The sequence below is a fragment of the Aphelocoma coerulescens genome, chromosome 10, assembly GCF_041296385.1.
Source record: "Aphelocoma coerulescens isolate FSJ_1873_10779 chromosome 10, UR_Acoe_1.0, whole genome shotgun sequence".
In the NCBI taxonomy this organism is placed as follows: domain Eukaryota; kingdom Metazoa; phylum Chordata; class Aves; order Passeriformes; family Corvidae; genus Aphelocoma; species Aphelocoma coerulescens.
The window spans coordinates 9,580,589-9,682,397 of NC_091024.1; the positions used below are offsets into that span (position 1 = coordinate 9,580,589).

The 101,809-nt window shown below is 39.7% G+C and overlaps 2 protein-coding genes and 1 long non-coding RNA gene across 16 annotated transcripts; 2 read left to right on the top strand and 1 right to left on the bottom strand.

The window, feature by feature from the left end:
- Window positions 1–5,736: 5,736 nt before the first annotated feature.
- SYNM (synemin) lies at window positions 5,737–26,654 on the top strand. 4 transcript variants are annotated; one of them, XM_069025391.1, is made up of 4 exons: window positions 5,737–6,590; window positions 11,924–12,048; window positions 17,764–17,834; window positions 19,366–26,654. In XM_069025391.1, exons 1-4 carry the CDS (start codon window positions 5,805–5,807, stop codon window positions 23,013–23,015), a joined length of 4,632 nt encoding a protein of 1,543 aa, XP_068881492.1. In that variant the 5' UTR covers window positions 5,737–5,804; the 3' UTR covers window positions 23,016–26,654. The 4 variants fall into 4 exon arrangements, with proteins under 4 accessions (XP_068881492.1, XP_068881494.1, XP_068881493.1 ...); XM_069025393.1 differs by lacking the exon at window positions 5,737–6,590 and adding an exon at window positions 18,275–18,309 and having other exon boundaries at window positions 11,962–12,048; window positions 19,364–26,654; XM_069025394.1 differs by lacking the exons at window positions 5,737–6,590; window positions 11,924–12,048 and adding exons at window positions 17,160–17,257; window positions 18,275–18,309 and having other exon boundaries at window positions 19,364–26,654.
- LOC138116284 (uncharacterized) lies at window positions 9,014–46,581 on the bottom strand. Its single transcript, XR_011154090.1, has 3 exons — window positions 45,840–46,581; window positions 13,465–13,579; window positions 9,014–10,595 (listed from the first exon to the last, which is right to left on the bottom strand). It is a non-coding gene; the product is annotated as an uncharacterized lncRNA (long non-coding RNA).
- LRRC28 (leucine rich repeat containing 28) lies at window positions 45,337–100,543 on the top strand. Of its 11 annotated transcripts, XR_011154089.1 has the most exons (11): window positions 45,337–45,429; window positions 47,691–47,908; window positions 51,687–51,727; window positions 54,301–54,338; window positions 55,104–55,241; window positions 77,084–77,290; window positions 83,526–83,628; window positions 87,041–87,216; window positions 89,423–89,582; window positions 92,460–92,644; window positions 93,486–100,543. XR_011154089.1 is itself a non-coding variant. In XM_069025395.1 (10 exons), exons 2-10 carry the CDS (start codon window positions 47,726–47,728, stop codon window positions 92,530–92,532), a joined length of 1,119 nt encoding a protein of 372 aa, XP_068881496.1. In that variant the 5' UTR covers window positions 45,337–45,429; window positions 47,691–47,725; the 3' UTR covers window positions 92,533–100,543. The 11 variants fall into 11 exon arrangements, 10 of the variants coding, with proteins under 10 accessions (XP_068881496.1, XP_068881499.1, XP_068881498.1 ...); XM_069025395.1 differs by having other exon boundaries at window positions 92,460–100,543; XM_069025397.1 differs by lacking the exon at window positions 45,337–45,429 and adding an exon at window positions 45,505–45,876 and having other exon boundaries at window positions 92,460–100,543.
- Window positions 100,544–101,809: the final 1,266 nt, after the last annotated feature.

Sequence of the window (101,809 nt, forward strand, 5' to 3'; positions counted from 1 at the left end):
GGCTAAAAACATGGTTGCAGGCAGAAAAAAAAAAGACAGCAAAAGGAAAAGGAAAACAGGACTGCAGTCCCAGAAGGGGAGGGAGGTTAAAAAATGATGGCAGATTCAAAAAGGGGTGTAAGAGGAGTGTCCAGCTGTAAAAGGGGGTGTCAGACCAAAAACGAGAGTGTCAGGCCAAAAAGAGAAGTGGGAGTTTAGGAAGGGTTGTGATGCAGAAAAGGAGTTGGAAGCTGGTGGTGGGTGGGAGGCTGAATAGTGGGGTGGGAGGCCAGAACGGGAGGGTGGGACACCAGGGGACCAAAGATGGGTGGGAGGCCAAAAAATAGCGGGAGGCCTGGAGGCAGCGGGAGTTTGCAAAACAATTGGAGACCAGGAGGGGTTGGGGTTCCAAGGAGAGTGAATGGGAGACCCAAAAGTAGTGGGAGGTTGGGAGGAGTGAGAACGGTGGCAGAGGGTGGGAGGTTGAAGAAGACCAGGAGACCAAGAAGAAGTGGGAGGGGGACAGAGGTGTCCTCCAAGAAGGCTGCAAGTGCCATATTTTCCCAATGGCTCCTGTGTTGCAGCAAGGAATATCCGTCATCCACACTAACATTGGGGGATATAAATCAGAAAAAAAAAATAAAAAAAGAAAAAACTCAAATGATGTAAGAATGAATCTCAACTTCCACCTCCAGCATCCAAAACCAGTGAAGGAGAGCATCACATTAGATCAGGACCCAGCAACAGCCACGATGCTGCTCAGCCCCAGTGACATCAAACAAAACTGGAGAGGGGCTGGCGGGAGAGGTGCTTCTGATGGCATTTATGGGCCTCTCGGCTATCGGGAGAAACAATCTCCTCGTAAAAGCCCAGTGAAACCCTGTAGCAACACCCTGCGATAACCACATGAAAGCCCGGGTCCTGCCCGGTGGCCTTTTGTCGGGGAGCTGCCGGGGCAGCGTGGAATGTCGCACGCAGCAGCCAAGCAGCCCAGGTTGCGTCCTCGCTCCTCCCCGGGCTGCTCCTGGAGAAAACAGGGTATTTAAGCAGGCAGAACAAAGCTATTTATATCCTAAAGTGTTCTTTTACGCTTGGGATCTGAGACTGTAGCCTCGGCATCAAAGATAATTTCATAATAGCCTTTTAGTGGAAATAACCCTTATTTACAAGAAAGTTCTGTCGCTAGGCTGAGATATAAAACAGGAGCAGTAGATATTACTCATAATGCACTGGAAGAGTTTATTCCATACATGGCCTTTTCATAAGCTTCTAAAGCAGCAATTTCAGGTTAGAAATCATGGAGAAAACCTGCGACCCATTGAATTTGGCACAACCAATTTCCTTACCTGTGTTATGAAGAACATCTTAGCTTATGAAAGCCCAGCAGATTTTTTGATCTAATTTGTTTTTTATCATTTATTCCATTTTGCTTACTTTCTGTAGATTTGGACAGTGCAAGCAGGTTGGTGTCTTTTCTGCTCCTGGACAATTTAATTGTACCATTCCTATGCCTAAGAACACTGAAGACAACTACATGCTCTTTCAATTTCTTAAAAGTAAAATAAAATAAATTAAATAAAAATAAAATAAAGTAAAATAAAATAAAATACCCACAACAAAAAGCAGCAAAACCAAATGGCCTTTATCCTCAGCCCCGAACTAGTTACATTAATTCTCTATGTCTTCCTCATGACTTTTCTAAAGTGACCAAAACTGGGGCAGTTAAATTATCTTGTGTTGCTCCTTCAAGCAGGGAAATGCTGTCCAGAGAAAAGAAGCATAAATACCATAGATGGAGTAAGTTATTGCAACATCACCATCATTTTATCTCTGTGGTATTTACCCATCTTTGTTCCTTCCCTCTTTCTTTGCATTCAAGTACAAGAGCAGAGTTTTGTATTAAAAAAAAAAAAAAATTAGATTCTGTTTTAATTTAATTAGCACAGGAATGAACCCAGAACACCATGCCAACAGTTATGTAGCAGATATGCCACATAGTAGATACCTCACAGGTCCAACCGAATGTGCCACATAATACCCCTTTTTTTAAGTAGCTAAGGCATATGTTTTTATTATTTTTGCACTACTGCAGCCAGGTTCTCAAGTTAAGAAAACAAGGAAATACTAAAATCTGTGTGGTTTGGTTGGAGAGTACTTGCAACCCCAGACAAGGAGCAAAAGTTATGTAAAGGGCCGGGCACAAAGTTCTTCTGAGTAAAATGCACCATCTAGAGGTGGCCACCGCTTCTGCAGGTGCTCCTTAATAAAATGCAGGCAGAAGTGACTAAACCGCTCACCGAGAAGGAAAATCACCTTGACAGAACCAACAAAGTGCCTTAATCAGAATCTCTGCACTCTTTGAAATGAATATTTCCGATGGAATTTCTAAAAAAAGGCCCTTCTGCACCAAGTCAAATAAGGTTCCTATTTTCAAAGGCCTTTCAGAAAGAAAACCAGGTCACTGCTCGTGCCTCCAACATCTGAAGGTCACAGGAGGACACGCTTTGCTCTGAGGGCTGTGGCAGGTAGGGATGCACAGATGCCTCTGGCGACACGCTCTTGCTTTCAGGTTATAGCTCTGCAAAGATTTATCCAAAGGGGTGCAAATATGATAGGATGGTGTATAGGGGACCGATCTTCCTGAAAGAATAAATCCATGAACTGCAAAACTCCCAGTGAAGTCAGAAAGGATGGTGTAGGTGCTGCAGGGATTGTGGGAGTGGCAAGGCATTCCCCTGGTCTGGAAGCAGATAGGAGCCTCAGTTCCAGCCCATGGAGAATCATTCCCTGCCCTGGTGACATTTCAGCCAGTTTTTGAGAGTCTCCAGGCTTTGCAGAGCCCCAGAAAGAGGATGCAGAGACCTGAAGTCCAGCTTTTCCTGGTATTGGGGATGTAGCTGGTATTCACTAAATAAGGAATCACTGGTGTTTGCTTTATTTTCTCTGTTATAAAGCAGGGTGGCCATGAAAGCCAGAAGGTGAGGATGGGAAATACTGCGCTTCACACTCCCTCCCACCCACCACAGCAGAATATTCCTCCACTGATCTAATTGCAGGAACTATCTGTAAACAAAAACCTGTTTTGAAACTCCCATATAAATAGCAATCACAACATCTCGCACCATTTTAATGAACCCTGTTTTCTTCGCGTCAATCCATCTCAGGAATGTCGGAATCAGAGCATTTCCCCAGTGACAGCTTCATCCTTTAAACTCTACAGATGAGAGAGCACGCAGAACAAGCTGTGCTGAGGCAGGATTAAGAGTTACCAGGGTGACACTTCATAGTTTGGAGGATGCTGACAAGGAGACTCACAAAGGCACAAGACCTTCACTGGAGCTGAAGCGACACAGAGACCCAATTTGCCTCAGCTGTCACTGAAGTGACAAAGAAAATTGTAAATTCCTGCTCCCCAGGTCTTTGATAATATTACCTGTGCATTACAGGTGAATTCCTAGGGGCAGGATGTGGCCCCTTGCACCAGGGACTTACCTTGAGAAGAGGGATGCTCCATGCCTCCACCTTGGAAGTGCTGAAGGTCTTCACTTTCCCTTCTATCAAGGTCTCCAACATGTTTCTTCCCACAGAGAAGGAGAAATAACTGTGGAAGAAAAAGCCTTTAGCAGTTTTTAATTTGCCCACCACTGGTTGATTAGGTCAAGTTTCTTTCCCTTTTGCTGCAGGTGCAAATGAATTCATTAAAATTTTCAGGGAGAAGGACTGCAGTGATTCACTGGGCATTTCAGGTGTTCACATATTTGCACCAATCAGGTGATTCTCGATGGTCCACTGAATGCTGGAACCCAGTAACAAAACTTCAAGATCTGTCTCAGAAATTACTTGCCTAAACTTTGCCCCTTTACACATTCCCTGCCCTAGTCCACAAATTCCTTGCTCAATTGCAGATCCAGGCCCAGGATTAGCAGACACCATACACAGTCGATGGACCAGTAGATCCCCCAGCCTGGAAAGCTGTCCCACATCTAGAGAGATTTATTTATGGTGTTTTTTCAAGAAAGCTAAAAGCAGAGATTCAGCATCTACTGTTCTCAATGATGAAATAATAAACATTTATGAATGCAGTTGCAGCAAGAAAGCATTCAAATTATCAGTAAGAGATGACAAGGCACTGAGAGCTGGACATTTGGCTGGGCACCCACAGTGGACCCCTGGGAGCTTGTTTAGTCCGGCCGCCTGGCTCCAGCCAGTGCAGCAGTGCTGCTCTGTGTGGACATCAGTGTCACTCAGGGTTTTTAGGACAACAGTGACATCAGAAGGAAAAAAAGCCTCATAAACCACAGGAAGGTACCTCTTCCCAGAAGCATAGTGGTTTCCCTCATAAAAGAACAGCAGGTGTTAGAGTGTCACCAAGGGACTTGACTTTGACCACAAAGCCAAGAAAACTTAAGTGCCTTTAGTAAATCTCAGCTTCTCAGTGACCTCTGACGAAGCAAATCTGCCAAGGCTAAACTGGCTGACTTTTAGGCCAAAGCTAATGATTTATCTGTGTTCGTTAGGCTCAAGTCCTGGAGGCTTTATTGAGATTAGAAGAAAACTTACTCAGCAGAGAGCAAAGTAGCAGCCAAAATTTGGCCTTTCTGAGGGCAGGGAGGTGTGGTGCTGTGGGAAGGCTTTGGGAAGGGTGAGACAGAGCAGCGAAGGGATTGCAGTGCCCAGAGCAGGTCAGTGTAGTGCATCTGTGCCCTGATCCCAGCTTTGTGGGGCTTGTGCCAAATTCCAGTCCTTCTCATGCAAGATCTTTGGCTGGGAGTAGTCCTGAGGGGCAAACACAGAGGTGGGAGCTGTGCTGCCTTATGTGAAGCAGCAAATCTCTGCAAAACTCCCAGTGCTGCAGCACTGGGTGAAATATAAATGTGTGTGTCAGGGAGGGAGAGGGAGAGAAGAATGCCTGGGGAGATGAGAAAGGCTGAAATGAGTCACTCCTCGTCTTTTTTGTCTAATTTGGTAGATAATACAGGGTGTGATGCTTCACTGCCTCCTCGCTGAGTTCCAGGCAGTCAATGAAAGGATCCAGCTGGATCCAGCCCTTATATGGTGCAAAATGAGGCCGGGAGAAGCAGGCACAGGGACATGCAGGCTGTGGGCGCCTCAGCCCTGAGGTGAGATGTTCTTCTGCTGGGCAAAGGTTTATGAGTTGTGACACGAGGTCAAAATTGGAGGTGTTCCACTCAAAAGTAGTGTTATGAAGCGGCATTCGACACTTTCTATAAACACAAGGCCAGCCGTGGTGCGGTAGCAGCAGCAGGTGATGGCAGACACGGTAAATCCAGAAATGCCTTGTGGGGAGCAAAGTGCCCGGGGCTGTGCTGGGAGCGCGGGATGAGCCCCAACATCGCAGTCCCAGCTGGGAGTAGGACGAGGATGCCAAGGAAGGGGGATCAGGAGAGTAATGCTGGCAGCTCCCTAAGCGGGGCTTGACTCCCCACTAAACGGAGCTTTGTTCTCCGAGCAGGATTTGGCTCCCTGAGCTTGACTTCACTTCCCAAGCCTGGCTTTGCTCCCTGAGCGAGACTCAGCTCCCCGAGCTTGGCTTCGTTCCCTGATCCCGGCTTTGCTCCCCGAGCCCGGCTTTGTTCCCTGAGTAGGGCTCAGATTCCCGCGCAGGAATTTGGCGGGAGCCGCCAGGAGCCCAGCAGGGGGCGCCGCAGCGCACCGGCGCGAGGCGCTGGGGGCGGGGCCGTGTGCCCGGGGCCGGGCCGGGGCTGAGGGGCGGGGCCCGTCCCGGTGCCGCGCACACCCCGCAGCACCCGCGCAGCGCCCGCAGCTCCGGGGCTACTGTGCCCCGACCCCGCGGTCCTGGCAAGATGTGGCGGCGCTGGGAACCGGGATGGGACGAGAAGAGGGAGCTGCAGGAGCTCAACTCCCGCCTGCGGGTCTTCGTGACCCGCGTGCGGGAGCTGGAGGAGGAGAACCGCTTTCTGGCGCGGGAACTGGCGGAGCTGCGGGAGCAGGAGTTGATCGGGCTCCGGGTGCCGGAGCAGGAGCTGGCCTGGCTGCGGATGCAGCTGGAGGAGCTGAGCCGGGCGAAGCTGGAAGCGGAGCTGGAGCGGGACGGGCTGCGGCGGGAGCTGGAGGAGCTGCGGGCGCTGGGCGCGGAGGTGCTGGGGATGAGGCGGCGCCTGGAGCCCGAGCTGGCCGGGCAGCAGGCGCTGCTGGAGCGGCTGCGGGGCGAGTGCGTGGCCCTGGAGGAGCTGCTGCTGGAGCTGCAGGCCGAGCACGGGCATATGGCGGAGCGGCAGCGGCGGGAGGCGGTGGAGATGCGGGAGCTGCGGCTGAACTTGGCAGCCTTGCCGCCCCCCTTGGCCGGGCTGAGCCTGGAGGAGCTGGAGGAGACCTACGAGATGCTGCTCAGTCAGAGCTGCCGGGAGACCCTGCTGCGCTACCAGGAGCAGATCCAGGTGCTGCAGGAGCAGGAGGCGCAGCGCAACCGGGAGAACGTGGAGCTGCTGCGGGAGGAGAGCCGGCAGTGCCGGCAGCACCTGGAGGATCTCCATCGCCAAGGCCAGGAGCTGTGCGCGCTGCGGGAGCGGCTGGAGCAGGAGCTGCTGGCCCTGCAGGACCGCCACGGCGCCGAGCTGGAGGAGTACCAGGTGGGTGGGACATGTCCCCCGGTCCCGGGATTCTCCCGCTGCTTTCCTGCCCCGCGGTGCCTGTACTGGGGCTCCCGATACTCCTGCCACTCGCGTTTTCCCTTCACTTGTGGTCCATCGCGCGATGTGAGCCCAGTTTCCCCATCCCTCCTCCTCCCTCTGCTCCGAGCGGTGCTAAAGCCTCTCTGACTCGTGGTCCAGGGCTTGCCCACCCTACTTTGCCTCCTGGCTGTGGGTTTTCCCCAGGCTGGAAGAGGAGGTGGCCCAGCAGGAGCCTTTTGCTGCCGAGCCCTTCTCTGTGTGGGGCGGGGAGTCCCTTGGAGCCCCCCGGGGAGTCTGGGGAGAGGTGGGTGCGAATGGTGGGAATCAGAAGGGAGACACTGACCCTGAGGACATCATCCCGGTGACAGGTGCTCCCTTCCCAACCTGCTCCTGCCCTTGGGCAAGTGCCCAAGAGCATGGAGCTGGCACACGGGCTTGCCAGGGCTCCTGGCAGGGTTGACAGGAGCGCTTGGGACACGGAGCAGTCCCTGAGAGCAAATGAACCGAGTCTCGAGGCCATGGGACGCAGCTCATCCCGTCCAGCCAGAGGCTTTGAGAGTGACCTCTCCCAATCAGAGAACTAATCTGAAATTTCTTCTTGTTTTACACACATTCCTTGAGCCTTGGGAAGAGCTTGTGGTTCCCGGCGTAGTTAAGAAAACTTTGAGTGGCTTTAATGGCAAGAAGGTGTTGGAGGTGGATGTTGGTGTTGTCAAACAGAGGGTTACAGCATCTGCAGCTGAGGATTTGTTTGCTGTCAGGATGATGTTTGGTGTAATGTGCAATCCCCCTGTCCGTGGGAAGGGATCACCTCCTGCCGGAACAGCAGAGTATCCGCTCATCCAGCTCGGAGTGGAGAGCGCATATTAGATCATGCAGCCCATCGATCCATTTCCTGAGGGCAACATTTCTTTTGTTCATTATTAGACCCTTTATTAACACCCTGCTGGAGCTCGGTGTGTGCCTGAACTCTGTGTGCTTTGTCCAGCTTTGTGTTCCACAGCCCCGGTAGATTATGGAGATGTTGGCAACTGTAAGGGACTGGGACCTGTTGCTGTGTGTGTGTCTGGTTTTTGTACTCTGCTAGATTGTTTGGAAGTTGCATAGTTTGCAGATGCTGTGAACTGAGACAGATTAGGTATGTAAGAAGGAATCAGAAAGGCTCTTAACTTTTAAATATTTTTTTTTCCATTTTTGACAGGACAATTCATTGTTCCAATCACATATGTAAACATTTCCAAAGCTTTAGAAGATGTCATATGTAAATCTCTCATTAATCTATCCAACAGTCAAAACCAGGTGAAAATGTAAAGAAGAAAGAAACCTCTTCATTTTTTCCATTTTATATTTAAAGTTTTCTTTGGTTTCCAAAATACGGTGTCCTTGCTGTCTATATTTTTACTAAGGATTTATAATGAAAGTCATCATTGCTCAAACTGAAAACATCTAAATATGGAGTAAAGAGAGCATTTTGTATATCTCGCTATCCATGCCCAAGTTTTTCTTCTAAAACCAGTTAAAATGGCTTTAATTTAACTTTTTCAGCTCAGCAAGGTGTCTTTAAACCAGCTATCTCTGTATCTGGTTGTATTTTTAAACAACTTTATTTAGAAGAGCAATTGGAGCAACCCATTGTAGATGACAGTAATCTGTTGCTGAAGTCAGATAATCAAAATCAATGGATGCCCTTGAATTGTCCTGATGCAATGCTCCAGAATGGATTATTTTGATACCAACATCACAGACTTCTCTATTACTCTCATGAACATTTGGCATTTTTACAGGAAAAGTAGTTTCAAATCTTAGTAATACAAGAAGAAGAAAAAAGTTTTGAAAATGTCTGACCATTATCACCAGAGATTAAATATTACTAGATATATATTCCAAAATAGCATAAGGTTTATTAATTCTGAATGGTCTTATGTTTGGGTTTGAGAAAGGCCTTTTTGCAGTTGCCAGTCTCCTGTATGTAAGAAATAAAATATTTTGCTTATATCCAGGAAGAAAAATTTTAGAATATGTAGGAGCAGCTGTTTCAGGTTTTGTTCTTGTGATCAAAGCTTTTTTTTTCTCACTCATTTCTTTTACTGGTTAAAGTATGTGGGTTTTAAACTACTCTTTAAAGAGCATCAATTCCATCCTTATTTATTGTAGTGTCATGTAGAAATGATATGTATGTACAGATTAAAGTCAAGTTATTATTGTTCATTGCAGCTGCAATGGCAATTAGATTTATTCACATTTTCCATATATCATCCAGTTGCCTTATATGTTCATCTTTGCCTCCTGAACTGCCCTTATCCTCAGTGAAGCTTTCAGCAATGTTAAATAGAAATAAGTATTTGGAATTATAATGTAGCTGACCCAGGCAAGCAGTAAATCATACACTGGAAAATTTTCACTGGTCCTGAGTGCTAAAGGGATTAACTCAGTAGGTCTCTTACTTCCATAATTTTAGCTGTGTGCTATGAGAATACTGATGCAAAAACTGCTGGTGATTTGAAAAACCTGTATTATTTGGATGTGAAACCATCCATGGCCCATCCTGCTGCTCTGAAACAAGGCAGATATTTTTCACTGATAAGAGTGGGTTTAAGATCAGTTCCTGTGTCAGTGCTGGGAGCTCCAGAGAAGGAGAAAACATCTTGTCAAATGAACATTTAATGTCGACATGTCATGTGCCTTTTTCTGTATACCAGTTTTGAGCCAGCCAAGTTCAGTGTGTGTTCCTCTCCTGCTGAGCCACTGAATGAGCTGTGGGATCAGTAAATAGTACCAGATGGAAAGGGCTGGGGCCTGGAATCCTCTCTTTATTCCCTCAGTAGGTACAGCTTGGACAACCCAAGTAAATTCTTTCCCCTCTACTGTCCTTCTAAAATTTCCCAGTGCTGCCTGGAAAGGAACATATGAAGGGTGAGAAAACAGTTTCAGTTCTGTTACTTAGTCCTAGTAGGACATTACTGGGATTTGGGGGCATGTGGTTGATGTGTCTGGGAAACAGATCTTTCCAAAAGAGTCCTGTGTGAAGAAAACACAAGATTTGCCAAGTACAAGTTACCTTTTGCAAAATGGGTTTGTTGGCTTTTAATCTCCTGAACTTTGATGGATTGGTTTATGTGCTTTTTGGCATGCTTGGAGACAGGACTTGAGGCCAGTTGCCCTCTTCTTTGTGTTTGAGCATCAGTGATGGAGGGCTGGATGACTGGCTGTCTGCCTTCCAGTCTATAGAGTGTCTGCTCCCGCTGGAATGAAGTCCTTTGGAATTACTGCACAGCTTGCTGAGTTATGTGGCCCCTTATGGTAATCATTAACTCAAACTCTTGGATTCCCAGTGCTCTCCAAACCCAGTGGGTAGAATCTAGGTGGCTTTTCAAACCCAGACTAGAGAACTTGGGCGTGAGGGACTGAAGCTCCTGTGTTTTTAGATAGGTCTGAACAGCCCCAGTCTTTCAGATCTCCCCACACTCTGTACGGATTTTTCTGGGACTGCAGCATTACAAAGCTCTTTTTAAGAAATGCATGCACATGTATAGGTTATTCTGTATTTAATTGGGGAGGCAAGAAACATCTGAATAATTTAATTTTTGTATCAGAGCTCTTAGGGATTGGTTTTCTTCTGGATCTTTTGTTGACTCCTGGTTCTGTTGCACCCCAGCCATTCTTTCTGGATAGACTTTTCCTTTTAAAAGCAAGTCCTTGTACTTTTCTTCCCTTCTCACCTTGGGATTTTCCTTTGTGTCTGTGCTGTTCTTGAACAGGATTGTTACCTCAGAGCTGCTAAAGGTCTGCATGGCCATAGGATGATACCTCCACTGGGGTCTGCAGGAGGCTGTTGGGTGGTTTGTGGTGCTGTTTCAGATGTGATTTGTCTTCTGCCATAAAAAGGCAATCTGAAGTACACTGAAGGCTGTAGGCAAGGATAGTCATGTCAAGGAAAACATCAGTGTAATAATTTAACAAGAGCTGCAAAGGCAAATGAAGAAAGATTAATGTGTTATATAGAGAACTGTACCCACATGTATAGGCAAATATAAGCAGCTTCCTTCCAAGAGCTTTCTTTTTAGTTTTACTTAAAAAAACCCAAAACTATTAATGTTTGACATACCAGCACTTTATATTCTTAGTTCTTACTTCTGCCTAGCACATCATGCTGGCATTAACAGCAGAGTCCCCCGCTGTATCTTCATTTTTATGCAGTTGCTCATACTGTAATACTGGAGCACTTGCTGCATGTAAGTGATATAGTTTGAATTATTTAAAATTAGACTACCAGTGCCTTGATTTTCCAGTTTGATTGCAAAGCAGTTGTTAGGAGGCAATCAAAAATACACTGTTGTGAATTCCTGTTCAGTGTTGTACATGTGTATGAGGTTTTGCTTTGTAAATGACGTTTCAGAGTCCCTGCATAGTGCAGGGTGATGTGAACAAATTAGAATTGAGCCTTTGTTAATACTTAATTTCTGTCTTCCCATCCCCCAGAACAAAGTGCAATCTATAGCATTTTAGTTAGCAAGGTTAGATTTAGTACAAATATACATACAAATGACAATTTACCCTTCATATGAGAAGTAACACCAGTGATTAAAGCACTTTTTACTCTGTTCTTTTCTTCCTTATACCATTTAGTGTAAATATATACAACCTTATATATTTAGTTGTATTGTATAAGGTCATATTTAGTTATTGAGATGAAAATGAGCAATCTCTTATCAACCTTCTGAGCAGCAATTAGGACAGAGCTGGGTGGACCTTAAAGCAGGTATCCAAATACTGTAGAAAGTTAAGGAAGCACTGGAGGTTCATCCTTCATCTTGTGGGCACTGTGAATATCTTCAGATGCTCCAATTCCAAAACTGGTTTGGACCCACCCCTCAGTGGAACTGGGAATACTGAAAAGCTTCTCAAGGCAAAGCAGTTGCTGAAATTTCTGATTTCAAGTGTGATTTAAGCTTGCCTTAAAATGACCAAATGAGTGACATTCAAGCTGCATTTATAAAGAAGTGTATTTTCCTTGCTATGTGTGCTTAGTAATTTTGTACAGGGCCTCTGAATAGGTTTTCTGAAATATTTAACCAGCTTAGTAAGGCATAAAATGAACTTTTCATAAAACTTGCTTCAGGAACAATGTATTTTATATGGGGGGGTCGTAGAGCTGATTTCTTCTGAAGTGATAGAACATTGATGTATTTTTGTATCAGATTTTTTTTAATTACAAATTTTATGTTTCAAGGAATTCAGGTGTACAGATTTTTATGTTCTTTCAAAACTAAAAATAATTTGTTTCTTTTCAGAGAATAATTGATGCCCTGGAAGAAGAAAAGCAGTTCCTGACCATGTCAATCACAGATTACCTGAGGGACTACCAAGAACTCCTGCAGGTGAAAGCAGGCCTCATCCTTGAAATTGAAACCTACAGGTAAGATTTGTGGTCACACTCTATTGTCTAGACAGAGGATAATTTAAATCCCTTTTTATAGATACGGGATCCCCATTCATCCTCTTTCCAGCATTTAAAATACAGGCAGCGACTTTGGGAGTCTCAAGGCTCTAAAGCCAGTATAATCCATAGGAATCCTATTAACTTGTTACAAATATAGTGGTATGTAAGAAACCTTATTAGTCCTGGTCAACTGGATATCAGATTGATGGGAATTTTTGGGGCAATATCTGGTTACAAGCTGAGGAGACAATATCCCTAAATTGCAATCAATAAAACTTGAGGTTGTGTAGTTGCCATCAACTTACATGGCACATTTCATTGTTTAAATATGTTCATTAGTGACCACCTGCAGCATTGATGTAGGCAGTGAATTCCCTATCCTTGTTTCAGTTGTAGGATAGTGGGAACAAAGCAGAAAAGTCTGTTTGATTAAAGTCCTGGCTTTTTCCGTCCTTGATTTGTTATAAAAACATGTTTAGATCAAGTGGGAGATAACAGCAAACAACTTCTCTGCTTATGAATCTTCAGGACTGTACATCTCTCTAGCCACTAAGTAGTTGTGGGGTTAAAAAGCCAGAGTAATTCTCCTGTCTGGAGAATCATGGTGTACATGGCATAAAACTGATTTGGAACAAAAAAATCCTAAACAACCTGAAACTGATGAACTGAAGGAAGATCCTTCTGTATTGTAAAGATCATGTGTTTTTTTCTACAAATAGCACAATATTTTCAACAAATTCCATTGAGATATTGATCTTCAAATACAGACATGTGCAATTCTTATTGAGCAAAGGGATAATTTGCAAAAATGTAATGTCGGGCTACCTCTGTATTTTTTTGAGGAGGCTGCCTCTGTCATTACCTTGTCTGCATTGGGTGCATTATTCATATCCAACCTGTGTAAATAGACAGGGGTATTTCCAGTTGAATATGATATATGCTTGTGTCCTAAAGCATTAATGCTGTGTCCTGAGTGTGAACCAGTAAGTCCGGATAAAGATAGCACCAGCTGAATTATGGGTGAGGTGTGTAGACTTAAGTGTGTAGACTGTCAATCCACTGATACATATGAAATTTAATTTTAGTTGCATAATTGAAAATATGAGAAATTTGAAAGAGTAACTTCTGAGTAGCTTGATAAAGAGTAGTGAGCAGAGGATGTCTGTCTTCATGAAAGAGCAGAAACAGTCTCTTCAAGATGCCTTGAGAATGTCTGCAAGGAGGCACAGACCAAGGCTGGTTTCTGGATCAGATGAAATCACAAACAGTGTGGGACAAGTGTGAGTGACAGTACCCTGATGTTTGTTGGTGGAGTGGGATCCCTGTGATCTTTGGAAAGCCAGTAGTGTCTGGAGCATTCCTGTGGAAGTGGTAGCCAGTTGTGATCCTTACCTGTGTGTGTTAATTCTGTTAACTTTGCTAAAAAACATGATTCTTCTGAATTTAATCCCAGCTCTGTTGTTGACTTTGACTGTTGTCATTAAACTTTCTCCCTTGGTTTATTCATCTGCAAAACAGGATTAGCACTGTCACAACAGAATTATCAGAGTTGTTTTGATGATTAGTATTCATCCAGAACTAGGAATGATAATGCCCAGATATTCAGTTGCTCAAAAACCTTGTAAACCCATGAAATTCTGGAATTTCTCCTGAGTTTTATCACTGATTATCTGAGCATTATTGGTTTGTCTAAGGATTTGCTGCCCTGGTTACTGAGAAGAGAACAATTCAGCATCACCTGGCACTGTGTTTGTCTTCCAGTTAAGAAGCTCTTTAATCTGTAGGGTTTCTTCATCTGATGGTAGTGAGTACAACTTGTATCACTGATGGCCTTGGCAAGGCAGATGTCAGTGAAAAAATGATCACCTGCCCACTGAACATGATGTATAGATGAAAACAGGGAATGGGCTTTGCTACAGATCAAAAAATATGCTAATGCCAGCAAACAAAATTCTTTTAAAATATCAGAAGCTGAAACGTGATTGTTCTGTGTTTTTACATCTATGCAGTTTTACCTATTCTCATTTCTCTTATTCTCCCTTTATTCAGGAAAATAGTTCCTTCTTTCTGTTGTCTCTTATCAGCCCTGCTGTGGGAGGGGACCCAGGCAGTAAGGTTAAGTAGGAGAATTCTGGACAGCTCATTCATGTACTTTTTCAAATCCTGTTCCTCTCCCAGGTCTTTTTACCTGTGAAAAACAGGGCATGGGAACCCAGCTTCAGGCTGGTTTTCACAGAGGGTACTGGCATATGCCCTCGCTTATGCATACTGGAAACAAAAGGCACCTATTCACACTCAGTCCAACATCCTGAACTTTCCATGGAGAGGTTCCCACAAAGGCCCTGGCATTTCCTCTCCTCCTGGCCTTATAAGTTAAGGGTGTGGTAGCTGGTCTTAGAGCCTTCTTTGTACCTCCCACTCTGTGTTTTCTCTTTGTTTTACAACTCCTATGGTTCTGTTATAAGGTCAGTTCTTTCCATTAGTCATCATTGCTCCTGGAGTGGGAAGAAGGGTCATTGTTGCAAGGAACACCCTTCCTTAAGATCCAAGTGTATTTCCTCTTTGACTCTTCTCACCCTTCCTGCTCTGGGAGCTGAGATTCACTCAGAAACTGAAATATGTGTCTTATGTGGCTTTGTGAAGTTACACCTCCTGGGAATCTTCATTTCTAAACCCTTTTCTCACTGTTGGAAGTAAATATTTATCAAGCGTCTTACAGTTTTGTCCTTGGAACCTTGCAAAACTGGAGCCACTTAGACTATGCTTAAGTTTTATTTCCAGAAAGAAGTGGTGAATTAGTCACTCTGTAAAACTCTTGATTCTAGAAGGAGTTAGAAAACCTGTCTAGGATCAGAATTCCTCTCTATAGCTAGCAGAAACTTCTCTTCACATAGCAGACTGCCCAGAGCCTGTTCCAATAGGTTCAGGAGGTTTTCTGTCCTCTCTAAAATATGTTGTTGTTGTAGGGTGGAATATTTCACTTCAAAATTTCAGTGTCATGCAAATGTCCTGTTCAGGTTACCACCCTGCATTCTGAAGTGCTGAAGGCTACACAATTTTCTTCTTTTTTATTTCTGTGGTCATTGTTAGGATCTCTGAACACACTCGCCAGGTGGACTTTCCAGTTGTGTTCTTCCATCAGCACTTCTGACCCTTTCTGTGCCTTCCTCTCACAGAATCATCACCAACATTAAGGTCCTCTGAGCTACTCACCACAGCTTTTTCAGTCAGTCTCATTATTTCCCCTTCATAACTTGTACCATCCAATAGGTCCTAGTCTTGTACTGGTTTTATTTTGAGAACCCACTGAGTTTTCAACACCCAGGGAATTTAACATGCTGTTACCTGCTGTTCCACACTCCTTGTTCTCTCATCATGCGATGGAAAAAGGATGTGGAATGGCCTTGACCACCCTTCCTGGAGAGGTGGGGTTTTTTTGTAACTCCTTAGCAAATACCCAGGATAGAGAGGATGAATTTTTATGGCCTGCTGGCCAACTGCCCCATCTGAGATTTTGGGTTTCTATAACTGAAAGCAAAGTCATTGCTGTCCTGAATGACCATAATAACCATTTGCACTTCATCCTTTTGTTCTCTCTCCCCACCCCAAACACTTTATCTCCTCCTTCTGCTTTCATGGACTGGTTATTTCTGTTGTCATCCAGCACAGGCTGACGAGCACGTCCCTGCTACTGTTAGATACATGACATTAATAATGAGATGAGCTAACGGTGCAGTTGGATTTTTTTTCTGGTAACACTTAAATTAAGTGTTAACAAAATGGGAGTATATGTTGTTTGGGACCTGACTTCCAGGAAGTAGCTGACATGGTTATTTTTTAGAAGAGTGCTGCTTGGAGGAATGTTTTTTTTTTTAATTATTACTGTGACTGCTTAAAAGTTCATACAGTTGAAATTAATTCTGCAGGCAGTTTAAGTTTAAAAGCAGACCTCACCACCAAGAGGTTATTATTAGGAAAGGATGCAGAGCAATAGAGAAGCAAAATAACTTGCATAAACTCAAGCTATGGTCAAGCTGAGAAACACAACCTGAGTTTGCTGGCACAGTACATTATGCTGCACTTCCTTGTGCCAGTTTATTAAGCCAAGCTCAGTTTAACATTTTATTGGTTTTCTGATAATCTTGAGGACACACCTATTATGAAGTGTGTCCAGTAAAACACTGATTCACTGTCCAGTTTTACAGAGGTTTCAGGAAGCTTTGCCTTTCACTTTCAGTAGTAATATTTCAGGTCCAACTTTTCTGTGGGCTGCTGCCATTTGCCATATACAGTTACCTCCTGGAACTTATTTTTAGTGACCTCATACGTTGCTGCAGCAACTGAACAACTGTTGTTTTAACAGCAGCCAGAAATCCTTAGTCAAACTCCCCACATTCCTGCTTTCCTTCATCATGGTTAACACTTTCACTGCCAGCTCCTGGATGTGTTTCTGCAGTGTCACCACCAGCTTCTCTGCCATGTCTGTCGGAGCAATTTGTTTGCTACTCACTGGCTTCATCAGATCAGATGTTTGGTCTTGGGAACATCATATGTGTTGAAGGAATCTAATTCCTATAAAGCTTCTCTTAACAGGGGGAAAGACAAATTGCTTTTACTGTGGTTTTTTTTGACTCACAAAAGAGAAGGAAAGATGCCCATCTGAGCCTGTTTTACTTAGTTGTCAGCTGGCTTTTCTTCTAGATCTAGAAAAATCCATGATGGCAAAGGAAACCTTGCTAATGCCAAAGTGATCAGTCCTGGGAAGTGTGAAATGTACAGGTGATGCTTAAAACATCTGCTTTGTTAATTTTGGCATAAAAGTCCAGCAGAAGTGTTTATACCCCAATCATAAATGGCTTTCATCTCCTGCCCCAGGGAGTCAGAAGCCTTGGCTATCACAGTCCTCCAGCCTTACTCTTGACAGCTTTGATGTTGCAGCTGTGTCTTATCAGTGCAAAACATCTGGCATTCCCAAACCCAGAAATGTTGAGATGGGTAACAGGCTGGTAGAAGTGAACATAAACCCACCCAAGTTGCTGTGCTGACTGTAACATTCCCTTGCACGGGGAAAGAACCTGACATAGCATTTCCAGGCTGCTGGAATAGCACTTCCTGGAAGTTTGGGAGCTATTGGAATGTCACTGCCAAAAAGAAGGAGGGTTGAGGAGCAGGGACAGGCAGAGATGTCAGTAAAAGAAACCCAGCAGTTTCTGTCGCAGAGAATTTTCCTAGTCCTTTTTTATGAAATGTGTTGTGCTGATTTCCAATGGAATAGGAACTAAGAACAGTTAATTTAACACTGTAAAGTTTCCTCCCAGCACTGTATTTGACAGTAGAAGTCATACTTTCCTTCCTTTTTAATTTGAAAAGGATAGAACTTGCAAATCCTGCTGTAACAGTTCCCTCATATCACACTGCAGCACCACCTTTACTACTCTGTTAGAAACAGAAAGGGCTGGAAATTTTTTTTTTCATTTTTGCCTTTTCTTTATAAAACATCTTGCCCAGAGAAGCTGTGGCTGCCCCATCCCTGGAAGTGTTCCAGGCCAGATTGGATGGGGCTTGAAGCAATCTGGTCTAGTGGAATGTGTTTACTGCAGGATCATTGTTTCAATTTCTAAGACTTATAAATGTAAAATATTATGCTTATCCTTCCCAGTAGTTTAATGAAATGTCCTTTGTGTTTTGCAGAGCTTTGTTAGAAGGGGAGAGCAAGCCGTGGATTATATGGAGAGAAGAGTATGCAGGAAAATTGCCTCAAGGTAAAATACAAATATTAAAAAAAAAATTTGAATTAAATTAAATAGAACTGGAAATTATTATTATGTTATAGTGTTCCTGAAGTATGTTTTTATGGGTGTATTGCAAAGTGAATATTGAATCAGTTTTGAGTGTTAATATTTTAAATCAACATATTGCTCTTCTGTATGAGACACCTTATAAAATCATGCCTTGAGTGGAGAACATAGGGAGTGATGTTCCATAGCTCCAAAGAACTTTTGTATGCCCGTAGGTCTTAAGAGAGTTTTGAAGTATAAAGCAAGAAGTGTTTTACAGAACATGTAGTTAAAACCATGGAGTTCATCATCCTGAGGCATTGTGAGTGTTAAAAAGTTCATGTGGGTTTAAAGAGATATTTTAGCAGAGTAATGAAAGACAAATCAAAGACTTACTAAACATAAAGATACCATTTCTATCTTAGGAGCTGCAAATCTCTGGAGGCTGTGAGAGTATACGAGGGAAGTATCACTATTTACTTTCCCTGTTCTAATACTCTTCCCTGTGTATCTACTCTTGGTCCCTGCAAACAGGATTTTAGATAGGATGGACCTTCACTGTGACTGCTGTGGCCATTGTTATTAGTAACAGAATTAATCTGGATAGTACTCATGAGTTTAACAATGTGGGGTCTTTACTGTAGTCCCAAAAGACATTGGAGGGCTGTGTCTGTAGCAGGAAATTCAACAGGCTCAGGCCTAGGTTGAAATGTACACACAGATCTGCCTATGCTCTTAAATTGCGAGCACTGTGCCTGGGTCTGGACAGCACAGTTTGGATCTGGACTAGCCAGTACTTCTGCAGACCATGCTCAGGTGTATTCACAGAATAGGGAAGGAATTACAGGAGTAATTACAGAAATAATACAGGAAACACTACCAAAAGTCAGGGGAGATGTGGTAGCTTTTCAGGAGCGGGAGATGTGAGTGGTCCAGTACTGGCTGGTCTTCCTGTCAGACATTCCTGGTACATTGTATTAATTTCTATAAGTAGAGCCTAAGAGGTTCTTTATTTCTGTTCCTTGTTGTGCTTTGTTGTGTGGCTGTTAAGGGTTGTATTTGTGTTTGCAGTTTCTAGTATGTGGTGGCAGGTGTGCCATTAAATGTCAATAGGAACTGAGAAACTTCAGGCCACTTAGGCTAATAAAGCAAAAAACCCAGCCTACAATATTAGCATGCATTATTTAATAAGAAGTTGTAAATGAACGTCAGTATAAATATGAGAAGTGTAATTCCTAAATAAATGCCACAATACCCAGTAGTGCACAACAGGTAAAATTAGCAAGATATTGCAACTTAGCAAAAAGCTTTGCTTTCAGTTTTAATCTAATTTATGCATAGGCTTAATTAACAGGCAAAACCTACAGGAATGCCTTTACAATGCTCCACTGAAAATGAAGACATTATTTCTTTCAGAAAACATAGTACAAATTTTCTTAGTTCATGCTCTCTATTTGATACTATTTTAGATACAAACCATTATTTTAATGCTTGGTCTTCTGTGTTCTTTTTGCAGATATTATAAACACTTCCTATAACTACACTGATATTTACTCTACTTATCAAGAAAGAAATAGAAATAAAGCTTCACCAGCTGCCAGGATCACTGATACGAGGCACAGAATGCCAGTGACAAATATGAGCAGTTCTGCACATTACTCAGCTCACTCCACACAGGCTGGATCACACACAACAACGGGTGGAAGAACTTTTGGAAGGGATCTCCTTGGTTCAACATATCGCCCTTCAACAACTGTCACAAAGGATGAAAGAATTGTAACAGACCACAAAGAACTAAGAACATTTACTCCAGACTACAGTAGCTGGAGAAGCACTGAAATGCAGCAAAAGAAGATTCCGGAAGGAAAGAAAACAGAAATTACAACTTCATCCACAGTATCTTTTTCAAAAGAATCAGCACATGCTGAAAGATCAGACAAGGACCACAAGCCAGATGCTGAAAATACAAGAATGAAACCAGGCTTCACTAGATTTCCAGTTTATGAGCTAATTACCAATGCAAAACCATCTAAATATGAAGAAACTATAATTGAAACTCGGACCACACTAAAAGACAAAAGAGGAGGCAGCAAACCAACTGAAGAGAAGACATCTCTGCTGAATGAAAAAGATAAGCTGGAGAAACAAACAAAGGATGAGAAAAAGAAAACAGAGGAGAAATCTCTTGTAGAAGAAAGTGTCGATTTTGGGAGGAAGACTGAGCAGAAAAAATACATCCGTGAGGGAGCTAGCCAGAAGATAACAGCAAGTGATATTTCTACTGCAAGAACTTTGAAAAGGGAATCAACCAAAAAAGATGCAACTGTGACCTCAGAATCAAGAAGCCAAGAAGTCATTGAGGTACCAATCAGTATTGAAAGGCCTGCTCCTGACAAAGGATCCCAGAGAAATAAAGAAATACGAGTACAAGGAGTTAAAACTTCCATAGGAAGAGAAACAGATGACCATGTAATTCAGTCTGCTGAAACTCGCCAATTGAGGATTTCAGAAGCAGAGTCCGGTCTGGAGGGTGAAGAGAAAATTAGGGATGGAAGCCATAAAATGGGAACTCTGCCAACTGAAAGCATAGCAGAGAATATTGTTACTGACATTCTTAAAACTTTCACGCAGTCTTCTAGTTCACAGATGTCAACAGACACCAAAGTGACCTATTTTAATAAGAAAGAACAAGAAGACGAAGGGAGAATAAAGACTGAGTTCACAGTGCAGTCCCAAGTTCAAGAAGACATAGATATTTCTGATAAAGGTGACTTAGGACATCTATCAAACCAGGATGTTAGAAAAGTGATTCGAGAGGGCGTGGAGGGAACTCCTTCCAAAGAGGAGATAGAGGATATTGTACATCATGGCCTGAAAGGAAGCGAGAGCAGAAAGAATGTGTCTGTGAATGTGGAGATTGTAGAGGAGCCACTGGATTACACCACTGATGAAAGGACTGATTTTTCAACACCTTTTCAAGTAGAAGAAGTGGAGGATTCATTCCCTGAGAGAGAGAGGCGTTACGGTGAAGAGGAACAAAACATCACCTTCACGTATGAAGATGTCAAAAAGAAGAAACCACGCCATGAGAGCTTCACTCGTGTGGAAGAAGTAACCGAGGAAGATGACTCACCTATTGAACAGAAATATTTTGTATCTGTTCCCGATGATCATCCTATTATTAATAAAAAAGATGATGACTCAGTATATGGGCAAATTCATATTGAAGAAGAATCAACTATTAAGTATTCTTGGCAAGATGAATTTTTACAAGGCACACAAAGTAAGAGAGAGGAAGGTGTGAGCTCTCCAGAAGAAACCTATAAAGTGGTAGGGGAGGAAGCAAGTGCCCATATTTTAAAAGAGCATCCTGAAGGTGAACGATCCCATGTTGAATCCATTATTATTGAAAAAGAAATTAAAATTCCCCATGAATTTCAGGCTTCAATAAAAGGGCTTTTATCCAAGGAAACGAAGGACCCTAAACATCAATTGAAGGAAGCTTTGGAGCAGTTGGAGGGCAGTCTCCCAGAAAGTGTGAAAGAGGAGCTCTCTGCATTAACAAAAGACAACAAAGTTGACGCTAGTAACTTGGCATTTGATATCAAAAAAGTTGATCAGAAGGAGGAGGGGGGCTCGGTGACAATAGTTGCTGAAGTCAATCTGTCCCAGACCCTTAATGCTGATGAACTTGATGTAGATCAGCTTGGTGAAGTAATCACAAGCGAGAAAGAGAAGGCAACAATACAGTCCCTGAAGAAAGAGACCTTGGATAGGAGCAATATAGAAGTAGATGTTTCTTCCCACAGTGATAAATACACTCCTTTGGCTGACCAAGAGATCTACAGCTCATCCACGATGAGGCGGAGTGGTGGCACTGGCTATCACACCACTGAAAGAGTTGTTTATGACAGTTCGGTTTCAGAAACTGCAGATTATGGAGAAGCCTCTTACTCATCACAATCTGCTGATGAGACCAAGTCCCAGAGGCGTGTCAGGGTTGGCCCAGTAGGAGTCCAGAGATTTGAGCAGGTCCTGTATGAAGGGCCTGGTTCTGAAGCGCTGGAGCTCAGTGCTACAGAAGATCTTGTTCAGAAAGAGGGACTGTCAGAATTCAGCCAATCTGTGAAGCATTTTAAACTGGGCCCCAAGGAAATCCAAACCACAGAACAAGTCATTTATACAGGCCCCATTACTACAGTTGTAGAAGAGATTGATTCTGGAAATATTTCTCAGGTTTCAACAGACTTCAGCAGGGCCACAAGACGTGTCACAGTAGGATCAAGGCAAGTGACCGAAGAAGTCTCTTTTGAGGGGTCAGGTTTGGACTCTCTGGCACTCAATAGCTCAGATGGCCTTTCCCAGGCTGAAGGGGCTGTGGATGTCAGCAGATCAATGAGGCACTTCAGGCTGGGCCCAAAGGAGGTTCATACTGAGCACGTTATCTTTGAAGGACCCATCTCTGGTAAAGTGGAGGTCAGCAGCACGAGAGACGTCTCACAGACAGAAAGTTCAGTCAGACAAATCCAGCTGGGTCCCCAGGGCTTTATGACAGCTGAAGAGATCATCTACCAGGGGCCTGTCTCTGAGCACACAGAAATCACTGAACTGGAAGACCAGACACTTTCAGGAGGCTCGAGAGCTTTCAGGCACGTTAAAATAAGTCCTGCAGGAACTCAAGCTGAGGAAATAATCTTCACAGGACCCATTGCTGGAGTGGTGGAAGATCTTTCACAAACAGCAGAGTCATCTGAGAGCAGCAGGTCTGTGAAGCATATTAAAGTAGGCTCCAGGGAAACAGCTTACACTTTTCAAATGGATGTTTCCAATCTGGGTGGAATATCTGCAGTGAAGAGTGGAGAAGAGCAAGTGGCAATGATGGTGTCCAACAAGCAAGACTCTTCCACTGGTCAGCCACAGGTCACTGTTGAAAGCGACCAGCTTGCAGAAAATGAAAATACAAGAAGTGGCTATGTTCTCTCCAGTTTTTCCCAAGATCAGGGCGAAAAAGTGGTGGAACAGTCATTTTTTGATAAAACTGTGCAGTTGCAAAGAACGGTCAACCAAAGTTCAGATACTTCTGAAGGGAAGAAAGTCGCTTTTGTCTACCTGGACCATGAGGAGGAAGATGATGAGGATAATGATAATGATGGGCAGTGGTTCTGAAAGGACTGTGTGATGAAGCCTACGTAGCAATTTGTTTATACGTATTTTTTATTATCCTTTTTTTTAAAGAGAAAAAAAGGGATGGGGAAATACTCAAACTTATTTAGATTATTAATGGTGGACTGAGAAGTATTGAATTTAAGCCTCTATTCAGCACATTTTATTTTATTGGAAATTTTATTTTTGGGAGAGATCGTGCTATTAATATTTTTTCCTCAGAGTTCTGTGTCTCATATTTTCAGATTTTTCCACCCATAGAAGCAGGTATTTGCTACTGGGGAATTAAAAGGATTCTATTTTTTTTTGTTTGTTTTATAGCACATCAACTATTAAATGTGTGCTTGAATAGGACTTTTCAAACTATTTTTTTTCTTAATACTGTATTGTACTTGGTTACTACAATATTACTATGCAATTCTATTTAAATCTCAAGCTACTAACCACAAATTTGACAGAATATGAGAATAATGAGTGGTAGTAGCTGATTTTCAGTTCCATTTCTGTGTACTCATATGCAATACCTAATGAATACTTTATGAGACAGTTATTAAAGCTATAAAATTAATTATGATCCTGTAGGATCAAAGTAAGCATAGCAAGAATTGACAAAAGTGATATTATTTGTATAGCTTGAATGCAGTGCAAAAAAGAAAGAGGTAATACTGAGGGAGGAATTTCTCACAGTATTCCAGGTGAGAAATAGTGAATTTTATGGTTAGACAGTAGTATATTTAATATCTCTAAAAAGAAAACAAATTTGAAAAGTAGACTGGATAGTGTTCCCACTGAGGTAAGGAGAACTCCATACAGATTCAGTGGCTGTGCACATTAGTAACCTTAACTTATTTTGCAGTTTATGGGTTACCTGATACTAGGTATTGCTAAAGGTAAGTGTGAAGTGTCAAACATGATTACATAGTGCCTAATTTCCTAACATAGTGAAATTAGCTGATATGTGTCCTGTTAGAAGGAAACTTTTACAAATGACATTAATGACACTTAATGATCACTGTGTGTCAGCTCATTCCCAGATAATCCTTTGTTTACAAACAAGATGTCCTTTTCAGTCACTCCCCCTGCAAACCCAACCTGAGATTTGAATTTTTTTTTTTCTTCGTTTTCCTCTGAATGTAACACATGCCTCAGGCAAAAGTTGCCTTCTACTTAAATTGTTTGCAAATAAGCTAATTTCAATTGGATTGCACACTGGTTGAATGAAGGACATCATTTCACTTTATAATTCAGTGACTTTGTAAGTTCAGCTTGGAAGCCAGCACAGCACCACTGGCTGGACTGACCCAGGCAGTGCTGGCAGGAGCAAAAATAGCAGCCAAAATATTGTCACTGGGGTAAGAAATACCATACTGGACACGTATGGAAGTAACAAACAGAGGTGAGAAGCTGCTATTTCTGCACACACACACACGCAAACACACACACACTCACTTGCTCACTGTGTCCCACCTCTGCAGAGCAGGCACACACCTGGCTCCAGGTGGCTGAGCAGCACCAGCCCGGCAGGTGCTGACTCCCAGATTTTCTCCTGTGGTTATGTAAGCCTAGTTTTGTGTGTGCTGATCCATATTAGAATCCAGTTAGACTATCTTAGTCTGGCATGACTAGTCACTTTTCAGATTCCTTACTATTAACAGAAGTAGATTTCTCAAAGCTGACTGCTGCTTTATACTATGAATGTAAATGCAAAGCTGAGGAGAAGCTCCATGCTGACTGACATATCCTGCTCTTTCAGATATGGGACAGTTTAATCCTTGTGTGCCTTAGTTACTAAGTTTGAAATTGTACAAAGCTATTAATGTTCCAGAGATTAACTCATGAGGTTTGTCTGCACTGCAGCATTTTCTGAATGTTTTCCTCATTTTGTCTGGAATCCTTTGTTGAAATTGGAAGTTCTGCCAACAGCTGGAAAATGAATAGGAAACTGAGTTGTGTAGAAGCACTAAAGGCATGTAATCTATTTATACTGTTCACTGTGTAATAGATAACATTTTTTTCAAAATTATTCCTATATGCTCAAAAAAGATCTTGAGCTTCCATTTATAAATAGGATGTTAATTGTTGTAATACTTCTTATCCTATACTTTTGTTGCCTTAGTTGACTGTATGATTTTAAGGTGGCAACATCTCTGTGTTTAATAATCATGTATAAGCCAGAATTTTCCAACTAGATGCCTTACTGTCAGTAATCACATTCTGTACTTCAAGTATCAAATAACTGCATGAAGGAAGAAGTCAGGTCTGTAGTAAGCAACAGAGGCAAAAAATAATGAGTGTAAGTTTTCTTGAAATTTTATTCAAGACTTACCATTCTCTGTAAAACAGATACAAGAACATCTACAGAAAATGTATTTAACAACCAACAAAAAGCTACTTATAATGTCAAGCCCGTTTATTGATACCTTGTGGAATCTTTGACAGAGGTGCTCCTTAGGAACAGTGATGCCAAAACTGTTCCGTTTATCCTCACCAACTCAGCTGATTATAATGTTAGATGAGGGAATAAACCAGTGAGGAGCAAATGATTCATAAAATGCAGGTGCCCTTAGTGCCAAAGGATTAAAAAAAAAATTGAAAATCAGTATTGTTTCTACTGAGGCAACAGCAGCTCTTTAGAAATTCCTTTGCCCATCATTGTCAGATGCAGTAGGCTATGCCCAGATACATTTCTGTTTTGATTGTCTGGAGGAAAAATTTGTTCAGTGTACTCTATTTCTATTTAAGAGCAGGATTTTAATCAATTATTTGGAAGCTGGGTTATTGTAGAGAACTGGAAATGTGCATTAGCATGACGTTAAAAAGATTTTAACATTTTAGGCACAGTTCCTTTGCATGAAGAAAGGCTGCGAAAACAGTTGCCTGACATATACAGGTTTAAGTTTTAAAAAGGTTTTAATATAAGCAGCCCATTTTCCACTTAGTTCTCACTAACCTGAGACATTTAGACATAATGATAACTTTTGGATAATTCTACCTTCAGACAACAAAGTGTATTTAGGTGGACAGTCACATCCTGCAGGCCCTGTGGCTGCATGTGCAGAATTGAGGCTGTAGGTACATGAATTACTAATGAGAGCAAACATAACCTGCTCCCTGGTATACTAACTCACCCTAGGTGATCACTTTCTGCATAAGAATTAAATCCTGTGGCTGAGCAGATTGGTGACACACCCTCAGTCAGCATGCACTTCGGAAGCTTACTCGTATTACGCTTTTCATTAAATAGAAATAAAAACTTTATTGCTGAGTTTGGATTAAACAAAATGCTTTTCAAATATAATTAGTATTTTGAGGGGTAAAAACTATGCATTTCTATGCTGATATAGATCAGAAGTGGGGCACTGTTTTTCAAATGTGTAAACCACTGGTCTAGGAAGCAAATAGAGCATAGAACATAAAGAAAGATGTGTGAGATAGCGAGAGCTCTGTGCTGGCTCATGTTTGTGAACAGCAGGTGTTTCAAAAGACGGTAAGAATGTTGAACCTGGATTTGTTGATGTCAGCTGTGTGAAACTTCAGGCAGCTTGTGTTCTGGTCATTTGCAATGAAACCGTGTTTTTGTGGTGGTCTAAGCTTTGTGATTTTACACTTTTTCACTCTTGAGTATTAAACAATGAAAATCAACACAGATGTTTCTCTTTCTTCCTGTCTGGTGATTTTAAGGCTGCATTGTCTAAGAGAAAGGACTTAAAGTCTGTAAATACCTTGCTCTCAGGCTGAGTTAATTTTGGTTCAGAGAATGAACCTAATTTTTCTTCCAGCAAAGATTCACCTCTTTCAGGTTGATAATAGAAATGATGACAGAACATGGCATATTCCTTATTGCAACTGCACCCAGCAGTGGTTCAGGAGCACCACAAGTAGTAGGAGAGGCAGAGTATAAAGCAACACAGAAGGTGGAATTCCCTGAGTTGTCAGCATCATAGTTGTCCTTGGATCCTGGCAGTTGACCCAGGTAAGTCTCAACTTTCACCCTTTTCTAGCAAAGAAAACTATTTTGCACACATTTAAGCCTTTAATGGAAAAGAATGTTGTGTATATATATATATACACATATATATATTTAAATGGTACCTCTCAATGTACTGTAAATTTCATTTTTCTCTTTAACCACACCCTTGATTTGTAATGAAAATATCATACCTTTAACGCAGTTTTCTCTTAATTAAAGAAATGGGCCAGAATGAGTTTTTTATGTGAAAGAGTGAGACTTCCTGAAGAGATCCTCTGTTTTTATTACACTGAGAAAAATGCACATAGTTCTCCATACCTTGCAAAATAGGGAAGAAAGTATCTGAAACTGCTGTCTAAATCACAGCATAATCTGAAGATGGTTAAGTGATCAGCAAAATAGTTTCCACTGAAAATGGCCTTGGTCAGAAAAAATATGTTTTCAGGCTCTATTAAGTGAAGCAGTATTGTTAAAACTCTCAGTGGTGAAGATCTGATTTCTCTGAAAATTGAAGCATTTCTCTGAGCAGTAAGGAATGGGACTCACAGTGGGTTGGTTTCAGTACATCAAGATTGCAGTTTCCTGGTTTTGACACACTTGTCAGTTGTGATAACTTTTTAAAGATGCACTTGAAAATACGGGGATGTGTCAAGATTAAATTTTAGAAAGGAGAGTTTAAAATTAAATGGAAATAAAAGGTGTTTGTTAGTACTCCACATAGAAATATTTTCAAAGGTAAAACTTTTTCCTGCTGTATCTCTGCAACCAACAAAACAACAAGCAACCTGCCTAATGAACAAAGAAAAGTTTTTCTTCAGCTAGGAGAAACTCTGGTTTTTGAAAGATGTTATCTCCAGCTATTGGTACACAAACCACAAACCACTGGTACTGGTTTTGATTTCCATTTCCAAATTACAATGTGAAGTTGGTGTGGCAGGAATTTACTGCTGGAATCAAACCTGCTGGTTAAACTACAGATTGTTTTTCCAGGTGAGAAAGTTAAGAGATGCTGAACCCTAATACTAGGTAGAATTTGCTTCATGTTTTATAAACCTGATAGGAAAAGCAATACGCTGTAACCAAAATGCTTCTGACATGCTGAAATGTCTATTTTCCTTCTATTTGTCATGATGTGATTTGGGTCAATAGAAGGAGACTCATGGTGGGTTGATGTTTCAGTGTATTGGTCTGTCTTATTTGACTTTTGCTTTGTCAGCCTTTTTGTGGCACTGCAAAACAGGCAGGGAGGTACAGGCTGTTGATTATTACCAGCTCAAGGTTGTTTGCCACTTTAGTTTTGCAGAGTGTGCCTGTAACAGACCCAGCTATTTAATACAACTTTTTAAAAAGACAACTTCTCTTCATAATTGGAAACTGTTGCTTTAGATTTGTTGAATTTTCTCTTAATTTTGGCTTTACTTTGACTTAGTGCCATTGCTTCACCCTGTGAAAACACGGAGATGCTCTATGATCACCTCTGCCACTATTTGCTGTAATTAACCAAGAAAATCAGTGATGGCAATGGTGGCACATAACCAAATCTCTTCAGGCAGTGGCTGCTAAATCGGTGACACATCTGACATTTAGTGGAGGAAAAAGCCTGAGGAGAGAGTGAGCAATCTGAGCTGCTGCCCGGGGAACTTTCCAACGGTTTGACTCATCTGTCTTTTCTGTCAGGCATTTGTGTGACTCCTGTGCCTAAATATCTCAGAGAAGTGCAAAGGAATAGAGATTCTAACAGGATGCAAGAAGATGCTCAGCCAAGAAGGGATCTAATTAAAACCTCGCTCTGAATATGTCAGTGGTTTCTTGAGTTGCTGTCAGTCCTTTTTTTTTTTGTTGTGGGTGCCAAATGAGATTTGGCAGTGAAGGTAATACAATGTACAATCTTTGATACAGATTTCTTAGACTCTCACTGGAGTAAACTGATGGAGAAAATTCAAATACATCTATTTTCCACTGGTATATACATATGAAAAATAGTGTTACCCTGAGTAATAGTTATCCCTGTAATTGTAAAGTCATGCCTTGACATCAGTCTTTGCTAAACATCTGTATCTTTGAAGAGGGGAAGGGTTAAAGTTTGGAATTCCTATAACCTAAGAACTGCCAACATTATAAAGATGCTTTAATGCTAGGTAAGCTGCACCTTTGCAGAATTTATTTATTCCATAAGCTCCCATCTCATTGCATGGTAAATAATTTGGTAGACTGGATAGCTGGCAATCTATTCTGTCCTTGTGTGAGAGAATAATTACATATAATGTACAGAATTAGCAGTATTTTTTCTGTATTATGGGTATTAAGTCATTTTTCTGAAGCCTTAATAGAAATAATTCTAACTTTATACAGATTATTAGAAAATTTGTATACCAGGAGGGGGAAAAATAAAAACTTGAGAGGGGTAGGAAGACTTTGCCACATTTTTGTGCCACTCTCCAGACTGAGCCCTGGGGACCCATGGCAGTATTTCAGAGCAGGTTCTTTGAGCTGGGCACTGACTGAAGCTGCTCTCTGCTAAAGCCCCAGGATGAGCTTCTGGTTTGCTTTTTACACTGAAGAGCTAGAGTGTTTGGTGTGCTCACACCTACGTCTGGAAAAACTTCCATTGAAATGGTTTCCAAAGAGCTCTGCTGGAAACTACCCCAGCAGCTGCTGATACAAAGCAGAATGGGCTGTTACAGCAGCCACAAAAGCAGCCCATGCTGGGAGACCAACCTCGCTTTTTTTGAGTCCTGGATTGGGCAACTTTTGGGGCATGGACTCGGCTCTGCAAGTTCTGTCTCTCTGTTAGATGTTGCTTCTCAGCATCAGATGAGTTATTGCACAATTCTCATTGAAAAATCTTTCTCTAAAAGTTGGTCAGTTTAATAAATCTTTTCCAGTTAGACCAGTAACAGCACATTACTGTGTAGAATAGTAGAATGTTCCTGCAGAAGGAAAAGATCAGCTGCTGAGCGATGTAAAGGGGGAAAAAATCAAATTATTACAATGTTCTGTATTCTTTTAAAAAATGAAGTGAGCCATAACACCTTAGACTGCTGTAGATGCTTCTGTTTTGAAGATGAAGACTGTGCTTCCTTAAAATGCATCAACTACTTCAGTATTTGTAACAAGTGATTGCTACTTTGCATACTGAATTTACCAAAGAGGGAAGGACTAGCAGGATAATTGCTTTGTTTTAAAGAAAGAAAATAACCAAAATATAAAACATTATGTTAATTCCTTAAAACAATGTAACACCACCCAGGTTTTCTGTAATAACTAACTAACTGTCTTGCACTGTGGTTCAACTAAGATGAAATAGCTTGGCAATAAGTTAAACTTGTGTTATAAAATCTGTATTGGAGATCTGCTGTTTATATTTTGTGACCGCAAATATGGCTTTGCTTACTTGTAGCTGAAAATAGATTCACCTCATCTGAGGCACGGGAATTCACTTTAAGTGTACATTAATGCTAGAGGGGAAAAAAAGGCAGTAAAACTGTGCTAGCATTCCTGGGTGGATCTAGTTCCCTGTCAGAACAAAGCCATAAGGTTTTGTGATAAATGTATTAGTTTTCTCTTTTCTGGAAATTTAGAAAGGACATGCTTGTTATTACAATCAATCCACTGAGTTGCTAAATTTAAGTACAATGTTACATGTAAAGCAGTTGCTGCCATCCAGTCAATATATTGATGACTTACTGATCCCTCCTATCCTGACACAAATAGCTTTCTGCTTGGGGAAAAAGGCAAAGCATGTTTTTGAGCAATTGTTTTAATAGGGTGTGACTAGTAAAGAATGGCTCATACTTGAGCCCTGGTCTCACGCCATTAAAATAAATAAGCGTGACATTAACTTTTTTCAGGAGATGATCAAATACATCATCACAGAACCCAGCAACTCCCTTTTAGGACTTGAAAAAGATTGCAGAGATTATTTTCGGAAGGCAAGCAGAGGCATCTCCTTTTGTCTCGAAACAGAGCAAATATTTTGTGATATCACAAATAAAACGCTGCTGGCAAGATGGCAGGGGAGGAACCTCCCATTATCAGTGCTGTAAGCCACCAGCCAAATTCACAAAATCATGCTGAGTTGGAAGGGAAATTCCCAGGAGCGCAGGAGACTCTGGCAGATGGGCCCTGTCAGCTAAGGAGATTGCCCTCAGTGATCTGCCAACAGCTCTCCTGCAGCAAGGACACCAGAAGGGGACAAACACAGCTCCTTGAGCTTCTGCAGGTCAGTCACGAGGTCAGTATGAGCGCAGAGTGACACAGGGAATGGTTAAATTTCTGTTCAAGCCAGAGAGCTGGCTGGGAGTTCTGCATCCCAGTGGATGGACACCTTCCCTGCTGCCTTGGCAGGAATCTGCTGGCCCAGTCCTGTGCACCGATGTTCTGACTGGTGCCTTCTGGTGACTACCATGCCATGAGTCACGGCAGTGTCCCTCTGGAAGAGGAGCAGCTGCCTCTCACCATGGCAGAGCCTTCCCAAGTGGTGATGGAATAGGAAATAAGTTACACACAGGTTAATATCAGATGGCAGAGCTGAAAAGCATAACTTTTCCAAGAGTTACGGCCTGCAGATGCCAGCATTGGATCCTTCAGCAGAGTCAGCAGCAGCTACAAATATGGGATTTATCTTCACCGCCTGCTTTTGCACTTCCCTGGTTCTGTGGATGACTCGGATGAGCCAAGTTCCTGTTACTGAGATGAAGGACCTGGCTCATTACAGAGGCAGCCAGAGTAAGATGTGCCAGGGTATAAAATGCCTATCTGAAAAGCATCTTTATAGCACTGCCAGCTCTCCAGCTAATGGTTGTACCTGCTTGGGTTTCATGTGTACTCTATTTGTGTGCCCTTCCAGCCACTCCCTCGCTCCCCAGCGTCCCTCTGTCTTGGGTGCTTCTGGGCTGAGATCCCTGGATGGAGCCAGGCTAATTCCCTTCTTTCAGCAGGACTGAGAGAAACAGTGACTGAAACACTTCACTGGTGGTCAGAGAAGAGAGGAAAGAATGCCAACTCCTACTTGAGCTATTTAGCTTCAATTTTTGTTACGAAAGAAACTGAAAATAAATCTTACTCATTATAAAGTCTAAATCATCCCTGCATGTGACCTAATCCTAAATGATCTAAGTTAAGGCAGGACATGGGTACCTAAACCAGATGTGCAGGACAACAGCAGGTGTTGTCATCTCAATTTCTTCATTTTAGCACAGAGTAGCCATTAAAAAACCCCAAACAATCAAAACAAAACCAAACAAAAAACCCACAAAACCCCCCTAAAAGTTTGCTTTCTGGGATTTAACTTGGGTAGGTAATAGTTTCCTGTGTTTCTGCCAACTTGCTTTTGAAAACTGCCTCATCCAAAGCTGGTTGAATAGAGTGAAGAGTTTGCCATTGTCTTCTGAATTCCAGTTTGGGCCTGTCATTACTATCCTTAAATGTAATCCAAATGTATTCGCCAGAGTTTTTGTCTTTAAATTTTCTGTGCTAATATTTGCAAAATACAGAATGTGGAAAAATGCAGCTAAAGTCTCTGTTAGGAACAAGAGAAGCAAACTGGGGCTGACAAAGCAAATGTCTAATTTTGAAACTTTCTGCTGTGGAAGGGCTCTCTAATTCAGTGTGAGGAAAAAACAAATTATTGCCAACGTTTCTCCTTTTCTTTGTATTTTTTTTCTTGCTGTTCATGGTAAGCTGAGTAGAAACATAGTGCATATGGAAAAACTATGGCAAAAAAAGAGTACATAGATAGTTCAATTCTTGATTTATATGGAAAAGCATCCTTTAGGAATTAACTAAATATCAGGTAGTAATCTTTAATGCTAAAAGATGCTGTTTTCTTAAATGCATTTTTTTAGCAAACCTATAGTAAAAAAAAATCTAATTCCAATAATCCATTTCCTAACTTTACTTTGAATTGTTTGAATTTTATATGAATTTATTTGAATTGTAAATTTATATCTGAGTTGTTAATTCAAATGTTGTTTACAAGCAGCTCTGCCAGGAATCTGAGTGAAACACAGTGTAGCTCTTCGTAACAGTGAAAAATAAAGCAATTTGCTGTTCTTCTGTATAAATAGTATAAACTACCTCTTGCAAAGGAAAAAAAAAAGCAAGTCCAGAGGTTTAGCTTTTAATAATAAATCTATAAATAAACAGGATGAGCAAGTTAAAAAATATTTATTTAAGAACTTCAGAATATTTAATGATTTCATTAGATCAAGGTGATAATCCTGAATTCTTTATTTCTACTAGAATGTTTTTGTCATGCTGCTTTAAAATGACCTCAGGATGAAAAAACACAGCGTAACTGATTTCCCTCTGTTAAGTGAGAGAATCAAAGAAATTTCTCATATAAATTCATTGGAGTTTTGCTCAGTAATTGCCCATGAAAGAACAGGTTTCAGGATTTTTCCTTTCTGCTCTATGCTGTCCCTGTGCCCTCAAAATTGTAGATATTTTATGTTTTCTCTGGAATGTCAAATGCTTTATTTATCTTTCAGCACCTTTCAGATCATCTTTTCCCTTCCTTCCAGGAGAGTTTAAGGGCAGCAGGTAGTTAACAGCTGCTCTTTGAAAAAGGTGTTTGTAAATTCTGTGCTTCGTTTTCTGAAACACAGCTTACTTGTCCATCTACCTCTGATACCCTATTTTTCTAACTGAAAATGAAGGTGAGAAATATTTAACTTTTGTCCTGTTCAAAAGCAAGTAATGGAATGGTTACTGCCTTCTGTGTTCATGTTACTGAGGAGCATTAAATTCTGTTCTTGACTCATAAGTCACCCAAGATCCAGAGTCTTGTTTAGAGCATTAGCTCACCTTGAAAAGCCTTGGCATTTGGGCCAGCCTGTAACTGGTACCTCAGGGGGAGCTATTTTAACCTTTCTTATAATCACTGCTCACTACCTGGTGAAGTCCAGGAGCTCTTTCTCTCATTTTAGGGAGGTGCTGTGCAAGTGGAAGGAACTCGGCAGCTCCTGAGAGCTCTCTTAGTGCTGTGCATGGCAGTTCAGCTCCGTAGGAAGGGGTCAGTCACTATTCCAGCACTCTGTGACATTTGGACATATAAATACATACATCAGAAGTGCCTTTCTCGTTTGTTCTACTCAGGCACAAGCTATTTTAGGCTGACATTTTCCAACCAGGCCTGAGGGAGTTAGATGTCTGAATTAAATCCAGTTTGACTGATTTGGACATTGAACATTACTGAACTGAAATCCTGCTGATAGGCAATGGGACTGTGCTAAAACAACATTATTATCTCTTCAGTAATATAAAAATGTACATCTTGATCTCATTTTTTTCAACAAAATGGCCAAATAATTGAATTATGAGTGCAAATACAAGAATTGAACCTTGGGATAATATTTTTCTAAGTAAACATGCAAGATGTACATGCACTGAAAGTGAAGCTGCCATAGAGTTAAAACCACTCAGCTGTTTTAATTTGGAGATGATATAAGCACTTCCTGTGAAAACACTATATTCTTTTTGACTTAAATATGTGTATTTTATTGAGTGACAAGTAATTCATTGCAGCTGTTTCTCTCATGAAAAAGAATCTTTTTAGATCATCATCTCAAAAACTGTAATACCCTAATTAATATAATAGTTTTTAAGGAAAGTACTAATGTGTTTAGCATAGCATAAGAGATGATATAAATTGGGAAAGTTTGCAGTAAATAGAACTGAATCCAAAATGACTATGCCCGTGGGCCAAATCTGCTGTGGAAATTCAGCCTTGTACTGACCTGGGACAATGGCAACCTGGGGAAGAACAGTGGAGTCTAAAGAACTCTCCCTGCCTTGTGCAGACTCTGTGCAAATGCTCTTTAAAGAACACAGTCTGGAAGAGGCTCAAGCACTGAAAAGCAAAGAGGGAAACAATTCCTAACAAGGCTGCCTGTGTGCAGCTCTGCTGCTGGTATCACCCTTGGAAGGTTTACACTGAAGTGCTCTTTGCCTCACAAGCTACTTCAGATTAATATCATTTATGAGAAGAGCTGTAAACAAAAGGAAAATGTCTTGAATGCTTTTCAGTGCTGGGGAGAAATGTTATTATAAAACTCTGACACCAGCTGCCACCCTGGTAAGGCTAGTCTGCCTCAGGTTATCATTTTGTCACCCAACACAGTAGAAAATAATGAGACTGTAATCCTTAGATTTCCCCTCTCCAAACTGATTGTGCAGAGCTGAAATGAAAAAAAAAAAAAACAAAACAGAATTTGTCTGATATAGCTGTTTCTGCAGCTATACCAGCTATCTAAACCGGTACAAGCAGTTACCCAGTACAGCCTGTAAAATTTGGAACTGGGAGAAAATGTCCTTATTCTAAAGACTTTGGGGAAATGATTGTTTGTGGTCTGGGTGGTTTTGGAGTGTTAGAAAGTCTAATAGAAATAATCATAAAATGAGAACCTTGATCAGTGACCTTGATCAATGGACATCTGTGCCCTTCTTTAAATGAACTGAAATTGAGGATTGGTTAAGTTGCCAACATCTTCTACCTTAATGTGCTGTATCAATTTGTCTTCAGGGCAATTCAATTTCAATTTCTAAAGCCCTGAATGGTCTGAGAGCTGGTTTACCTGTGTGATCCCCTCTCATCAGCAATGTTACAAAAATCAGGACATTTCTTTAATGTCATCTACAACTGACTGTCTTTTGGAAGTGATGATAAAAATCTTTGCAAAAGTTCTCACCTCTGGGAATGATATTCCAAAATATTCTTAATTTTTTCATGCTCTTTCTTCAGTCAGCCCAAGAACAGAAGGATGATCGGTTTGTAAGGACTGTTCTGGCTGCAGAAGAGCAGTGGCTTTTCTTACCCTTTTAAGGAAGTTCTCCCTGTGGTCTCCAAGATGTGTAAATAGCTCCAGGAAATTAAAGCACTTGAGATTTTTAAGTGGACAATTTACATGTACAGTTGCAGTTTGCTGGGAAAAGAGCTGCCTAGTAATTTGTAGCTGGAATTTATATGGTATCGCAGTCATCAACTGTTCTTCACCTAATCAGCTGCACTGGTGAGTTTGGCTTTGGATTGTTTGTCATTGTCCAGTGTTCATCAGTGTCATCCCACTGGAGATTCAGTGCAGCTGTATAGACCCAGCAGTGATCCAGTTTGAATCCAGAGCTGCAAACTTGCTGGAATGCAACAGAAGTTGAAGGATTATGGTGCTACCTGATAAAGGGACAGCCACAATTAAAAAAAAAGCCTTGCAGGAAAGCTCTAGTTTGTGATGGAAGATTAGGTGTGAGAAAAGAGGACAAAGATGTTTAATTCACCATGAACTTGGGGCTGAATGAAGCCTGTAGTATCCTGACAAAATCAAAGCTTTTTCCCTGCCACAGTGCTCAGCAAAAACTGAGAATTTTTTTGTTTGGAAATTGTTCCTGTGTTTTTTCTGAATTTTGGGAATCAAGAGAGCAAAGCTAATAATCTAACTGCTAAGTCAAAATAAGGAGGCAAATACAGAGAAGCACAAGGGAAATTAAATGGTTTATTGGCTTAAATACTGATAGTATTTGTGTAAACTTAGATATGCGAGTAGGTTTGCTTTTCTATTTCTATTTCTGTAATTTCACTAGACTTTAAGCCTTTTGAAGATAACTTATCTCTTCACTGAGTGATGGGAAAGAAGAAAAGTCCAGGGGATCTGAAAACAGTGAGGAACATTGCTAAGTGTCAGGAACGAAGTGAGAAGTTTCCTTATGTCTATCACATGCATTGGGAAAGTACAGTACTGCTGGAAAGGGATTTTATTTCCCTTCCATTTGTTTTCCTCTTACAAACTTGCTATCCACAAGTCTTTCATGGCCTTCCTGTCTCTGGTCACTTGAAATAGCTTTTTAAAATATGCATGAAACTACTTTGCTAGCAGTGTTTTTATAGACCAATGAAATACCGAGCATAAATCATTGAGTGGAAATGTTATTTCTCCACACACATTGCATTTAACTGATCTGCTTGCCCTGGCTACCTGGTGCAGGTAGGGAGGTTAAAGAATATGGGCCTACCTTCATCTTTGCGTGACCCTCTGTCTGCAGCAAATATATTAGAAATATTTTTAAATCGTTTACTTAGTTCTGCAAGATCCCTGTTCTACCTTGGTTCTTCCTTTATAACAATTCCTAAAAACAAGCTTAGTTTCTTCCTTGCTCTAACATTCACTGGGGTTTGCTCTCATTGAGCTTCCTGAGATGAGAGTCTGTACGACCCCGTGGACATTTCATATTATTGCACTTAAAACTATAATGTGGAATCCAATATTAGGAACAAACTGCAGAGTTCATATTGAGCTGAATTTCGGCTTTACTAAGTAGTATCTGATTTTGCAAAAAAGATCCTCCCCTATTCTAGCTTTATATAAATAAAAGCACAGAGAAATACCGTGAGCTTTTCAGATGTGTTGCAATGTTTTTGCAATATTTGCATATTGCTGAGTTCTGTGCCACAGGTAGAATTTGAGGAGGAAAGATAAAACTGGAAAATCTGAGTAAATCATACAGGACAACATGCTTTAGCTAAATTAACAGAGCACCCTACAACAAATACTCACTGTGTCTGAATATCATGGCGTAACTTCTGTCCCTACTGAACAAGGAAAATCCCCTTTGCATGGTTCATCTTCTGTGGGTTTTGGACTCTTTTCCTATCAGGTATTGAACAAACTCAGACTTTATGACAGCAGAGGTCAGAACACTGGGAGTCTTCTAAGCCCTTATGTTGTGGTGCTTTTATCTACTTAACTTTGCTGTTATTCCATGCTGTTGTTGTGCATTCATCCTTGGCTTTGTCTTTCAGCCAGGAACAGTATCTTTAGTAGTTGTTTCATGTGGTTTCAGTACAGTCCTTCCCCTAAGGAACTGAAGGAAAAGGACAGTTTTTCAAACACAAAGGATTTGCCATTGACCCGGAATGGCTTTGGAAGTCATGTATGTGTGGTAAAGAGTTGAGGGAGGAAACACCTGCAAATGGAAGTAAGAAAAATTTATTTGCTTCACTGCCATGGTTTTCTCTGTATCAGAGATGGCCAAAGTCACAGAGAGCTGAGCCCTCTCATCAGCAGAATAGAACATACCCTGTCATCAACCTCTGCAAACTTGACACATGCTGTTAAAGGCTGGCATACTGTACCACATAAATCTTCCAGGGAAGTGGGCTTCTCCATTTCCTAATATCAGTTTCCTCTCTTTCTCCACTTATTTAAGGGTATATTAAGACTATTTAGATGGATTTTTTTAAAACATAAAGGCCAAAGCATGGTGCATTTATCTACGTGATTTTCCAAATCCAGAGTGATCCGTTTGTCAGGAGTGACATTACATATTAGCCACCCCTATGGACAGGATATACACAGAGAATGCCCATTTTTCAAAAATATAAACCACACGAAAGAGCTCTGGTATAAATGTCTCCTTTGGTTTTAGATGTTTTTCAAACATCTAATAAAATTAAACAATTTCCTGATAGCAGTGTGCTAAGGATGTCTATCCATAGTCCTACCCAACATGGGACCAGAGTGCAGCACTGGCATGCTGACAGGGATGTATTCTGCAGCAGGGAAATTTTGTGTTTTGTATGTGGTTGGTTGGCTGGCTTCTATTTTATGAAAGAAACACACATTAATTTAAGGATCGTAATGAAGTTATAGTAGTATGGGTGAGGCTATCTCTAATTTGTAGCAATGCGTATCTCTGGGTTCCTGCTATGAAGGTGTCATCACTCATAGAGGAGAGCTGTTCTAAGTATATAATGTGTATTTAAGAAGCTTGAACTCATTGACCACGACTTCAGTGCTAAAAGCATTAAAAGGGTTTAACAGACCTAATTATTTCACTGGCCCAGAATTATGGGGTATTAATCTCTAGAAGAGTCTACAAGGCACATGGCTTTTTCCTATGCCTTTGGTGAAAAATGAAAAATAGTTTCAATGAAATAGTTTCAGTAGATATGACTCTGAGTCTCCATTTTTGCTTCTGAAGGAAGGCTAAATAATCTCCTTTTGTCAGACAAAGATGTTACCCTACTACAGACATGGCCTGGAACAGCTCCCTCGGAGCAGAGCTGCTGCCAGACACAAAGGCATTTTGTCCAAAACACTCCTTACACCGAGGAAAGGGGGAGCTGGTAACAAATATTGTGCCATGACTCTGTAAAGTGGAAAGATCTTTATCAGTGTTGTGGTGCAAATGTGACAAAGGCAGGAAGGAGGCGTGGACTCTGAATAAAGTACCCACACTCAGCAGTCACTGCTGCAAGACCTTGACAACTACCTAAGGGCTCCCCAGCCAAGTGTATCTTTGGTTACCTGACTTAAACCTCTCAGTACAAAGAGCTCAAGAATTCCCATGAAAGATTTCTGAGAGGAAACACAGGGCGTTAACAAGAAAAGAAAGATCTTTGGCTTTTCTGGTTTGCTCTTGAAAACTAAAAATTCGGCGTTTGAGAGGAAGCAGCCTATTGAGTGTCTCCCCAGCACGTGGAACATCCTGGGATATATTTAAGCTATTCCTACAGTGTTCAATAAAAGGAAAGGCCAGATCCCAGCTGTAACCAGATGGATGGTTGACATGAAAAGGAGAAACCCTGCAAGCTTTCTAAAAGCAAATCTCCCACTGGTCTCAGGAACAGAAGATTTCTATATCTGACTTCCCTCAAACAGGTTCCACAATATGCTTGCATAAATCAAAGAGCTGTGTATACACCATCCTGCCCCCCTTCACTATTTATATTCCCTTGGAATGAAAAATAGCTCACCACCTGCCTCATTTCTATCATAATGTAACAGGTCACAGAGTTAACACCCTTCTGAAATGAATGGTGGAATAAAATTACAAAACCGGACACCTTACACAACCAAGACATTTGGCACCTCACTTGAAACTTTTCCATGAGAAATACAAACATCTCATAAATATATAAAAATGTTATTCCAACTGTGTGTATTGTCACTAAAATACTTTCATTTCAAGCCTATATGTGCTAAAATTATGAAACTGTGTGGGTGAGAGTATAGGGATTTAATATTTTATTGAAGTTGTAAAGTAAATTTATGGGAACAGTGGAGCTTTGCTGATGCTATGGAGTCTTTCTACAAGATGTGACTTTGTTTCAACACTAGATCATGGGACTTCTCAGAAAAATAAATGGCTTAAGAGGAGAAAGAAAATGACATTAGGCAGCAATAAACATAGATGAAAGAATTGGAGTAGGTTTGGTATCTGGAAGTAGGAACTTCAGAATAATTAATGATTAATGTTAAAACTACTGATTTCAGTTAAATTAATAACAACTTTTGGTCAAATTAGATCCAACGAATCAGTAGAAATACTCAGGAATCTTTTGACAACTATTGTGAACACAGCAGGTCTGTCAATTGGACTGAAGGGCAATGCAGTGAAGATGAAAAGAAAGCAAACTCTGGGGCAGGCAGAAGGATGGAGAAATAACCACCACAGAGTTTCAGTGGCAACCGAGGGCGGTAGTAAAAAATAATATTATTGAGGACACGTAAAAATAGACCAAAGAGCATTTCATGCTATTTGCTGCCTGAAATTAATGTGTCCATGTGCTGTCTAAATCTCCTATTTAAGTTTTACTACCTTACTGGTTTGAACGAAGCAAAACTGGAGATAATATTTTCAGGGACTTTAACCAAATCAGTCAGTTTAAAGAGTTTCATAAAGTGAATTCCAAACAACAAAAAAAATTTATTTGTTAATGCATTTGTGACATACAGCAATGTTGGCAAGTTGGAAAATAATATTTGGTAATTGAAATTAATTTGAAAGCCGGGATTATCTTGTCAACAAGAGGTAATACAAAATACCTCCCCATGCTACATGCCCCTTTCAGTCTTTAAAGGACTAACAACTGAAAAGCCATGGAGAGCTGGCTGGTTTGTTTACCTTTGAAGTGATCCCATATTGAGATTTCCTGATGGAGCAGAGGCAGAAATGTTGGTTCTGCCTATTGTTATATTTGCTTAACACATTAACAGAGGAATTTGGTTTCTGGGGCAGTCAGTGAGGCATTGTTCTTTTTCCAATTGAGATTAATTAGATCCATGGGAATTTAGAATGAGCAGAAACTGCATGATCAGGGACAAAATCCACTGCTTGCTTATTCTCTATTAGGGTTGTTCCATTCAAAATGCAGCTTCTCCAAACGACCAGTGCTTTCCATTACTTCTTAGGGAATCTATTACACAACATAATCAATGTGATTACCAGGAAATTTCCCTCAAAAATTAGTTCAGCCCAAATTAGCAATAAACTGTTTTAAAAGCTTCCATTTTGAGCGATCCTGATTTGAACCATACCAGGAAGTGCAAATAACTTCCTTTGAAATTAGGTTTTTCATTAGCATTATTGTGCTGTTGAAAAAGGAGTCAGTTCGAGTTTAACAAATACAATAACGAATAAACTGAAAATAAAAAGACTTGAGCCAAAGGTGATGATGTCTAAACGTTAAATACTGGCATGCTGGCACTTGGTGTGCAGGAGCTCCATCTGCCTTCCCACTTTTGTACTGCTGCAGAAGCCAGAGTTAAAACATTTATGGAATCAAAGTTAGTGGTACTGTGATGAGTCACTGTAACTTTATTCCACTCGAATAAGAGAGCTTTGTCCCTAAACCAAAATTACTAACTGGAAGTTACGAAAGACTTCCTAAGAAGAATGAGGACTTTCTGGAAAATGAATTCTTTCTACATTAGTAAAGACCAAACATTTTAGACAGTTTATTTCTTTCTGGTACAAGAGACAAACCAACAAATGATGCATGATGCAAAATAAACCTGTGGAAAGAACAGATCCAAAATTCTTGACATTTCTACCAACTGAATCTTGTATCATTATGTATATGAAATCTGGATTGACTGAAAAAGATCTTATGTAAGACTGTAAAGTGAAAACAAGGGTAAGAAGAATTAAGATTAGAAATTCTACAAGAAAGGATGCAAACTGGAAATGTTCTGTTTGCTTCTTCAAATCTCAGTTTGCAGAACCGGATCATGACACAAGGCCCTTGGCTCTTGTTCAAAGAGAAATGGAAGTTATTAGTCCTCTGGTGAGGGAGAAAGCCACCCCTTGCTGTCTGTAAGAGCAGAAAAATGAAATTGCATATTCAACTGCATAAGAGCTTTCAAAATTCCAGGCAATGTTCATTTTCTAGGGATAAGCAGAAGACAATAGGACAGCACAAACCCTTCAGCCCCTGTGCTGGAATCTTGCCATGTAAAGGAGAGCTCTGCCATTTTCCTAGACCCCTCCAAATGTCCCAAGCATGTGTTAAGCAGATTCTTCTCCAGTCTCAGCATGGAAAATATGTTCACTGGCTGTGAGACCTGGAAGATACACCAGGCAGTCCACTGGGTTACTACTGCTTTACACACTTGTGCTAACACTCGTACACACCAGAAACTAAAGAAAGCTGAAACTGCATCTATTGATCACTGGACTGATCTGTTGATTCCTTGTGCCTAGAAGATTCCTCCAGCCCACAGGACCTCTCTGTATCAAGCATAACTGCATGAGCTCAGTGTTTACTGATGGATTTTTGCCTCACTGTAATTCTCAGAACACAGTGACGTCCAAGAAAGCCCATTTTCTGCTGCTACTTAACACACTGAAAAGCAGAGAATAAAAATACTTAGTAATTACTCGACCTTAAAGGAGAAACACTCTCTCGCTGTCGTGCATCAATCACACTGAATTTTCCTGCTGCTAAAAACTGACCTTTAATTGCTAAGTGGGTATTTTTATCATAATCCAAACTTACAAAGTCTAATTTAATGCACATGATTCAATGTAAGTGGTATCCACAGCACTGGGTGGAAAAGACTCATGCAGGAAGGATTATTAGGGAGGCGGAACCTCACAGTGTTCAAACTCAGATTCAAAAGTTCACCGAGATACTTTGGATCTTGTAAGTCTGTGACACTGAGAGCTAGGAAACTCATCATAAAAACCTCAATAAAAATAATTTCTTCACGTTTCACTTGGCAAAACAAAAGAAAATGTTTGCATAAACCTTTATTATGCAAAGGTATTTCCAATTGTATCTTCCCAAAGTTGTCAGTCTCAATTAGTTACCTTGTGTAATAAATCTGGTATAGCATCATCTCTTTTTATTCACACTGTCTTCATCAGATTTGTGTGATTTTGGCACCCACAAGGCATCACCAGTGAAGCTGTGCCTTTTTGCTCCAATTACTGGATTTGTTCCAGAAAACCACTGGATGATGGTGGATCTTCAAGTCACTGACAACTGAAAACTACTTGAATAGATCTACTTTAAACTGGCATTTCAAAGCAAGTTTTATTAGGTTTTTTATGTAGGCCCAGGTAAGATTGGCCATCCTTCTTAGCAAAATGGGAAAGTCAAGCCTCCTGTGCTCTCAGAAGCACAAAAATAAAAAATCAGGGTAAAGAAACAGTAAAATTTACTTAGCAGGGAGATCGCATTAGTCTGACTTGTTAGATGAGAATGATTTGGCAACCATGAGGCAAATGCTCTCCTCAACAGAAGATCAGATTCCAATATCCGTGCTCTGCTCATCATTTTTAGCCTTGTGACTACACCAGCAAGACTGGACACCTGTGCTGTGCAGGATCAGAGCTTCGGGGATCAGCTTTCGGATCTGAGAGCAGCACTTTTCAGAGATCACCATGGCATTGGTTAAGGGGGAAAAAAACAGAGAATGAATGAGTGTGCGATTCAGGCTACACAAAAAACAAAGAGAGAATCCTGAGTGACCTTTCGGGGGAAAGACACAAGAAAAAGTGATGTGTTGGTGTGAGCAGAACAGAAGAGACAAAAATTGGTCTCAAAAATATCAGTGTTTATCTCCTACCTGTTACTCTCTCAAAAAAATCTCCCACCAAAAAACCCCAAACTGTTACAACACGTGTAAATAAACACAATAAATATCCTGGCTCTGTTAAGAGCTGGTCTCCCAGGAAGAAAAGCTTCATCTTTCCTTTTCTATTTCAGTCGAAGAAGACAGAAACACAGTTTCTGTCCTGATCAATGACTCAATATCCTGGAGAAGTACATTTGGTTTGACACATTGAATTCTCTCTGAGGAACGCGTTGCTAACAGTCCTCATATTTGGCTTCTACTTTGGTCTGAAATATGCTTAACTTTTAATTTCTCAGATATTTATAGTGCTAGACCAAAGTGGCATTAAGAAGTGTGATGTATTTACTCCTTTTAAAACCATGGTGGTCTATAAGCAGACCACTTCCTGGAATTTAACATCTGTTGAAAAAAATAGACAAGTGCTATCAACCACAGTAAGAAAAAATGTATGCAGTATATGATAAATATGGAGGATGTTGAATTTTGAAGGGTAAATTATTTCAACAAAATGCGATCTACTTTTTTCTGAAAAAAACAACTCCAAAAGGACTGCAACTGGAAATTAAGATGGAGCAAGTGTAGTTGTCACAATCAATTATTGCCTTTCAAGTGCAGGAAAATGACAAATGAGCCATTAAGGGCTGCTATTCTTTATTTAGAACTGAAAAAGAGAGAAATGAATCTGCAAGGGAAAAGATCTTAAGCTTTTTTGCATGTTGATTTATTTCAAGTGAAAGTTATGTGAATATATAGAAGAAATGTTGTCTGCAAGGTGTTCGTCTTGGTAACCCTGCACAACTGCGGTATAAATTTTGTTAGGACCAGTTTATGTTAATTAGTCTGTGGAAATCAGAAAGAGGTTTTCTGCAGCTGAGATTCTTTTTTAGCCAGCTGTAGAGCTATCTTCAGCAAAAAGCAACTTTTTAATAGCCGGTCATGTAAAATACCCTGAGTATAAGGGAATTTGCCGTCAGCAGAGAACTGACACGACACAAACAAGCCTTTATATGTCACCTTAATGTGTGTGAATACACATAAAATCAAAACGTTTCCAAAGGCCAACTATCATGGGTAAAAAAATGGCCGTGATGGGCAGGTTGTGGGTGCACGCAAGATCGCCGGAGGGTCTCCATTCCGCTCCTAACACAGAAAAAAAGGCAGCGGCAGCTGCACCAAAGCTGAGAGGGTGGTCTCTGACCACAACTTTTATCAGCAAATTATGTTCTCCTTTATCAGCGATTAAGCAGGGATCACTTGTTAGCACCGGGGGGCTGTGTGAACACGCGGGGAGGCAAGTGGAGCCCACACGCTGAAGGAGCCGCACCAGGACCGGGACAGCGGGAACACCTGAACACCGGGAACGCCCGCAGCCCGCAGCGAGGAACGGGCGAGGCGCTGAGGGGCGGCGCGCTCCCATTGGCTGGCGGAGGGAGGCGGGAGAGACGGAGCCTTGTGATTGGCTGCTGCCCGCGGTGGGGTGGGGTGGTGTCTCGCGAGAGCCGCGCGGCGGCCGCGGTCTCGCGCGGTCCGTCCCGTCCCGCCCCCGGGTCTCTGGGCCGGCGGCGGCGCCGCTCCCGCTGCGGCGGCCCCGGTGAGTGGCAGTGACCCGGCCAGGCCTCGGGGGGGGGACAGGGACAGGGCGATCGGGTCCTGGCGGTGGGGGGGTCGTCTTCGGTGTTTTGCCCCTGCTCTCTGCTCGCCGGACCGCGCGGGCACGGCGCCTCTCCGTGAGGGGGTGCGCGCTATGGCCGGGCCCGTTTTTCCCTGTCTCTCCCGTTTCCCCCGTGTCTCCCCGTTCCTCCTTCTCTTCCCCGTGTCCCCCTTGCCCGGTGCCCCTCTTTCCCTCCCTTTCCCCCCGTTCCCACCTCTCTTTCCCATCGTTCCCTCCATCTCCCCTGTGCCCTCTGCCCCTTCCTTCTCTCCCTTTTCTTCCCCGAAGGACCCGGCTCCTCACAGGGCCATCGTCACTGGGTGCTATCAGCCCTCATCCTCCTTTTTTACCTCCCTTAAAGACCGTGGTTGTGGCTGTTCCTCTTTGGTAAGGCTGCGCCTCATCCTTGGAAAAAGATAATTGAGAGAGGAAAAGTTTGGCTGGTGGTGGAAGGGAGTAGGAGGAGGTTCCTTTGAAGTAAGAGCCAAAGTAGGTTGTGACTGGACTTTGTATCTGTGGGGTTGGATGTCTGTGTATCCGTGTGTGCCATGGCTAAATGTGCAGTTGTTACATGGAGTCAAAACTCTAAAGAGAAGCCCACAAGTGCAGGGCACCTAAAAACCATTTCTGGACAAATTGGAAGGCTATTGGATATTTATGCATATGTTTTGTCATTTCTCAGCTTCTGATTAAAAAAGATTCAGAGAAAGATGAGTTTTCCTTTACGATGTCTTATATTGTAGAAGTTAATAATAAATACTCAGACTATGCACGTGAAAAATTTTAATGCTTTTCCATTAATTATTTTTATGCTGATCACAGAAGTGGAGTTGGGAATTGTAATGGCTTCAATTTCCTTGATCTTCTGGACTAAGAGAGCTTTAATGTTAGCAGTGCCAAGGGCCAGTGTGTGTGCCCTGTTCCCTAAAACAGCTAATGAAGGCAACTGTTAAAAACTCCACAAATGTGTATTGCTCCAGAAGGACACAGATCACTGCTAAGAGCTGTTATCTGCAAATCAAGGAAATTACTCAAACTAATGAAGTAGTTTGATTTACATGTATGGTTGGTTTGTCAATCTTCAGCTGGAGTTTTGTGTACCATGCCTGTCATCAGATGGGATTCTTGATTCAGGACCTTCACTTCCAATATCTGTTATGATTAAAAACCTCTCCTTCAGTGAGGGATTGAACTAAAATAAAATAGTTATTGGTGGGAAGCAGTTCTGAGTCCTTGCCTTTTGTTAATGGGAATTAATTTATATACACAAGTCTGTAGCAAAATGGTAATTTTAAATTAGTAAACAGTTTGGGTTTATTACGTTTTTCTGAGATAGTTAAAAAGATGCAGCATTGCTGCTGTTGTCTAAATCCAGACAGCATAATATTGACTTGAATTTTGGTTATATGTGAAAAACTAGTTGAATAATGTCAGGTTTCAGATATGAGTTAATTTTTAATTTGTCTTCCTGCTTTTGTTTTCTGGTTTTGAAACTGTCAGTTAAAGCTTGACACTTTGTTCTTTCTGGTTTTATTTTTAGTAGAGCGAGCTGAAAATCTGCTGTCTTATTTAACCCTTTATAAATTTCCTCACTGTGAGTTTCAGATTTCTCATATATTAGTGTATTATTTTTAAATGGCTTTACTGGTTATCCATCCCAATTATCTCTCCCAACTGGTAAATTATTCCACTAGTTTTATATGGGAAAGCACTTCAAACTTTCATTACCTTTTGTCTTACTGATTTAAAAGATAATGGTGTGTTTTAGTCATCTGAGACTAAATCCTCTATTAATTGTGTGTTTTTCTTATTTGTGGATTCTTTTTTTAGCACATGTCACAGGACAGATGTGGGACATCAATAATGGTTAATAGAGGTTGCTTTTTTTTTCTTCTTGTGGTGGCAGTTTTGACAAAGTAATCTGAAAGGCCTACTGAATGTAGATGAAACTAAAAACATTAAATATACCTAAAGATTTTGTTATTTCAGGTCCTATAATGCACTAAAGTTTGATCCAGAAAATAGTCAAAGACTTGCTTCTAGCATAGCTTATGGTGTGGATGTTCTGGGGACTTTTGTGTATGAACTGGAACAAGAGTGTTTAGGTAAATTATCAGATAATCTGTAATGACTCTTCCTGCAAAAGAAGGCATAACTGCACTTTGATAATACTGGGGTTTTTTCCTCTTTTTGTCTCCTAGAAATGGGTCTGTTCTCAGAAGATGCGATGCAGTAGATGTGGTGCTTAGTCATGGCATCAGAACTGTGTAAAACAATCTCTGAGGCAAAGCTGGAAAGGCACAAGAACTTATTCTTAAATTACCGAAATCTCCATCACTTCCCTCTGGAGTTACTGAAAGATGAGGGGCTGCAGTACTTGGAGAGACTTTACATGAAAAGAAATTCCCTGACCACATTGGTACGACAACCTCTTTATTGCAATGTTTACTGTCTGCGTGTTTAGGAATTCTGATTTTTGAAACAGGAAAAAAATGATAATGTGATAGATAATCTGACCCTGAATGATGTCATCAGCTATAAGATAAGAGTATTTGAACTTGCATGGGTAATGTAGAGAATAATAAATGGAAGTTCATGACATTTTATGGTTACCCTTTTGAAGCTCTGAAGAGCTGCTGGGGGTTTTCTTGTCAGGCTTGTTGTTCTGTTGGTTGTTTTTTTTTTTTACCCTATACATTGTACTCTCATAAGTGCTCAGGCCTTTCTCCTGTTAGTAGATGCTATGCAGTCTATTCTACATTTCTTCATTAGGCTGAATGACTTTTCCCTTGGTGTGTGCCCAATTTCAAAGGCAATGTCAGTCCCGGGGTCTTAATTCCAAACCTGCTGTTAAGGTGCCAGTAAAAACTTGTATCTGTGGGCTGCTGAGGATGGAGAACACAGTTAATGTCAGCTAATGTCACAGTTAATGTGGGATTTTCTTTTGGGATTTCTTCTAATTTTTCCCTGGACTGAAGAAATTCTCACCCTGAGTGGATGTTGTGACCTCAGAATTCAGTGTGAGGTTGTTAAATAACTGTGAGAGATGTTCTGAGCTGGTAAGACTCTATTCTATAGAGTCAAAACTTGCCACTGTCAATAGGTTCAAGTCTCCAAGTCTTCATTTTTGGTTGCTTGATTGGTTTGGATTTGTTGGTTGGCTTTTTTTTTGGTGGGCTCTTCCATGGTATGAGAGGTAAAATAATAGCAAGGGTAGAGGAGCTTAGGGCATGACTACTTAAAATTCACCAAAATTGTACAGTTTTCAGGGTTTCCTAGAACAAGTCCAGTACTCCACTTTAAGGGCCAAAAGCAGAAAGGATTCTGAAGATTTTATGCCTTTTCTGCATCTTGGATGAGTCACTTAAGTTGACATGTACTGCAGAGAATTATTTTAGCACTCTGGTTTTGGGCAGTAATTTAATAATGTGTTAATAATTTAACGGGAGGATAGGATTCACGGTTACAAATCAAAACTGTTATAAAATCAGCCAAAGACTGTAAACAACTCTGTCTTGACACTTTGTGAAATTCAGTGATTATTTAACGCAGTAAGGTTCACAAACTTTGCACTGCTCAAAAGATTAAACAATAAGGAGAGTTTTGCATTTAAGTGTTAAGACCTGGATAAAGAAACTGAAACAAAAGTTAAAATGTAGGTCATACTTAGACAAAATTGCTTTCAAACAGCATGAAGCAGAGCATGATTAGATTCACAGCAATCAGGATAACTTGCTCATAATGTGCCTTGTTGGGATCTCATTCAAGTGCTCAGCGCTATTGTTGGAACTAGGCAAACAAATTTGGGTGTCATTCACTGAGCATCTGTTCCACAGAAGAGATGTTGGAAGTTGTAGTGGACCAAAATAGATCAAGTCAGCAGCATGTTACAAAAAAAGGCAGATGTCTTTTGGAACATGGAAAGTTTCACAATCTCCATTAAAAGCAGAAGGAAGTAATTACTGGATACTGCTAAAGCACAAGCTGGAGCAGAGGGTTTCATACTCATGGACAGCCTGGGTGAATTGGAGAGAACCTAGAGAGCAGCAACGAGGGACTTTTAGAGAACATGGGAGAAAAGGTTGAGAGATTGGAGAGGAAAAAACAGGAGGAACTGGGGAAAACGGAAATCATTGATATTTTTACAAAGCAGAGTTTCATAATGAGGTTTTTTGATGTCCACTACAGGTAGGACAAGTAGTGTTCTCAATTTTATTAAAGTTGTGAGTTGGGTACACGGGGGCAGTGCAGGGAGTGGAAATCTCATCTGAGAATAGTTGAAAACAAATTATTGAAGGAAGATGTTCCTTATATTTCTCTGATGCAAGGTGATGAGCAATAGATCATCGATAAACACTTCAAATTGCATAAACATCATTAACATCCATCAAAACGAAGCCTGCACCATATTTCTCTAAAATTAGGTGGTACTTTTGTCCCACTGGTTCATTCCTTCAGAATTCTGAAAATAAATTACTAAATCAGTTTTTGTTCTTTGCTCTTCTCAAGTGACTCCTGTCCTTGATAGATGGCTCCTATGAAATGTCTGGGATAGTTATGCTGACAGAATTTACCTTGGCTAAGAATAATTTCATTTTTGTCTTCATTGGCAAGGTGGAAGTGATGGAGTGCTGTGACATAATGAATGGATCAAGGAGCCATGCAGCACACCTGTATCCCAGCATCAAATCTTCCACTTCTCAGTTAATCTTTGATAACATGAGCTGTCCAGTACTCAGTTTCTCCTTCTGTTGAAAGGAAATAGGTGTTTGTGTTGTTGGCTCTGTCAGAAGCAGGACTGAGGATAATTGTTCTTAATTTACTACCTCAGAATATGTGATGCTGTTCTGATAGAGCAGCAGGTGGAATAGTGACAATGGTTTGTGGTTCAGGTTAACATCCTTATTGTAATAAAGCCTGCAGGATGGCAGTGAATTTGGTTTTTTCCACGCTTTTTTCTTTTTTTTTTTTTTTTCAGTTAAGGCTTGAATTGTTTTTGTGCTTGAGCACATTTTCCCAGTTGAAGCTTTGATGTTTGCCCAAATAAAGTCCGCTCCGGGGCCATGACTGCGCCGTGGCGGAGCTGCCGCGAGGTGGCAGCCCCAGATCAGCGAGAGCGCCTTTTGGGTTTGACGTCACCGCAGCGCTGTCTTGACCTCACCCGACATTTCTTGGCCTGACCCATAAATTGCTGCTCCCGAGTTAAGCAAACTGGGCTTTTTACTCAGATCGTGCGTGGGGCATGTTTTCTACGTGAGAATATTATGACATTACTTTTTCAGGTTAGCATATTCCTCCATCATCAGGTTACGAACACAGTTATATATTTTAGATAATGTATCTATTTAAGCTATCACACATCATGTTTATTTACATGAAAATTTCTAGCTTTAACAGGAATTTAATTATGTGATCAAGCTGCTTTTAAAAAGCAGTCGTTTGTGCATATATCAGTATTGTAATCCCTTTTCTTCAGTAAAACAAATCTACGTTAAGCAGGTTTCTTAAGCAATAAAACTGTCTTAACTTTGAATAATTTTGAGTACAGTTTCCAACATGACATCTGAAACTTGTGAAGCCAATTTTGTGATATATGTTCATGGTTATAAATGGCACCAGAGAAGAGAATTACAGCTAGGGATCAGTTGGCACTTAGGAAATGATATACATGTTAATATGTAAATATGAAAATCTTAGTTTGATGGATTCAGCAGTTCTGGCTTGGTGGTAATTGATTAAGCTACACAAAGATGGTAGGTCATTTCCCAGTTTAGCAGCATTATACAATACATTCTGGTTAGACATCTTGTGTAGTTCTTGTTCTGCTTTAAGTCTGTAAAGGCTGCAACTTCTTAGCAATCTCTTGCCTTCAACTAACTAATTTATTTGAATGTATTTTCAAAAGTAGATTAGGTAATCCATCTTTTCAGTCTCAGAAATCTGATTCCTATTTTGCTGAGGGTGTGATAATGTCACTTCTAGGCTGTAGTTCTGTTCAGTAGTGTATTGCTCACCTGGGATACACCCAAGATGGCCCTGATGGATATTTGGGGGTATGGAAACAGTATTGTATAGACGCTTGTTGCCATTTTTCCTGCTGATGTGTCATAGTACGGCGATTAAAATGACTTGGGCACACAATAAACGTGTGTCTGGTTTTTGTTTTGAAACCTAAAAAATCTCTAACTCTCTTTCAGCCAGAAAACCTTGCACAGAAGCTTCCAAACCTCGTGGAATTGTGAGTTTGTGTAGGAGTTTTAATATATTTTTATGATGCTTATCCATCTCAAAATAATCTAGAATGTATTGCTTGCATATAACTTCTCTTAAGTGTGAAGGGCTTTCTTGGAGGGCAAGAAAGGGTAATTTTTTTTGTGTGATTTTTTTTGTTTGTTGTTGGACTTTTTTTTTAAAGTAGGTGTATTCAGTCCCATTTTAATTTTTTTTTAAATTTCTTGTTTATTGTATGAAAAGAACCTTTATACAAGTGTCTATACTGCTAAGGGAAAAAATACTTACCCCCTAAATTCTGTGTGGACTTGTCACATTGATAAAGCCCTGGAACCTCCCAGTGCAGTGGTCAGAGGGTTGTGACAGAGCCATAGTAACAGGTTACAGCCTCCAGCCCATCCTTGGCTACTCATTCCCACCCCATCTCCCAGGGGTTTTATGATCTCAGTCTTGCTGATTTTAGTAATAAGTTTTTGGAAGCAAGTCAGAGATTCTCAAATAGGAGCAGGGGTGAGCACATACAGGTGGTAACTATGGAATGATGATTGCTGTAGGCAGAGCAGTTTATCCAGTCTTATCCAAAAAATGGATGTCCCATGAACTGGATTATTTTGACAATTAATTTAAGACTTAAGCCCCTGAGATAATGTTTTCTTCCTTCCCCTTTTCTTATAAAGTTGTGATTTCCTTGTGTGGTAGGATTGGCAGTGGGGGGTTAAAAGGGACATCCTCTTTTCCCGTTTTAAGTTCTTTGTCTCAGTTTCAGATGAGTAACTGATGGAGCATTGATTGTGTTTATGTAATGGCTAGCTCCACACAGGAGGTGTTTATCTGAGGAGTCAATGCCCTCAGCTGTCTGATCTTGTCATCTTGGCCCTTTAATGTCACCTTTCTGGTACCTGTGGCCACAGTATAACTCAACTGGTTTCCAGGTCACTGCAGTCTCTGACTCGCTCAAGAGCAAATCCTATCTCATCATGCCCCTGTCTTGAGAGTCTTTGTGCTCTGAAGCTATAAAATAAATATTTTTATATTTGATACCATTATTTGCCACTGGGCATCAGGAAATCTCCGCTATTTGATGGTGCTTTTAGGAAAACCTGTTTAAATTACAGCTTAAAATAATTTCTTACAAACACTGATTTATAGGAGTCAAACTTAATTATTTGGTGTTCAGCAAGCTCAGGTGTCTCACCATTACCCCACACATTCTGGTGGTCTAGGGAGAGCTACAATGGGCTGTGTTTGTGCAGCTCTCATAGGACAAGTCAATTTTTGATGAGACAATAAGAGGTGTTTTGTTGTCAGAGAAGAGACCACAAAATAAGGAGTTATTTAAAGAATAATTTGTTACAGTAGCTTTTAATTTTGAGAGACAAGCTTAAATTATTTTTATTTTCCTAAAAGTTACATCCTTAGTTATTTGACTCGTGGTTTTTTTTGTATATATTATGCCCCTGATGCTTGGCTATGAGGTGTAGCTCCTCATAATACCGTTTTTTTAGCTTAAGGAAAATAGTTCACAAATATTTTCAGGAGCTGCAGCTGAAATGGGTAGGAGAATTCTCATCCTATGTTTCTACAGACATGTATACTATTCTTATGTTTTTTTAGCAAACTACAATTTTTAAAGAAAGAGAAGGTTCAGATGCCCCATGCAGTTGAAATGTTCATGTGTCTTTTCCTTTGTTCTGCCTCCCTGCAAAGAGGGGCTCCTACTTTACTAAATGCTCTTGGAATACAGTGGAAAAAAACATGCCATGAAAATAATTCCATGTGTGCCTAAGCAATTGAACATTGAGTACTCAATACTCCTTTACAGTTGGATATTACTATTGGAAAATTTTGTTACTGTTATTTACTACAAGATCGAATTGTTCTTTTCCAGCAATGATGATTGAAATCTGAAATGTGTAAAATCTAAGATCAGTGTTTATGTTACCAGAAGTACTGGAAGTGCTCCATTGGAGGGTGCTGAATATTCTTAGTGAGAGATCTGTCCACCCTCTGTAGCAGCATAAATAACCGTGTGTAAGATTGGTTTTTTTCTTTTGAAAAAGGTACTTTAAGTTTGAAAAACCCACTTGCAGGGAATAGATCATGTGCTTATTTCTTCAGTAAAGGTGTGAGAGTTTATGTGCAGGGGAAAATGTTTGTAATTGTATAACTTGTGTGGGCATGGGCTTTTTTTCTTTCCTTGGCCAGCATTTAGTGTCAAATAACCTGGTGATCAAAATGATTCATTTTTGGTTATTCTCTCTGCTTATTCTTTTCCCTTTTTGTTTTCCTCCATATGACTCTCAAAACTAAAGCCCATTATTATTGTAACTGTGAACAGTTTGTTTTACATAGTGGTATGTAATTTTCTTTTATTTTTATGCTAATCACTTAATAATCCAAGTGCAACTTAAGTACCTGTCCATTGCCAGTTTATAGTTTCCACAGATTTTGTGGTCATAGGGAGGAATGGCTTTGAGGGTGCTCGTTCAGTCTGAAACTGGATATTTTGCAAACTGAATATGTAGCAGAAGTCCTTGAGGGTAACAGGTGGTGTCCTCTGCTTTTTTCTCCTCCCCCCAGGTACCTTCATTCAAATAACATAGTTGTTGTACCTGAAGGTAAGTAATCTACCAGCTCATGATAAGTGGCAGAAATCATAAAATATTCATTTTTCTTTTTTGAAGAGGCCTATTTTTCCTTTATTTTCCCATAAAACATTTAAGATTTTAATACAAAATATACCAGTGTAGCTTTTAGTTGATAATATCCTTGTTTATGCTATGTTAAATTCTTTTAATGAATTCTCAAATGCACCTAGATGCTGTTTGCTCCAGTTCTAATTGCAGAAAGTGAAAAGGCTAAATGGCACTCATCTACAGAAACAAAAATCCAGAGTGTCTGCTGCTTTCAGGCAGTTACCACACTGAATACTCTGCTGGTTTAGATCATGACAGATTTGAAACCCAAAGGAGCGAGAACTTGTACTAGTTTCTCTTCCTTGTCTTAATTGCAGAGTTATGTGCTCAACTTGAGGAATTTGTGTTCAATTTATGCTATTTCTGAATGTAAATTGGATAGACTCAAAGGACGAGAATGGAGAAAGTGGTTTCAGAGCAGAATTGTCTTGAGGAGAATCTACAGATGGGAGTATTCTGTACACCACTGTACTTGTTATCCCTTGTCTCACTGCCAGCAGAGCTACTTGTTAGCTAGAGCACCATTTCCACAGTTGATGTCATTGAGTTGTGAGACCGGCTTTAACACCTCGAGATGCGCTCAGACACAGCTGGCGGGTACTGTGGCTTGTTCTCCTCTCACAGTCCTGTGAAGATTTTAATGTTGCTCTTGGGTCACATTCATGTTGTAATCTGTTCTTTCACAAGCCATTGGCTCCTTGGTTAAGCTGCAGTTTCTGGACCTAAGTGACAATGCCCTGGAGATTGTGTGTCCAGAGATCGGCCGCCTGAGGTCTTTGCGGCACCTTCGCCTGGCGAACAACCAGCTGAAATATTTACCTGCAGGTGAGTGCAGTGTGTGAGGGGTCACAGCACTGACACAGCCTTGCAACTTCACTTGCCAAGTGATCTGCTCTTGGTTTACTGAGTGGTGCAACTTGCAGGGATTGCTGTTTGTATTCCTCCCAGTGTGCTCTGTAGTTAGAAAAAAGCTGTGCTCTGTGTGCTTGCAGAGTACTGAAAAATGCTGCTGAAGTGGGAAAAATGTATTTATTTAACAGCCTTTGCCATCATATCAAGAAAATATTGAACTTCTTTGAGAAGACACAAAATGCCAATGACAACTGTCATTATGATAAAATGATGTTTCTTCCAATTTTCCATAATATAAAGGATTCTGGTCCTTCCTTCCTTTCTTTTCACCCAACAGCCCCAATCTCATATTTTCTAAAAAGACACGTGTCTAGTAGCTTTGCCTATGGCAGTTCTATCTCATTGTGACAGTAGATAACAAATGTTTGTCTTGCTAGTTTATAATAAAATAGAAAAATTTATTCAAAGTAAATGCGACACAAAGTCAGAAAAAGTTGGCCATAGGCAGATTTTGAATGACTTTTTTTTTGTCTTCTAAATACTTTGATAAGCAGATGTAACATTATTATTCTTCCATCTCCCTTACATCTGTTCAGAGAAGATGATGATGATTTTCAAATACTTTTTTTTTATTTCAGTTTTTAATTTTTCTCTGGTGTATTTGCATTTTCTCATTTGCAGAGATGATAAAAATTTAAGGCTATGATTTCAAAAAACTGGTCTAACTTAATCTAACAGGATTAGCTTTTGGCTCTATTTTAACTAATTTCTCAGTGTGACCTTCATGTGTTTGTAAGTTCACATTGTTTATTCTCAAGAAATGTATTGCAAATGCTCCTTGAAGTTTTGGGTGCAGAAATCTCACTGTCCTTTCCTTGCACTTTTCTAGGCTGCTTAAAAAAGTCAAAGGATGGTTATGATTAGAAAGAAAAAAAAATATATGACTATGTAAATGCTCTGGAATGAAATTAGATAAACCTGTTAAACATTATGACCTAGGGCCAATAAAATTTCCATCAATTTTCAGATGTCCTACATTCAAAAGAAAGGAGTGATTTGAGTGTGCTTTATGTTCCTCAAAGATAATTTACCTTATGGTGCTGTACCATGAAAGAAAGACTTGTTCAAAGAGAAAGTGACACATTTTCTGCAAAACTTCACACATTAACTTAAAAAGGTTCCAAAAAAGACTTTCAAAAGGATAATTTACATTACTGAAGAGTTGATTTGGAGTCTACCACATTTGATTAGGAACTTGTATCAGCTGAGACTTTCTGCATTAAATTTCTCCTGAAGTTTATACAAAATTTGGTCCTGAGCATTGTCCCTGCGTGTGTTTAGGTTTGTGTGCATGAAAAGTTTGCATGCTTAGAAATAATACTTGTGTTGCCTTCTTGTGCAGTGGAGAATCCCGTGGTGTGTGGTCTTTGTGTGTTTGTGGTGGTGTCCTTTGTGCCATTACTGCTGCTGGTGCTAATCCTGTCACCGTCAATGTGACGGGATGTCACACAAGTGTTACCAGCCCAAGCAGGATTAGCCTTTCACTCACACTGCATAATTTGCCCACTGGAGAGTTAATCTACTGCACTGAGTGTTTCTTAAACAAAACAATTCCCAAAGAGGGCTTCCAAGCATATTTTCTGAGATGTTCTCTGTAAAATTGTGAAGACTTCAAAGACTTCATTAAAAAAAAAAACCAAAAAAAAAAACCTTAGGAGTTTCAAAATAACACTTATGTTCAACAATTGAAAAAGGAGAGAAAAATAATAAATTCTGATGAATTGTTTCATCCTTAATTATACTGGTAGCATGAATCTTCATTATAGTGTCAGCTGGCATTCTGTTGGGAATGCTGGCAAAGTTCATCTGAACTAGGATGGGATGTGATTTCACTGCAGTGCATCATTTTACTGTGTGTTCACCGCTTTCTTGCCCTGCATTTCTGGGGAAAGACAGCTCTTAATGGCTCTTAATTTATAACAAGGAACCATTTAAGATAAAAGTTAGCTTCTACCTGTGCAGCTTGTGCAGAAATTAAAGATCTGCAGTAAAAAAGAGCTTTTGGGTTAAGATCACAGTCATTTATGGAAATTACTTCAGAGTCGTTGCCCAGTCATTCCTCTTGGGTCTCCATTCCCAGTGTCTGGTGTTAAAAGTACCCTCAGGTTTTTTTCAAAATTCCATGGATATCTAGGAGGATACTAAGTAATATCCTAAATGAATTGCTAGAAAATATCTTCATTGCAGCTGCAAAACAGTTGGATGGTAAATGTTTGCTATTATGTGTGAACACCCCCACTGTTCTATTGCATTTTAATTCATAAGAATGATTCTTTGTTGTGTCTTCCTTAATTGTGATTAAGAGCTAGAAGAAACAATGCAATTAATAGCATATGTTGATTCATTATGCATTTTTAATGATTTTGTTCCACAGTTGTGCTCTAAATTTTTAGTATTTAAGATTTGCCTTATAGAAATCAAATTTTAAACCAATTGAAGTAGTGTGCATTTAAGATCTAGATTTAAGCCTCTAGTCTGATTGTAGAGATTCTTCAGACTCTGATAAAGGGTGAGCCTGTAGTGTGGTTTATCTTCACTGGGATGGGCAGGGTTTTAATCTGTTAAGTTCCTGTTTTAATAAAACCTGTGACAGTTTAATAATAACAACCAATTTGCTTTTCTCAGGTTTGGTCATGATTGTCCAATGAATTTTTTAAAAATTATTTTAAGAGAGGAGATGGGAGAGAATGATAAAATACATGCAGCCAGTGTAGAGGCATAAGCTTTATCTTCCTGAAGAAATCAGGCAATACAGGACTGATGAGGAGGGAAATGGGCATTAGGTGAAGCATGGAAATGGTGTCCCTTGGAGGTGGGGAAGGACTTTACGTGCAGTGGCACTCTTGTAGTACTCTGGTAGTGTGATAGTCCTTCCTTTGCGCTCAGCAAACACTCCCAAATCGGTGCTGCCCTTGGATCAGATCCTGAGCTTTAGCCTCAAGGCTCTGCGTTTGATCTGCCACTGCTGAGGGGGCTTCCATCAGCATCCTTCAGCTGTTGTGAGAACTGCTCAAAGGTGACTCACCTGAACTTTATGAGAATTAAAGGGAAGAATTTGTCCAGAATAAGCATGTTGAAACTGAAATACAATAGCAAATGGCTGGAAGAAAATACTTAGTGAAATTCTCTTAATGTCATATTTTGAATATATTTTAGATAAGATTAATAAGCAGACCAGCTTCTGCCTACTACAGAGTCATCAGTATCTGTATTCTGGGGTAATCAGAATCCCTGAGAGGTTTTGCCTTTCAGAGAAGAGCTGATTAAAACAGTTGCAGATAAGTAAAAGGAGATTTAATGCTCTAAAGTTCTCTTGAGTACTTGTTTTCATTTAAATGCACAACATTGTTTTGTTCTGCAAATTGTAAATCTTGTAGCTGCTGTCTTTAACAGTTTCTTGGTTCATTTATTTGGCTCTGGTAAATGCAGTTCTTGAACATGAAGTAAGTTTTGTGAAATTTTCTACTATTTAAATGTAGCACTTAATCTAAATTCTTGAGGGCCATTTGGAAGTGTGTGACACCAAAGATGTTACTGGAAAAAATCAGCATAAACAAAAGATGGTTATTTCATATTATTACATTAGTTCATATATGAACTTGACTTAGTCGTGACATTGTGTTTTCACAGTAGCTGAACTTTATTTTTTCAGAGATTTCTCCTTTTAATCAGTGAATTGATATTTTAATTTAGAATTGTAGAGTTAGTTCTATATGGACGTACTGTCAGAAGGAAATTTTCTGAATCTTCTCACTCATAAATGACTAACTAGAAAGTTCCCCTTTGTTTCTGATGGTTATAATGCATATGATATTTCAGCTCCTTTCATTCTTGAGAAATGTTATTTCTCTTTGTGTAAGAACTACCCCACAGTTTAAAAAAAAATCCAGTGAGATGCATTACAAAAATTATTCTTGAGGCGTCCCAAAACCAAGGTTCTCTGTTCTGCTGTTAGCATTTTGATTTGGTTTGACTTTAGCCTCGGAATCTTTTGATGTGCAGTGGTGGCTCTTCAGGTTTACATTTTGATCTTGTAGCTGGAATGTATGTTTGGGGAACAGATGACTTAAAAGAGGGTGGGTTATACTCAAATTCAGATTTAAGTTTCTTACTTGACAAGGATTAGATGTTTTTTTTGCCCCTTACTTGAGAGGTACTTCTCTTTAGAAACAGCAAGTTTTGTAGCATCTTGTTCTAAGATTTAATTAAAAGTGAGGTTATGTTTACTCAGCACATGCTGGAGTTAATTATAGATTTACTGAAATGAAAAGCTTAATGTTTTGCCAAGTCAAGAGCAAAAGCAAGTAATTAAAGAAGAGGGTATGGTTTATGATCCCAGCCCATCTTTTGGCAAAATTCCCTTTAAGAAGGGGGAAAAAAAAAAATCAGCAGTTGTCTTTACATGGACTAGACCGATGTTCCCTTTGTGTTTGTTGTTCAGGAACTTTTAAGAGTTGAGTGCATTGACCAAGCAAAGAAAAAAAAAGAGTGACCAAATAATAGCAAATTTGTTGCCAAAAGTGGTAGGCTGTTTGTTTGAATGTTAAAGGAAAGTGCTGCTGAGGGAGCAGCCATTGCTGGAGGGGTGCAGGTCTCTGGCACAGTCCAGGGCAGGTTCCTGCCCCAGGACAGGGAATGTATGGCTTCCATTGCACATCCACATTTACGTGTAGTCTCTGGGGACTCCTGCATCTTGCATCCACTTGTTGCCATTTTGCTTCCTTTAGGTAGACTGAAGGAAAATGAATTAGTGTGCCTTTGGTGTATTTAAAGTGCAAACTGCAGGAATATTAAGGGAGATTAACAGCATGGAGACCCTTCTTTTCAGTTCTGTTCAAATCCTTTCCCTTTTTAAGGCAAATTGTTTTAGAAATACAGTCAGTTTAAGACTCATTAAAATACATTTGTAGGCTTATAAAACTTTATCTTCAAAGCATTTGAGAAAGATGCTGTGAAGCTGATAAGGGAGTGTTATCCTCATTTTACAGAGTGGAAAAAAAGTGTTTTTTACAGAAGTGATTTGCTCCAGGCCACAGCAGGAGTCAGTGTTAGCCAGAAATAGAACTTGGGTGTTCCCATTCCATTTGTTAAGACCACACCTTTTTGAGTCTGATCATATTTAATGTTAGGGAGGATTGAGTCTTCCCACCCATTATTAGGAAATTAATAATTATCTCTCCATAATGAATAACCCTCTGAGTTAATAGGAAATTAATAGCTGTAAGATCAGTGAGTTTTTGTAACTGAAACAACTTGTGCTTCCAGAAGGCTGGAAGAGTTCAGGAAGATGAATTTTGAAATATATAACTTTTATAGATAAATACTAGATAATTTTCTCTTACCTACGTAACTTTGGTGTAATGACAAGGAGGGTTCAGTCATTGCTAAAATTATAAATCAAACTGTAATTGTTGATTGCTGCTTTGTCTATTTATACAGTAACCCTTGGAATGTTGAGTGATTATTGCAGTCTGCTTTGCTTTGGAATTTGCTTTACTAAGTGGGGGCAGGAGAAACTTCCAGATATGAAAACTGTATATTCATTTCTCTCATTTTCTAAAATGTTGCTGTAAAGTACAATATCTGTATTTACTATTCATACCAGTATTTAACTGGTAAAGACTTCCTGAATACTCAACTTAGAATTCTGAATAGAGCTCAATATGAGGGATTTTGGTAAATCTTAATTAAAGGCACATAAACACGATTTCTTCCCTCCCTTCTTTTCACAGTAGATTTCCACTGATGGGTACAGCATGCCAATAATTCTGTTCTTACTCTAGACCCTGGCATGAAAATATGTGGTCCTAACTCATTTTTTTTTAAATTACGTTCCACATTTTGATTTAGAGGCTTCAAAATGAGGGGGAATAAATTTGGCTTCTTACCTGCTCCCCCCAGATTTTCCTTCTACTTTTATTACTGTCTCTGGTTGGGGCAGATCACTTTGATACTTAATAAAGTTCAAATTTTTTTTTTTATAATGGTTGTGAGTTTAAAAGCAAAGGCACAAACTGATGCAGACCCTGTTCTTTTTTTCAAGTTGGCATAACCTTAGTCCACTCTGCTTTCCTAATTTAGTAACATGTATAAAAATATGCACGACGGGACAGGTTTGGTACGCCAGGCACCCATCCAGGAGCGTGGTGTTTTTAAGTAAATGGACTTGTGGGGATTTGAGGAAAACACAGATTAGGTTACATGAGCTTTGGACTCTGGAAGTATGTGACTATTTAAAGAAGCATGGCCTTCTAAAAAAATATGTTAATTATTATAATAATATGTTGTTTTCTTTGGAGGAATTGATGCCTAATTATTAAAAATAAGGTTTTCTTTGCACAGATCTGTAAAATATATGGTGTGCTTAATAATTCAGTTCTAGCTTCAGTTTGTTTTATAAAACAAGAGTCAGCATACTAAGCTTTATATTACCTCTTAGGTTCAACAACAAGTAATTATTACTTTTTTTTCCTAAATCACTGCAAAACTTAACCATATTTGCCTGTAACTGTATTGCATTTTTCACATCAGAATTAGTAAGCTTTGGTAATTATGGTGTATTAATCCAGAAGCACAATAAAAATACCTGATTTCTAAGTCATTAATTAGATTTCTAGGAGGAAAAGATTTTAAACGTTTTGGGTTTGTATAAACTAATACAGCCCTATCCAGGCAGCCTGTAACAACTGAAATTTTTATAAGAAAAATTTCTCCTATGAAATTACAGCAGGGAGGAGTCAGGAAAAAAATGGCACCATGGATGGTTAATGATTGGGATTGGACTTTGTGAACTGCCTAGAGGTGACCAAAGCACAGGGCAGTGTATTGTACAGCTGGTATTCCTTATGGATTAACTTCCATGCATATCCAAACACACTGGTACCTGTTTAATTAAAGGATGTTGCTTGCTTGAGATTTTATAACAGTCTGCCTTGCTCAAACATTTGGTTTGGGTTAAAATCTCAGGAGGACTACTTCTGAGTGCTTGAAATTTATGGGGAGGGAAGTGAAGACAGAGGATAAAAGAATTCCACTAAATTCCTGGAAATTTTCGTTAACTGAAGTTTTTCCTGTATACCCTCACCTGTATAGAATGTCAGAATGAGTCATCTGTGCATAGAGCTGCTCACTGTTCTGTCTTTGTCTACTTGCCCCTTCTTAGTGTTATTTCCTTTCCCACTTCCCCCTCTGTTGAGGGGCTTTTAAAAGCCTCTTTGTTACTATCATATAAGATTTTTCAGTGTACCACAGAAGGTTCATAATGTCACTGGATGCTGGTAACAAAAATAGTATAAACATAGTCAGAAAAATTCCAGACCTATATTTTATGCTTAAAAATGTTGTTTCAATATAGGCTTTTGTTCCAACACTTCTTCCAGATGGGCGTCTATTGAGTGCACTGGAACTGAAATATTTCCCGTAACTGTAGCAGAAATGACGTTAAGAAACAAAAAATCCAACAAAACTATCTCTTTCAACAATGGCCTGCGGTATTCCTGGTATTCCTCATTCTGGTGCTGCACAGCAGGTCCTCAGAAATGCATGTGCTGAGTATGTATGTGTTGTAATTCAGTAATCTGAAAACTAATGGGAACCAGTTGGAGGAAGCCATCAGTGTTTCTCACTGTAACATTTAAATTACGGATTCAAATATTGCTTTGTGTACCAGGCTTATTGGACTAGAAAATTCCATCTTAAAATTTGCTATTCTAATTTAGAGCAATCACTGGAAAAAGTATTTGGAAATTACACTTCTTTAATGAGCATGGGTTTAGTTAAAAAAATCAATTGTGTTATGGTTCAGTGCATTACATTTTCAAGTACCTGCAATTTTATAAAACAGATTTTAACTTCTGTGGTCATTCCATATCAGAAAAAAAGGCACAAAAAAATTAGGCACAAACAACCTGGCACTGAGGGTTCATGTCAGTAAATGGAAGCCTAAAATCCTATTGTAGCACAAGGTAATGACCAAGTGTTCTGAGTTTTCTAATACTAGTTTTAAAATATTTAAAGGCCACTCAAAATTGTAACATAACTCTATTGATTTTGATTTTTTTCTTCTTTCTTGCGCATTTTAGCAAGATTATAATGATTTTGGATCAATCACACTTTTTTTTGGCCTCTAGTTTTGGTAATGCTTTAACTTGAAAAAAAAATCTGTGCCTGATTTTTAACTGTATTTAAGCATGAGCAGTATGCTGATTTAATTACTCAGTTCATTAATAGATCCAGGGGTGTCTGGGAGCAGGGTGCTGTGCATCAGCGTCTCAGACATCCTTGTTTTGTTGGAATTCTTTGTATGATCTGGGCAGAGACTGACCTGTAAAGGTTCTCTTTTTATGTGGCAATTCTTTCTGGCCACCAGATTTTTGTTACAGTTATGGTGGCATCATCTGTCTGGACATAGACATCTCAGAATGACACCACCTGAGTTCTGATCACTAAATACGTTGTTAATAGTTTGTTGAACAAACCTGGTTGTAGAGGGTAGCACTGTGTCTGTGTGAAGCTGCCTGTGACTTGCCGTTGCCTGATATTTTTATTTTCAGTTCCAAATCCTAGATCCCCATGTTTTTTATTTTGAAACTGGATTCTGAGGATGGGCCAGTGCTACCATTTGTTCCCTTCTGTTCTATGTGAGATCATAGTGAAAGATTTCCATGCACCAAACTCACAGAATTACTCCCTCCAGCCGCTCCCCGTTCTGTCCATCCTTTGAAGAGAAGCTACTAAGAAACCTGGTGAGGTGTAGGTGAAACGAGGATGGAGCAGGAAGAGCCAAACTAATTATTCCCGGTAGTGCTCCCAAGCCTGTTGAGCTTCTGGTTTAGCAGTGCTCCTGAAAATCAGAGTCCTTGCAGGGACATGCCTGTTGCTGAGCTCTGGGCCATGGGCTTTCCCCCTTAGCTGTTCCCCTCGAGGGCTCTCAGATAGGAGATAAAGGAGTTGGAGGTGCTTCTAATGGTGGGTACTTGGATGATTCTCGAATTCCTGAGAGGATGGGAGCAGATTTAACTGGATTCTCTTTTGTTCAGAGATTTGGTGCTGCCTCTCAAATCCTGGCTCGTTCTTCTGCTCAGCAGTGCTTGATTCCTCAAGTGACTGTAAGGCTCGTTTCTCCTGGGGTTTTCCTCTTGTTTGTGGGGGTAGACAAGAATTTTGAAGACGTTGAGAGTGCTTTAAGTAATCCTGACAGCCATTTGTGTGAAGCTTAAAACTCTGAAGATGTTGGAGGTCTTCATATGACTGTAGAAATGTGGTAGTTAATGTTGCATGTTCTTAGGCCTTTTTATTAAATAAGGAGTCTTAAGTACAACTCATTTCAACACGGTTCATTAAACATAAAATTGCATAACATTTCTCTAGTAAACTCAATTTGAGATTTCTCAGTGAATTGTTGAAATACAGCTTTTTTTTTTTTAAAAGACTTGCATGTCCAAGTAACTTCCAAGCTTTGCTTTAAAAAGCTACTTATGCAAAGTAATAAATTGAAAGAAATTTAAGATTAAATACTGATTTTAATACTAGTGAGAAACAGTCTTGAGTTGACAATAAAATGAGTAATAGGGTGATGTGGAAATGCTGCTAGACAGACAGATAGTTTATACACTAACATACCAAGTAGTCATTCAAACATCTGACAGAAGAAATGACAACCTGAAGTTTTTAGGGTATATGGGAACAGAGCCCTGATGGAATTCCTTTCCCCACTCCTGCTGTGGATAGAGCTGCGATTTGGGAACTGAAGGCTTTGGAAAGAAAGTCTCGCTGACCTTTGAATGTCCCCCCAATGTCATGCTGAGCCAGGGGCCACAAGACAAAAGTGGGAAGTTTATACAGCAATATATATAACTTTAGAGAACATTAGGTTGTCATTGCTGCTTTGATCAGTGATATAGTTTGATAAAACTCAGATAAAGGGCTTCAGGCTGTAGCATCAAAACAATGCATTGTGTTCCTTTTAGTTTGAAAAATGCATTTCTACAGTTGGTTTTTAAGAAGTGGAATGTGCTCATGAGAACTGATTAGACCTGGCACACAGACCTAAATAATGAAGGTCAAATAGAATTATTTGTTTTTTTACTTTTCAATTGTTTGAAAACTTGGGTTTGAAATTTATGGGGAGGACTCACTGTGACACAGTTATATACCACAGAAAAAAAATCAATCTGGAAGTGGCTACAGATGTGTTTGAATTCGGTCATTATTCCTTTTGTGGTGTTTGTTTTATGTGAGCTTATTGTCTGCATAGCAAATGAGAGAAAAAAGTGGAGAGTCTTTGGTTGCTTTTGGTTAGTCTTATTCCTGTGGAGTTGAATCTAAGATGTAGAAAAAGAGACTACCAGGAATTTCATTTTGCAGGGATGTAATTCTGTGTTTTCTTGCTTGGAGTGTTTGAAAGTGTTACATAAATGTATCTGTCAATCCATAAAGACTATAAAACATAACATTTCTAGTTGCTTGAGTTTTATGGGTTATCAGAGTAGGCTCTGAAGCTTAAAAGGTCATTGCTCTGTTCATAGCTCTGGCAAATCCACTTCCACCCCAAAAATTCATGGTGGCATCTCTGATAATCTTGGTAAAGGAGAAGGTGTGATGGCTTATTGCTTTACTGGCTGCTTTACTGTGCAACTGTCATCAGGACTGGTGAAAATTCATGTAATCACTGTTGTGTTTATTATGATAGAGTACTTGGATCTATGTTAAAGATAATGTGAGGGGTTCAGTTTGCTTTTGTGCTTTAGAGAAAACCCAACCTAACCCAAAAAGGAACCTTTAGGATCTTTTAACTTTGTTCTTACCTTAGGAAAAAAATCTACATCAAAAGAAAATTCATGTAAGTTACTGTAACTTTTTTTAAGGTGTCATTCCCCTCCTTTTGAAACTTCTTCCCTCAACATGCTGAATCCTCTACTGAGAGCACAGTAAAGCCTCTTCGTTGGAATTTGATACCAGGGTTTTTCCGTGTTAGGGCTGGCAGCAGTCAGGTTCTGAGCAGCACCCCCGGGGCTGTCAGGATTCTCCTCCTTGCGCAATGCATGTATCAGCTTGTCTCTATCATGGGAGGAGCAGGACGGGACTTCTAAGTAAGTCTTCTCCCTCTGACTGTTCTTACAGAAATCACTTGTTACTGAGGGCATACTTGAGAAATTAACCTCAACTCAAGTAGTCATACAGTGCCTAATATCAGACCGGCTTCCTAAGTAAAGGAATTGCAGGAAAAGTTGGTTTGTAACTCATCTGTCAGCACTGAATTCTTCTGCTGGGGATCTGATAGTAAAGATAAGCATTTACTGATTGCCTGGCACAAACACATGTGAGATACAGGAACCTCATTTCTGCAACTTCAAAACAGATGCTCCTCAAAATACTTGTAAAAGTCTTTGGTTTAGAGCTGTTACCCAAAAGTAAAACTGAACTTCAAGGGAGTTTTAAGGGTGTCTCTTGTAAACGTTTGCCAATAGCTGTTCACACGGGTGAAGACAGATACGTATTGATAAGGCGGAGACCAAACCTCAGAGGTGGAGAGATATTTTGAGAAAGATGTTTCCCATACAGATGGTGTTGGGCTTTCTGTAGTATGAGAACTTCTTTAATACCAACAATCTGTTCAGTGGTGTTTAGTTAAGGCTTTCAGAGAACCTCAGCTTTGAACAGATACTAAACTGCAGGTGTTTTTTCTCAGAAATTTTTCATCAGTTTGTAAATGTGTGAAAAAAAAAATGGTGGTAACTGCTTTGCCATTTCCAGGTTTACCTCAGGAAGGACTTAATGATTTCAGTGTGCTGGACTGCCAAGGAGCTCTAACTTTGTTTTGCTGCGCTGACTAATTTTGGGAGGGTCCTAAGAGAAGCTCAGGTAATCCATACAGGCAAAACCAGCTTTTCACGGGGATTACGTCCATGTTTACTGCCTTTACTGGCATTGTTATTTTAAAATAAGTTTATCTGTTAACTATAACTAAACTAAACTAATTTGCTAGTAATTTTTAATGTAAAAGCTCCTACTGATTTGAAATTTGTGAGATTTTTTTTTGGTTGCACTAAATTAACATTTATTGACAGGAAAAAATTAGCTCTTGAAGTTTATTTTTTGTATTTTTAGGATTAGGTGTTAAAAGTTAACTTGTTTTCCGGTTAAACTCTAAAATCTTTATTTATAAAGTTATCTATGAGTGTACTTTTGTCTCTTCGGTTTCCTTGGTTTTTTTCCTTTCTTTCCCTAAGCTCTCCCTAACCTATGTACAGTGATTAGCAATATTAACAGGTAGTTGATTTTACTTGTGCATTAAGCAAATGCAATTTACTAGTAAGGATTGAGTGCTCAGGGAAGCTTGCAGAACAGAGTTATTCAGTCTTTGAGAGGGAACAAACACAAACTGTTAATGCTGTGCAATAGAAAAATTTTATAATGTATGGATTTCCATTTTGGCCTTATTGACCAAGTATAATTTAGTTTTCTGCATACCATTGTGAGAGGGTTAAATTACTACTTGTTATTGACATCCTTGTTTTTACTCAGCTGTTCTATTAAATGAATTGAGGCAAAATAAAACGCATCATTTACTGACACTAAATCTAAATGGAAAAAGCCTGTAAAGAGAATGTGTAGAACTCGAGGTATGATGTGAGATTAACCTTCCCGTGGTCCATGTCACACACACAGAGTTTGATACCTGTATTTCAGTTAACTTAATGTTGTTGCAGTGGTATTTATTTAAAATAAAGTCCTGTGTTTTCCTTAGCATTGTCCAAATCTGCATTAAATTGTCATTCTAGATGGAAGGCTTTGATGCCGAGCAAGTACAAGTGTACTCTAGTTGGTAATTATTTAACATTTGAGAGGTTTATGAACTAAGACTACTTATTAGTGTAGGTAAAGGAATGCAATTCAGAATTACTTGAGTGAGGGGGTTGGAATGTAATTGCAAGCCTTACTTGTCTACTTTGTGCTGATTTGAAACACTAAACAGCAGAAACTATCACTGATTAAGACAAGGCTTGCAGTTGCTCTCAGCATTTGTAAAATCGGGACAATGCTAGTGTTGCTTGAAGTCAGATGTCTTCTCTTTTTCTTACTGATAATCTCAGTTTAAAACTGTTAGTAGTTGGTCCATACCATTTTTCAAGTAGTAACCATGTCATTATAGCAGCTCCTGTCTCCCCTTCTCAGCTGGTGAATTCTCTGGGCTGCTGAGTTCAGCAGAGACAGCTGGGACAGTGAGGAGGAGCAAGAGAATCTCCTGGTGCTGCTGGATCTATCTGGATCTATCGTTTTCATGTCTATTATAGTGGGAATATTTCCTGTAACATTTAGCCAGTCCGTCCCCAGTAATTACTGTTGCATTTTGTAGTAGCTTCCAGTGGCCTGGAAGAACTCGTAATTTCATAGGACTTGAGATAAGACAGTCCCATCCAGTAGCGTTCATTTAAAAAAAAAAATACAGTGACTACTGCTGTAAACGTGGCTCCAAGCTAAAGATCTCCCTTGGATTCTTTTCCTTATCCCACACAAATTTGTAGTTGCATCTTTTTGTTATAAAGGCCGAATTTTACCCTCAGGGAAGGGTGTTCTGTGGTGTCTCCCAATAGTATAATGAGTGAGCCATAACTCACCTTGATATAACAGTACTTTCCACTGAAAGACGAAAATTGAACCTGGACCTATTGCTTTTGTTATGCATTTAGTGGAAGAAGAAAACCCCAACTAACCTCAAGAAGAAGAAAGATGTGTCTGTTGTGAGTTGGTTGGAAACAGTTGATAGCAACAGTCAACAACAGATTGGTCTTTGTGTGGATTATTTAGACACCAGTGCTGTAACCGGTTAGAAGCCACTAATCTGTGCTTGTCAGAGGCCACTCTGTTGTGTTGATCTCTCTTTCCAAGTTATTCCTTGGAAGAAGAAAGGAAAAAGCTGTCCTAGAATTTACAGCCAGGTCTAGCCCTGTCTGTGTGGCTTCCTGAGCTGTCCTTAATCTCTCCTTAGGATGCTCCTTTTGTTTGCCTTGATTTCAGTACTGGTTTGTTGTACTTAAGTAGCCATCATTAGCTGTCCAGTATCGTGAGTTCAAATCATCAACGCCGTATTTTATGCACAAAGTTTTTCTGGAAGGCTTTTTTCCCCCCATTTCCATGTATTGATATTAGTGCACAGTGAATGGTAGATGATGTGCAGCAGTAAAGATAGTCAGACATAAACAAAACAAGAGAAACATAACAGGTCTCATGCTTTATTCATACCACTTTTGTTTATGTTCATACCACCCAGAAAAAGGAAAACAGCTGCTCCTCAAAGGAGAGACAACAGCAAGAAAACTCCTTAAATAAGTGACTTTTTCCTGTAGAATGCTAGCAGATCTTTTCATGCAACATATTTGATAAAGTACCATTCTGACTCTTTAATACTTCATTTTGGCTGCTCTATTCAAAATTTGAGTTATCATTTAATAAAACCATAGAGGAATATTAACACATTAATTTCACATCTCTAGCTTGTTTGTGTAGCAATAGTACCTTGCTGTGGGGCAGTGAAGTAGGCAGAGCACGCTAGAACAAAATGAAAGGATAGGTTGTCTTCTGAAAAAACAGACCAACCAAACAAACAAAAAACCCCAAACCAAACCAAGAAAACAGCAAACCTGATCGTTACATGGCCTTGAGTTACCTTTGTGCATAAACAATTTTTTTCTCTCCCTGTCACTCTTGCCCTTCCTCCCACCTTGTCCACTTTTCTCGTGTATGATAATTTCTGGTATTTTTATCATCTGATTTATTCTAACAGTTCTCATTGAAACCATCAAATTGTGGACAAAAATGTAATTCCAGACCTGCACTGAGAGGAAATATAGGCTAATAACCACTGTGGATCTGTGCTCTGTGTGTGTGTGCTGAGGGAAGCACAGAATGCTGGGCCCATGGCATTCAGACAGCTGCCATTTGTGTTAACTGAAGTTTAATTGTGGTATAAGATGGGGAACCACTGACCTTTAGAAGAGTTTGACTTAATGAGACTCTCATGCCTGATGTCTATTTTCAGCCATTTTTAGCTGACCTAAAATTACTGTTTAGCAAGGTTGGACTTTATGGAGCCACTTTTCTCACCTTTGCTTGTGAATGATGGCACAAAATAAATAAGGATTGGTACTAAGTTTGCATGTGACATTTAGCAAGGTTGAGGAAAAAAAGATTCTATTTCGGTATGTTCAGTAGAAGTATGTATTTTTCACTTGGTTTTGGGCTTTGTCTGCTTCTTAAGTGTTTTGGAGAAGAGTCAATGTAGTTTATGGCTCAAGTAGGTGAAACCAGGAATTGGGAACAGCTACATGAGGGGTGTTACATGACTATGCTCATTCACAAAGACTATCCTGCCCCAGAAAAATCTTTTCCCCTGTTCTTTGCAGACAGAATATTTGTGTGAAATGCAGCCATAAGTATTGCTTTGAAATTAGGAGATTGAAGTTTGATCAGCTGAGATAGAGGCTTTCTTCTTCCATAGAATTTTTATGGGTTTGAACTCACTCAGCACCTTATTTAAAAATGAGTTTTTCATAAAATAGTTGTTGCAGTATCAGAAGATCTCTTCCAGTACCTCTTTTATTTTTTTCCCCCCCCTTTAAAAAACTAAACAAATGTTAACCTATATGGAAAAAATATAAGGAAAATCATCTTCAGGTCGGTGGGACTTGTGAAACAGAACGTTTTTCAAGCTCTCTCACCAACAATACAGAAAAAGAGCTGTATGCAGCAGTGTCAAAATGTAAATGGGATTCAGTTTGCCTGCCTCTTTCATTGTCCTTTAATCTAATGATACCAATTTCAGTTATGGTCAAACTTCCTTGTTTGAAGATGGCACAGGTCTATCTTAAGCGTCGATTTGTGCTAGGAAATTTAATTTTTATAGTCTATGAAATGTGAGCTGCGTGGTAGGACAGTAAATGTAATGTGATATATAATAGGCTATTTAATTTGTTTTAACCATCTTAAAGTCTATTTAAGTCCTCCTGAGACATCCTGGAGCAGATCTAAAGGAGATCTTTTCCATCAAGCTCTCAGCAATTTAAACTTACACTTCCTGTCTGTTACAGTTTTAAATTGATAATAGTATCCACTTCAAATTCATGGCATGTATAGACTTGGATTTCTTTTCTAGTGGGACAGGTAGTTTTGTTAAATGTGGAAGACTTCAAACACTTCTTCCTCACTAGTGCGTGGTTTTACAGGTCTAATAGGGAAATGCATCTTTTGCTCAGGTTCATAGAAGTTGATTAAAACATTATTTCAAGGGTGAAGTAGGGTAGGCACTTTTAGCACCTTCTATTCCTTTCCTGGAGCAACCACCCTTCATTTTAGTTCCTGGGATGGGCTCACAGTCCTGGGCTCACAATCACAGCCAGTCCTCACAGTGCTCAGTTTTGTAACTGTTCAGAAGAAATTGTGCCTCTGGTACCACAAGCTGGAAAACATCACTCCATGGTAAACAGCAGAGATTTGTTAGTCCTCAGCTGCAGCCTCGGAACAGAGAGGATCCATCACCTCCTGTTAGAGTTCTTGGGTAGCAGACTGTTAAAGGTTTGTATGATAAAAGCAAGACCATCATTATTGCCTGCAGTTCAAAGGAATATTAACAAACTTTCCTTCTCCTAACAAAATGCTGGCTGTACATAGAAATTGCCTTATTGCACTTAGGGAGTGAACAAGCATAGCAAGTCCCTCTCTTCCTTCCCTGCTTCAAGCAGAGCCTTGACTTGCAGCACCTTATCATGCTGATTTTCTGTTCTTTTTCTTTCTGTTTCTATCCCTTAAGTCTAGAAGTTCTTGCTTTTCCTCCTGTATGACAATTTGGTTCTCTACCATGTTATTACTACTTTAAATACTTGGGTTAACAGCAACCCAAAACCTAATATTATTTTTTACCCAGGTGCAAAATGGAACGTCTAAACAAAGTAGACCCTTTGAGGAACACCACCACTAGTCATATTTTCTCCATCCCAGTAATTTACCATGAGATGTGATACTCATGTGTTACCATTAACCAAGAAATTTCATCAAAGAAAGATAAACCAGTATGACTTGATTTACATTTGAGAAGATCTGGGCTGCATTTTCATTCTGCTTTCTGTTTATGTTCCAGTCACTGGTTACTCTTGCATGCTCTTTCCCCTTAGAACAGTTGTTTTGAGATGCTGAGGAGCACTGAGCTCACATTAACAGGGCTTTTTTGAACACAGGTTCTACATTTCTTCTCCAGCCCTAGGCTGCTATCCCAGAAAATGTCCTATTCATTGAGAATCCTTGTGCCCAAATCTGCAATTTTGATATATAACCCTTTAACCCTTTTTTTTTTTCCTTCAGTAGTCTGGGATGCAAATTGTTTTAAGCAGCCTCATTTCATTTTAGTAATGGATGTGGTAATTTGCAGTGCTTTGTCCTTGTTCCCATGAGGTATTCTGTCTCTGTCCTCATACACAGCATTATTCTTACAGGAAAAAATGATGCAAAAAGCTAATTTAATATTTGGTTTGTCCTCCTAATTTCTACTCCTTGTTGACATCAGTTCTTCATTTCTTGCTCTTAATTTCTTGTTGAGAAACCTTTTGTTTGTCTGTGAGTTCCCATTTTCCTGGCCTCCTGGCAGTTTGCATTTAACTTCTGCAGCCTGACCTCTAAGTGCCAGCTCTCTTTGCTGATCAGTCCCTTTTTCCATTCCTTGTAGGTTCTCTACTTTCCCTTAATATCCTGCTTTGAGGTGCATTCTCATGCAGGTAGGTCTGTAGCCCTTTCCTGTCCCCCTTTTTAACTTTACTGGGATATAAGGACTCAGATTTAAAGTAAACCCATGCCTCCCATACACTCAAATCCAACTGTGTATGTGTTTCATATATCTTTGGATGAAATTTTGGTTTATGGCCCATCAGGGAAAGGTGGGATTACTCTTGAAATGTAAAGAAAAACTGTTAGTTATTTTTGGGTCATGCAGCTGGTGAGGCCTGTACCCTAGAAAGATTAAGGAAGTTTGAATTGCTTTTGGCAATTACTGTATGTTGTATAGGCTGCTTATTTCCAGATGGGTTTTTTTTGTTTCCTTCACATAAAACCATGGGAATTAATTTAAAAAACTGGCAGTTAAACCATCTGAATCAGAGATTTTTTTTTTTCTTTTTTCTTGATGCTACTTATGTTTATACAAACAGTTTTGTTAGAAGGTCAATAATTTTGGATGTTCCCTGAAATTATTTGCAGGTTTCACTTTTTTTTAAAGAAAAATATTAAAGGTATGCTGATGTTTCTTTTTCACTGTGTTGGGGTCAGATCTGTTTGGCAGATTTTTGTTGAAAACTAACACACAAGAGGACAGTGCACTTGTCTCTTTTTCACGTAGTTAGGGAGAGCTCTTACAACAGATGCAAAGGCTGCTTTTTGGAGCTGCAGTGATCCCTTCTGAATCTGCATGTTATCAGGGAAGAAAAGGGGTAAAATCAATTCCCCAAGGCTGGCAGCTTTAGAGCACAGCCTGTGTGGGTCTGTGGCACTGCACGGCCCCTCAGAGGCTGGAGGAGGGGAGTTTCTGTGGGGTCAGGGAGTGTTGGATTCCCAGTCTGTCAGCCCCTCGTGTGTGCACTGCAAACACATTGGGACCATATGGCCCTGGAATTGCCCAGCTCCATGTGCCAGCAGCAGTCCCTGCAGATGGACACGGATGAAACGCTTGAGTCCACGAACCAGCACGGGAACATCACGTTTGGGTTCTCTCTGCTTCCACAAATCTGTGTCCTTCTGAGCTGGGGGGTAGCAAAGCTACCAAGGAGTTTGGTTTTTTTCTGGCTTCTGATATCGGAATGGAGCTCAGTGCTCTGCCACGTTGATTTTGATAGTGTTAATCCTAGAGCTAATATAAATTGTAAATTATGCTTTTATGAATTTCATTTAAATGTAATTGGAACTCCTCAATATGGTCTAATGGTGATGTGTAATGCTTGTCTCTTTCTTACCCTTGGGGGTGCTGGGAGAATCTGAAAGTCCCTTTGTCAGCTCTTTTTGTTTGCAAATAGCCATTTTCTTTTCTGGATCTGCTGTAAATTTCCAAAGTTCACCTCTGGTGTATCCTAGTGCTTGATGAGGTGACAGCAAGAGAGAGATTTGCAAGTCTTTCATTGTGTTTGTTAGCCAAGGTTTCCTGCAGTATTTATGCTGCAAGACTTTAAAAATAAGGATAATAGTATTTAGTAACTAAAAACTTGAAAAACTTATTAATGGACTGTTTATATATTTTTGTTATTCCTCTTTATTGTTTCCCTTTGCTTTAATGAGATGAAAACCAATTTAGTGTCATTAGTAAATGTCTGAGCATGTTCTTCAAACTGAGCTTTGAGCACTATGGTGGGGAGTCTGGGGGTTATATCTTTAATATGATGGCACTTTATGTTGTTTGGCTTAGTCTTAAACTTCATTGTGGGTCAGTGGGTGTTTGTGTAACATGTGGCACTAGATGTTGAAAGTGGATGTTTACATCTGGTATGCATTGGGAGATTAAGGTAGAGAGGATGAAGTTTTGGGTATGTGGTTTTTGGATGAAGGATAAAGTGAGAATACTTTTATTTCCTCTTAGATTTGAAACATATCATTCTAGCAATGCCTTTGAAACTCTGCCAGCTTTGCCAACCGTAACATTTATGGGATTTTGGACCTAAACTGAACTAGAGAACTGTTTTTAGTGGCGGAGAAGAAGGTTAGTGCATTAAAATAGCTGGGCCTATTGTTGACTGCATGTGGTCAGTGGTTTGGCTGAATGTAGGTGGCTCTTTTCCTGTCACTGTTTTCAAGCATATGGCTTTGTGATGAATATAAAACTCTTTCAACATGAGATCTGCTGCAGTTCTTTTTGCACAGTAGTCTTGTGCTATTTAGTAGTAATTATTTAGCTTTTGTCATTTATTTTCAATCTTGTAGTAAAAAAAACCCTTTTCAAGTAAGGCTTATTATTCTTGTTGACATCAAAGCTAAGAGGTTTGAAGAATGTGATCATCTGTGTATAGCAGCTGCTTCTGTCAGTAATATTTCTGAAAGGATGCATAAACTGTGTTGTTGAGTCTTTATTGTACTTAATGCTGGGATTGTTTGCAGTGGGCAGAAACTCCTTCTAAACGTGCACATGTATTTTGCTTAACTATTACTTACGTGGAAATCTCTAATACTGAATTACAACTTCCTTTTCTTTCCTTTTCATGTTTCCAGTCTTGAAAGTAACATTTATAGCAGTTTTTCCCAAGGTGAACTTCTTTTTCCCATTGTGTAGAAAACAGCTTGGGTTAACCTAGTGTTTTGTTTCCTTCTTTGTGTGTAGTATACAAGGTGCAACCTTAGAGCTCAAGGAACAGAATTTTCTAGTTCTTGCTGCAGAGTGTTTAAGGGCACAACAGGTTCTGTTTAACTTTAACAGTGTTACCCTATTTATATCTTTGTAAAAAATCTGGGTGATAGAGCTGTAAATTGTACAGATTGTGGATTGTGTAGATTGTCTGGTGTTTTCAGTGTAGAACATTCTAGTGAATCTTGTTTTAGCAGCTCTAAGATGTAAGAGCTGGTTTCATTCAGCTGAGACCAAAGTACATTTGGGTCTGCAAGATGCTGAGAACTGCAGCAAGTTTTAGGGGCACTGAGCACTTCATGAGTTGGTTGCATTGCTGTGAAGTATTTAAAAACAAAACAAAACCTGGAGAAAATGTTATGGTTTCCCCCTGTTTGAGGAAAATAATATATAGAGTTATCCAGTTTTGAGAGTAACTGTAAAAGAATAACTAAATAAACACTGAGGTCACCTGCAGAGCCGCTTAATATATTTTTAATGTATTTGTCAGTCAGTCCTGCATCTTATTTCACAGGCCAGACACAAGGAAAAACACTGTTGCACAAGTGAGACTGCTTGTGTGATCATGTCTTACAGGCTTTTAAGAATCTAATTTGTTACCTGTGTTAAAAAATTGTACACTACTATTTGAAATCAAAATTTACTTTAAAATTCTTGAAATAATAAAAAATAAAATCTCTAGATGCTGTAATTATTACAACTATAGGTTAGAACTTAGTGAAATATCTTCCTACAGTAGAACAATATCACAGGTTATTAAGAAATTTCTTTTCAAATTTAAACTAGACCTTCTGAACTGTATGATGAAGACAGAGCTGTTTTTCCCAAGCATGCTGGGTGAAAGACTGTCACTAAGCAAGAAGTGCTATGCACGCGTTTGTAACTCTTGTTGCAAGAGAATCTTAAGTAATCACTCATTTCATCCTCAATGTTTAAAAAAATTAATAATTCCATTTGATTTTCCAGAGTTTGGGGTTGTGCAAAACACCCTCAATATCAGCAAGCTTTGTAATGTGTTTTTGTTTGCATTTTAGTTTGGGTTGGGTTTTTTTTTCTCCTCGTTCTGATTTAGGACTAGGAAAATGCTTGATATTTTGACAGTAGTAATTGTCACAATTCAGGAATGCTCTCTGAAAGATCTCATACTTGACCATACTGATAAAGGTTCCTAACTGATACTAAAAATCTCCATCATCTTCATATTCCAAATCTTTTTGATGTATGAAGATTATGGAGATACCAGTATCAGTTCTCAACATGGATTGATAGAACAGTATTATAACAGAAAAGCAGCACTGCTGATGAACTTTGGTTTTAATTTATGTGAGGGGTTTTTTTGAGGTGTTATTTGTGAAAATAGTTATCCTTCTTAACTCCTGTTGTGCAGAGGTTGGAGACCTGCGGGAGCTGCAGACTCTGGACATCTCCACGAACCGCCTGATGACGTTACCCGAGAGGCTGCACATGTGCCTTTCGCTGCAGTACCTGACTGCAGACAGGAACCACCTGTGGTCTGTGCCCCGCCACCTGTGCCAGCTGCCCTGCCTCAACGAGCTCTCCATGGCTGGCAACCGCCTGGCATTCCTGCCCCTCGGTGAGTCCCCACCTGGGGGGGTCAGACACAGCAAAACAAACTGGCTGCCCCCAGAAATTAAAAAAAAAATGCAACAAGTGAGTTTGTTTGGTGGTCCCCACAGACTCTCTTTATGGAGTTGTCACAGGGATCATATTGTTGGAAAATATGTTAATAAAAAAAATGCAGGTTAAGGTTTCATGGTTTTTTTAAAGCTATCAAATTTGCTTTATTTTTAGCTAACTGAGGGGAAAAAGTTTAAATGATGTGCTTAAATATAGTACTGTGTAATCTGAGTTCCACCACTTTGGGTAATGATCTGTTTCTGTTTGATGGATCTGATGATTTAACTAAGATTCTTCAGCTAGGGTTTGAAACTTGCTGTGGAGTCCCAGTAACTCCATATAAATTACTTTTCAGCATTACGAGTGTCAGTACCACATAATCCAGTGCAGGTTTAGTTTGTGCTGTGTATAGGCATCCATCAAAATTTCCACAGTAGTAGCCCAGGGAGGAATTGATGTGCCTTTTTCTCAACCCTGTGAAAGTTTGGAAGTGCGGAAGGCAGGTCAGGAGTAGGAGGTGCAGTCAGTGTGTGGGGGTTTGTTGTGGGCAGTCACTGTGTTCTCTTAGGGAAAAGCAAATCCTCTTCTCTGAACTTGTCACTTTTCAGCCCTGCCACGGGCTAATCTCAGCTGAGATACACATGTACAGCTGTCCTGCCATCTGAATAAGCATTAATAGTTTTTCTAGAATAGAGAGTTTGGTGTTAATTAGGTGCAGATTAAGTTATGATAATCACATTGGAAAGAAGCTGGAAATTGAGATGGCTAAAAATGAGATCAAAATTTCTAAATTAATTACATTGTATAGGTTTAGCTTATTCTTTTCAGTACTAGCAGTTCAGTTTTTAAAGAACTTACTGATCTTTCTGAATTTTTTATCACCTTAGTTTATATTACTGGAAAGTAAGTGCAAATAATGTCTCCAGACAAAGTGTTACACTTATGTCCCAGCATATGTCATTATATAAATGAGAAAACGAGTTCCAGGATGCATCATCCAGATTCCACAGTACTAAAACAAGCAAATTGCCTTCCCTTATTTTGGCAAATATTTTTAACTCCTATGAGAGAGGAAGTTAAATACTTTTAATTTTGCAAAAACTCAGATGAGATGTGAAATTTTAAAGGATAAAAAGTTTTTGCTACTTTTGCACTAGTAGCTTATCTGTGAGTGAGCCATGACCTGGATGAGCCATAGATCTGCCAAAGTGTTTTAAGTTCAAAAGGAGGAAATAAATCTCTTAATATAATGACACACCTTCTTTTTTCTTTATTTTTAGACTCAAATTCAAAACATTCAAAAGGAACTTTTAAAATAACGGGAAACATCAAAGACTGTCAATTGACCTTGTTCAGTAGTTCTTAATAGTGACTCACTGGTGAACATTTGGAGATAATTTGCTATCTGTGGATATGAAACTGAATCATAAATCCTAGAGTTCAGAGGAAAAGCAGCACAGTATAAATGTAAATGTTTAATCCTTCCTCTGAAGAATCAGAAGGCTTCAGAGTGGTCAAGATGTGATGAAATAAAGTAGAAGACAGAGCGTATTGAAAAGCAAAAAGATTAAATCTATCTTCTGTTGCTTGGGAAAATATTTTTCTTGGAGTATTGCTGAAGTTAAGGCATAATTGTAGCATTATTTCTGCTTGCTGCACATGTTGGCTGGTGGGGTCTTTTGTGTGTATTCTTACATCAACTTCACTTTACCAGTTAATGACTGAGTAAGGATGCTAAATAATGGTGAAAAACACTGCAGAAATACTTTAAAGTGATAGTCAAGCAAATATTGTCAAAACAAGTTTTTGCAATTAGGGAGCTATGTTGAAAAGCAGAGAATTTATTCATCTCCTGGCAGAATGGTTGAGGTTTTTACTTTTTTTCTTAGATGTGTCCATGTTAAAAGAAATGCGTTTGAAACAAATTGCATAATGTTTTTTAAAGTGTTATTTACTTCATTTATTTCACATGATGGGTGACATCTACTATGTCAACAAGGAATCCATTCTGCCTGTCCAAGTTTGTCCCTTGTAGCTGCCAGCAGAGCCTCTTGTTAAGTGTAATGGAAATCTGTATTTTCCTGTTCCTGGATTGAACAAGGAAAGGATCCTTGAACAGGGATTGTGCAAGGTTTATTCCAGCAGCAGCACAGCACTGCTGAACAGGGATTGGGTAGTTCTTTGCCCTGTACGTTCTTTGAAGTTTGCAGGCTCATGTGTCTTGAGAAAAACAATGTAACACTATTAATCAATTGTACAAAATACAGTAAAAATACCTAATCCTACTCCCTGACTTTCAGAACTGGTAGATAAACAAGCAGATGGGTAAACAATAGTGAATTATTCTGTAGAAATAGTAATTTGTTCTGCAGAATACACGTAATTATTGGATATGCCAGTGTTTTATAAAAATTATTTTTCAGCTGTATTACAGTTTATACTGAAAGAAATGAGACACCATGGATCTCAGCCTTTAGGCCTTCCTCATAAAATAATTTTTAAGAGCAACTCCAGAAATTATACATATAAGCTGAACTGGAAGCTGCATCCTGAACAGTTGTATTATTGTCATGGTAACTTCATGCTCCCTTAGTAGATGGTCTTGGGAAATTCACTGATCGTTGTATATCAATCCACTTACAACATAAATTATCTTTTGTCAGAAAATTTTAAATTTTTAGCATTAGCGAATGCTTCAGTGCCTGAAAACAAATTTCACTGCAAGCAGAAATGTGAATCTGATGACACTGCAAAAATAAAAATCATTTATGTAATAAAGTCCAAATATAATTAAAATAGGCCATAAATTCTCAAGCGTACTGGCAGTACTGGGGATGTTATGACAGCAAATACTCAGTATTATATCACTTTTTTGGAGCGTTTATGTGCACTTTTTCTTTAGAAAATGTGTCTAGTAATTATCAGTGCACAGTAAACAAAGGTCTTATTCTACCTCAGTATATGCTGCTTTTGTGTCCTTGCCCTCACAGTATGGTTAAAAGAACATCAGTGCAGCCACACAAGAGCTTTTGTTCCATCTTCAGCCATGTGGAATGCATATGCCAGGGCCCTGAGGTTAAAAAAAAAAAAAAAAAAGAAAAAAAAAAGAGGGAGGAAAAAAAAATAGAATTGGGGTTTGTTCAGGACTCATGGCATTTGGTCATTTCTGGGAGAAAGGTCTTTGATCTGGGAGCCTGGAAGGAGGAAAGTGGAAATGTTTTAGACACAGTACAGTGCTTGCAAAAGCCACATGAAAACCTTCTTTGTAGCTTTAGCCTTTTCAGAGATGGGCAGCTTCCTTACTGCACAAAGTTCTTCAGAAGCATGGTTTTCAGAGAACTTTTAACAATATTTGTTGACTGATATAAGACATAAAAATTAATGTGGATGTGATACAAAGAGCCTTTCAAAGTGATGATTTATTTAAATTTAAACTTTATGGATAATGTTTGAAACTGGGAAAAAATCTTTTGGAGTCTAGAAGATGCTTGGTTATTTAATGCAAAGAAACTATATCAAAGGAACATTTATAGTTACAGGCTATTTGGCTTTGGGAATTCAATTTTTCCTACTGAGATATTTTGTCTAACATCCAAAAATTTGCTTTAATTACCTAGGAAATGCAGTCAACTCAGAACTTAGAATCTAAACATAGCATAAGATAAAGACAGAGGGAAGAGATGAGATGCAGCCTCACTCCCCCCTCTCAGTGCATATGAAAAGAACAGCTTTAGGGCTTTTTTTGACTTGCCTGATTTTCAGCCCATTTGCATACATCTGTGTAGAAACCAGCAAGATGAGCCTCTTTTAAAAATTTTCTGCCATTCTCTAAATTAATAAGTTAAACGGTAGCACATTCAAGCTACCCCAGCAACCCATAGTTTTTTGCTGCTTTTAGTCTAACTGGCTTCTGCAACACAAGGGAACGTTTTCTGAACATTAGATGTCCCATCCACCTGCTACCTGCTTTATTTGTATTGGCTGATTCCTCAGCAGCCTTACAATATTTTATGGTGTTACAGTGTTGCAGTATTTTTATTCATTGTAGGATAACAATGGGGTTTTGTTTCATCTAAAAATATCCCAGAACTCTACTAAACTATTTTCAGCCCTGCAATACTGAGCCCAAATAAATCATCTCATTGAGGTGATGCTCAGCAGCATCTCCAGCAGTGCCCATCAGTCAGCAGAGGCATTTGTGCTCCCATCCTGAGGCAGGACACTTGATGGATGCAGCAGATAGTTCTCTGAACTGGAATGTCTCTGGGACAGGGTCAAAGCAGCATGTGATGGTTGAACATGTCCCTTGATGTCCAGTGACTCTGATTTGAACAAAGCCCAGATTATGGTCCCTGAAACCTCCACAGACTGTTGCAAAGCAAGGGCCTGTGTTAAAAGGAAAAAAATCCCAAAACTCATTTTTTCTCTGTTAACAGTCTTATTTTAGCAAAGGAATCTATTCGTTTTTCTGTTGGTATCATCACTTGTTCTTTATATCAAAGATTTGATAATGTGTCACTCCTCAGCATGAACTTTTAAGGTTTCTGGTACTCACAGCTGCCATTCAAGTGGGTGACAGCTGAAGACATTCAGTATATTTTAAGATGGACACACATTTGGGGAGGGATCACTCAAAATATCTGGACTAAGTGGTGTTTAGAGCTCTTGTGCATAATAAAGCTAGTCAGTAATAAAGAAGGGTTTGTATTACATATTGTTGTAGTAGGGAATGAGAAGAGATCAGTATTCCAAATAGAATTCCTGAATAGAAATATCATGGATGTTGTTTTAATTTTTATTCTGTTCTTCACCATGATTACAAAGGGGACAGAAGCTGTGCCTGTTTCTCTAGTTACCCTTATCTTTCTGCCAGCCAAGGTAACTGATAAAGATGGGAAGTCAGAATTAGTCAATATTAGTATGGTCTTGCTGTGGCTGATGCAGCCAAATGTTTGTTTATCTTAGTCTCTCTGAAGTACTCATGAAAGTTTAACAAGTGGGGGGCACACAGATTATTTGTATTTTTCATGATGCAGTTTGTCCAGGTTGCAGCTCTCCCCTCCTAGGCAGAGGCTTTCAGACTCTGTTCTACTGGTTTGTCCTTTGCACTAAACTCAGAAATCTTTTCCTGTCCCAGTGGCTCGAAGGGCATGGGAGTGATAGATGAGGTGGGCTGCCCAGCTGATCCTACACATCAGATTTCTTGCTAGTCCAAAACTCTTTCAGACCATTCTATTTAGTTCAGTTTGGTGTCTTTTTAAATGTCTCTCATTAGTATGTTTTTCACTTCTTTTAATAGCAGACAGTTTTACCACTGACTAGATCTTGTAAATAAGCAAAATTCTTATTTCTGAGAATTCTTCCAAGAAATCTGAATTTTCCCTTTTAATTTTCTAAGCAAAATAAAATAGTTCCATACCGATGTGCTTCTATCTAGAGGTATCTTAATAGATTTCTAGTCCATGAAGGCATTACTTAATCATGCTGTACTTGCTTCTTTTGACTACCAGCCATGAATATTTTAAGAGCAATAATGCAAGCAGCACACCTCCAGAAGTATTGATCATTTATTGCAGCCACAACTTTTGATGTCTTAACATTCTGCAGTTCAATGCTTTCTGTTTTCTTGGGCTCTGTAATTCACTGCATCACACGGACTCGTTTCTGAATGACTGCACTTGTATTTGGTTAAAGCTAATGAATCCCAGCAAGGATCCCTCCTTGGAGAAGAGAAAGAGGGGGACAGAGCACGTTCTTGTGTCTGTCTTGCCCACTTTCCCAAAGATAGAGAAGCTGTGATTTCAGTGACGTGAGACCAGTTAATGAAAGCAGGTTTGACCTTATGAACTTGAAGTATGCACTGAGGATTTGAAATCAATTGTCCCTTTGCTTCTTCAAACTGACTTCAGAGTTTGTCAATGTTGAAATTTAATTATTTATAATGGGATTTTCAGGGCTTCTGAAAGGGGGCTTTGTTTTGTTTCAGTAATTTGAAATGCTTGCTTCTAAACAGCTTTTCAGCTCATCCATAAGAAAACCATTGGCTAAAATTTTACAGCTGAGAAGTACTAATTTATGTTTGCTTATATTGAGTCTGATTAGCTTATTTATAATTAAAGAGAATTGCTTTGCTTGTAATTGTCACTATGTCATCCCTTCTCTCCTTGACTTTTCTTGTGTTCTAAACCCAGATTTAGGTCGTTCTCGAGAGCTCCAGTATGTTTATGTGGATAACAATATTCACCTGAAAGGCCTCCCATCTTATCTGTATAATAAAGTCATTGGTTGCAGTGGGTAGGTATGAATTAATTGAGATGTCTTGTGTACCTATCCTTGTAAAAATTCTACTGTATGATACAACTGGTTATTTTTTGTGTGTCTGTGATTGATTCAGAGCTGGTATTACTTGGAGGGGATTACTGCAGCTCACATTTCTGTTTTTGTAATAAATCTTCTGTGTTAATTGCTAACTTTTGACTACTTTAGTATTAAGGCATAACAGTGAAGTTACTATGAAAGAATTTGTAATAATAATGTAAGGCCTAGAGCTCAATATAGAAGTTGGCCAAAAGTGTAGGCTTCACAGAGTTTCCAAAACTAAAGAACGAAATAATTTTTAATATGTTGAAGCATCTCTTTGTTTCTAAGTGCTCACATTTCTGTAACTTACGGCTATATCTTGAGAAGTCATGTGCACCTCCTTCACTCATTTTAATCCCAGTACCAGCTTCTTGTAGGTCTTGGTACCTACTAACTAAAGTGATTTTTTTAGGAGTTACGGATTGACAGGTTTATTTTTACATGTGGATTTTAAAAATATCCTTGGCTGTCTCATGTTTGTGGTTAGGATGCAAGAAAAAAGTGGTCTGTGTAGGACACTGGCTTAATTCTTTCTGCCCTGACACTGGCATAAATTAGGATCAGCGCCCCTGATGAGTGGAGCCTGACTGGTGTAAAACTGATCAGAAGAGGATTGTCCCCATTACCATCTAATTATAAATTTCTGGTATGCTCACTCTCAGCAGATCTTGCATTAAATATAAATTCCCTCTCTACAGCCTGCACTCTGCTGCAATATGGGAGATGCTGAGTCTTGGCATTTTAAGGTTTTTCTAATATTCCCGTGTCAGCTGGTTGGTGATATTTAAATACTTGCAGTTGGATTACAGTTCTGCTGAACTGTGTGACTTGCAAGCTTTTACTAATTTTGGTTTTCAGGAGAGATAAATTCTAGCTGTTTTTTCTTTCAAACTGATTGTAAATTGTTAGACAGACATTAAATTGACCTTAAATTTAACAGAATTGTATTGATTGTTACCAAAAACATTAATGATAATGCAGGATATGGTCCATCAAGTTAGGTCCAACTGTCCTGCCTATTTCAGGCGGTTTTATACAACAACCATGTCTTTTTTTTTTTTTTTTTTTTTTAAGTTTTCATTTTATACTCAGTTAAAATAATTTTATCTTTGCACTGACCTTTCTGAAGATCCTACCAGTTCTTTTTGCTGTTCTTACATGTACAGTGCTGGTGAGACCACCTGCTAGTATCTCTGATATTATAAATCTAGTACAGAATTATAGAATCTAGTCTTAAAATTTAAATCTAGTATAGAAGAGACTAAAGGAGTTGCAAGTGTTGCGATGAAATCGGTTCTTGTAATGCTTCTGTGGAATGAAAAGTTATTTTCTTCCTTAGTAATGAGTAGTAAAAGAATATAATTTTTAGTAAGAAAAATAATATTTTTGCACCAAACAGATCCTTGTCTTTGTTGTCAAACTGTCTTGAAACATCACAGATTATTTTTAAGAAAAAATTTAAGTGTGGGAAGAGCACATATATATTATTAAGAAACTAAAGGTTTTATTTGATAATGTGCTGAGAGACTTTAAAATTGTGTAATAATGGTCATGTGAAGAATTTCTGTGTTCTTTCCAAGAAAGCATTAGTAACCAGGCTAAGGTTTTCATGGGTCAGGCAAGAGTTGAAGATCAGGCTTTAGTGCTCTGTCTGGTCCTCCACTGGAGAATAAAATCTGACAAGCTGCTGTTACTAACATAAAGCTTGATTTCTGAAAATAGAATATAAATTGCCTTGTGTAAGTATTGAATCTCTGTCTGGGCATCTTGCAGTCAGACTGACTGAAAAAAGTCTTTTATATGAGAGGTGATGATCTCAGTACTCAAAATAAATTTTGATCTTATTTTTTGCAGATTGGATTTCATAGTCCCCAGTTAGGGATCTGTCAGTCTTGTTGAAGGCAGCCAATAGGTGGTCCCAGCTTTTTTTTCCTCACTTATTTATTCACCAGCTCATTTTCTTCCCCAGCTGTTTAGACCATCCTCTATTCCAGATTTTAACCTCCATGGATTTTGTGTGTGGCATTAATAGCCTCACCCTTTACAAAAAGTAGACCAAATGTCCCAGCTCTGAACTGTAGAGACTGTAGTGAGTTTGCGTTTTTTTTCTTTAGTGGGGTTGGTAAGGGGTTATTCAGCTTGAAAATACAACATTATGGATTTATTTCTTGTGATAACTAACTCATTGGATATGGAATTGGAATATTGGATCTCTGAATTCCCGATTATATTTTAACCTCACTAATGGGTTGTGGGAAAGTATTAAATATGTAGCAAGAGGCTTATTGACTTGCTGTTTAATGCTGCTCTTTTTTGGTTGTTTCTCTGGGCTGTTTCTCCTTTAATCAGAAGAGATGAGATTCTCTGTTGTCAGAGGAGTATTGTGAGATTTCTTTCACATTTGATAAGGTTGAGAGCAGTTACCTCTGGTTTAGGTCTAATGTCTGGGAAGGCTGACAAATTTGTGTTTCTGTTCCATTTGTTAGGACTGGCCCTAACAAGTTGCTCTTGGCTTCAAATTTCAGTTGTCATAAACAATTCCAATTCCCCTGTTGACTTCCCCAACCTCTTAGTAGAATTTTCCTATGCGTGTCTCTCTGGTATGATCACTTGCAACAGGGATCACATAAAGAGTTATTATTTTTACTACAAGCTAATTTTCTCTTCTTGAATCCAAATAACCTTCCCTTTCCATATATGATTTGGGAAGGACAAGACTAGTAGACTTACTAGGATATCCTCCCACTACTATTTTTCCTTCACCTCCAACCCCCCCCATACCCTCCAAGGGAGCTCTGTGGATGGGAAAAGGTGTAGTACAGATTCACCCAGTGGCACTTAAAATACATTTTTTTGTGGCTGGAATTTGCCTCGTGTTATAGTTGAGTAATCCATTATTGTTTTCAGCTGGTTGATCCAAGACACGAGAAGCAAACTGTTGGGTATGAAAGGCTCCCCTCAGTAAAGCATTTACTAACAATGGCATTGAGAGGCTAAAGGAGATTGTCACTGGGCAAAGTAATGGGCACGTAGCATACTTGGTTCACCCCCTTGGGATTGTGTTCTCATTTCTTTATGTTATTTGATGAGTAATTCTGCCAAATGTCCCATGTCTAGCACATCACAGAAGGTGGGAATCTGTAGAAACAGAATCATAGAATAGTATGGAAAGGGACCTTTAAAGGTCAACCCCACCATGCACTGCTCTCTGCCAGGAATCCCTGAGGGGTGCTGCACTGCAGAACAGTATCTGGCTTACTGTGGGTTGGTCATCTGGGTTTCCCCATAAAGTTACTTTTATTATTTTTTTTTCTAACCACTTTCTAAATGTCTTGTGTCCTTCTAGTTGTGGTTCTCCAATTCAAGTTTCAGAGGTGAAACTGCTCTCTTTTTCATCAGGCCAGTTAACTGTGTTCCTGCCAGCAGAGGTGAAATCTATAGGGACAGAAACAGATCATGTGCTGCCTTTGCAAGAACTGGCCATGAGGACCCTCTATAACACCTACTACAGGTTTTTGAAAGGTATGAAATTTCTGCGTTCTTCAGATTACAGGAAAGAGTGAAAGTGTTTTCTGGCAGTGATAGGAACATTTCTAACAGGTCTTCAAAGGCTTGGACAAGGATTCGTATTTTAAAAGATTTATTTAATCAAATTATGTTTGAAATGCTGCATTAGAACAAAAATGTCCAATAGCAAAAATGAGAGTTCCAAAGACTTATTTCTAAGGTCAAGTGGTGCTTATAAATGGTTTCTTACTTGAAGCCTGTATGAAGAGGGACCCTTTTTTTTTTTTCAGGAGAAACTCTTTAATGGAAATAGGAGATGAGAAATACAGTTCCTGAGGCAAGATCAGATGCATCAGCCAACAATGCAACTCCTTGCCAGGCAGCACACTCCTAAACTCGCAGACTTGTTATACATAAGGCAAAAGAAATGCGAGCAGCCCTCAGCCATTTCAGCACAGTGTGACAGCTGAGCTGCTTTAGTTCTGCCCCAATTCAGGCTCTCTGCTCTAAAGTGGCCCTTGGCTCATCTGGTTCTGCGTCGTGCAATCACATGAGTTAGCAATATCTGATGATAACCTGCAGATCCTCTCAGATATGGATGTGTTGGGACTCCCCACTGTTGATGCTATCTTGGGAGTTCTCAGCTTTAAAGGTCAAAGGAGAAAGTGGTAGAGAGCTCCAGTGGGAAGATTAGAAGGGGTTATGGAAAGGGTCTCTTGTACCTTGGCCACTAGAGTAAATCCTCACTGCTTTGCCAGGAAATGTGTACAGGGAGGTCTGTCTTTCGTCACCCACTTGTGACTTGTACAGTAATTTCTGGAATCCAACTGTGTGAATGTGGTTCCTGAAGATGCCAGTGAAGTTTGGTTGGGAATGGAAAGGTGGTATTGCAAAATCAGTTTCAGGACTGGTTTGTAAATGGTTTTATGCAAGGCTGTAAGGATTATACCTCTTTTCAGCCAAGATGCAGAACCTGAAAAGGATGGATTTATATATCCATATACACACATATGGGGATATGTCCTATTCTGAGTGACCTCATTAAAGATGGTGGTCATTACCACCAGCAGCACCCCCATTTCAGTGAGGCAGGAGCAGTGCCTGTGTCAGACAGGTGTACGAGAATGCTGTGCTGGGGAAGCAGGTGGCACATATGGTTAAAGTAGCAGATTTCATCTGTCACTGCCTAAATTTGCAGTTTCAAGAGTGATGTTAAATACTTGGCGGCTGCTGGGGAAGTGGCAGAAGTGACTGGACTACTTTTTCTCAATCCTTGCTTGGCTGCAGAGTGTGACCTTTTCTTTCTGACGCAAATGTCCTGCTCGTCCCCTCCTTGGGGCTGTTGTGGTACATTGTGTCTGGGGTTCAACCTTGCAGTGTTTGAAAGCTGAAACCAGTTTGATACCGTAAAACTCATTTATCAGGTACTGCATCTTGTCTTGATTACTCAGCACCTAAACTCACTCACCTGTCTTGGCTGTCTCTCAGTTTCTAGATGGAGATTAGCATGTGGGGTTTAATTTATAAAACACTGTGTGGCTTAGGCCAGGCCTGGAAAAATGATGGCTCTTTCCTGGGAAATGACCCTAGTCTCTTTTGGTGAAAATGATGGCATCTTGTAAGCAGTGAGGGAACACTTAACAGATGAGGAATGTATTGATCTTTTTAGAGTGGTCTCTTTGGTTGGACCTGTGAGAATTATGCTGGGCTGGATTGAATTTCAAGTAATTCCAAATATCGCAGATCCCTTTTTGCTGATGGTGGAGTTTGGGCTTTGTAGTGAGGTTAGCTATCCTGCTGGATTGGTTGCTGAAATATTTTAGTAAAATACTACCAATGTCCTTTTCAAAATGTTGTATTGTTATTAGTTACTAAACATCTGTCTAGATTATCTGTGTCTAAAAATCCTTCATGATCTTTTAATCCTTTTTAATATTTGCTCAAGCTATAATATTTTCACCTGGGTATTTTAGCCCTGTTAAACTTATGCCCACAGATGGTAAACTTCTACATTTAACTTCAACTTCTTGAACTTAGAAATGGAAAGCACCATGTGCCTCACTCTAATTGTGGTAATTTGTATTACCTTGTTGTTTTGACAAAGCCTTAAGAATGTGAGGCAGCTGTTTTCTGAATTGTTCACGGATCATGCTTGTTCTGTTTGACTTTATCATGTGATCATTTTATTATAATTTTTTTGTTTGTTTCTTTTCTTCTCTAGATGTAAACTTTCTGACTCCAATCTCACTACCCAAAAGCCTCTTGGAATTGCTGCACTGTCCCTTGGGACATTGCCACCGCTGCAGCCAGCCTATGTTTACCATTGTCTACCCAAAGCTCTTTCCCTTGAGGGAAACTCCAATGGCAGGATTGCATCAAGGGTAATTATACAGGAAATTGCACTGGGGTTTCATTTAGGAAGAAAAACACCTTATGGAACAAAGCGTATTCTTAGATTTTTTTTTTTTTAACTTAGCATTTCATATCCAAAATTCCTGGCCTGTGATTGCATGTATAAGTTGACAAATACTTTATTCATGAGTCAACCAAAATACTGCTGTTAGACTGTTGAAAGGGTCTTCAGATGTGCTTGTTTCAGCCTGGTGTAAGACAGGAAAGGGTTTGGTTAGGATTGGATTGACCTGTTTGTGGTAGTGCAGCACTTCTGTGCCCTGGAAAGGAAGTGGTACCTAACACCAGCAGTTGCCCTGATGGTCTCAACCCTGACTTCAGATTGCCACCACCAAACAAAAAGTGCTTCAGGATCAAAGATGGAGAAAAGTTGTAAATCTGGAGCTTAATTAAAATGTTCTGCAGTAAAATACTCTTGTTTTAATTTCCACACTAATTAACTTGAGATATGCTGTGGAAGCATTCTGCATAGGACCATACATTTTGTAGCAATACATGTTTTTAATAATACTTTCATTTTATGGTTGTAGCAGTTGTGAAAGTGTCTGCAGGATTCACAAGTCAAGCAAACAAGCCCACACAGACTTCCTGACCTGCTGGACAGTACAGTCATAGAAGGGACTCAGAATGGGCATATGGTTTAGGGAATGTTGCTCTCATGTAGATAAAGATATATAATACCTTGAAGGTGAGCCCTGATTGCTTTGCAATGATTCTTTCCCTAATACCTACTAGTCTGAGTAGCCTTCCATGAGCCATAATATCAACGAATCCACTTTCTGCAATGGAAAAGCATCATCTGAGAAATTCCGGTTTGTACTGTTTGAAAAATAATAAAGGAGGTTTAAAGCTAAGTCACTTGGAGTTAAACAAGCAAAGGTGATGTTAGGTTCTTGTTGAAGAATTAAAGTCAAGCTATTAATTACAAGGCATATACCTGAAGGTGTGGAGCAGAAAAGACAAATGCTCTAAAAAGTTACGTTTTTGAGATTACTTATTGGTGTCTATATAATGCTGAAACAGCACTTGGTTCCTGTCCTGCTGAAATCCATTGATTTGATAGCTATCTTCCATAAAAACAAGAAACTGCTTTTCAGTAGGAAGATCTTTAATGAGAGAGACTAATGGATGATTCAGGTTGATGTTACCTGTTTTGCACAGCTGTATCACAGCCTGTTTTGCTGTGAGTTTGTGACATAAGAAGTATCTGATTTGTAAGCAATTCAGCTTTATGAAATGAAAAACTTAGGTATGCCAAATCTGGGCAGCAGCCAGAGGGCTGCATAAATGCTATTTTGGAAAAGCCATCTTTCTTAGAAAGATCTGATGGCAGAGATTGCACACTTCAATTTGCCACTCTGTTACACTTCAGTTATATGTAGAAATTCAGTGGATTTCATGTTGAGTGAAATAATCTGCCTCCATACTACAGTCATAATATTCTTAGTGGCATAAAATGTTATAATCATGCTATAAAGAACTTCTTTCAAACATTCAACAGTATCATTTTCTAAAAAAATGATGGAAAACTACTTGCTGGTCACTAAATCAATATATTACCCAAAATAATTCAACAGTGTGACAGTTCAGACTACTTTGCAATTAATTGCTAAACCCTGCTCTTTCTAGAAGTTACAGTTACAGGATGATAGATATTATCAGTAGACACCTTTAGGAATTATTAAAGGTAAGACCCCACAAAACCATACTTTAGAGCTGTTTTTGAAGAACACTATATTAACATTCTAAAATATAATAATTAAAAATACTTACTTCTGCATGGTGTTCACTTGTTTCAAAAATAGTTATCATTCCTTCCCTTAGGCAAGAATGTACTATGTTGTGCAAAATGCCTTTAATGAATCCAGTCTTAAGTAGCTGACATTTGATGCAAATCCACAGTAAATGAGATCTAAACAGGGCAGCCTGTCATCCTTATCTCTATAGCTTGTGCACTTGACATGGTAAGATTATGTGGAATTGTGGAGGTGTGATAGCTGCTTTAGAAAGATGTGACATACAGGGTTTCTGTTCTAAAGAGCTTAAAGTGACCATGAAAACACACAGGGTAGGAGTCCTGGGCGTTTGAACAGCACTGATTAGCACATGCCACATCCATGCCAGTAACTCCTGCCTGGATTTCCGTATCAGATTCTGTATCCTCTTAGAGGAAAGGGGAGTTAAGTGTTGGACTGGATTTCTGTATCTGAAAAAGCACAGATGCCATGAGCACTGGGTAAAGTGTGATTTCTGGGTTAGTGAAGAATAGATCTGAACATTTTTAAGGCAGATATGTTGGTCCTTGCCAGGCTGGGGCAGGAGCAGGGTCACTGTGAGGCTGGGATCCCACTTGCACAGAGCCATCCCTGCTGTACCGCGTGGCACGGTGTGACATCACTGCCTGTCACTCATCCTTTCTGAAGATCTGCTTGTTCATTCTGCTGACCAGGGAGGACACTGGCCTTCAGTCATTTCATGCCTACAAGCAGTAATTTAAGAAACACATGAGCAGGGCTGAGGCTGCCCAGCTATTTTCCTGTCAGCTGCTAAACCTGCTGGCTGTGACACTCAGCCACACCCTGCTCAGAGAGAAAAACCACATGCTGCTGCTCTAAACCCAGTGCATAGAAACCAGGAAGGTTTTGAGAGAACACCCGCAGTATTTTCCTGCCTTGGTGTCAGGCCCTCACAGAGAGCAAATGAACCTGTGCTTTTTCTGGACTGTGGAGATGGGCTAATCCTGTATTTTACAGACCAGCACATTGTCTGTGTGGGACGGAGCCAAGAGCTTTAATCTTTACTGACAACTGTTTCCCCCCCCCTCTTTTTTTTTTTTTCTCTCCTAGGAGGACAACTGTTAGTTTTGTGGCATACTGCTGCTCCACCCAGTGTCTGCAGACTTTTGACCTACTGAGTTGATAAACATTTCCACCTCCTCAGGAGTGCTGCCAGTGTAAAGCTGCATTCGATGCTGTGTCCCATTGGTACTGGAATACCGTGTGTGCGTGTGCCAAAGCAGCAGAAGTGCCCAGTAAGGAACACTCTTTAGGCACTTAAACCCTGCCCTATCAAATCTGGATGAACTGCAGGAACTTCTCAGAAGTGTAAATACCGAGCTTTTAAAAGTATTAACTTCTCTCTCCTCCGAGGCAGCACACAAACCAAACACATTCACGAGCTCTGACTTCAGGATTTCCAGTATTTTTCAAATGTGCCTGATTTCAGGTTGACCCGTTGCATCATTTGAGGCAGTTGCATTCCTCTAACAGGAGAAAGAAGTTCAGTTATGGCAAACAAGTTTTCACTTATTCATCCCCATCCTCTTCCCCTCTACAGCTGGAATCAAAGCATATTGCTGTAAGCCTGCAGAACCCTTTGATGGATCCCAGTGACTTTTCCATAGAATTCAGCCTTATTTTCTCCCTCTCATCTCAATGTTTACCCCAGCAGAGTTATCCCAGTTGTATACCAAGTCTTTGACAGTTCTCTGTGGTATTTAAATCCACATACTAAAAGCAGGTTTTTCTTTCTAGTGTCATTAAATACCACAGTGATTTAATTGGAGTAAGTAGGATATGTCTGGAGACTGAAGATCCTGTTTCAGTGAAGGCTGGTAGTAATGCCTGCACTAAGGGGTCTTGCTCCAGCATGTTTTAGGGTGTGTTTTCTTTATTTTTATTGCTTGAGAATTTTATTTTCAGAAATAGGTCTCCTTTTGTTCCTTTGAGTTCTTCAGGAAGAAGACAGCTCTAAGTTTCAACTTCCCTTGGAAAAAACCCAACTAGTAATATGATAGAAAATCTTTATAGTTATTATATTTTTATGGTTGCAGACTATAGATCTGCAAAGAGCTGGTCTTGATCTTTTTCTAGATACAGCATTTGGCTGATTTGTCCAAGTGTGTCAGTGGATTGTGTGCCTTGGAGAAGGCTGGAAATCCAGGAGCAGGTGTGTATCTCCATACACAGGTATATTTGCACACATGGATATCTGCGCAGGAGGGCTGGACATTTGTTTTCATACATTAATGGCAGGTTTGGTGCAAATTTCCACTCACTATCATATTCGTGGGAATCTCTTTTTGTTACATCTTGTTCATTTTAAATAAAGAACAAAGGATGGAAAAAAGGCCCAAAATGCCTACGTGACTTAACATTTTGATTTTATACTGAAACAGTTTACAGGTGATTAGCCCCTCTTGACTTTTTTTTGAATATATAATATTTTTTTTAATACAATTTTTTTTTGTTTTTTTACTTTCTATTTCTTAGGTATAAACCACTTGTTGATTTAGCACAGTGTGCTGCTCTGTGCAGTAGGTAGTTACAAGCTGAAATAGATATGAATGAAACAGTTTGTTATAAAAATGGCAAGATAAAGAGACTTATTTGGTAGTATATTAGCATATGTTGTGGTGAGGTGTGCGTACTTTGAAGGCAGGAGGCATTAAAATGTTTTCCTGTTGCCAAAGAAGCATTTGTTCCCTCTGCAGGCTTCCTGGCATCTCTTCAATAAATAGAGTATCTTAAGAGCTTAAAAGAGTACCAAAAAGGCAGTTTTGAGGGTGGAATTTTTAGGTTGTGCATGTTACTTGTAAAAATCTTTCCTGGTTTTATTGGGTTGGTTTTGGAGAGTTGAATTAGCATTAAGAAATGTAGAACTTAATCCTTCAGGAATGCAAGTATCATCTACTGTTTAAGAATTGTGAAACTTTCTAAAATAAATCCCATTTATTAAATCTGCTTTGGAGTTGGGGAAAGAGCCATGTCCAAGCAGCCTTGGTGCTGCTGGATTTCTGTCTGTGTCGTTTCCCAGGTTTGTTTCCATGCTGGAATCCCAGCAGGCCCAGCAACCCCACAGGGTTCACTGCTGAGGCGGCAAAATCCACCTTCAGCTTTTTCCTTTTCCTTCTGTACCTCAGAGCTGAGATGTAAATTGCCTATGTACAGTTATATCTGTATCAGAAATGTGCAAGTGTAGGACAGAATCCACTTTTTTTTAAAAAATAGATGATAAAAGCTATGGTAGTGTTACAAATACTAATTTTTATACGATACTCTGATCAGGAATTTTCAGTATTATTTTTACTGTGGCTTCCTCTGTCTTTGAAGGAGATGTTTTCTTGGAAGTTTTTGTCCGCTTTTTATACCAAGTTGTAGACTTGAAATCACAGTTTGTATCTGAATTCAGTCTGTAAATACTATTTTGGAGTTAAACCTTGTTGTGATCACCTAAAAGACATTAGCATTTGTTTTATTAGGAGTCAGATAGGAAGAGTGAAGCTTGATTTTATTATTATAATTATTTATTTATTATTTCCTTTCTTCTTCCTATAATCTAATTATTTCTTATTGAGTCTGTATCAGTCTCTTTATTATTATCTCCAAGTGCAGTTCAGAAGAAATTTAGCCTGTTCTATAAGCAGGATGAATCTTATCTAACACTTTAATAGATGATATTTCAAGAATGGAATGTTCAATAAATAAATGACTTAAACATGCAATTGAAGCTGAAATGTCATACCCTATTTTTATAAAACAAAGAAGGGGAAAGCCAATATATACACTGAGAATGCAGCTTAAACTCATGTTTGATGTTTTGGGGTTTTTTATATGAACAGTGTTTGTATTCATCTGTGTCTCTGAGTGATATTCTTCTGGATTAAAATAACTCCATTCTCACTTGTCCAAATTTTTCTAAAGTTGTTCTGCTGTAAGAGTATTTCATAACGAGCAAGCATGAGAGCCAGCTATGCAAATTGCAGAGGGGAGAGGGAGCTTGTTGCTGATTGAACTGTGCATCACTGGTTTTTCAAGGTGCCACAACGCTTGGACTTCTCTTTAGTGGGTTTATTTCTGGGTAATTTTTGATTGCTTGCTCTGGTTTGTCAGGTTAGTTCCCACTGAGGTAATTTTTTCTGTATACTACAAAAAAATCAGTTTCCAGCAGTTGAAAGAAATAGCCATTTAAAAATTTTTTTTTGTCGTAGATCTTAACAGTGGGAGCAGGAAAAGCTTTGGGGTTTTTCTTCTAGGCATTATAAAGAGAAAGGTGCAGGAGAGGAATAAGATAAAGTAAGTCTTGAGCCCATTGATACAGCTATAAAATTTTCCCAAGATTAACTCCTGTAATAATTAGGGATCACAGGCATAATTTTTGTCTAAGTTGTGATAACAGGCACCATGCTAATAAAATTTGAATCCTCTATAGAGGTCACTTTTTGTTCTGCCATGAAAGAAATGGGGGAGTCTCTGGCTTTGTTTAAAAATCCTGTTTGAGTGGTTTTGCCATGGATGCTGTTACACTTGGAGCACTGTTCTTGGGAGCGTTCCTGATCATCCCTCAGAGGATCGGAAATGCACTTTCCTGTGCAGAGAGCAATGTCTAATATAAAGAAATGTGTATTCTTCTGTTTTGATGCTTCTTCTGGGCTCTTACCAAGGTTTATTACAAACCTTCTATTTACTTGGTTGTGATGTGAGGTTGAGATGTTGCTCTGAGCAGAGCGGTGCTGTTTATTGCCAAGTTGGCTTCAATTCCTGCAGATTGAATTCTGCTGAATCCCTTCTTCTGGCATGAAGGGAGCACAGGACTGTTCTAACACCCGTGTGGTAGCAGTGTGTCAGGTTCTACTGACATCACAGCCCAGCTGAAGACTGGAGAGTGACAAACCTGTCACTAGAGAGGACAACTGGTTTTCGAAGGCTCCTTTGGCCCCACCAGAGTACCACTGATAAGAGAAGAACTTCTGCTCTGATGTCAGTGGGCGTTGGGTCAAGTTTTAATTGATGAGAGGGAAGAATGTGTGTTACCATCTTTGTATTTCTTGCAAAACTGAGACAACACCAGAATCCACAGCTGCTGCTCTGTCTGCAGCTGCGCTTCCATAATTCCAAAATGTAACTATCTTTGCCTCTTCACCTCCCTCTTAATACTGCTCATGTTGTTGCAAAATGTTACAGTTAACTTGTGATGGAAGAGGCTGAATAAATTGAATCCAGAGTTTTTATTACTTTTTTGTATTACAGACCTATTTTGTAAGAGAACGAAGGTCTGGTGGAAAGAAATAGCAATGTTCTGTGAAGTCTTCATTGCTTTTGCTTTTATGTGCCCTTTTTTGGATTAGAACTTGAATTTGGTTTGCAACTGAGTCCATTCTGTGTCTGTGGAAAGCACATGTGCATTGCTTTCTTGCTCTGTATTAACCAAATGTCACTTAGTGTGAAGGTGAGCTTGCGAGATCGTTTATTTAAAGTTAGTGGTGCGATTTATTGTATGTGCTTGTTAATAAACTATATTTTTGGATAGAATTACCGTTCATTAAAATTAACTAAATTCTTGCTCCTGGGACTATTAAGCTATGTTAGAATGTAGCATTTAATGTACATTTCAGTTCATTTGCATGATAACTAGCTAATAAGTCTCTTGTCCCAAGGCTGAAGAGGTGGGGTGAAAACACTTAAAACACTCCCAAGCCCAAAACACCACTTCAATTCACTTAATCCCTTTGTCTCAGACAATGTAGTTCATCAGATCTTGTAAAATAGGAACAAAATCCATATGGGAACGTTGCTTGAGACCCTTCTACGGATTGATCAAAAGGAAAATAAGTTTCAGTAGAGCTGTATTGTCACCCTGATAGTCCATAGATGAGGCTGTGGTTCATAGATTTCTTACTAAGCACCATTCAGCAGCTTTTTTTCCTCATCTAACAGATATCATAGGAACAAGGCTGCCAAAAATAAGTAGAAATTAAGCATCTGTTTTTCCAGTTGTTCCAGTCCTTGCTATGCAGCATTTTGCTTCAGTCAAAGCTGCTGCTCTACATGTTGTGATGAGTTCTTTGAGCTGGATTCTGTCTGGATTTCTGTGAGTGTATTGAGTGAATACTCACTAACCATTCTGCAGTAAGACCTGTGGTGGTCGAGGTGACTCAGATCAGTTGTAAACCTTGCAGGTTTAGGTGCTGTCCAGACTTGCCTGGAGCGTGTTTGGCAGTTAGTTTACCATGATTCACCTTTTTTTGTATTTTACAAGTAACTTTTCCTACTCTTGCAATAGAGGTAACCTCTGCTTGCCTGGCAGCAGGAGGAGGATGTGAGTCCCTTAATAAATGGGAGAACAACCCTTAACCTATAACTTTTACCAACCACTGATGTGTCCCTTATGAATTAGAAAGAAAGAAATGGGAGATCTTAACATCCTTTTCCTTTGCAATTAAAAGTACTTGGCCTAAATGCAGGCTAAGTGGAAACTTCAGTGACTGAATAATGCTATTGTATGCAGGAAATGAGAGGAGCTGAGAGCTCACTTGGAAAGGCACTGGATGTTTTGTGACTTCTAAGCCAAGATTTAGGACTCTTGATGTGGTGACATTTTGGGAACTTGAGAGCTGAGTTGAACCCGCTGAATCTGTGTCCCCCAACTTCAGCAATCATTTAATATTACAGTAGAACTCTCTTTTGTCCTGTACTGAAGAATCCTACCAGTATTCCCTGTAGCTGGCTCAGGACCATCAGATTTCTGTCTGCTGCTTCAGCAAGAAAGAAAGCAAGAGCTGACCATATGCTTTTTTTATCTTTTCACATTTTAAATAATAAACCCCTCACATCAGGCTCTTTCAGCACCCATTATGCCCTTCAGACATCTCCTGCTCCCAGGAAAAGACCTTGACACATCTGTGAGAGATCTGGAGTCTCAAGAATGAAAGCAGTTCTGTTGTTGGAAGTGCTGAAGTGATTTGACTTTCTGATGATGCCTTCCAAGTGGCAATCAAGGGCTAATTTCTCAAGTACCCTGATGCTCTTTTGTATGTTCATGGGGAATGTAAATATTGACTGGCTCTTTCTTCCAGAGAAAGCTGCCACTCATGGAGCCCTGTCCTGGTGCTAAATATGACTATGGTCACGTGATGAGGACTGGCCATGAAATCACGGAATATGCTGATCTGGGAGGGACTTGTCAGGATTATCCAAATCTTGGCCCTGGCACAGGACACCCCAAGGTGTTCTGCTGTCATTTGCTGTGAACCTCACAAAGTTATTAGGAGAGTTAATTTTTTTTTTCTCAAGATGTGTTGAGGAAGCTTTCTTGTGATAAAAAATGCAATACTGTGTTTGTTTATTGATCAGCACTATGAATGTTCTGTAAGTGCACTATTGTAGCAGCAAATCAAGCTATTTTATTAAGAAAGCAAGAAAATGCATTGTTAAATCCCATTTTGGTGCAGGTAGGGTCCACTGGGAGCACTAACATTCTGTTTAGGAATGAGAAAGAGAACTCATAATTCATCATAAAATGCAGGTATGGTCTGAAGATGCTGACGACATTGCCTGGATTTCATGAAAAAATAAATTTAAGAAGATAACCAGTGTTTCTTCTGGGATGAATATTAACTAATTGTATCAAATATGCCCTGTTCTGTTTTTTTTTTCTGCTTTGAACTCCTAAAATTCTGCACTTGTAGCTATTATTTCAATCTTACTATGTTTCCTTTATACTACAGAGTTCTAACCATTTATTTTTATTGTTAAAGCAATTAGAAGAATCAGGCTGAATATTGTAGGTCAGTTTGTGATAACTGTGATTGCTTTGCTGGCACTGAAGTTCCAAAGCAGTCTGAGCATGGACTTGAATTTGGCTGCCTTTGCTTTTGCCGTGTCTCTGTTGACTCTCCCAATTTCATTTTGCAAAAAGCTGAATCAATGTAGATGATACATGAAGAGAAGAATTACCAAGAAAAACAGCTATAACTTTCTTCAGAAAGCCTGGCTTAGAATAGGGATGGCAAGGTCTCCTATATGAATTCCAGGTAAGTGCTCCTTTTAAAGTAGGATGAAAAACAGTTGTCCAAGCAGCAGAGAACCCCATGTCTAAAAGTACCAAGATTAATTATATTCACACCTTACTGTTCTATATCTTTGTTTCTATAAAAACTGAGTAACTGCCTGATAGAGAGTTGTCTTACATCTTTGTAGAATTAAGATTGATTTTATACTTCCGACACACTCATTACTCTTCACAGTGTAATGCCTCTTGTGTTTCTCTGCCTGTATAGCTGTAAATAACAGCCCTTGTTTCCTCCCTCGGTCCTCACTCCTGACCAGAAAATGTTGTTCCACTCTCTGGTTGGAAAACAGACCTTTGCTGTGGTCCTGTAATGACCAATATTAAAGCAGTTTGTTACCTGCACAGTGACACAGGTTTGTGCTCCATCAGACAAAACCACCTAATCACGTTTCTGCACAATTATCTGGATCACAAATACGTGTTCTGTTCTGGCTGCAGATGAACTGAGGGATATCAAACTTGAATTAATTAATGTATATTAAATCAGTACATTGTATCAGGTTTTTAGATCTAGCAGTATCTAATCCTGGCTCTTAAGCCTCCATTATGAAACATGGGGACTCACATTTCTCCAGTAGCTCAGTCTAAACTGTAGCCAAACTTCTGTCTGATTCCTATAAAGATACTTGGGAGAGGGTTCAAATTGAAAACCTCTATTTAATTATCTCCTTTTTCCCACCTCCCTCCAGGAGGCTCAGATGGTGCCGGAACTGATACCTACTAGCTAGAAATGTCTTTCCAGGTCAGTGCTGTGCCAGCTGCCCTCCCTGCTGCGCCGGTGTCGTGCTGGCTGCCAGCCCTGCCCAGCTCCTGCTCACTGGCCCCGAGCTGCCAAGATGAAAAATATTGATTCCAGTCCATCTCATTGAAGTATTATCATGAGGTGTTCGCAGACATGCTGGGACTGGTCGTTTACTTACAGGAACATTTATCCAGGGGGATCTGGTGTGTTATGTAGGAAGAAACTGCAAGAGGCAGAATGAATTTACTGTTTTCACTTAAGAGTCAGTAGCCTGAGACTACTGTGGCTTTAGCTATTCTTGATTAATTTCATATGTGGATGCTCCTATTCCAGAATAAAAGTGCCTTGTTATGAAAGAATTTAATTCCATTAATTTCGTTTGGGAACAAATATATCCACACACCTGGTATTTAAATCTGAGGGAACTGTTTCTTTATAAATTTACACCCTGTTCTGTTTTGGATCAGATCTCATCTGTAGGTAAATCCTAGTATTTATTTAACAAGATCTGATTTATTGCTCAAAATTCTTTCTTTTGGGAAGTACCTGTTTGGAAAATAAAAATTCTGCTTGCAAGGATAAGATTGGGTGGAGAGGGGGCAAATGAAAAAATCTGAAAACAACTGGTTTGGAAGCACTGCATTGGAAAACATTGTTACATGTCAGGTCTTATTCTGCTGCTTTATTCTGAAGCATCTGGCTTTTGACACTTTAAAAAATCTATTTTGATGTTTTTAAAATTGAGAAGTACAGCTTTGAAACATGGCTTGGAATATTTACATTTCCTGCCATGAAAACATCTTTTATGTCTCCATCATCCTATTTTCTGGTGCAAGCACAGCTGGCAGGAATGGTTTGCACTGACTTTGCTCTGCCTGGGTGTCAAGGTAAGAAGCTATCCTCCGAAGTCACTGTCTGTCACAGCCATCCTTGCTGGATGTGGTTTGAGTTCCATGGGCACAACCCAAGGTCTTGGCAGCCGCAGTTCGCTCATGTCCCATGTGAGGCTGGTGAGGGAGGAGCTGGTGAGGAGATGTTTTCCTCTCTGACAGTGTCCTTGGACCTGCTGAGTGGCACAGTGGTGATGGGGACATGTTCCCCTTGTTGTCTGTGTCCCAGTGTGACATTCTGCTCTGGTGCAGGGCTTTACTTTACAGCTTTCTGTGTTTTAGCTGCTCGGATGTGGCTCAGCTGCCAGAGGGGTCCTGCTGTTATGGAAGGATGTGCCTGTCCACAGTGCAGCATGTGCACTCTGGATGCAGAAGCACAGGGGAGAGCTTTCCTAAAGATGTATTACTAAGCTGTTTAAGATTTAATGCTTTCTCGAAGTTCAAACCGGTGTAAGGGAAGGCTTAAGCAGCTTAATGGGTTAAAATGATCCCTGACTGTGTCCTTCAGACAGTTTAAAGACCCTGCAGCAACCCAAGCAGGCCACCTGTTCCTCTCCCAGACAAACAGGTTCCCCCCTTGACCTTTATTCTGCCACCCTTCAGTTTTGCCTGGCCTGGCTCCATGTGTGGAGTGATTGTTCTGAAGTTTGTCATTGTTTAAAATGCCACTTGCCAGAGTTTAATGTGCACAGCTGCAACCTGAGCCGTCGCCGTG

What these genes read in the sequence shown, in the direction of transcription:
- SYNM (XM_069025391.1), top strand. Translation starts at nt 5,805, where the DNA reads ATGTGGCGGCGCTGGGAACCGGGATGGGACGAGAAGAGGGAGCTGCAG. An exon ending in CCGAGCTGGAGGAGTACCAG is followed by an intron (nt 6,591 to 11,923) that starts GTGGGTGGGACA and finishes GTTTCTTTTCAG; the next exon opens with AGAATAATTGATGCCCTGGA. An exon ending in TGCAGGAAAATTGCCTCAAG is followed by an intron (nt 17,835 to 19,365) that starts GTAAAATACAAA and finishes TTCTTTTTGCAG; the next exon opens with ATATTATAAACACTTCCTAT.
- LRRC28 (XM_069025395.1), top strand. Translation starts at nt 47,726, where the DNA reads ATGTGGTGCTTAGTCATGGCATCAGAACTGTGTAAAACAATCTCTGAG. An exon ending in CTTCCAAACCTCGTGGAATT is followed by an intron (nt 51,728 to 54,300) that starts GTGAGTTTGTGT and finishes TCCTCCCCCCAG; the next exon opens with GTACCTTCATTCAAATAACA. An exon ending in ATGGCAGGATTGCATCAAGG is followed by an intron (nt 89,583 to 92,459) that starts GTAATTATACAG and finishes TTTCTCTCCTAG; the next exon opens with GAGGACAACTGTTAGTTTTG.